The following is a 144,179-nucleotide window of genomic DNA, read 5'->3' as shown; positions in this document are numbered from 1 at the left end:
TAGTGGAGTGCAGTGGCGTCACTTCTCACAGTAACCTCCAGCTCTTGAGCTTAAGTGATTCTCTTGCCTCAGCCTCCCAAGTAGCTGGGACTACAGGCGCCCACCACAACACCTGGCTATTTTTTGGTGTTGCTACAATTGTCAATGTTTAGGTGGCCTGGGGAGGGTTCCAACCCGCCACCCTTGGTGTACGTGGCTAGTGCCTTAACCACTGTTCTATGGGTGCTGAGGCAAAAAAATTGGATACGTTTTGGTGGAATTCCAGAAATAGATAAATATTTTCATTGTATTTTTATTTAAGAAATAAATGTTAATTATGAACTTTGCTTTCCAGATATATTAATAGAAACCCTATAAATTTGTGTTGTAACTATTGATTCCAGTATATATTTTCTGCCCAACACCATTATATCACACAACCTAGAAAATAACACATATGAACTTATGTGTATAAGTGAACCAACAGTGGTAAAACATGAGTTTGTTTTCAGAATTATTTAACATTTCAAATATATCACATTATAGTTTGTGTTAAAAAAAAGTAATTACCTTTTCAAAAAGTATATTTTGCAATTATGCTTAAAAATATGAAATTTTGTTAGTTTCAAGAGGTTAAACTTTGGCTCTGGCAGTTAAAAAGTTTCCACTTCAAAATGCAAACCTGGAATTGACTATAACTTCAGAAAACTCTTAGCAACATTTGGGTTCCCAACAGTAAAAACTAATTGCAGTCTACAACAATGAAGTCAAATGTTTTGGTCAGTTTAACAGAAAATGGGGAGCCGAATGTACAGAAATGAGGTAAATTTTCAGCTGAACTTGACTGTGATTTGATGGAGGCAGTCCAGTTTCCAATTCTAGTTCACTGTGTATTTGGATGTGGCTCTTCAGCTCCCTAAGACCAGCTAGAGAATCAATACAAATTATCAGTAATTTGTCAGCATTTGATAAATGACTTAGTGCCAGTAAGCGGCACTGAGCCTCATGTCATTTCTGTCTGCGTTGGTCAGCACACTTCTTAAAGCTCTAAGAACCTTAAAAACACAGCACAATGAAAGCCACATACTTCAGACCTAACCTAAGTTTGTCCAAGAAAATGTGCTTGCATTTAAAATAGCACAACATGTAGTATTATGCATTGTGTTGACTATATGACAACTAGAGTTAACCGTGGTGTTGAAGGGAAAACATCACTAGAAGGAAAGGAGATGAACCAGTGGCATTCATTCATTCAAGCACCTTTTTCCATATTAATTGCTTACCAAATACCAGAATGCTTTTCCCTTTAGTTATCTTATTTTTAACATTTTATTCATAACTGTCGGAATCATGTAGCTTAGTCACCTAATATAGATGATTAATGTGATAATGAGCAAAAGGTCAGAGTTCTATGACTATACAGATTAATTTGTTTCTAAAAAATAAAATCTTCATTTTAACATACCAACCTTTACCCATTAACCCCGCTGTCATTATTTAGAGGCCAGGCGAGGGCGAGATGCCACCAATGACTGGCTTACCCTGGACTCTCTACAAAAATCAACGACTAAACTGAAAGCTCACAAGATAAAGTTTTATGGGAGGGATGTAATCCCAGGGAAAGGGAAGAACTAATATAATGTGGAATGTTAACCAGCTGGCCACAGCACCCTAAAAAAGCATTTCTGCTCTTTAAGTCAAGTGTCATGTCTCCAAATGCATATTATGGAAACATGGCTCCTGAATAGCCCTCCATTTCTGCTTCACTCCAAGAGGCATTACCTCCCTAGCACTTCAGGTTCTACTGTTTTTATTTTTAATTATTATGGATAAATAATTATATGCACTTATGAGGTATATGTAACATTATAATACAGGCATACAATGTGTAATGGTTTAATCAGAGTAAGAGGGATACTCATCGCCCCCAACATTTCTCATTTCCTTATGTTAGGAACATCCATTTTCACTTTTAATTATTGTAAAATATGCAATATTTTACAATAACTGTACAATTTTACAATTAACTGTAGTCATCCTAGTGTGCTATCGAACGCTAGATCTCCTTTTTCCTATCTCACCGTATTTTGCGGTAACCACCCCTCTTTTCCCTCTCTACCCCCACTGCTCTTCCCAGCCTGTGGTGACCATCATTCTACTCTCTATCTCCAAGAGCTCATTTGATTTTTGTTTTTTGTTTTCTTAGCTCTCACGTGTAAGCAACAATATGTGATATTTATTTTTCGATAACCTGGCAATTTCCCTTAACATTAAGGCCCACCGGTTTCATTTGAATTAATGCAAAAGCCAGGGTGTTGGTCTTCTTTGTGGCTAAATGGTGTTCTATGGCATGTGCACGTGGTCATTTTCTTTACCCATTCATCCCCTGAGGGACACTAGGTTCACTTGGTGTCTTGGCTACTATGAGTAGTGTTGCAGTAAGCCTGGGTGTGCAGATCTGTGGTCTGTGGGTTCATTCTTCAAATCTGGAGACCAAGGAGCTACTAACTATGAAATTCCAGTACCAGGGGCTGTGGGCTGCATTGATCCTCACCTGGAAGGGCACGCAGTCCTGGCCCAGCCATCTCTTCAGCTTTCTTGAGTCTCATTTTTTCTCTCATTTTTTCTTTGTCTTCTCCTTTCCGCCAACTCACTGGGAGGGCACTTGTCCCACATTTTATCTCTTGACACGTGGGGCACAGCTGAATTGAAAGAAGGGCAGGCATATAAAATAAGCAAAGCTAGAATTTGAACGTGGGCTTGTATCTAAAAAAATCACTTGGAAAGCAAATGAGATCTGTCTTAAATATCAGTGATCAGATAGGAAGAGTAATTCAAAGGAGGTTGATTAAAGGAACATTCAAGGCGCTGTATCAAGAATACAGACATAACCTCACCCTGTTACAGGGCGGGTGGCGCTCCAGCCAGCTCGGTGAAGCTGAGGGGCACCTGCTGCCTCTGCCCTGGTGATGTTGGTGGGGCCGCAGCGGCAGAGGAGCAGACAGATTGGAGGTGGGAGGCACCAGGAGGCTCCGGTAGCTGGAGAGGCCAGAAAACTGCTGGGAGACACCAGCACCTTAGTGTCTCCTGCCCCTTGCACTTGCCACTTAACAGGGAGCCCCCCCATTTCCGAGGCCGGGTCAATTTCAGAAATGGACTGTATCCCTTCATCAATGCATTCATTCACCTTGCACAAGTGGAAAGGACTATAACCATTCATTAATATGCTCATTCATCTTGCCCCAGTGGAAAGGACTGTATCCATCCATTGTTACCAAGCCCCGGCCTAATGTAATCACACAGGACCCAAGTAACTATATAGACCCCTAGACAAGGAGCCCACGCCGAGAGAGCCAGCGAGCTTTCTTTCCACTTGGGTTTTTCTCTCTGCCAGGAGCTCTGGTGTTTCTGTATTCTTTTCTACAAATAAATCCTGTCTTCACTGATCTGTGGTCTGTGGACTTATTCTTCAAATCATTGAGACCAAGGACCAACTGAAGGCAAAATTCCGATATCACCAGGGCAAGTCTAAAGTAAAATAAAATGATTCCGTGAAGACATTTTAGTATTTTTACAGCAAGAATATTATACAATGGGACATGACACCATTGTTCTATGTAGAATTTCAAAATTAAAGCATTTGCCTTAATCATAATGGCCCCACATAGTCATTAGGTATAATTTTGTGTAAAAACCTAAAATGTGTGAGCAATTAACCAATTTTGCAAAGTAGGCACAGAACTTTTAAAAGTTCAAAATAGCAAATGACATTAAGAGTTTCTGGTGTTTGATCAAATGATGGGAAGATATTTCCTTATATAACATTTTTTCCATATAAACTCAGATACTGCAACTTAAATTTCACACTAGAGGTATTTTTTTGTTTGAGTCTGTCCTTTTGAGGAGATGGCTTAAACAATATAGATTTATTTCTCATCTTTCTAAAGGCCAGAACGTGATGACTGGACAGTATATAGTGAGGGTTCTCTTTCTGGCTTGCAGACAGCCACCCGCTAGCTGTGTCCTCACATGGAGGAGAGAAAGAGTGACCAAGACATCTGATGTTTCTTCTCAAAAGGGCACTAACCACAGGCTTCCCTGTGATGATGTCAATAGATCACATAGACTCCAGGGCGCGCAGGGGTCCTCAAACTACGGCCCGCGGGCCACATGAGGCAGTGTAATTGTATTTGTTCCCATTTTGTTTTTTACTTCAAAATAAGACATGTGCAGTGTGCATAGGAATTTGTTCATAGATTTTTTTTTTTAAACTCTAGTCTGGCCCTCCAATGGTCTGAGGGACAGTGAACTGGCCCCCTGTTTAAAAAGTTTGAGGACCCCTGGATGCTCAAAGCATTATTGCTACAGGGTCCCTCATAGGGCGATTTCATCTCTAAGAAAATGGTTAGTCTAGTTATACCTCCATTTGTCTCTAATCTTAATAGCACTGATGTTTTAACTGAATTCTGGAGAAGCAGAAGGAATTAGAGCTTATCAAATAATTATGGTAAGCAAACTACTGACCTAAAGAATAATAAATGCATTATAATGACTTTAAATATATATATATATTTAAATGCATTATAATGACTTTAAATATATATATATATATACACACACACACTGAATAGGGTGCCAACATCACACTTGAATTTGTTTCTTCCAAACTGATGAATTTAACAGTATCTAATTATGCATTTCTCACAGAATTGGCCCTAAAAAATGTTTACTATGAGCAGCTGCTAGAAAAAAATTATGAAAATTTTTACTTGGTAAAATGCTTAGCCATAATAAAGGTTCTATACCACGTATTAGCTGCAATAAAATGGTAAAAAAATTAATAGTTTGGAAACTTACTATTAAGTAAAATTTGGAGAAAATGATAATTTATGAGTTATGGTACACATAAACGTTAAATTTCTATTTGCAAGGTAAGATTAGATATAGTAACGTGATTGCATCACCAACGATTCTCTACTTGAGACTAAAATGATTCTTTAGAAAATTAACTAAGATTTTCCCCTCGGTCCTGCTTCACTGAAGTTCAAAGAAAGTAGGGGCTTAATAGTTTATCTATTTCTGTTTAAAACAATCTGCCAAATGCAATACCAGAATGTTTAGAAAGGAAAAAGGATATTTCAGATCAGCCAGGTACACATAAACAGCGTATCTAAGTGAAACTTTAATATAGTCTCAAGTATACTTTAAAATTTATGCATTCTTTCATGATTTCCTACGGATTCATATCTGTTTAGAGATTGATAGTCTAAGCCATTCATTCACTGGACATTGCAAAGTAGATTAGTGACTAGTATCATTTCAGTACAATTTCAATTATGAATACACATTAAATTACGACAAGATATGTTTATTTATCAATTGCAAATGAAAACATTAATTTAGGTTACAACTGCCAGAAATACAATATTGTTTTTACATAGCTCTAATTTGGGATTTTTTTTTCAACCTGGAATGTCATCAGAATTTAGCAATTTGAGATGCCCACTGGCAGTGCACATTTCTCATTCAATTCTACAAAATAATACTGCTTAATTTAATAATGGGATCCAATTTGTTCTCTGAGCATGAACATTTTAATTATGTAAAATATAAATAGAGCAACTTTGGCTGCAGAAATTCTTCCTTTCTGAAACGTAAGGTAAATATAAAGGTCAGCTTTTTCTTTCATTTTATCTGCCACGTTGTTGCTTCTCAGAAAATTATTTTAAATGAAAATGTTTTTACTTAGAGTAACAGATTATCCACGTATCCAAGTAATTCCATAACCTTAGCATTTAAATATGCATCTAAAACATATAATATCATTGTAACTCAAAAAAATAAGTGAGGTAATAAGAATAACATTCCATGAAAAGGTAATAAGAATAACATTGCATGGAATAACATTTCATGCATGTGATTTGGTGGTTATTATCTGTACAGGTTATAATGAAGACAATATGTTTTCAGTTTCAGAGGCTTTCAAATAAAATATAAAGTTAACAACATATTTAAAGGTCCAGTTTCTTTGAAAGGTATAACGAAAATTCAATTAGTGCATGTATTTCTCTGTACACATTATCACATTTATAGATTTGTAAAAATACATTTGTAGATTTGTTCTTACCTTAAGAATTCTTTATAGTAATTCTTTTGATAAAATAGTTTGAAAAGGTATCTCCATCAGAGTTAGCTGCTAACTCTTACATATAACTTTTATAGTCAATTAAAGGATTATAGACACATTAAAGAAAAAGGAATGTGAATTTTCATAAATAGGGAACGAATCCTGAGATAACGTGTAGAAATGGTTGCAGACACATTTTATTTATTTGGATTATATTATTTATATATACTTTTTAATCTACTGTGGAACTGCGTTCACATGGAGAGACGGTGCATTTACCCATTTTGGTATTCTATGCAACCCTTGGAAAGTTCCTTGCATATCACCCATTAATTACATAACCCAGAAGTATACAGAGGGCAGAGGTGACTTGGAGTTTGAACCAGGAAAGTTAAGCAAACAAACAAAAAGACTGACTTAATTTAGAACATTTAGTAAAGAATATTTTTCTTAAGCTTTGATATAAATGAGCAAAACATAAAAACATTCTTGCTTATCATACCAGCGTAAATTTTCATGATATAGAAATAATTTTGAAAGCCAAATTAAAAATCATTAATCATCATGCATGTGGGTGGTACAAATCAGCATAAAACAATCTTCCCATTGCCAAGCCTTTCAGGCTACCTGTCACCTGAGCCATATGTTTGGTCTTCGTATTCTTCCCTGGATGAATTCCCCTTGTTCTTATCGAAGGCACAATTCCTCTTTTACAACAGACAACAGATGCCATTTTTCCCTCCACTTTATAAATTTTATTCTCTTAAAGTGAACTCTCTCTCTCCTTTCGCTTTAGTAGCTCACTTCCACAACATAAAAATATTCTGTAGTCACATATTATATATAGCAATAATAAAACAAGAACAAAACCCCCATCTTTTCCTTGTAGTAAAGGTCTTTAGAGAAATTGTCTGTGGTAGATCTGCCCTAGCTTAGCTTATATTCTCTCTTCCATCAGCCCAACCACATTTAAATCTCACAAATGCCAGTAATCAATCACCCATGAGCTCACCAAATCCAAAGGCAATTTTAAATAATCATTGTTTTTTATCACCAGTTGAAGAAATTGAAAAACCCATTGGTTTGGCTTCAAATTTAGTCGTGATAAAGTCTCCCTTACAGCTCACTGGAGGCTCCAGTGTGTTATTATTTGAGAGACTAAAACAAATAACGAAAAAACAAAATCAGTCTACCCTAGAAGCCTGAATTCAATCATTCTTAGTTTGTTATTAGACTTTGCTTATATTAAGATGAAATAACTTTGTGAAGGGAAGTTATATACGTCCTATTACTTAATTTTTAAATTCAATTTATATGATATTTAAATGAGAATAAGGGACTCAGAGAAGTTGATGTCATCATATAATTCCCATACGAAGATATGGACATGGAGAATCAAAGTACCATAGTAGGGAGGAAAGATAATTGAAAATAAATGCTATAAGGTCACATTTCTGATTAAGTGTGGCTTCAGATCTTGTTAATAGTTTCCTGAAAATATGCCACTGTATGCAACTGTCAAAGACAAAACTGACAAAATTCAAAGTTGAGTGTATCATGAACCATCTCAATGTGTTGCTTCTTCTGTTGTCTGCTGCTAAGTTCAGGTGAGCTGGCATGAAGTTAAACATCCTTTTCAGGATGACGAGAGCGTGTGCTTTCATGAGGCATAGGGTTGGGGTTAGCAGCATCCATGTGATATTGAGATTTGCTATTGACATTTAAGCACATCATTGCTTTTATCATGCAGCTATTTTTGCTCTTAAATGAGTGAAACCACATCATAAATATGTATGAGTGTTTATTTTCAAGGAGAGCCCAAGAGAAGGAGAGAAAATGATTCAAGTGCTCAGCCTCTTGCCGTGGCACTCCAGATGGAAACACACGTGCACTCTCACAAGGAGGTCAGGCTCTCTGAGTGTTAATAAAGAGAGCAGTATTCTATAGAACATAGGTGCAACATAAAAAGTCATGAGTGCTTTGGCTAGCTTCATGGAAAGGATTGCTCCTTAGGGAAATTACTCTGGCAATGGGGTCACTCAGCTGTTCTTGAACTTCTGTCCAGCAAACTTGCTTGTGTTCTGATAACCCTCCACTTTTGTTAATAACTGAAATCTTCCCTTACAGGCACCCTAGGAATGAAAGAAGAATAGGAGGTATTTCTGGTTTATGAAAGAATAATTATAGTCTGTCTAAAATTAACATGGATATTAAAGACCGCTGAAGACGTGGGAACTACCAAGTTATCAGGAAAATCAGACTAGCATTTGGTTTATTACCTGCAGCAAATGAAACAATTTTTTAAAAAACTATAAATTAAAAATAATTAATATAAAAACCAATAAATTAGAAAAGTTAGAGATATTTTCATAGCATTGCTTTACTTAGCAATAGTCGCACAGTATTTTTGATGGTATAATGCCTAACATTCACTAATAGCTTGGCTAAAAGGTTAATTCTGTATTTTTAATATTTCAGCTATTCAATAAATAATGTTAACACGAGGCACTGTGCTGGATTTAAGGAATGCCAAGGCATATGTGCAGAATACTACTGCTATGTAATGAATACTCCAGTGGAGCAATAAAAACGGGGATGCCTAAGTAGAAGGAATGAAATGGTGCTGGATTGTATTCACACCATCTGTTCCATCTGTGCTAAGATGTAGAAGATAAGAGGAGGTTTGCCTAGGGGAAAAGTTCTCATTTTGTCTTAAACTCTGTTTTTCAAAATTATTAATTTTAAGCAAGTATATACAATTTCAGGCTGTAAAAACCATTCTATAAAATATAGTCAGTGAAAGAAGTAATTGTGGCTAGCTTTCCCACTCAAAGTTTCCAATCGTTACAGTTAGAGAGGAAAAATGAATTCTGGTGTTAAATTATGCAACAGGGTGGTGATTATAACGAGTAGTGTATATTTCATGATAACCAGGAAAGAAGACTTTGAACGTTATCACAAATAAATGACAGATGTTTAGAGTAAGGAATACATTAATTACTGTGATGAGATCATTGTAAATGCATACGTACAATGAAACACCACATTGTACCTAAAAATATGTACAATTAGTGGTGTCAATTGTAAGTTGAAAAATTACTAAAGATTGAAGTGGATATGAAAGGGAAGTAAACAAATGTTAATTTTATATTTAAAAGTCAATCATTATTTTTTTCTTTTTATAAATGAATTAGAATGACAAGATTTTGAATAGTGCTGAGAGTTCTTTTGTTTATGTTTTGCAGTGATCTTATGGGCACATGAGGGAGTACTTAAGGGAAGAGTCATATCTTGATGCACTTGCATTGTTATCAATAATAATGTAATATGCTTAAAATCAATATCCAATTATTAGTTGTAAGTAGATTAGGAATTGAATTTAAAAAATTATTGGAGATGATAAGCAAAAGAGAACAGAGTTAGGAGAGAAATGGATTTGAGAGACTCTGAGCCCAGTGCAAAAGGCACTGTGGGCCCTTTAAGGAACTCAAGAAACTGTCTTGCTGAAAGGGCACCCTTCCCGGCAGTGCGACTCCCCTGCAGAGGAGCAGGCAAGGCTCAGACAGGGCAAGGCTCAGACAGGGCTGCCCTCTCAGGGAGGGTGAGTGCTTTGGGGAGCTAGGGAATGCAGAATGTTAAATCTTAGTAACGACATCCAAAGTTGCTCCAGACCAGATAGAGAGAAAAACATCTCTTCTTCTGTCACCTCGGTGTGATAGAAGCATCTGTCTGTCTTTCTCCTATTATTTATGTGTGTGGCCTGATCAAGATCTTCTCTGACGTCCTGCTCCTGGACTGTGTTCACATCGCATGTCCTGTTTGTGTTAAGACCACGAAAATCTTAGAGCAATAAAAGTAAAAATTAAATCCATCCATTAACATAGTTAAAGAAATAGTTAGAAAAATGCAGGTGTGGCAAGAACTGATAACGGAATGTTTGTCTTTCCTTGATGAGATTTATGATTAAAACAGCAGGGTATGAAATAAAAACAGAGCTAGCCTGGAGCAAGGGGCTGTTTTGCTGGTCCTCACTGCAAAAGGCAAAGCAGCCCCCTGCCCCAGCTTTATAATGTTCTCTTGTGTCGTGTCTTTTTATTTTTCCTTCATCCTCTCATCTCTGCCAGCCAGTGGGAGGGAATCCACAGTATAATTTGGGGATGCTCCTCAATAGATATTATTATTATTAGGATTTTTGATGCCAAATCACTATATGTGAGGGATTACTAAATAATTCATAATATGTAATTATGCTTATCAGCACAGAAAATGGTATGCATGTTTTAATTTCCCGGTAACTGTATAGGATGGGAATATCTAAATATATGTGTCTGCCCACATTTTTCAAACAATGCAATTAAGGTCTCATTATTCAGACAAGTAAGCCCCAAACACCTCTCAAAACACTGATCAAACATCAGTGTAGTAGAAAGAAAAGTTCTAGTAGTTAATAGCTCAATGGGAAATTATACTTAAAATACTCTATTTTATATTTCAAAATAGTTAAAGATAAGAAAGGCACTGCTGGGCGGCGCCTGTGGCTCAAAGGACTAGGGCGCTGGCCCCATATGCCGGAGGTGGCGGGTTCAAACCCAGCCCTGGCCAAAAAAAAAAAAAAAAAAAAAAAAAAAGAAAGGCACTGCTTCCAAAACACACACACAAGTAAATGTTTGAGGTGATGTGTATCCTAATTACTTTGACTGGATCTTTATACATTGTATCCATGTATTAAAATATATACAAATATGGTATATGAATTTAAAAATACAAAAAAAAATAATTAGAAAATAATCATGAAAATAGGTTATAATAAATATATTCCTTTTATAGTTTACTGTTTCATGTATTGAAAAGTGTTATCAATTTGCTCCTTATGGGTTTTACTCAGTATTTAACTATTTCCCCTTTCACGTAGTAGTTGTCTTTGAATTTAAGCAAACGATAAACAAATAGAATAATAATTATTGAACCGTATACTTTATGCCTACCTTTTGAGGAAAAAATTCAAGGACAAAGACTCTAGGAAAAATTGCATGGCTTTCTTCTCTGTTTATAGCTATGCTAATTCCTTCCTTTTTACCTTTACTGATTCTGAGAATTTTAGTCTGGCTCTGCTTTTCTTCTGCTTGTGTGTACTTTCACTGTATGATCTCTCACAACCGATAGGTTAACATTTCTGTCTATGGTCTCTTGCAGTTATTCCAAAAAATCTGAGTACTCCCCACCCTATGCCTCTTGCCATTGCTTTATTTTTTAAATCAGGGCTATTCCAACCATCATCTTTTAGGCATCACTGTCACTTTTTTCTCTCCACTTAAGTCTATTTTCCTTGCTGCCTATGTGAGCCTCTCAAAACTCTGGTTGTGTCTCTTTCCCACATGAAGAACATCAGTGGTAGCCTACTGAACAGATCAGGAAGTCCACGTAGTTCTATAAACTGGTGATGTTTTCTCTGATCGTCTCTTTACATCTGACCTCTGCACCCTGCCTGCTTTGGCAGTACAAAAATCACTGTGTTCCACAGTGAACGCCTTACTGATTGATGCTTGAACATAACGTGGTACCCATTGTCTAAAACTTGCTTGTCTTCCTTTTTTGAGTAATTGCAATGAGCTCTTGACTCCAATATTTCCTGAGTTTTTTAGGCAATTTGTCACTAAATTGCACTCTTTCATCTGGTTTGCCTGCCCCCCAAAAGATGAGCTAATTTATTACATGTTAATGGCATTAACACTCTTGAATGAGTTTGGCTGTCTCTGTGTGTGTGCACCTGAGTGTACACGGAAATAAAAAGAAGAAATGGTAACAAAGAAGGGACAAGTGGTAGAGGCAAGGAACAGAAAAATAACTAGAGTGATTCAAAACAAAGCTCAGAAAGCCTTCACATTTCATTTAATCCAGAATTACTCCAATATTTGAGTGTTGAAAGTAGTAAATTTCATTGATTTTTCTGTGGATAATAACACCACAAATTTCAGAACGTACATTTCTACAACCAAATCCATTTAAAGAGGGAATGAACTTCTTAAAAACTTTAATCACAATTCCCAGCAGCTTGATTTTGTTCATCTAGGTAATTGAAGCAAAAACAGTTCTAATGCCTGAATTAAGCAATTGAGTGCCTCACTTCACTTTAACTCTGGAGAAAAACACCTTGTTGGCATTACTACCTTAGCAGACCTTTTTTGTCAGAAGTTGTGAAACAGAATCATACACACAGACTCTTTAGAAACGGTAATTATTTAACTTGGAGGGTTAATAATGCACAGTTAATAAACAAGGGGGAAGATGGTTTACATGGTCATGTTTCTCAGAGTCAGTCTAGGAATTATTCTGTTAAATTATCTCATATAATATAAAATAAGTACCAACATTAAGAAATCTAGAAATAATTTTTTTAACAAATTTAAAAAATAGTAAAATATCAACGTGCCATATTTTTTCTCTATATTCAGTTATGTAGACAGTGCCAGACATGTGATGTGGTAATACCTGTAATCTACATTTGTAAAAACCATGTATCATGGTATTTGAATATAATTAAATTCTTAGAGGTTTCTTATCAATACTTAAACATTGTCATCATTCTCTTAATTTTATTTATTTATTTTTTTTTTGTAGAGACAGAGTTTCACTTTATGGCCCTCGGGTAGAGTGCCGTGGCCTTACACGGCTCACAGCAACCTCCAACTCATGGGCTTAAGCGATTCTCTTGCCTCAGCCTCCCGAGTAGCTGGGACTACAGGCACCCGCCACAACACCCGGCTATTTTTTTGTTGCAGTTTGGCCAGGGCTGGGTTTGAACCCGCCACCCTCGGCATATGGGGCCGGCGCCCTACTCACTGAGCCACAGGCGCTGTGTACAATAATTGATTTTTTACTGAACCTTTTGTTAATTTTTACAAATAAACCTTTCCTATTTTGATTAGCTTTCTTTCCTTTCATATTACATTTCTTTATTTTTTCTCACTAATTTATGCAAGTAAATAATTTTTTTGTCAGCTACAGGGATTCTATATTTAGCAACCTAATATTGATAGTTACAGCATAAATTGTATTTCAGCTAACTGTCTTATGTGCAAAGCAAAAGACTGGGTGCAATCTGGCAAGAAAAAACTCCCCACAGATGGAGAACACTTCCACATCATTTTAAATTAATCCTTATGATATTTCAGCCTACTCTTTCTCCAACTTACTATATTCATCCCTTAAATACTAACTTAATATTATTTACTTTCCTCATTACTTTTTTTGTCTTGCTTTCTTTTAGTTCTTAGTGACAATTTTTATTGTGAATTATAACACACATGTTAAGGGTTCATAAATTCCCAAATTCATATCTTAATATATTATTGTAAAATATTCACTAATATAACTACAATGCAAATCAATTAATACAATATTGTCAGCACCGCCTCCCCTCAATGCGTATTTGCCTAATCACCAGTTTTTCTTTCAAATTAGATGAATGAGTTTTATTGTATTGTAATCTTACTTTTAATTTTATGGAACTATACAACCTAAATTAAATTGTTGTATCTTCTCTTTTTTTTTTTTAAGTTTATATAAACAGAATTATGCAGTAGATGTGATTTTGTATTTCTACATTCTTTTTTAAAAAAATTATGCCATGAGGTATATATCCAGAAGACCAAAAATCAGTTTATAACAAAGATATTTGCACCAGAATATTTATTGCAGCCCAATTCATAATTGCTAAGTCATGGAAGAAGCCAAGTGCCCATTAACCCATGAATGGATTAATAAATTATGATATATGTACACCATGAAATATTATACAGCCTTAAAAAAGATGGAGTCTTTTCCTCTTTCATGTTTACATGGATGGAGCTGGAACACATTCTTCTTAGCAAAGTATCTCAAGAATGGAAGAAAAGTATCCAATGTACTCAGCTCTACTGTGAAACCAATATATACACACCCACACTTCCTTATGAAAGCTATAACCCATCTACAGCCCAAGATGAAGAGGAAAGAGGAGGGGGAGGGGAGAGAAAGGGAGAGGAAGGGGTGGGTGGAGGGAGGGTAATTGGTGGGACGACAACTATGGTGCATTTTACAAGGCTACATGTCAAATCTACTAAGTATAGAATATTAATGTCTTAACACAATAATTAAGAAAGTGCGGTGAAGGCTATGTTTTGATGTTTTTCATATTGATGTTTTTCATATTGTATATAAAACAAGCACATTGTACCCCATAAATGCATTAATGTACACAGCTATGATTTAATAAAGCATAAATAGCTGGGCGTTGTGGTGGGTGCCTGTAGTCCCAGCTACTTGGGAGGCTGAGGCAAGAGAATCGCTGAAGCCCAGGAGTTGGAGGTTGCTGTGAGCTGTGTGATGCCACAGCACTCTACCGAGGGCCATAAAGTGAGACTCTGTCTCTACAAAAAAAAAAAAAAAAAGCATAAAAGTTATCAATATTTCCAGGTATAATTCATTCACTTATGCTTATGTCTGCGTTGTATTCCACTGATCATTGAGGCCATTCTATTGCCAGTGAAGAGTTTTTCTTATAATTGTTCTTGTATGTGTTTTTGATCATATAGCGCTCATTTAGGCAAAGTATGTCCAGAAGTAGAATTGTTAACAGTACAGTATGCTATTTTTTCTCTGACTATATGAAAAGGAGTTTATCCATCAATCTACCTTTGGAGTTGATGCTGGTATCATTTAAATTGGCATTGGCTTCTTCCACATCTTCTTCCAAAAGTGTAAGTTTTGAGGCTCAGTGTTTCCATTTTCAAAGATTGTCCAAGCTATTCCTCATCCTATTGAAAGATAACATGTAAGAAGAGACTAAACAGGGTGTTTTAGCACTTGGAAATTTGGTGAAGAAATACATGTAAATGAAACTATCATATTCTGCTCACATTTCCTTTTATTTGGTTAATAGGCTTCATTGTATTTTTTATTTTGACAGATTTTCAATAATTGTAACCTTGGTTTTTATCTCATAGAATACCAACTTTGGATTTAAAACTTGGTAGGTATAAAATAAGGCACTGTAATATGACTTTCCCAACAATTCAATCAAATGGTTAGTAGGCTACTATTACTAGATTAATAATAATTTAATGAACAAATCATGAGTTTCCAGGAACTCTTCTTTTTATAGACTGGTTTTAGGAATTAGATTTTGGGTGGGTAAGAAAGTCTGAAACTTTTTATTTTTTTACATTCAGGTGCTTTGTCACCAATACTTTTCCTAAGTTTAGTTTCTACGACAGAAGGAAACCACAACAAAAGGTCCTCAATTAAAATTTACCTTGTAGCTTTCTATTTGCAAAGTTCTTTGCTCAGTGGTGCAGAAAGCCATTGTTTTTCTCATTGGCATTTCTTCAGAAGACTCGCCTTATAACAAATAAACAGACAAAACACCACTGTTCAGTGTTAGACTCAAAAATATGGAACACAGAATGAACAAAGTTTCCTAGGAAAATTTTCCAGTTTTTATGACATAAGTTTTGGATAATATAAATATTATGTTTTTTTATTATTTGTGTTCTTTCAGGGACTTTTTCTGTGCTTCATTCTGCTCATGTCTTAAGCCAGTTAAAAATGTGTGGGTGAAAAAGGGACAGACGTCATAAAGTGTTATTCTGGTCCCTTGGGCTATAAACACATTCCAAAGTATGAGCAACAGATTTTAAAAAGTAGCTTCTTTGCTAGCCGTTTGGTTTGGTTAAATCTTCACCTTCTTTTCTACCTCATTAGAATATAATTTTGTCTATGTCAAATCCAGAATTATTCACATTTAGGGGACATTTAATTAACTGTGTGCTTAAATTTCTATGTCAACCTGAATAGTAAATTGTACATTTTACAGTGGTTTTTGACTAAATATATTAACATTAATGAATTATATATATGTAATTAATTTCATCAGAATATGTTTTTTTAAATATTACACAGGAAAAGTAAGTTTAACAATAATTTTATAAAATTAGTCCTTTTTATTTTTGAAAAATCTTTGGTGAGTAATTTACCACTGGTACAAAGCAAAGGTGAGCCTGAATATAGATGCGGGAATTATCCAAAGTTTACGTTGTTCTTTCCTTTTCACTCCGTATAATCTGCCCATGTAATTTTATAAGTCCCTGTAACACCTGCTATTACTTAAATGCACCAAAAAATACTTATTTAGGCCACATAATGTCCCAGGAGCTGTGCATGATGGTGGAATAAAACATTTGAGTTGAAGCAGATGACACTCCTCTTCCCGTGGAATTTATTTTCTAATATGTCCAGTTAGCTACTGTTTTTTTTTTTTTTTTTTTTTTTCATTTTCATTTTTTTTTTTTTTTTAATTTTTTTATTAAATCATAAGTGTATACAATGATATGATTATGGGGCATCATACACTCACTTCATAAACCATTTGACACATTTTTATCCCAGTGGTTAACATAGCCTTTCCGGCGTTATCTCAGTTACTGTGCCAAAACATTTATATTCTACATTTACCAAGTTTCGCAAATACCCCTGTAATACGCACCACAGGTGTGATCCCACCGATTCCCCTCCCTCTACCCACCCCCCCCTTTCCCACTTCCCCTATTGTTAAGTTGTAGCTGGGTTATAGCTTTCATGTGAGAGTCCCAAATTAGTTTCATAGTAGGGCTGTGTACATTGGATATTTTTTCTTCCATTCTTGGGATACTTTACTAAGAAGAATATGTTCCAGCTCCATCCATGTAAACATGAAAGAGGTAAAGTCTCCATCTTTCTTTAAGGCTGCATAGTATTCCATGGTATACATATACCACAGTTTATTAATCCATTCGTGGATCGATGGGCACTTCGGCTTTTTCCATGACTTAGCAATTATGAATTGGGATGCAAATTAATACATTCCTTTTGGAGGGATATATGGAGAACACTCAGAGATCTAAAAAATAGATCTGCCATTCAATCCTGTAATTCCTCTGCTGGGCATATACCCAGAAGACCAAAAATCACAACATAACAAAGATATTTGTACCAAAATGTTTATTCCAGTTAGCTACTGTTATCCAGATGTCTTCATTTTTATTTGACAACAGGTTCTCACACTCAAAAGTTGTCAAGAATAACCTTATTCTCCTCTTTTCTCCAAATATTTTCCTTTTATTAACATAATATACCCAGTAACTTATCTTAATTCATTGGATTTTTCTTTGTTCTTCTCTCTCTGCTACGCCTTTACAAATTCTCTATACACTGTTAATGTTATCTTGTGTTTGGGACCAGCCCCAAACTAGACAGTGAATTCCCTTGCAGTTGCTGGGGGCAGACTAGAGAATGAGAGAATAATGAATAGCCAAGACACCAAGTGAAAAGTTTTGTAAAGAGCTGGGCTGGGGTATTGACCACCTTCAAGGCATGTGTGAGGACAAGTGGCGGCCCCTAGCTCTGCCCTAGCTCCGTTTTTATTACATACATTAAATGGAGGTAGGAGGAAATGCTAAACCCTGGCATCGTGGTTCTTGTTGGGCTTGTGTTTTCTAAACAAACTATTTTTTAACTATTTTAATTGTATAGACTTTTGTCTTACTTTTATCGCTTCATGTTACTTTTGATTTTAGCACAAAGTCTGTGATAGCAACACAGTCTAGGTTCAGGACGTCAAGGCTAACCCCATTTAGACCTCACACACAAACCCCAAGATTAGTAATTATGCCCCAGGGAAGCCTTGTGGGCAGTTGGGTGCCCTGTCCTATTGAGAAATGGGAGGGAAGGGGCACTTTGCCCTCAACTCCCTGAGACACTATTTCTCTTTTATGAGATCAGAGTGTTTGTGCTGACTTTAACGTCTTACCATTCTCGCATGAATTTTCCCAACCCTCTGCACTCCTTCCCTCTTGAAAGAGTAGCCCCACCTGGGGAGCCTGACCTTGGGGGCCAGTCGCTCTGGGGAAGGGGTGAAATCTTTGTCTTAAATGGCTGGACTTCAAGCTGTTGCTCTTGTAACAGATTTTGAATTTTTTAGCATAAGTCCTATAGTCTGAATGTGTACCTGTTTGTTTTATTCTGATTCAATTCCTTCCTATCTCTGTTCCCTTTGTCTGCCATCCGTAATTAATTTTTTAATTTAATTTCTAACCTACTTCTAATAAACAATTGACTATTGGTTTTAAGTTTATTAAATCATTATTTTTAGCAATGTAAGTACATCAAGATAGGACTCTTCCCTTAGGAACCCGTATTTCTATCCTCAATCTTAGAAATCTACCTCAAATTGTGGCATTCTCTCTACAGATGTTTTTGTCAACCCTGTCTCCTCCTGTGACTATTGCAGTAGACTTCTGGTTGGTCCCCCTGTCTCCAGTCTCATTTCCTCTACAATCCTGCAGAATGATCATCCCAGCCGCTCCCTCCAACAATAAAAAGCAAAATAAAACAAAACCATACAAAGAACAACCTGATTCCTCTCACCTGTTTTTTGTTTGCTTTCGAGTCTCTGTACTCCAACAGATGAAAATGAAATTTAATTATGTATGAGAGCCTCATGGTTCATATTCCTTATCTATTTCTCTTACCCCATAGCTCATTGCTCCAATAATGGACTGTATGTCCCAGCCACATGATGTTACATATAACTACAAATAACACACATCACTCCTGGCTGTACTTCATCTTCCTGTCATGCGTGTCCATCTTTTATCTGTCTGTTAACACAGTGTCATCAAACTTGAAAGAGTGACTTGTCTTTCACGTATATTACGAAAGTAGAGTTCAGTAATGTACAAAGCATTTTTTAAGGCTGTATAATTGAGGAGGACTATAATTGGTACTGGGCACACAAATCATTATTCTCGAATGTTACATTTTAGATTAACAAATATTTTTTAATTATCTTTTCTCAGCTAAGAAGTGTTCTAAGGACTAGTGACATGGTCATGGACATTCTAGATAGCCTCTCTGATCTTATGGGGTTTATAAACAAGTAGAAGAACAGAAAATATTGGACCATTTGATAGAGACAGAGGATAGGAAAGATTTTCTCATAAGATTGTCACTGCTATAGAATAATATGACAGTGAATGAGGAGCATAAATCTGTGTTCAAGAGCATCTCCTTGGAGATGGCATTGGAGGTAATTATCAGCCGTAAAAAGATTCAGAGAAAGAATCATAAATCTAAATAAAGAAGCGTGTGACACTTATCACTGAGGAATGGAAGAGTTATGATTTATTAAAGAAAGAGCGAGAAGAAGAGGAAGAAGCAGCAAGGAAAAAGGAGAAAGATAAGACGAAGGAAGGGGAGATGAGATGGAGGGGGAATGGGATGAGGAGGAGCTGGAAACAGAGGAGAAATGTTCATGGGTCTGGATTCTCGGGACATGAGAACCAACAAGAGGCGTAAACAGGGCCTAGATCACGTGAGGTCATGTAGACCCCAGCTGGGAAAGTGGACTGTAAGGATCCCAGAACACCACCGGAGGGCAGAACGTGAATAAGTGACACGATCTTTCATTATTGTAGCGTATCTTGATTTTGCAATTTCACTTTATGACGCGTGAATGTCTCTGCATGCCTCTGTGTCCTTACGCACGTGTACCTTCTGTTCTGAGGTAGATAATGAATGAGTGAATGTTGGAATCAATGACTATAACTTCAAAGTCCAAAAAACAAAATTTAGGTAATTTCATATTACTACGTGGGACCTGAATGAAGACTAATACGTTTTTTGCAAAACAATTTTTTCACAAAGAGAGACAACTAAATTCCTAAAATGCAATAGCTGGCAAAAAATGTGCTATAATATCCAGTCAGAGGAAACCAGCGAATTTTATCTACTGTATTTCTGACAAAAGTATCAGTCACCCTAAAGAAAGCAAAGAGAAACAAAACAGAACTTTTAGTGTCAGCAAACAGAACACTTCTTTATTGAGTACATTTAAAATAAGATTTCTGCATCTTTACGATCATGAATCGAGTTGCTATAAACATTTGGAAGAAAAACACAATTAAATTCAAGAAGCAGGAAAGTGGGGAAGAGGCTCATTAAGCTCTCAACTAACAGGTGCATATGTTACACCCTGGGGTGAAGGACTCAATACAACGTGGACTTTCCCTAACAAATGAAAACAATGTAATGTAATCATGTATACCCTTATAGTTATCTGAAAAAAACAAAATAAAATAAAATAAGACTTTGTTAAAACTTGTTAACAAGCCTTGCTTTCGTATGTTATATTTTATTTTATACTGTAAAAACATTTTGTGAGTAAACATAACTAAAATATATAATTTCCTTATTCCTTCTGTAAAGTAAAAGTACTTGTTTTCTCAGTGCATCAGCAAGGAAAAAGGAGAAAGATAAGACGAAGGAAGGGGAGATGAGATGGAGGGGGAATGGGATGAGGAGGAGCTGGAAACAGAGAAGAAATGTTCATGGGTCTGTATTCTCGGGACATGAGAACCAACAAGAGGCGTAAACAGGGCCTAGATCACGTCTTCCAACATGTCTTCATTTATAAAACAACTAGCTTCTTAATATTTTGTGTTGACACCTATTAAAATAGTTAGGAAGAAAGTAGCCTAGAATAACCAGCCAGTGGAGAGCTTTGAGAGCTGCAAATGTCCTCCCAGGCACCCCACTTAGGAGGGCAATACCGTCTGCAATGACCTTGTGGCAGATGATTTGGAGGTACTTGGAATCTTGCTTCCACAGCAGATCTGATAGTTGGGGTTTTATTTATTTTTGGCCAAAGCTTAGCAGTTGGACACAAGAGTATTTGTTGCAGTAGTGAAAAATCAATATGATTACCTCTTTGCCACAGGGCTACATCTAACTACAGTATCCTGGACAAGACGTATACCCATCACTCACAGGTAACGCTGCATTGCGGGTGGAAGCTGACTGGGAGCAAATAACAATGACATTTCTACTCCCCAAAAAGTTACAGATGGCATTGCGATTTAACAGAGGGCATTAAAATGAAAGATTACGGTTATCCTTGTGGTATTAAAGTAGAATGTTGCCTGTTTATGCTGCTTTGGGAGATCAGATTGAGTTTATTTGATCAAAAGCAAGATAGTTCGGCTTACAGAGGAACTTGGAATCATATATTTTGATTCTGTTTTCTGTCACATAGCTAAAAAAAAGTCATCACCTTGCTTTACTCTATTTTTGTTGTCGAAATGCCTTCTATTTGGCATAACATTGAAGACAAAATTAGAATACCAGCATCAACCTTGGGCAGGTCAAAACAGTAATATCTTCTTGAATATTATACTTTTGGCCTCAACAATTTCAGTAAAAAGAAATCATTTTAATTAAATGATTTCTGAGAAGAAATCATTTAATTAAAGCAATCGTAGGGTATATTCACCTTTACGAGAAAATAAAATTTATTTTCTATGTAAAAGCAGAGAATTTTAAACTATAAGCATTTACATGCATATACATTTCTGCACTCATATCTTGTGCATAAATTATGTTTCAAAGTATATTTTCTAGTCAATTGTTTATTTTGAAAAGGAATTTTAGGATGTATTAGTATTTTAAGAGAGAGAAGGAAAACTGCAATTTATTTCTCTGTTTATGTTTATCTCAAGCTTAATTTCTGTATTTTTCCAGAGAAATAGAATAATTATACCCCAGGAAAATACTGAAAATAAAATTATGCAGATGAAGGCCATTAACTTGCAAATGGAATATATTTAGCCACTTTACTTTTCGTCCCTAGTATATAAACTCAGCTACTGGACAAGCCCTGGTATGAATAGCATGTAACAACCATCCTGAATTAGAGACATCGGCTTCCATCTCCACTAGTGACTCGCTCTCAGCGGTTTGGACTGTGATTCAAGCTGTTCTGTGTACACAACTACTTAGAAATTATGTGACAGATTCAGGCCAAAATTCAGAGTCCAAATGGAAAAACTATAAATCTGTAAGCTTAGCATCCTAAACTAAATATATAAGTCAGAGCAGGTGGCTACGCACAATTATAAAACCCTGTCGTAAGCTTTTAAAAATATTTATCCACGTAAGATATTAAACTGCATTAAAATAATGAATTTCTTCACTCAAATAGAGCGTGAAGGTCTTTCACCATAAGTAGAGGTGCATTTTTATTTATTCAATTAATATCAGTTATAAACTACAAATAGTTAAAAATCATATCCCCTTTCACAAACGAGGTTTGGGCATTGATGGATTTAGCTACCTTAGAAAGACCAGTGCAATGGTTCAAGCTGTTGTTGAATGAGTTTTATCTTCAGGATGTAGAAAGTCAGCATGAAGAGTCGGACTGGTGTAAGGGCATGAATTCCACTCTAGCGTCAGGAATGAATTAGTCTCCACAAGCCCACAGACAGGGTGGGACCAAAGGATAGATTTTAAGTCTGAATGTATTGCACCTTGCCATTACACTTTTTAAATTTCAAAATATTAAGGGGTACAAACATTTTAGGTTACATAGATCATCTTTGTAATGCTTGATTCCTGGCTATAGGTCTATTACCCCCAAAGTGTTTCCAGTACCCATTAGGTTAGTTCACTCACCTGTCCTCCTCCCAGCCCCCGGAGTTACTTTCTACGAAGTAGAAACTTACCTGTTTATGCTGCTTTTTGGAGATCTGGCTCTGTGCATGCACGTGAGTGCTCGTCACTTAATTCCAATTTAGTAATGAGTACATAAAGGGTTTGTTTTTCCATTGTCGGCATTATTTTTTATTTGGGTAAATGATATTGATGAGTTGCACCTGGTCCAGGTGAGCTGCCTCCACAGTGATACATCCTACCAAAAAAATTATTTTCCACTTTTATGATGTGAATGCCTTCCTCATGAGTTAAACACCCGACAACAAAACAGATGGCAAGTTTTCTTCCCTCGTCTTCCATTATTTTCAGTCTGTAATCTGTGTCCATTTTCTATTTTTATTAGTTTCATTAAACACTGCTCTGTTGTTCTTGTATTTTTATACACTTTTAAGTATTAAGTGCTTGAAAGTATATGGAGGAATTCATACTTTTCTTTTCCCCCTTTATTTTGAAAGGTTCTCTATCTCATCTCTCATGATATGAAAATATTATATATTTTGTACATGTTATAACCCACAGAATCTTAAAAATAAATGGATATATTTTCTCCTTTTCAATTCTGCACATCCTCTATCCTCTGTACTTAAGTATTATACATACACGTATATACATATGCATGTATATGTACACAAACACATGTACATCTTAGTATTTTACTATGTCACAGTATATTGGTTTGTATATTTTTTGAAAACATAAGCAAATACGATCTTACTCTCTTATATTCACTCAAAATCATGCTTATAGTCTCTGCATGTTGACAAGTATAGGCTGGGTAATTATACTCATCCATAAACTGTTGATAGATGTTCACTCTTTCCTATTTTTAATTATAAGCAATGAAAATCAGTATACATGCCACTATCACACATATTCAAATACTTTCCCAGAATGTACCTCTGAATGTTAAAATGCTAAGTGGCAAGATGTGAAAAATGTCAACCTGACTAAGCATTACAAAATGTCTTTTCAAAGAGATGGATGGAATTTACATACTACCACCAAGGTGAGTTTTGTATTTCTTCACATGCCCACCTACGTTTGTAACTTTTAATTTTTTTCTCTCATTTTGCATATCTGACATATATAAAATTGTATCGTATATCTATTTTCAAGTTCATGCATCTGATTAGGAATTAATATCATTTTTATGCTTATTAGCTATTCAAGATTTTAGTTACACGGTTTGCATGTGGAATTCTTAGGTTACTTTTTCCTGGAGTGTTTGTATTTTTCTTACTGATTTGTAGAAATATTTAATATATTCTACATAGCGGTTACTTTATACGTTATAGGTATCTTTTCTATTCTTAAAAGCAGAAAGTTTTGTATTTTCATGTGAACATGTTTAACATTTACCAACACTCCCTACGAATGTTTTCTTTATTGGTTGTGTGTTTCTGCCTTTATGTAAAAATTTATCTTTTACTCCTAACACGTATCAATGTATATTCTGTATTTCTTCTTGTGAGTAGAAAAGTGGATCCTTCAGGGAAGAGTCATATATTTTTATACTTACATAGCTAAAAATAATGATTTAGTACACTTAAAACTAACTTTTAATTGTTTATTACAAGTAGTTTAGGAATTAAACAAAGAAAATGACTGCAGAGGATGGGCAGAAGAGACCAGAGGCTGCGGAGATGTGGATCAGCAGGAGCACAGGCCCACTCTGATTATGACCCCAATACTGAGGTTTCCCCAGCTGGCTAAAGGGCCACAGCCATGGTCTGGCCCTTCAAAATAAAAAAAAAAAGGCATTGTTAAAGTTCCATCTCTCCCCCAACATGACCTAGGAAACAACATAGCTGCTCTGTCTGGGAGAGTTGATGCTGGGAATTGGGGACAGTTACAGATAAGGGGCCAGACAGCCTGGAGATTAACATGAGCACCTTGTCTGGCTGAGAGACAGAGGGTCCTCTTTCTCCCACTTCTCAACAGAACGTGGCCAGGCTCACCCCCCCCCCCCAAATTCCCAGGTGCTTAATCACTCCTCAAGGAATTTGTGTGCAAGGTCCTAATACGGTCTACTTCCGGAGTCCTGCCTTTGGACCGGGTCACTCTATTCCATACTTTGTGTTAAAATTATAAATAACTTATAATAAGATAAATAAGAAATAAATCTGTTTTAATTAAAATAGCTAGTTTAAGATATAGTTTAATTGGGAAATACAAGCCCAGCAATAACTATGAGGTAAGGCTCTAGCTCTCCCCTACCAGATGTCTAAAATAAATACACAGGGAGCCTGGAGTCACGGTGTCTGCTGCATCCTCAGAGTCAGGAGCGAAGATCCCTCGGCCATCCTGCTCTTAAAACACTAAATCTGTGTCTATCTTTTCATTTTCCTTTGTTCTTCCATCCCTGCCAAGCCCCGGGAAAGAACTCTTCTAATAATTATTAGAATTATTATTTCTAATAATTTAAAAGATGTTTGTTTGTTTTCTGAATTTAGTCTTTAAGCCATTTGGAATTTATTTGGGGTATAAATATTCAATGTTTTCCCATTCATCAATTATCCATTTTCCAATATTAATGGCTGAATAGTTCGCTATTTTCTCAATGTCATCTCATAAGGTTTTGGATATGCCTATTTGACTAGGGTTACTCTTTGAATTTATCTTTATTTTTTCAAAAATCTCTGATTATCTTTATTTTGAATATGTATGTAGTACTAATCTAAATAAACTTTCTAAAAAGTATACAGCTATGTATAGACTTCAAAAATTCAACACAATTAAATTAATATCATAGATTAATTTGATGGACACTTAGATAAAAATAATATTAACATGGTGTGGCACCATTTATTCAGCTGGACACCTTGTACAATTGTTTTGTAATTTTACTTGTCAATCAGCTAGTAACCTCTCTCATTCTGATGGTCATGTATTTGCTTAATTGATTATGTCCTTAATGTGCAAAAGCTTTTTAACTCAATCAGGCCCTATTTATTCTTTTTTGTAATTGCTCAGTTGCCAATATTGTCTTCCCAACTCCTTTCCCAACGCTGATACTGTAAAGAGTTTTTCCCACACTTTCTTCTAGAGTTCATAGTTCTGTATCTTAAATTTAAATTTCTAATCCAGCGTGAGCTGTCTTTTAAATGTGGCTAGCAAGTTCTCCCAGCATCATTTATTAAATAGGGATGATTTTCCGCAGTGTATACTTTTATTTGGTTTATTGAACATCAGATGACATTATGTGGCGGTTACATTTCTAGGTTCTCAATTCTGTTCCATAAATCTGTGTCTATTTTTATGCCAATACCATGCTGTTTTGATTATTCTAGACTTGTAGTATAAACTGAAATCTGATAATGTGGCTTCCAGATTTCTTTTCACTTCACAGAATTACATTGGCGATTCAGGTTATTTCTGGTTCCACATGAAATGAAGAACTATTTCTTCAAGTTCTTCAAAATATGATGTTGGTATTTTAAGAGAGATTGCATCGAATCTGTAGATCACTTTGAGTAGTATGGACATTTTAACAATATTGATTCTTCCTGGCCATGAGCATGGTACGTTCTTCCATTTGTTAATATCTTCTCCTATTTCTTTTCTCAGGGTTTCATAGTTCTCTTTGTAGAGGTCCTTCATATCCTTTGTTAAAGATATTCCAAGGCATTTAATTTTCCTTTAAGCTACTGCCTCTGTCTTTGATCTGGTTATCAGCTTGACTGTTATTGGCATATACTGATTGGTTTTACACCCTGAGACATTATTGTATTTCTTGATCTTTTCCAGGACTCCTATGGTTGAGTCCTTCAGATTTTCTAAGTATAAGATCCCATTACTGGGAAAGAGCAAAACTTTGGCCTCTTCTATTCTCTTTTTTATACTCTGATAAGTACTTTGTCTCCCACATCACCTCACCTGTGATAAACCTATCAGTAAATGCATTTAGGATGATTTCAAAAATGTTTTCTATAACTTTATTTGCCAAATTATATACCATAAACCCTTATAAATCAATACCCATCATATCTATATCTCTGTATAGAAAAGGGTTTATAAATAGACTTGTCTCTTAGAAGATTAAGCATTTATTAGGTTAAAAAAATCTTATTTACAAGTAAATAGAGTATGTCATCATGTACATATACATTTGGAGAATGTTCCCCTTGAAAGGGATCCTGGTATGGATAAGAGGATCACATCATTACATTTCACAAAATGAGGTAATTCTTAATCACATCCAAAAGGAAAACTAAGACAATGTCTTTATGACCAAATACTTGTTTGATTGCATTGAAAGTAACTGCAGTCAAGGCCCTGAGGAAATTCTATTCCAAAATTTGAAAGAAAAATAACATTTGGCTCATCTATATGACATGCGCACCAAAGTTCAATTCTTTGAAACAAAGAGCTTTAGGATATGCCCTGATGCTTACTTTGGAAAAAGAAAAATCAAAGCATAGCAAAACAATGCCATAATTCTATCAGACATCAAACACCTCTAATTTAGTACCGCATTCAGTTATTATTTTTTTTTAATTTGTATATCACAGGTAGTATTTATACGATGAAATGTAATGCTCTAAAAGAAAAATACAAACTGGGTACTGAGTTTGAAATGATGTTCATGTACAGTGACATTTATAATATCATATATTGATATATATTTTGTAATTATATCATATTTGATATAAATATTTATACCAAATATATTTATATTTACAATATAATTGTTTATTTTATGAATCTATAAAATAAAAATAAAGCCCATAAGTCCCCAGGAGAAAGAAAATGGGCTTCTTATGACAAAAGATACCGTAAAAATATTTTCAACTAGATTGTATAGCTTTGGCAGGGGGAGAGGTCAGCTACGCCTCAACATTTTCTTCCCTGTTTACTTGCCTTGAGACTTTCTTTTCTACAATTAAATAGAAACTAGCCTTTTAGAAAGACTTACTCCACTGTTGATTGAAACCAATTTCCTGGCACTGCAGCCAGATTACCCCCTCTTTTTGTGGTTTTGACACCTCTGAGTAGAATCGGTTCCTAGTAAGAGACCACTAACTATGAACTATTCTGGCTGCTGTAGAGATACTGTGCAGAATGCCTTCCTGGCTGTTTCAGTATTTTTTTTTTTTTTTTTGAGGGGGAGGGACAGAGTCTCACTTTGTTGCCCCTAGTGGAGTGCCCTGGCATCATAGGTCACAGCAACCTCAGACTCCTAGGCTCAAGCAATTCTCTTGTTCTCTTGCCTCAGCCTCCAGAGTAGCTGGGACTACAGGCTCCAGCCACAATACCCGGCTAGTTTCAGAGTCGGGTCCTGCACTGGCTCAGGTTGGTCTCCAACTCATGAACTCAGGCTATCCTCCCACTTCAACCTCCCTGAGTGCTGGGAATGCAGGCGTGAGTCTCCATGCCTGGTCTCTGCTTCAGCTTTTGACATAAAGGGTCTAATTTTAATACATTTAAGTGTTATGACTCCCACTCAGCATGAACATGGAACATATGTAATGTCCATGTTTGCTTTCTACATATGACTATGCATCTCTGCTCCTATACCGTGTTAAATATGTGCATTTAGCCAACCAATTCAGCATAAATTCCTGCCTCGCCCTCCCTCCTTTGAAATGCTTGCATTTGGTCTCTGTTAGAGGCTATACTTCGTAGCATGCAGCCTACAACAGCCTGCAGCCTACAACAGCCCAAACATTTATGTGAATGAAAATAAAATTCTCAACCAGGCATGGTGGTTCGTGCCTGTAATCCTAGCACTCTGGAAGTCTCCGCGGGTGCACTACTTGAGCTCAGGAGTTCCAGACAAGCCTGAGCAAGAGCGAGACCCAGGCACTACCTAGCCGGAGGCCTGTTATCCCAGCTATGTGGGAGGCTGAGGCCATAGCACTCTACCTAGGGCAACAGAGTGAAAGTCTGTATTAAAAAACAAACAAACAGATAAAAACAAAAACTCCTCCCCTTCCCCGGATTTATAAATCTGAGGATACTTCGTTGACAAATCTGAATCTAGGTCCTTTTCCAGCATGCCTAACAAGACAAAATAATGTATAGCTCTCTTCACAGAAATCCAAATCAAATAATTAATGCTTAGGTACATGACAATTATATGAATAAAAGCAAGTATTCGAGTCAATTGACAGAATAACTTTATTTACTAACAAAGTATTAACCACATTGGGAAATATAAATTTGCCAATTTTAATATAGGCTTACAAAAGTAGACCAAAAGAATCTTGCTGTCTTATAAATATTCTCTCAATAAAAATACACCAGAGATATAAGCCTGGATTAAGTCCAAACATTACGTATCTAGGACGATGTTGGAGACTAATTTGAATACATATTACATTTTGTTTAATAATGATTATTGGGGTTACATACAATCTGTTTGACATTTTATTTTATATTTTATCTTACAATTAAAATAAATATTATGATCTGCTTTGTGTCCTTTAGGGAAATATCAACAACATATTATTTCAACAATGTAATATTATAGTGCAGAAGGTATAATAATATAATATAGTGAATTTAGTGTGGAGGCAGGAATTTTTTATTTTATATATATGTACACATATATATAAAGATCCTTTTGATACAGGACATGTGGCAACCCAGTCAGTGTGGCCTGAGCTGAGGGGAAGGCATGCTTCTCCATGCTGGGGGCATTCATGTAGTGTCAGGAAGAGGAGCCAGCAGGATGGAGGGTAGGCAGAGGTGGCCTTAGAAGGCTCCAGAAACTGGAGGGGCCGGACAATTATGGGAAGACACCTCCTGGATGCCATCTCTGGGAGTGCCACAGTGCCTCTGTCCTAGGCCTCTGGCTCCCCAAGAGGGCCCTTGCTCTTGCAGCTAACCAGGGAACCCCCCTTGTCCCAGGTATGACCAATTTCATGTAAGTTTCCCGGGCGGAAATTTCTTGAAAGGAACACTGACATTTTGTCCAGAGTGGAAGGGACTATATCCATTCTTTTGTCAACACATTCATTGACTTTGCCCCCAGTGGAAGGGATTATATTCATTTGTTGGGAGATATATGTGTATATATATATATATATATCCCTAGACAAAGAACCCAGAGGGAGATTTTTTTCTGACTTGGGTTTTTCCCTCTGCCAGAAGCTCTGATGCTTTTTCTCTGTATTCTTTTCTGTAAAATAAATCCTGTCTTACCACTGTTCTATGGACCGTGGATTCATTCTTTGAATCCCCGAGACCAAGGACCTATGGAAGAAGATATTCTCGTAACTCTTTCGTGCTGAGAGGGGTCCAGGCCTCTCCTCTGTTCCTTACTTATTCCTCCTTAGGAAAGTTGGGGAAACATTACCAATTTGTATACATGAAAACAAAATATGGGCATAGTGTTGCTCTCTCCAATATCTCTTTATGTAGACTATACATGTATAATAACTCCAACTCTGTTTTAAACAATGTACATCATCTCACACAGTTTCCTAGTGGAGGGAATTCAAGACCAGCTTAGCTAAACTATTTCTTATCTGTGTTTCTCATGAGGTTCCATGTAATAAATCAGTGAGAGCTGTTATTATAATCACCTGAAGGTTTGACTGACGGGGGGAATCCTCTTCAAAGCTCATTCATGTAGCTAATATAAGCTCCACACTTGCACTTGGTAGGGTTGCTTCTGACACAGCCACTGGCATTTTGGCACAGCGTTGAGAGAAGGGGTGAGCAAGAGGGCAAGACAGAAGCTTTCAGCAGGGGCATCCAACCTTTTTTCTTTTTTGCCCACATTGGAAGAATAAGAGTTTTCTTGGCCCACACAAACACTAACAAAAGCTGATAAGCAAAAAAAAAGAACCAGGCATGTGCTTACTTTTCATGTATCTGATGCCACAGATAAGCAAAAATGTCCTCACAAGATCAGTGTGTGGCCCGTGGACCGCCAGTTGGACACCCCTGCTTTGGTGCTATTCGTGTTGTGAAAATCTTAGAAGTGAACATCCTCACTTCTGTGTGTTGCACTGGTGCATTGGAGGGGACCACAGTGCCATGTGGAAGGGCACTGCACAAAGGCACAAGTACCAAGTGACAGGACCCATTGCTGTGGGTTTAGAGACTGACGACCAGCAGAGCAGTACTGACCGTAACTAGTCAGTGTTCATGCAGACGTTATGGGTGAGGTCACAGTTCCCACGAGACTGCAGTCACTGGGATGCCAGATGTCAGTGTCGGTGTTCCAAAGCTCCCCTGTACTCTGACCAACTGGCAACAAATTGGGAGAATGTATCTCCTCAATTTGGAGATCGGCAAGGGGAAACAGAACACAAGGAAGTCCCGGACTTGAGATTGCAGTTTTATTACACAGGATACAAGCCAGGACCAGCCAAATGAAGAGATGTATATTTTGAAGTCTAGGAAGATCTCAGATATGAAGCTTCTGCATTCTCGAGGTGTGTAACCTTCCCAGCATGCTGAAGTGTGATCGCCAAACCAGCCTTCCAAGAATGGTGTTTCTACGGGAGTTTCGTCATGTGGGTGTGAATTATCTGCCACAGGGCTGAACTCACACCTCCAGCTCCTCTCCCTCTCCTGGAGGTGGGGCTAATGTCACTGGCAGGCCCAACACTCCTATCACATGGTTGATCCCTCTGCCGGGGCCAACTCCCATCCTGAAATTGTCTAGGGATGCATCTTAAGTCACCTCGTTAGCATAAATTCAGATTTGTCCTATGGGTCCACCATGAATAACAAACAAACCAGCGAAGGGAAATCCAAAGCTTTATTTTAGGGGTTGTCTCTCAGGTTATCCCACCTGCATCTTTGTTTTCCTAACCAAGGAAAACCGCCCATGATTGGCCACACTCTCTCTGTTACCCTGCAGAGCAGCAGACCCTTCCTCTATATTCAGCAGCACCTGCTTTGGGGAAGATAGAGGAGGGGGATCGGTGGGATCACACCTGTGGTGCATATTACAGGGGTATTTGCGAAACTTGGTAAACGTAGAATGTAAATGTTTTGGCACAGTAACTGTGCCAAACAACGCCAGAAAGGCTATGTTAACCACTGTGATAAAAATGTGTCAAATGGTTTATGAAGCGAGTGTATGATGCCCCATGATCATATCAATGTATACAGTTATGATTTAATAAAAAAAAAAATCCCTATAGGAAATGCTTTGACCAGGGCTCATGAAAAAATAGCAAAAATAAAAATGCAGTGATTCACTTCAGTATAATAAATTCGAAGGTTGGTACTGCCACTGTGTTTCACCTGGACTTGTACTTTATGGATGGTACCTTAGGACCTTGGCTGTGTGTAATTTTAATTTTATCATAACTTTTCATGAAGGTTAGAACATGTTCATTTATTACATTCTATATCCTTTTTAGTAAATCTGAAATATTTCATGATTTTAAATATGGAAAAGGTACACGTTCAAGTTAAATTCTGTTATCTTATGTCCTAAAATTTTCTTAAAACTTTGTTTGGTTTCTAGTGTAAATGCAATATTGAAAAGTTAAGATCACTTTTTCGAGTAACTCTGTTGGGAATTTACAGAATCACCAGCTTTCTTCCTGCTCCTCCCACCCCCTTGTCATTTGCACGCACCTATTCAAAAGCTTTGAATTCTCCTGAGCGTTAAATCTGTCCTTGACTCTGAAATCATCCGAAGTAAAGCTGCTCATTCACTGCTTCCTAATGAGGGGTGAAGTTTTCCCATGGACCAAAATTTTCTTGGTGCTTCCTGAGGCTCTGGGAACCCCATCCTGAATCTTTCATCCCTCACACGTCAGGAGCACAGAGGTCCACAGAAGGAGGAGTCATCACTTCTCTTTGTTGTTCAATCTTGCAAGTGTGCTTTGCTGATTTGGGGGTTGAATGAACAGAGATTTTTATATTTACTTACAATCATTTTCCCACAAGATTTCAGACATCCATGTAGGAATTTTAAGTCAGATATATATTTGATTAAGGGTTCTCATGTCACGCTACAAATTATCTTTCCTTTAACCTTAGAGCATTACAGCTGAGTAATTCTATCAACCTTGTTTTCCTGAAACATCAGGATTACTTGTCCCCTAGGACTTCCCCGGGTAAAGACACATTTTTTTTTTTTTCCTATACTGTATTTTAATTGTATCAGAAAAATCCAGTCAGGCCAGAATCCTAACTAATTCTTCACTATTTTACTCATATCCCACAGGCTCGAGTAAAGATTTATAAAGTACAGATTAAGGCATAAGCAGTGTGACAGCGACCAGCTTATAACATTTCATTCTGATTATTAGTATCGATTTTATGTCTGGAAACTGTTAGCTGTTGCATGACATCTTTTCTTTCCTCATGATCAAAATGCATCAACTTTATAAATCTCCTGACAAAGCAACCTGCTTCAGATGCACCTGCTTCAGTTACTCTGGATCATCACTTTTGTGGCAATACAAAGTGTTGAATACAATTTTCCATCCTAAAACACATGCTTGTTCCTTTTCTTTAACCACAAGTTGCATCACACAACAGGTACAATTTATATCTTAAGCCCTTTTTCATATGGTTAATATTCAGGAACCAAATTTTATACCCCCTTGTCTATCCTCTACTATCCCCAGTCTTTTTTTTTTTTTATTTTTGATGATTAGGTCCTTCAAAAGAACGTCCATTATTTTGTATGTAACAGCAGAAAAGAGGCTTAACACACTTGCTTTGATTTGCTTCCGACCCCCGGCATGATATCCTTTAGGTGAAAATCTTCTCCTTGGCCCTACGTGTAGGTGAGAAGAAAGAAGGTGTCTGTTCCTTTCTCAAGACTAACTCCTGAGGAGATAAGGAAAGTGTACACACAAGCACCGATGCGATGATCAAGATTTACAGGAATATCGTGACCTGACCTGTGCCATTCAAAATTAACTGACCACAGGCAAAACAGCTTACAGCCTCCCCAGACCCTCACTGAAGCTCAGAAGTCTGCAGTCCTTGGTTACCCCTGATGCTCCCTTCAACACAAAAAGAAGCCTTAAGTTTGTACTTCTATTCTTAACAGAAGGAGCTGAAAGTTCATATAACTTAACATAAGCATCAGCAAAGAAAACGTATGAACCGACCTTGTACATGATCAAGTTGGCTGGAAGTGAAAGGGAAAGTATTTTGGTTAAAACAACACGGTTATCTTAAAGTGTTGAGTTTCTTTTAATTAAATTGCCAAAAGGTTTTATTCTAATTCTTGTATCTACTTCAGAAGCTCCTCAGATTTGTGGACCAGAAGTTCAACTTTTGCTGTGTCTTACTGATTTCAGCTTTTTCCCACCTGGAGAGGGGAGGCCTAGAACAACAACGCTCTTCTTCAACCTTTTCCATGGATTTCTGTAATATTTCTTCCCTCTAGAGCTAAGTCTGCTGTTAAAATCTGTTATGAATTTTTTGTTTGAGACATTACTGGTTCTTTATGATTTGCTTTCCAGAGTCAAGACAAAAATTAAGTAAACATCAAGGTTTACCTGTTATCTCCAGACTTTGAAAGCTATGAATTGATACTAGGCCCAATCGGCTCTGCATGGCAAATGTCCTATTGCTAAAACGGTAGAAATAACCTTCGTTTAAGCCCAGGGACCATCACGGAAGAGGTGGGTGTGACCAATTGTCAGGGCTGATTTCAAGACTTGAAGTTATTTCAAATCCTCTAAATCAAGTATGGGTGTACAGTTGCCTATACATCTGGCAAATTGAGCAACGGTGCCACTGTAACAAATTTCCTGCTTCCCGTAGACTTAAAAGAGAATTACTCAAAGGATATCAAGACATCTGATGACAGAGCCTTCTCTATTATTATTTTCATTTATTTGGATTATACAAACAGCAATATGATAAAAATTTATCAAGCAATGTAGGATCAAATGGCTTCAACAAAATGCTAATGTTTTATGACCACAAAAGCTGAATATTTACAGATACGTTCATTTTGTAACTTTACTTTTGGCATTTGGGTTTTGCTCTTATATTGCTTAAAAGGTTTGAAAGTGTTGGTGAGTACCTGTCCATCTCTGTTCTCATCTTGTCTAGAATATTTAAATGGACCCAAGCCATTAGGTCCCTTCACCACAGAGGTTCCACCAGGGCCTGTATGGACTGAGCAGGGAGCCACAGCGCCAATAGGGACAAAATACGTTTGGTCATCCATGCTGCCTTGGCTAATCTTTCCCTAAGGGGGAGAATTGTAAACTAACGTAAAATCCTAAGTCCCTCCTGGCTGCTGACTGAAGAGGCCCCCTTTTAGTCAAGAATACCCTAGAAAAACCCTAAATCTGAATTAATGACCACAAAAGGACAGAAGATCAAACATGCCTTATTCCCTGCTTTCTGAGTTTAGCATTGATGTTAAACTAGAGATTTAGTGACAGTAAGATGCAAAATTATAAACAGAACCTAAAACCATACCAGGCAAGGCTTAAAACTATTCTAAAACTATAGATAAAAACACTCAGATAATGGCATTTCTTCATGCAGGATGCAGGCCTGGCACCAATTCACATTTCCCACAGGGGACCCCAGTAAAAGCAAGATCAATTTCATTAGCAATGTTTAAAGTCTTAGATGAATTTCTCAGTACATGTTGATGGGCAACTATACCCCAGAGGGAGAAAGGAATTCTCTATTAGGAATTTCCCCCCTGGGAAATCATGAGACACTGTGGTAAATAATTTTTTTGATTTGATTTTATTTTATATATTTCTTTATTGTTTGGGGTTCATTGAGGGTACAAAGACTTAGGTTACACTGATTGCATTTGTTAGGTAAAGTCCCTGTTATAATTGTGTCCACCCCTAAAAGGTGTGCTCTACTCTGTGACCCACCCCCCATCCCTCCTCCCCTCTCCCTGTTCCCTTGTTCCCTCACCCCCCACCCTGAATTGATTTGAGTTTTCTCTGATGAGCGTATGTATTAGATCGTCTACTGGCTTCATATTAGAATTGAGTACATTGGATTCTTGCTTCTCCATTCTTGTGATACTTTGCTAAGACGAATATGTTCCAATTCTATTCAGGTTAATACAAAAGATGTAAAGTCTCCATCTTTTCTAATGGCCGAATAGTGTTCCATGGTATCCATATACCACAGCTTGTTAATCCGTTCCTGTGTTGGTGGGCATTTAGGTTGTTTCCACATTTTGGAAAGGAAGTGGTCCAGTGCGATACCTCTGAGCTGTTGTGGCCTGGAAACGAGATCACTGTGAGTCCCACGAGGCATAATTCCTGAAAACTAATGGTAGGCAGGGGGAGGCGAACCAGCCTTTTCCACATCTACAAACAAAAATACGTCTCAGAGGAGCACAAAACTCATGAGAGGGTCACAGCTACAAATGATTCCTAGTGAAATAACAATTACCCGCATTCGTTTGTTGTTTTATGGACCCCTCAGTTCTGGTGCTGTTATAGTTAAAATTACAAATGGGGAAAGGCCATGAATTTCAGGGTTCAAAGGCTTTGCATAGATTAGAAAGAATTCCCATAGCTGCCTCATTTGGGGGAAGATACATTTAAAGAAAATATTCAGGGGCTTAGTCTGAGAAGCTTCAGATACAATTCTTACTCTATTTAGGACTCGAGAAGTGAGTGGGAGTAGAATTGTTCATGGCATTTCGTTCTTAATAACTGAAGAGGCTGCACCTGTGCCTATTAAAAATCAGTCAGTTTGTTCATGACCAAGTGTCTGTGGTCCTTTATTACCTCTTGCAATAACATCCCCTTCCCTTAACAGGAAAAAGGAGCCTAGAGTTCATACTGACTTAAGATGGTTCGTTAGGACTTTAGTCCTTCATTTCCAAATCATAGTCACTTTCCTGGCCCCTACACCTCGTCTCTTGACGTATTGGCTGTCCTGTGGCAAGTAGTACAGCTAACAGGTTACACATACTTACTGCGTTTCCAGGGGTAAGAAATTGGTCTAAGGAAATGAAAATTGAAATGAACATCAGTTGGGAAATAAGTAGACTACTGTGTAAGAAAAGAAAGAGAAATAATTATTAGCTACTGCAGAGATTGGGGCATCTTATTTTTAGGTTGATTCACTTGAACTGCACTCAAAAGGAAGAGGCTGATCACAGGAGACTGAGAGAGGATTCATAATGGGAAATGGATTATTACGAGTTAAACGGATCGGGACTAGGGTACAAAGAAACTTTAATTTTTTCAGGGAGTTTGACCTTTGAAATTTTGCTATTGTTTGAGAAGACAAATAATTTGTTATTTCCCTCTGTGTTTTAGAAAGAAACATTATAGAATTGAAGGGGAATAAGAAGGGAATAGATGAAATTAGTCAGATATTAAATGCAGAGGTAACAAGAATATTGTTTGTCCTACCTGGCTATTACAAATATCATAAAAGACTATACTATTACAAACTACTATAAACTGTACAGTTTATGGTAAACCACAGAAACATAAAAAACCAGCAGAATCAGTACCTGGTAAGGGTTTGGTTTCTGGTCATCTTCTCCCAGTATGCTCGGTGGTGGAAGGGAATGAGAGTGTTTTCTGAGTTTCCTTTACAAAGGCACCTATCCCTTTTAGTCACCCCCAATGGTTCCACTTCCTAATACCATCACTCGGGGTTCAGGATTTGAACATAAAATCATTCAGTTCATTGCATTGTCTTTCTTGATTCTTTATCTTTTAATTATGTATTTCTCCTAAGCCCAAATGGTAATGTAGGTTGCACCCAGAAGGTGCTCAATGAAGGATTATGTTTCTAGTGTTACATGTGATGAAAAGGACTAAGATACTTAGTCCTTAGAATAAATGAAAAGAAGAAGTTTAAACAGGGATGCTTTTGATTCCCCAGGTTTCTAACCCTTTATTAATGAATGTGTTTTTACTTTTCTGTAGAATACATCTCAAAAATTCATTTTTATATATATGTAGAAAATTTATATGTGAAAAAATTAATTTATACGGAAATCCACTTATTAAATTGTATTACATGATATAATTTCTCATTTATTTAGATAAAGTTCAGATTATTGAGCCCTTGGTTAAACTTGGCCACACATTTAATAAATATTAAACACAAACAAAATATATGGATTATTTTCATTGTTTTCTTGAGTCAACGCAGATGTGAGGTAATCGATTCCATTTTGCAGACTGTATCATGTAAGCACAGTTATCTGAGCACAATATTCTTCCCTAACATCTCACAATAAAGAGGTAACGAGATAATTATTCTATATGTTTCTTAGGCGGATCACCAATGCAAAAGGTTATGTTTCAGGTACATCTATAACCATGTAATTTTTACAGTCAGGAGGGAACTATATGTCTTCTTAATAATAAATGTGTTGCTCACACAGACAAAAACCTGTGCAAGGATCTTTTTCTTACTAAAAGGTTTTAACGGCCGTGAAAGGATCCATTTAACTAAAGTAGAGCCATTCTCTGTGTATGGAAAAATTGAAAGACTCCTTCACCCCTCTCTCACACAAATGAGACATATGTCATAACAATTAACAGGTAGAAGGATCCACGGAAAACATTTGGTCCAATTTACAGCGGAGGAAACGATACTTAAGTAGAGACACTGCCTTAATTTTCACCCATTGCTTCTCATTATATTTTCTATTTAATTCTATTCACTTAAACATCGAATTCACTTGGAATATAACAGTGTGCATCCCCAGACTTAGTCAGCAAAAAGGGCGGCATTTTAAAAAACATTATGTATATATTGCCATTTTCCCCACAATGATAATGCTGTGCTCAGCAGGCGAGCCGGTATAACAGAGTAGATTTATTGCTTTTAACAGTAATAAACTACAAGTTTATGCTCTTTATTTGAATTATTTATGTAATACTCTGATGGCTAAAATCTAGATTTATGTTGAAATCTATGAGGTGGTTTAGTAGGTATTTTTTAAAAAAATTGTTTTGTTTTTTTTTTTAAACAGAAAATAAGGGAGAGCATTGCAGTGCCTTTTAGAATTATGAGCCCTTTATGGAAACTAGTCCAGAGGCTGCTTCACTTTTTAACATCCAAGATGTAGGAGCCCTTAAAGAATTGATGGCCTTGACTTGATACCTTTCAATTTCTGGGATTTGTGTATAACATATAATTGTCCATGTACCATCTTTTTTTTTCTATGAACTTCATGATGATAGGGTAGATGATACTTAGCCTTAACCTATGTTTATAGCGCTACATGTGATGAAAAGGACTAAGATACTGTTTAGAATAAATGAGAAGAAGAAGTTTAAACAGGGATGCTTTAGATTCCCCAGGTTTCTAACCCTTTACTAATGAATGTGTTTTTACTTTTCTGTAGAATACATCTCAGAAATTCATTTTTATATCTATTTAGAAAATTTATATGTGAAAAAATTAATTTATACGGAAATCCACTTATTAAATTGTATTACATGATATAATTTCTCATTTATTTGGATAAAGTTCAAATTACTGAGCCCTTGGTTAAACTTGGCCATACATTTAATAAATATTAAACACAAACAAAATGTATGGATTATTTTCATTGTTTTCTTGACTCAACGCAGATGTGATGTAATCAATTCCATTTTGTTCTGACAATTTTTGCACTTGGGTTCTTATTACTTTCGTATACAAAAGAAAACAACTTTTCAGTGAGGGGGCAGAGTGTAAATCTTATGGATGATGACTATTTTTCAGAGCCAATTATAAGGTATCTCTAGAAAATATTTTTTAACAAATGTTCTAATAAAGAGAGGAGTGGGAAGGGGAGAGTGATTTGCGGAAAGGGAGAGGGTGATTGGCAGAATCTCACCTGGTGTGTACAATGTGAGGGTGTTCAACACGTCCACTGGGTGAAGGGCTCAACTACAACTTGAACTTTACCTTGGAAGTGAGAACAATGTAATCTAAAAATGTGTACCCTCATATTAATCGGAAATTAAAAAAACAAAATTTAATGGAACATTGAAGAGGATACAAGTGATTCCATATTAACACATGAAAGCATTGTACATACCATGTTTTAAAATATAGATTTATAAGAATGTGACAGCATTTAGAAGTTCAGCTGCAAAATTAAGAAAATAGGCCTTTAGGAAAAAGGCACACTAATGGAAATGTAATCCAGTAAGGAATATGGTGATAAAACACCAATTGATTTCTCATGCAATATGGGTAGTAGGGCTAAAAGAAAATTAGTCAAGGAATATAGTCAACTCTTGTGCAAAATGGTACTCAGTACTTCCTGTTAATGTAAGAAGAGCAAGCAGTTATCACTTATTAGAAGTGCTTAGTAAATACTTTTATGTAAATGAAATGTTTTATAATGAAAACCAAACTCAAATCTAAAAACGTGATTTTGTTGAAATAGATCATTATACCTACATGAAGGAGAGTTACGTTATTCATTTATTTATTTATTTTTGAGACAGGGTCTCAGTCTGTTGCAAGCCAGACTGGAGTGCAGTGGTGTCATCATAGCTCATTGTGGTCTCAAACTCCTGGGCCCAAGTGATGCTCTGCCCTCAGCATCCTTAGCAGCTAGGATTACAGGCATGCGTCACCATCCCTGGCTAATTTTTCTTAAGGAGATAGTATTTTCAAAGATGCAATAGCTCATTCCTCTTATTATGTGTGAACTACGTAAATTTATATTTACTAGGAACATGTGTTCTAACCATTGGAAAAGACCAGCGATCAAATGGCAGACATGCATTGCCATAGCAGTTTGTTTAGTTTTAACAAAGTCGTACAGACATGTAATAAGATGTGATAAATATTTGGTGATAAATGCTGTATAAACCAGTTTCTCCATCTTACAGAATCAAAATACAGGAGCCTGTGTGATAATAGTTTAAGTCTGAGAGAGGACCCCCAAGACTGAGGAGCACCTAACACATTTTCTTAATGCCCCTGGATGAGCAATCTTGTATGAGATTCTACGGCAGAATTCTCATCAGTTTAAGAGAATACATGTGATACTGTCAACTTCATAAACAGACAATCTCTGTGATTGGTGGAACTCATTTTTTGGTTTTGGACTACTGACCTGTGAAGTTCACAGATGATAAGTCATTTCCTTCTGTGAAGCCCACACCTGTGAATGCATTACAATTGTAGTGGCTCTAGGACCCATTTTTAACTTGAGAACATTCATGAAAACTATAGGAACATTCTCATGGAAAATTGATATTTCTAAATCACACATTAATATTGCCTCCAATATCTTGCTTTTATTTATAAAATAAAAGAAATTATTCAAGAAAATGGCAGCGTTAAATATTGAAAGTTTTCATGAACACTCACAAGAACTAAAGCTAAATAGTTACAAAGAATATAAAATATTTACACGTGAAAATTTTAAAGAATAAAAGAGTCATGTGTATGTCACAAGAAACGATAGATGTGACTAATTCAATTGTAAAAAGAAAATGTAGTTTTCAAATAAAAATACATTATTTATTTATTTATTTATTTATTTTTTTGTAGAGACAGAGTCTCACTTTATGGCCCTTGGTAGAGTGCCATGGCCTCACACAGCTCACAGCAACCTCCAACTCCTGGGCTTAAGCGATTCTCTTGCCTCAGCCTCCCGAGTAGCTGGGACTACGGGCACCTGCCACAATGCCCAGCTATTTTTTGGTTGCAGTTTGGCCAGGGCCAGGTTTGAACCTGCCACCCTCGGTATATGGGGCTGGCGCCTTACCGACTGAGCCACAGGCGCCGCCCTATTTTTTTAAAATTAAAAAAAATAAACAGAACTCCGTGGATGGGTTAAACAATAAATTTGACAGAGTTGAACGAATTTTGAGACTTGGGCCTTCAGTCCTAAGTAGCTAGCAGAAGAGCAGCTGCAGTACATAAATGTGAGGTGAACATACATTAAGATATAACGAGAGTTTCTGACATATGTATTTATTCAGACTTTCTAAATAATGAAACCGGAATGGATGAGAGCAATATATGAAAAAATAAATGATTTTAAAAAAATTGAAGTCATAGAGTCTACAATTAGGATAAATTGATACCAAAATAGGTTTCACTGAAAGGGTGGACTATGAAACCCAAAGAGAAGATGTTAACTATATCCCCTACCCAAGAAAAGAAAGAAAATTAAATTGACTGCTGTTGTGTCAATTAAAACAGTGGAAACTCCTTATGTACTCTAATTATTAATCCCTTCTCAGCTGGGCAGTTTTCAAATACTGTAACTAACAGTAAGATAGGGTGTACTTTAAAATAACTAAACAAATGAAATTGAAATGTTCCTAACACAAAGAAATGATTAATGCCTGAGGTGATGGAGACCTTGATTACTCTGATTTGATTAATTCACGTGGTATGCCTATAGCAAAACATCACACGTAGCCTATAATAACATACAACTATTATATACCTATAATAAGTAAAAATGTTGAAAGCCATAGAGAGTGGAAGACAAGGTCATAACAAAGACCCTAGATTCAGTGTCTCAAGGTTAAATTCCACATCTTCCATTTACTGAGTCTATGTCTATTTAAGTTTATTTAACTTTTATGCGTCCCTTTCATCTTCAGCTTGGTAATTCACACCTAATGGACACAGTGCACAGTATTTGGGTGAAGGGCACATTTATAATTTTGACTCAATGTTACAAAAAAACAAATTTTGTAACCAAAATATGTATATTCCCAATAGTCTAAAAAAAATCATGTATCCCTGTGAGCTATTATAATGTTACAGAGTTTGATTCCACAGTAAAATAAGCCAAATTCTGATGACATTTATGATTGTTTAACTTTGGTATTGCTATGCGGTCTTCTTATGGTGCTCACGATGTTTCTCATCATACAGTTCTCTATGAATTATAGACTCCTGGGCATGTATGTTACTTGGAAGTGTCCTAAATAAAAATTGCCAACAATTATTTACCATTCCTTATGAGCTATTCAAAAATCAAATTAAATCATAACTATTATTAAATAGGAAAAAAATGCCATGTGCTGTTTAATATTGTTTATGGTTCATATTTATAGCACCTTCCTCATTTGTCTTAAATTAAGTGTCTAAATCTTATATAATTAATCGTATCAGAGACACATAAGAAATTTTAACCATTTTCAATGAGCCTTGAATCAACATTCAGACGGGCACCTGCTTGAATAGAGTTTAGACATGCTATACTTTTTAAACCAGATATTTTATTTCTATTCTACTTCTAGCTAAACATTAGGTTTTTCCATTTATTTCATACTTGTCGATTCTTTTTTAAAAAGTATTTTGAAGTTTATAATTATCTACCTAGAGTTACCATATATTTGATTTGATTTGATATATATATTAATTATATATTTGGTTTGATATATATGTGTATATGTAATACTAACTTTATATTTTTAGTATATATAATACTTGAATATAATTATAATTATATATTATATATAATTTTGTATTTTTAGTACATATATAATACTTATATATAATAATCATATATATTATATATATAATTTTTAGTATAATATATGTGATACTAATTTTAGAACTATGATTGTCCACATCTATGAATAAAAGGGCAAATTTCTTGCCTGATTATATATGATATTTCATACCGATTAGAAAAATCTATATTTAGATTTAGTGTATATATACTAATTTATGTGTGTATATGTATATATATATATATAATCATTTGTATCACTAAGTAAATGATTTTCACTTTTTTCTAATCTGTATGGCATGCCATATATAATCAGGCAAGAAATTTGCCCCTTTAATCATAGATGTGGACAATCATAGTTCCATAATTGAAAATTAGCTAACTAGCTCTCTGGGTTCAAAAGCTCTGGGTTCAATAGCTGATGGAAGAGGGTGGCGCCTGTGGCTCAGTGAGTAGGGCGCCGGCCCCATATGCCGAGGGTGGCGGGTTCTAACCCAGCCCCGGCCAAACTGCAACAACAAAAAAATAGCCGGGCGTTGTGGCGGGCGCCTGTGGTCCCAGCTACTCGGGAGGCTGAGGCAAGAGAATCGCTTAAGCCCAGGAGTTGGAGGTTGCTGTGAGCTGTGTGAGGCCACGGCACTCTACTGAGGACCATAAAGTGAGACTCTGTCTCTACAAAAAAATAAAAAAATAAAAAAAATAAAAAAATAAAATAGCTGATGGAAGAAAATAAATGCTTAGGATAAATAAACTCAGAGCCATTGTCACTTAAAGTTGGCTTTTAGAAGTATAAAAAGAGCCAGAAGCCTCTTTCTGTCCACCTTTCACCAGTCTACTAATTTACAGCTTTGTGTATTTCATTTCTTTAGAATTTGACAGCAGGCTCTGTACATTTCTGAGATAACTACTTAAGGGTCCATGGAATTAATATAAATAATATAAATGTCTCTGCTATTCAGAAACTTTAAAAAACATCTAGCAAATGCTAGACAAAATTTCTCTTGAATAGTTCCAAACTGCATATTGAAATATTAAGAACAGTTTGCTCAAGAGCCTACATTTAAGAGAATCCCATCAGAATATAAAATACAGAGATTTTAAATTTCTTGTGAAGAGATTCAAAGATGGATTTTGTGTCAGAGAGAAATTGATTAGGTTTTATTTTTTACTGAGGGACAATTTTATCCTTACCTGGAGATTTTCAATATTCTTAAACTAGAGGAAAATGTTAGACTTACATTATGAATGAATTAAAAGCTTGCCAGCCTTCATGCTATCTCCTTTTTTGTGTTTCCCAAGGCACCTTCTTTCTATCAGTGTTCATGGGCATGTTTGATGAATGTATATGTTTGTCCATAAACAAAGCCGCAGTCCAGAGGCTTTACATTAGTTACACGTTCTGAAATATTTTCGTAGTTAATGTAACAATCATTAAGTCTAACAAAGACTTTAAGATTTAAAATATAGGCAAAATAAGCAAGATACCACAATATTATTTTGTGTTTTGAAAAGAGCATCCATTTGTTGCATTTGGTTGAATATTTTTATAGGTTTTAGTAAAAAGTGGCCCCCTTTTCAGCCATTGTCACAATACTAATAAAAATAATTGTTTCAAAGGTTTTTATTAAAGACTGGCTACCAGCAGTAGAATTGTCAAAAATAATACCTACTTAATAAAAATACAAATTTTTACTCACACAAAGTGCCTGAGTCCAGTCTTATACTGATATTGCTATCTTTATTGCTAGTTTCTTAGGCACACACACAGCTTCCAGCCTATGCTTCATCATAGGTCGCCACACGTCGCCTAAGCTTCATAACCTAAGATATATATTGTTCCAGGAAACCAAACATAGGAAAGAACAAAGAAGAAAGGGGAAAGGTATGGGTGTCAGCTATCTTTCAGAAAAAGTCTCCATAAGTCACCACGAGATAAATCTAACTTATTCTGTAAACCTGAATATAAAAGAGACAATGGCCAGACCACAGGTGGCAACAGAACTCTGACTGTCAAGCTCTGCAGCACCCAGTCCAGAAACTAAACCACAACCTTCACACGAATCAGCAGAAAAATAACTTGGTCAAAGACTGTCCTCACTCTCAGAATGAACCAGAGAGTCAACTCTGTTCCTCAATCCGATGATGAAGATTCTGCCCTCTAGTTGGTTCAGCTTTCTCATGCCAACAACCTCCAGTTAGATTCTATCTGAGACATTCATTTTTCTATTTCACTATAAAGTTATCCTACCCTTCTGCCTGTCTGTGAGTCTGTGCCAAACACAAATGATCTTTACTAATTCCCTTCTATCGCAAGCTCTGACTAAACAGCCTCCATTTGCTCTTATGTGGCTGGTGGCTTTCTTCTTCTTTTTTTTAATTTCAATGATTCTATTGACTGCGTATACACTTGACTATTGTAGATGCTAAGAAATATAGTCTTTGGTACCCCAAATCTTATACAAGCTACAAATCCTATTGCTAAGGAAGAAATAAAAATGGACTTTGGAAATCAACATACCAAAAGAGAAATGAAAAAATTAAATTAAAATAAAACAATGTGAGTACTGAAACAATACAATTCCCCATCCTTATATTAGGCAAGATCTAATACTCTTATCTGTTCTCATGTTAAATAATTTTGGAACTGTACCTACTTTCCTATCCCTATATTAAACACAACTAAGAAAAGCACATTTATGTTCTCTTCAAAATATCTTATTCTTGTGAGACTGTGAACCCAAAGAAATACACCTCAAGACTAATAACTTCCTTACCAAAATTTGGTTCAACATACTCTTGCACCATTCTAACGAATCCAAAACTATTTTCTAAAAATTCTGGCTAAGTATACTTTACAATTACACAGCCTAGGCTTTAAAACACTAAAACATATTCCATTTTTCCTCCTGCTGAATCACAATTAAGACTATGAAATTATTGTTCCCTATGATGTAGTAAATCAAATAAAATTAGTCTTGCTTGATCAACTTACTTTCCTGGTGACTTATTGGTAGACTAATATGCAGTATCATGACTGTCCTACCAAGATCCAAAGAATAAGTCCTTATATATCAACACCCTTAAGGTGGAACTGTTAAGTCTTCTAAGTCTCCCACAGTCTCCTACTCATGAGTCTTAGTGCCCAGAGATAGAAGTATGTCATGGAAAGCACTTGTGGTCTCATTGCTTTGCGTGGAGCTACCATATGTTTATTTATTTTTTTTCCTGGGAATGAGGAATCCTTCCACAAAACTTTTTAGCAGATCTGCTTTGAAAAAATTTTAAAATCTTCCTTTGTACTAACAAACTATTGTGTATCTTGTATCTTTTGTCATCCTTATCATTTTGTGTTGTGGGACCTGAAGGGTCTACATAGAAACCACTTACTTCTAAATAATCCATCCCTGTTCTGTCTTCAAGGACTAAATTCAGAAGATCTTATAAAAACAGTAACTTTAAAACAAACTTAGCCTTTGGTTACCTTTTCACCTCCTTGGAGTTGGACAAACTGCTGACTCCTCCCACCCCCAGTTGGTTACCATTAGTTCTTGAGGGATTCTAAAGATAAGTAGTCTGAGTATTATCCTACAGTCTGATGCAGTTTTCAGGGGGTAGTCTCAGTTCACCTGGCACTATACCTGCTTTTGTTCAAATCACAATGACAGCTTTGGGGATTCCGGCTTGTAAAAGATTCAAGAGTCAAATTATTAGAAAAAAAGAAACAAAAAGAAACCTTTGTGAGAATATTCCCTATCTTCACAGTTTAAAGGAAAAGTATCTGGCATTTAAAAAAAGGTGGCACCTGTGGCTCAGTGAGTAGGACACCGGCCCCATATACCGAGGGTGGCAGGTTCAAACCCGGCCCAGGCCAAACTGCAACAACAACAACAACAACAAGAACAAACTAGCCAGGTATTGTGGCAGGTGCCTATAGTCCCAGCTACTCAGGAGGCTGAGGCAAGAGAATCACCTAAGTTCAAGAGCTGGAGGTTGCTGTGAGCTGTGATGCCACAGCTCTCTACCAAGGGCAACAAAGTGAGACTCTGTCTCTTAAAAAAAAAAAAGGAATGCTGGTGTCCTGCCCTGGGGGGCAGGTCCTCCCAGACCTGTGGAAGTGGAGGCCGATTGGCTGGGAAAAATGAAATTAAAATCCAAGAGAGATAAAGCGACAGGATACACAGAATAGACGTGTGAAGAGTGGATACAAGGGTCCATCATTAGCCTGTGGGGCTTCAGCCAGTGGCCCTGAGTGATTGTTCCACTCAGCTTTTATTGAAGGCTATTTTCTCCTTTAGCTGACAGGGTAAGCTGAGGAAGGGATCAAAAACATCAGCAGTTTCCCTGAGTAAGCATGTCAGCTCTTATTCTATCTATAAACATTAACTTTAAGGGTCCAGGCAGCCTTGGAAATGTAGAACCTGAGCCTTGTGTGGGTGCAACCTCCTGTCTGTGGTCACCCACACAGATCCCTTGGGGGAGGTCAGACCCCTCTTGTTTCTCTGGAGCAGACACGGTGGCATCAGTTCTCCTCTGAAGAATCCGTGGAAAAGAGAAATTTTCCCTTTATTTCTAGCTGGAGGCATTTTCCTCTGTATTTAGGGTACAAGCTCCCCTGTCCTTATCTCAGGGCTTGAGCTGTTCCCTTGATTTCTGCCCTGGCCATTATACAAATCCCTACAAGGGGCATTTGCTACTGGAAGGTTGTTGACTGTTGACTTGGCAGGGGGCACCCGGTTAATGCTGTTGACTGTTGACTGGGCAGGGGCAGCCTGGTTAATGTTATTGACTGTTGAGTTGGCAGGGGGTGGCCTGGTTAATGTCGTTGACCGTTGACTGGGTAGGGGTCGGCCTGGTTAATGTTCCTTCCCAGGCCTTGCACACAGCTTCTGCTGTGACTTTGTTCTTCATAGTGTTTACAGACCTAGAAGGGGTGTTTGCAGGCTGTATCAGGCCAGGCTCCCTGTAAAAGCAGAAACTGCCCAGACAAGTAATTCAACTATTATATTAAAGTAAGCTAGCTAAATTGTTTTTATTCCACCTTGGTCAGCTTCTTGTTCTGTTTTTCCCTTGTCTGGGGATATTTTCCCTTGCCAAGAATGGAGTCTTCAGTACCCATTCTCCATGCAAAAGGATTTTAATAATACAACTTGATGAAATTACTTGAGTTTAAAGTTATTGCTTAAATACACTACAGTTTTCCCTCTCTTGTGTCTGCACCTATGTTCAAATGTATTTTTTACCTGTACTTTGCCTTCTCTCATTGCAGAGGGACTATACTTAGTCTTTTCATAGTGATAATTTAACATCCAAATGAAGTTGGTGCTATTTCTTCCAATTCCCTTCTACTTCATGTCCTTTTCCTTCCCTAAGGAAATCATGGTGATTACGTGACCATAAGTAAGACATTTTCCTTTTTCTCACCCTACCTTTATTTCTTTATATGCATATCTAGAAATGTCCAGTTAAACGCTTGACACTTTTAATAGGAAGAGAAAAATTAAACTCTTTGTGTTCCTTTCTTATGTTCTTTTCTTCCAAAACTGTAACTTGAGGAAAAAAATCACTTGTGAGTTTGGAAAATAGTCTTGGTTCCTCGATAGAAAAACAAACAAACAAACAAAATCCCTTAAGTACTTAAGGCTTTACTATGCATTGAAGGAGATTTTTTTTTTTTGATCTATGAATACAGAAATTTATATAGATTAAAAATAATTCATATAATAGTCATGACAATAAGAGAGGTTTTGGAAAACTTAGTGGTTATATTTTTTAACTTAGAAAACATAACTTTTTCTCTTCCTAAAATTATCAGCATATAAAATACTTTTGTCATAATATTTAAATTAAAAAAATTGGTTTTATTATTTATTATTTAAACTTCTCATTCGTACATTAATTCTGTTGGCTCAATAAGTCATCATTGTCTGTACTAGTTACTTAAGTTTACAAAATATAAACATTAACTTAACAAAATTGCATAGAGACCCTTTAAAATGTTTCAGTATGGTGAATCATTCTAATTCAACAATTACAAGAAAATGGTCTGTTGAATTAAAGTGTAATTTTCAGATCTTTAATCACTTTTTTTAGTACCTCTGACTAATATTAAATTGACTCAATTGATAATTAATATTTGGATACCTAGAAAATTGCCAGACAGAAGAAAGCTAAACCATAAACACAGTTATACATTACGCTTGTTGCTAATTTTTTTAATATAGATGAACTATAGAATGGCAGGAGGTACAACTGTGTTTAAGTAAGTAAAGCATTTTACACATTTTGCACATTTTATCTTGAAATTTGTCAAGTGATTCATAAAGCAATATAAATATGTGCTTCTGTTCAAAAAATAAAACTAAAAAATTTTACTTTGGTAAAAGGTTGTAACTAATATAAATGGCTCACACAATACCTTGTAAAAAGATTATGATAAATACAAGTATAAACACAATTTAATATGTATGTTTACCTCCTGGATTTTTAGAGAAATTGTTATAATCTATTGATATGCAAATTAAGTTATAAATATGAATATATGCATCCTTTTACTTAATAGTAAAAAATTCATTGTGTTTTACAGCTAAACTTAAATGACTAAATATTAGTATTATTTGGGTCCAGGAGTTTAGGTCATCCTGAGCAATATAGTGAGACCTTATCTGTACAAAATTTAACAATTATGTGGGCATGGTGCCATGTTCCTGTAATACCAGCTACTTGTGAGGCTGAAGCAGGAGGGTTATTTAAGCCCAGGAGTTCAAGACTACAGTGAGCTATAATTGTGCCACTGTATTCCAGCATGGGCAAGAGAATGAGATCTTTTTTAGAGATCTAAAAATAAAAAAAGATATTTAAATAAAATCTGAAAAGCACAAGAGAAAAAGCCAGGAACTACTTAGAGGTTGAAGGTTCTGAGCAGATGAAGCAGCTGTTGCAAAATCTCTGTAAAGGGAAAGTGGGCGAAGTATTTGAGAAATAGGAAGTTGGGAAAGATGGCGTTCTGGGGCAGAGTTATACAAGATGATGTCAGAGACCTTACAATGATACAACAGAAATGCATAGTATCATCTGTGGTTACCATAAAAATCTTTACACACACCCCACCCCCACCCAAGGAAACCCAGAGGAAATAGATTAATTCTTGGAAATACACAATCCCCCACATCTGAATTAGGAAGAAATAGTAATCTTTAGCAGATCAATAACAATCAACAAACTGAAGTAGTAATAAAAATATCTCCCAAGAATAGCAATAAAAAGCCCAGAGCCAGTAGATTCATTGAGATTCTGATCATCTCAATGGATGCAGAAAAACCATTCTGTAAAACCCATCAACCTCTGTAATAAAAATCTTCAATAAACTAGGTGTAAAAGGAACATTCTTCAAAATTATAAAAGCTATATGTGATGAATCCCAAATAAATATCATACCCACCAGGGAAAAGTTGTAAGCATTTCTCCTATGAAGTGGATCATGACCAGGATACCCTCTGTCACCACTTCTATTCAAAATAGTTCTGAATGTCCTAGCCAGAGCAAAGAGAAAAAAGGGAATGGTACCCACCCAGGGAAGATAAGATCAAACTACCTCTGTCTGCTGGCGATATGACCTGGTATCTAGAAATCCCTAAAAACTCTACCAAAAGAATCTTAAAATTGATGAATAAATTCAGTGAAGTCTGAGGTTACAAAATCAATCTACACAAATCACCACCCTTTCTAAATACAGATAAAAGTCAAGCTGAGAGGAAAATCAGGGACTCAATATCATTCACAATAGCTATGAAGAAATTAAAATACCTGGGGATGTACTTAACCAAGGAAGTAAAAGATACCTACAAGAAGAACTACAAACCACTGACGGGTGAACTTATAGATGACGCAAACAAATATTTCAATAATCAAGAAGATATCAGAAAAGATGTCAAGAAACATTTTTTAATAACAATAACAATTTTAAGATAAGGACTAGAAACAAAAATCTCGTAAAGAATGAACATAAATACATTCAGAAAAGGAATCAGACAATTGCTACATCGAAATATTAAGCAATAATAATAATAATAGTGCAAAGAACATTCACATTGTCCAATAAGAGTATGTCTATTATAGAATGTTTTGACTCTGAGATTCAGTATATCATCAGTTAAGTTCTTGTTATTTCTTTTTAAGTCTCAAAAAATAGACAACTAATACTTATAAATAAAAGTAAAAGATAATTTCAAAAAACATCATGCCAAATCTTATAGACAATAGAAAAAGAAAAATTACTTCAAAATCATTCTACTTGAGCTGGGTATGTTTGTAATTTCCCCTCCATAATAATATATTTTCTCCAATTTTAATATCGGGTGTACCCAGATCAAGAAACATTTTTTGCTATTCATCCTACTCTGCTGTTGAAAGAGGCCTATCATCCCTTTCACAGGTTAGCCTGCTTTTTTTGCTTCGTCTTGGGTATTCCGAAAATTCCAGCATACGTTTTTTTTTTTCTTGTTTTGCTCTCAGTATTCAATGTCTCTTTGGATCACAGGACTGCTCCTTTTTCCAGTTCTATGAGTTTTTTTATATTATTACTTTTTATGTAATTCTCTGTATTTGTTTATTCCATGATTTCTCTTCCATTCCGTTCCATTCCATTTCATTGCTTCCAGTCTTTGCTAGGCTTATTTACTCATAGATCTTATTTCTTGCAGCTCTAATTTAATCTTCTCTTCTTTAATTTTTGTGAAGGCTTTAAAATTTCCACCTTCATACTGTCATATTAAGGAAAAATCTCCGAAGACGCTGGGTAATTCCTACTGAGATATTAAGGAAATATACTTGGGAAAGTTTTACTTTGAGAATCTTTAAGTAGTTCTATTTCATTGAAAAATCAATGCTATTACTTGTGTAATATTCATTTACCTCCTGATATAATATTTTATTTTTGACATTCATGTCAATAAATATTTCAGTGGACATTTTACTGTCGTTTTCTGTGTGCATCAGCAAGCTCTCTTGGGAACAATAACAAAATGGAAAATGCTTTCCAACTATGCTTCATTGCTGCAGGATGATTAACTACTTCTATTACTTAAGAAGTAAGATCAGTCTTGCCTTCAAAATAATCAGTAGATTAGATTAGTGCCAATTGAAACTCAGATGGCTGGAAGCATGCTATTAAAAGAGCACTTTAAAAATCATTATCAAATAAAGGAATAAAGTATACTTATCTGTTTTTCAAAGCCATCATCTTTATTTTGAAGCTTTTCCTGTTCCATTTTATTTGTAATTAATATCATGGCCATTTAGTCTTTTGCATAATTTTCCTGTTAGGTATAAAATGCAGGTATGTTTTAAGGTCCAATCTTTTTATATCAGCTGGGGATTATGAAAATAACTGTAATATATTTTGTTTATCAAACACTAAAGACATCAGAGCTAATCTATAAACATATGACATATTAAAAACATAGACAATTTACCTTTATATTTGGGATTCCATGGCAACAAATTTTAAAGGAATATATGTAAATTTACAAACATGTGAGACAACACGATTTGGTAAAATATCACTGGAATACAATAGAAAAATGTGGAGAGTTTTCACTGAATATTATACCAGAAAAGCCTGGAAAAGTCATAAGATGAAACAAAGGGCTAAATAATGAATTATTAATAACACGATTACTAAGGAGGCAATTCTACTTTTGTTTACAGTGGCATGACTTCTATAGGACATTCCTCTCCAAGTTTAAAAGAAACTAAAATAATAATAAAAACCTATTTTTAACATTATACAATAGACAGAGAACAACAGTGATATGAGGAAATGGAAATAAACAAGGAAAGTTACACAGTCACTTCAGTTACTGCCCAAGGCAAAGGAAGTGGGAAAACAAGCAAGACCGTAGCTGACTTGCTGACCCAGCTAAGAGAGGCTGATGTGGCTGGACTTTGTGAGGTGAAGGACCACAGAAAAGGCAGAAAGTAGCTCCAGAAAGGGACGTAAGCACACTCGTGAGTTTTTCGGACTGGAAACTAAACCATCATACACAGGGTGAGATTCCACAACACTAAGCAGAAACAACCGTTGGGTAAAAAGCAGCTATGGTGGGGGTATAAGCAGAGCAGTTCACAGAGTCACAGAAAACAGATATTTTTCAGTCTTGATCAAGCAGATTCATGAAACTGTTTATATCTAGAAAATCAGGAAAGAACGAGAAAATGGATAAATTGTTTGCAAAATATACAACTTTCAAGACAGAGTCATGAAAATATGGAAAATCTAAACAGACCAATAGTAAGTAAATAGATTGAATCAGTAATCAAAACCTTCTCAATACAGAAAGGTTCAGAACGAAATGCTTCATAGGGGAATTCTACCAAAAATTCAAAGGATTAACATTAGTTCTTTTTTAAATTTCAAAATATTATGGGGGGGTACAATTTTTTTTTGTTTACATGGATTACTTTTTTAATGCTTGAATTAGGGCAGTGAGTGTGCCCATCACCAGTAGGATTTATTGTACATTTTAGGGAGTTTTATGCCCAACCTCTCCTTCCGCATCCATCTGCTTTATTTTCACTGAATTTACTTTCTCAGGGCACTTCTGCGCTCACCCCCTAGTTCTAATTTCATAGCGGGTACCTGTGGTGTTTATTTTCCCATTCTTGAGATACTTCCCTTGGGAGAATGGTCTTCAGTTCTATCCAAATTGAAGCAAAAGACATTAATGCATTTCCTTTTATGGCTGAATAGTGTTCCATGGTGTGTGTGTGTGTGTGTGTGTTAATTCATTCATGATTCGATGGACATTTAAGCCACATCCATCTTTGCATTAGTAAATTCTGCTGTAAGAGACAGGCAAGTGCAGGTGTTTTTTTGATAAAATGACTTTTTTTCCCTTAGAGCAGATACCCAGTAGTGAAATTGCTATGTTGGATGGTAGATGTACTTTTAGTTCTTTGAGGAATTTTCATACTTTTTCCCAGAAAGGCTAATTTACAGCCCTACCAACAATGTATAAGTGTTCCTTTCTCTCTATATCTGTGCCAACATTTATTGTTTTCAGACTTTTTAATAATAGCCATTCAGATAGGGGTAAGGTCATGAGTCATTTTTCATTTTTTTTGACTGTCCAGCTCCTTTTGGAAAGCTTCTGTTTATGTTTTTTGCCCACTTTTTTGATGGGGTTTTATTTTTTTCTTGATTATTTGTTTCAGTTATTCATAAATTCTTGATATTAGCCTTTTATCACAGATATACCTTATGACTATTTTCTCCCATTCTGAAGGTTGTCAGTTTTCTCTGCTGATGATTATTGAAATCAACTCAAAATGGAGTAGAGACTTAAACATAAGACCTGAAGCTGTAAAGCCCTTAAGGTTTACATAGGGTAAATATTTCCTGATGTTCATTTTACCAATAATGTCTTTGATTGAAAGTACAGCAAAGTACAGCAATGACAGAAATAGATAAGCAAAATTCTCCAAATAACTATATTAAAAAATTGGCAAAGAACTTAAATAGATATTTTTTTAGAGAAGTAATCCAAATGGCAGATAGCTATATGAAAATACTCAACTTCACCAGTCATCAATGAAACTCAAACAATAAGATATCATTTCACAATTGTTAGGGTAATTATTTTTTTAAGCTAAATGTGGGCAAGAATGTGCAGAAATTGGAATGCTTTACACTGTTGGTGGAAATGTAAAATGGTGCGACCACTCTGGAAAACTGTAGAGATTACTCAAAAAATTAAAACTAGAATTATTTTAATTCTATTATTTTATTTTATATTATCCACAAATGCCACTTCTAGATATATATATCCAAAATAATTCAAATCTGTAATTTAAAGTGACATATGCATTTCTACCCATGTTCTTTTCAGCTTTTTTCATAATAGCCAAGCTATGGAAATAGAATAATATCCATTGATGAATGAATGGATAAAATTGTTGGAGTATATAAGTACTTCAGAATAATATTCGACTTTATAAAAAGAAGGCAGTCTTGCTGTATGTACAACATGGATGAACCTAGAGGACATTATGCTAAAAGAAATTGCAAGTCATAGGACAAATACTGCGTTATCTCATTGATACGAGGTACCCAAACTAATCAAACTCTTAGAAACAGACAGTAAAGTAGTAATTTTTAAAAATGAGAGAGAGAGAGAAAATAGAAATTTGCTATTCAACAGACATAAAATTTCACCTATGTAAGATAAATAACATTTTGAGATCTGTTATAGAACATTGTTATTATAGTTAACACAATAATATTACATTATGCAATTGTGAGTTTGTTAAGATGATGGAGCTCATGCTAATTTTTCTTATCAAAATAAAATAAAACTGATCAATAATTTTCCCAAGAAAAGAATCTCACAAATCATCATAAAACAAAGCTTAAGGATGAGACTTTGATACATCGAGCTGATAAACATACAACTAAGCTTCCTGTTGAAACAAACATCAAAGCTTTAAGTGAACACCAAATGTCTAGGTGCTCAATAAATTAGTATTCCAAACGTAACCTATATACAGGAAGAAAAATGATCAATAAAAACACGGAACAACTAAAATAATTAAGCTAATGAAAGAGTCAAAATGAAGCTGTATGTAGTATAACATTAAACAATATAAATTAAAGTAAAATTTGAAAAGCAGGAAGAGTAAAAAACATAATAATGTAACTCTGAAAACAAGATTGTAAACTAACATATCAACTATATAAATAATTACATCAAATGTAGAATGTACAGACTCTTCAATTAAGATGGAGATTTTATTTATGAATTATAAGAGCAAGACCTAACTACCATTTTAGGGTAGGCAAAAAAATAACTCCCTCAAAGATGTCTACATTCAAATCCCTGGAAGCTGTCATTATGTTCCATTAAGTAGCAAAGGGAAATTAAAGCTTTATATGGAATTAAGCTTCCTAATAATAAGATATAAGGATTATCCTGGATTATCTTGGTGGGCTCAATTTAATCACAAGAGTCATTATAAGTAGATAGGGGAGCAGGACAAGAGTCAGAGTAGTCAAAGTCAAGAGGGGAGCAGCGTCAGAGTTATGCTATGCAAACACCTTGGTCCAGTGTCAATGTCTTTCAATTTGGAAAAAAGAGATGATGAACCAAGGCATGCATGTCACCTTGAGACACTGGAAAAGGCAAGGAAATATATCCTACCCTATAGCATCTAGAAAGAAGCATAGCCTTGCTTAGGGGTGATTTTAGTCTAGTGAAACTTTTGACTCTACAGAAGTAAAAAGCAGTAAGATTTTGTTGGTTAAATCAACAAATTTGTAGTGATCTGTTACAATAGTAAAAGAATAATAGTATACATATCTGCAAAAATTAAAAAAATATTTAAAATGAACTTTTATTGCTAGTTATAGAGAACAACAGAGTTCATGTTTACCCTTCACCTAATGCAAATTAAAAAACCCAACTATAATATTTGAAGCAAAAAATTTAAATACCTAAAATCAAGTAGTGAGGAACAATTTTCCTAGCAAGATGGGAAACAAATAAGGTGAGCCTAACAATTGCACCTGCTAGTGTCTTGAATCAGTTCTAATAATGGCTGGTGCACTTGCTTGGGGTGGCCATCTTGTTCCGTGAAATTGAGAAGATGGCGGAAGTTGCAGCAATGCACACAATGCAAAACAGTCTCAGTAAGAGCCTGTGAAATAAGACAAGGTGCGTAACTTGGTCCTTCACTCATTTACAATCCAGAAATAATTCATCATGAACATTTACAATGACATTGATCCCTAATGATTCTGTTGGAGAGACGTAACAAACACCTCTGCAAAACTTACGGATTTGTTCTGTAATAAAATATAAACTTATAATAAGCATCCTGACATGTTGGTAAATTGAAATTGTTGGATTAATTAAAGTACCTTATATTTACATCATTATAGGACAACACTGATGTGGATGATCAAATGCATGGGGTGCACAATTTAAAGCCTCCTCAAATGGAAAATGACTGTCCTGAAGAAATCCTGTATTTAGCTAACCATTAATGAATTTTTATGCTTAATAATTCTGCATAAGGCTATCTCAAGAACAAGTAACTTCAGATCAAGGAAGGTGGGCAAGTGATCAAATTAGTACCAAAATATAAAATACAACTGATGGCTTTATGGTTTCAGCTATTTCTTTAAGTCTATCTCTTCCCTGTGCTGACTACTCCAAGTATGCATGCTGAAATTATTGCTGAATTTGTTATATAAATGCTAAGGTAGATATAGATGCTTAGAAAAATATGATCATTTTATTCTAAGACAACTGGGCTGTAGGAAAGAGAGATGGACCTTGAAGGAAAGGGTTAATTCAGCAGGACCATGTGTACCCTCAGATCTTACACATTTCCTAGAAAGACCTGTCTTCAGGACAAGATCTTGGCTGACTTCTAAAAGTTGAGCTCTGAGTCCATGGAATACTCTACCTGATGAGAGTCTTTTTGTATGCGTAATGCATACCTAGGCCAAGTGTAAGATTTTGATTAGTTTATGTTAACTGAAATTTATGGTGAATGTCTGTTTTTGCTCCAGGGTTTGGACTCTGAGTAGCTGAGGTCAGTCATTCATATCAGAAATCCCTACATATACAATCCCCAATTAAAACTATGGACAACAAGGCTCAACTGAAACACCTTTGTGGAATAGACTTCCCACTGCTTGTCATGTATCCTTGCTGAGAAGATCAAGTGTATCTTCATCATGAGTAGAAAGCTGTGCTTGCTTCCTCCTGAACTTCACCGCACACATCTTTTTCTTTTGCTGAGTGTAATGGCTTTTCTACATCCTGTGAGTCATTCCAGTGAGTCATCAAGCCTAAAGGTGGCCTTGGAGACACTTAACACAGAAAGAGTCCAAAACCCTACTAAAAGCTACAAAGTTGGTTTGTCAATAGGCTGAGAGCAAGTTCAGGATTAAACGTTGCACATGTAGCTTGTTTATTTTGTAGTATCCAAAACAGGACCACAGTCAGAAGTGTCTCATAGTAGAAGTGCTTCTTACAGGTACCAATTCAAATATTTTATTCATAATCCCTCAGTATGTGTAATTGGTATCTTTTTCTCTGTGTTTAGGTCTCTATATTCCTCCTAAGTACTCTCAGATATTTGATATTTTCTTTTCACTCCTTTATGAGGCTCTGCTTTTTTCTGAAAATATAATAATCCATGATTTGGTGAGACCTGCAGGCTAATCGACTCTGGGTACATGAGAAGCCTGCAGGCTTCTTTGTAGGAAGAAAAACATCTTTGATATTTTCCCTCTGGTTGCATTACTTTCTCCTTCTTGCCAAATGTGTTTTGTTTTGTTTTGTTTTTTTCTTTTTTCTTTTTCTCTACTTTTATGAGAGTTACTTAGAAGCTTTCTTGTTAGCTCTGTCTCCTAATCAAATATCTAGGTCTCTTTTTACATAGTGCTTTTCATGCCATAACACATTCCTCAATAATGACAGAAAATTAATTGTGTTTGTTTTACGTATTGTTAGGTAGGTAACAAATGATATGTGTCTTTGTTAGATATATATGTTATGGTATTTCTAGCTACAAAAAATATCCTTGCAGATAAATACTTCAACAAATAAAATGAACATAGATAGTGGAAGACACTGATGTTTGCTTAACAAAGAGATCGCCTCCCATACTTCTCCCTTCTGAGAGATCATTTTCCATCATAGATATGAAAATGTCAGGACTCACTTTGCCTTCTATCTCTGCAGCTACAATAACACATAAGTGATTAAATCTTGGCCTACTTGAACAAAGAGAATATGGTAGCATCATATATTTCTAGAAAAAAAGTTGGCTCAGCGCCCATAGCACAATGGTTATGGTGTCAGCCACATGCACTGAGGGTGGCGGGTTCGAACTCGGCCCGGGCCAGCTAAACAACAATGACAACTGCACCAAAAATAGCTGGGCGTTGTGACAGGTGCATGTAGTCCCAGCTACTTGGGAGGCTGAGGCAAGAGAATCGCTTAAGCCCAAGAGTTGGAGGTTGCTGTGAGCTATAACGCCACGGTACTCTACCAAGGGCAAGATAGTGAGACTCTGTCTCAAAAAAAAAAAAGATATTTTGATAAATTATTACATAAAATGTTTCACAATAACAAATAAATATATATTATTTCTACTAAATGTAGACAACATAACACAAACACAACAGATTGACAGTCCAGTACCTCTTTGCATATGCAGATAAATATCATAACATAAATTTCTATGTAAGAACACCTTAATATGGCCAGTAAATGATGAGATTTTGTGTTTGACTGTAGGAAGGTTGAGTGCTTAGTAGAAAAAGAAGCCAAACAGAAAGAACAAGAAAGTAGGAAACACGAATAACTGAAAATCTTAATTCACTTAATTAAAATTCCTTTAGGCCACTGAAAATAAAGTATTTAAGTCTTCATATTAGTAAATAAGTCCATAGGAACAAAAAGTGCAAAAATGACTTCCCAAGAATTCTATGGAGGTGTTTGGGGTTACATAAAATTGTCAAGCTGAAGTATCTGATTTATCAAACACTTTAATTTTTCCCAAGTATGTTCACATGAGTTTAATATTAAGAATTCTGCTGAATACTTGGTAGAGACATTTAACAAATATTAAGTACTAAGTTAATATAAAGACAGCTGTTTTTTTTTTTCTCCTGTAAAAAATGTTTTGAAATTAAGCCAATGTAAAGAAATATTTTGCTCTGGAATGATTAGACAAAGAACTGAAAGAGTTTAAAGTTTTTCTAAACTATTGGGATAAACCAAAAGCTTCGTGTTTTGTACCACGTGTTTGTTTACATGCTGAACAGAAATCGGTTCCTAGGTAGTAACTAGAAACTGTGAGCAGCAGGTGGACGGGAAGGGCACTGCTGTGTGTTTGAGTGAGTTTGACTCTCAAAGAATGACTGGATCGTAGAAATACAAAGCTTTTGTTTTTTTGCCAAGGCAACCAACAAAGTCCCTGCTAGCCACAACAGCTGAAAATAACAGAACTGCATCCATTTTCAGTGAAGTAATAGGAGGAGCTGACAGCTCTCGTCCTTGTAGTGGGACGTGTTTTCTAATTTTCAAAATACAAAAAAAAGTGTTACGGCTGTAACTCACATTGGGGATTTAGGATGTTGAAGGAATCCAGGAGGGAGGGTGATTGGTGGGATTACACCTGCGGTGCATCTTTCAAGGATACATGTGAAACTCAGTAAATATAGAATATAATTGTCTTAACACAATAACTAAGAAAATGCCAGGAAGGCTTTGTCAACCAGTGTGATGAAAATGTGTCAAACTGTGTATAAAACCAGTGCATGGTGCCCCATGATCGCATTAATGTACACAGCTGTGATTTAATAATAATAATAAAAAAGAGACTGGTTTTCCAAAGAAGAAAATATTTGTTTGCAATACAGAATCTTCATAATAGAAACAAGGTGATCATTTACCGTGTTTTGATCATGTTTCTATATCAGATTGAAAACCATTATTTGGATTTGTGTAGCTTCAGCATTTAGTCATTGAAGATTTGCTTGTGTTACATTCTTGCCAAAGTTAGGACCCTCCTTCATCTTCAAGACTTTTTTCATAGGGAGAAGCTCAATTTTGAAGCTAAATTAATAAAATGGGGAGTTAACGGGTCAGGGTTGGTTGGTTAAGAGGCACTGAATTCCTGGATCTGCAGGTTCCCAATCCCCGTCAGGTCCTATTAGGGATGCGGCTGCTCCTGCACCTCCTTGTCCGCTGCCTCTCAACTCAGTTCATGGAAAAATTGCCTCCCATGAAACTGGCCCAAAAGGTTCGGGTCTGTGGCCTGTTAGGAACTGGGCTGCTAACCGTCTGCACGGGAAGTGAGCTGCTGACGTGCTTTCTCTTCCATTTCTCTTCTTCTTTTGTCCCAGAAGACTCATCAGTCTTATTTGGAGTAAGAGATATGAATGACTTGAAAGATCACTGCCTAAATAATTTAATTTTGTTATTTATGTTAAGTAAGGCTTGATAATATGACTTTTTGAATCATTTTTCAAAAGACCTAAATGATCAATTTCTTAACTTGTGTCTCAAGCCACAGACTTCATTCGCTCCTTGACTCTTTCTTGTAAAGACTAAAACACCTTCATCCTTTCTAGATTTTATTGTCTTCATTGCCTAGAACAAGCCAAATTGAACAAAACATTCATTAACTTTCTTACTATACATTGTACTAGAATTTTGTAGTCCAAAATTGGGGTCAAAATTTCAAATCTGTGTTCCCAGTGGCAAATTCTATTTGGAAAGCCAAATTAAGTACAAACTTAGGTAATACATTTCCTTTCATTCTGCGGATGACACTAGAGGTGTAAGCTATCTAGAGTCTCATCAGTGGAGCCACTTTCCATAGTGCAGCGGATCTCACAGGCAAAGGAAGAAATTCTTAGGAAAACACCACCCCCCATTTCCTGCAGTGAAAAATCCAACGTGAAGAGGAGTATAGCTCTATCTCAAATGGATCATCACTACTCTAAGGGATCTTAAAAAGTTTCCTTGCTGCTGTTTCCTTGGGATGGCAATGCATGCTTTAATTTGAGAATGATTAAAACACATTACATTGAGATTTAACTTGAAGAGGGGCATGATAAATGTCAGCATCTTCTATAACTGTATCTCTTTTTTTTCCATTAAAATGTAAGATTCTGAAAAAAAAATCACTACCTTACAACTAAGCACCATAATTGAACTAATTAATGATTTATTTCATAAGAAAATAAATTGTTTAAAAATTTTATTGTAGGGTTCTTAAATTCCATAAAATCAGAGAACCCAAGGCAATTCTATAATTGCAAAAGCTTTTTCCATTTTGAAATCATAAATGTTACTTTTATTTTTCATGTAATAAACTTGGAACTAAACAAATATCCTTGAAGGGGTGAGCAGTTTGGCCTTGAAGGTAGGAGAATAATAAGAATATTTTTTTGATTGAGTACATTTTTAGTTTAATGATTTCAAGGTTTTCTACCAAGATGACTACTTCAATTTACATTCCTATCACCTGTATATTATTTTTGAATATTTATTATCAAAATTTAATTTTCTGCATATCCGCTGTGTAAAAATTTACTCATGTCACAAATATCTGTGGCTGTTCCAATATGGCAGACTCTACTTCTGTTGCTGAGAATTCAGTAGTGAATAAAATATGGATAAAGTTTCTGCCCTTGGAAAACTTTGGTATCAGATTGTTGTCATATTTTCATCTACCTGAAGTGTCCTGAAGTTGGATTACATGAAGAAGTTACAAGACAATTTTTTTTTTTTTTTTTTTTGTAGAGACAGAGTCTCACTGTACCGCCCTAGGGTAGAGTGCCGTGGCGTCACACGGCTCACAGCAACCTCTAACTCTTGGGCTTAGGCGATTCTCTTGCCTCAGCCTCCCGAGCAGCTGGGACTACAGGCGCCCGCCACAACGCCCGGCTTTTTTTAAAAATATGGAACGCTTCACGAATTTGCGTGTCATCCTTGCGCAGGGGCCATGCTAATCTTCTCTGTATCGTTCCAATTTTAGTATATGTGCTGCCGAAGCGAGCACACAAGACAATTTTTATAAGTTGATTTTTATCTTGGTTTTTAATTACCGATGAATTATCAAGCTGGTCATTTGCATCCTTGTATAGAGATAACACTACCCATATTCCTCTTTCCATCATTCTTGTTGTCCCATAAAAATTTAAAAGGTTTTAAATTCTGGAATGACATAAGGAGGACTCAGAATTCCTAGGTAATTTTCCTTTGCAAATTTTGTATCAAAAGTAAGGAAATATCTGTATATGAAATCACTTTGTCAAGAGAAATAAGTCAAGCTGGAAAAAATTAAATGATCTTCAAACACTACAATTTTGGTTTTAGAAATGTCACCCTGACTTCCCACATTCTTTCACAGTTTGAAATAACTTTGCATAAATAATAATTAGAAATTTGTGAAGAGATAAAAAGATGGGTTTTTATAATATTTCTAGAACACTGTAGGAGAGAGAACTGCCTAATTTTGTCAAATATACACTGAAGTTTAAAAATACAACTCACTCCTTTCATTTGTTTATGACATTACTCTTCATTTGTTTTTAAAAATCCATTTTTTATTTCTTGTAATCAAAACACTGAAAGAGGCCAGCATACCCACGTGCTGACTAAAAAGATCTTAAGACATTTTAAGAAAAAAAAATAATGTTTACCATGAATAATAAATCCTATATGTGTCTATATGTGTGTAAGCACTTAGTTCATCCCCATAACAATGCTCGAAAATAAATTTTACTCGTATTTCAATGTTATAGGTAAGGAAACTGAGGCAACAAAGTTGTTCAAAGTCATACAGTTAGACTTTAGCAGAACAGATAGTACAACCCAGGTGGTCAATCTTCAAAGTCCATTTCATTAACTTTAAGATATAAGTCTGTATACATCAAAGCCTCAAATATTGCCCGGTTCCTAAGGCCAGCCACTTTGTCAACATTAGAACATTTTACCTTTATAAATGTAATACAGTGAAGTAGTTATTTTCATTGCTTATGTGTGTAGAAATCTAATACAGATCATTTCTATAACTTTGTCTATATTTACAGGTAATAATGGCAGAATTGAAATTTTTAATTGTCATTCTATAATTTTAAATTCAAATTTTTAAGAAGATGATATAGCTTCATTTGTTCCTAAGAGTCTATTCTAACACTTCTTGTTATCAGAGCTAATAGAGAAAACCAAGAACACAAACTGTAGTGATACAAACTGGTATCACTGATTAGAAAGTAAAACAAAGAAAGGGATTGGGGAAAAAAAGTGTATTTTCTTTTTCCTTTCTTTAAATTTCAGAATACCAGGGCATACAAATGCTTTGGTACATGAATTGCTCTTGTACAGTTTGAGTCCAAGTTATAAGTGGGCCATCATCCTGACAGAGTGTGTTGTATGCATTAGAAATGAATTTACCCCTCCTCGCATGATCCTCCCACCTGCTTGTTTTCCATTGAGTTTCAATACAAAATGTGCACATGGGTGATTCATTAATTCCAATTTAATAGTGAATACATTTGGTGTTTTGTTTTTTTTTTCCATTCTTGTAATACTTCACTTAGAAGAATGGTCTTCAGTTCCATCCAGGTTGTTACAAAAGGTATTAGTTCACCACTTTTTATTGGTATTAGTTCATTACGTTTTGTTAATTTGCTTGTGCATTGATGGGTAATTGGGTTGATTTTACATCTTTGTGACTGTGAATTAACATTCAAGTGCACAGGATTTTTTGTTTGTTTGATATCTTCTTTTTCCTTAAGATAAATACCCAATAGAAGACAGTTGGATCAAATGTAGGTCTACTTTTAGTTTTTTGAGGTTTCTCCATGCAGTTTTCCATAGAGGTTGCATTAGTTTGCAGTCCCCCCACCAGTGTGTGATTCTTTCTCTCCTCAAACGCTCCAACATCTCTTGTTTTGGGATTTTTTAATAAAAGCCATTTTCACTGGAGCTAGGTAATCCCTCATTGTCATTTTGACTTATATTTTCTGATGATTAGAGACATTGAACATTTTTTTCATATGTTTTATAATACATTAGTCTATCTTTTTTTGAAAAGTTTCTGTTCAAGTCTTTTGTCTACTTTTTTATGGAACTGTTTGATTTTTTTTTTTCTTGCTGATTTGTTTGAGTTCTTTGTAGATTCTGGGTATCAGCCCTTTATCAGATGTACACCATGCAAAATGTCTTTCTATCACATAGATTGTCTAGTCACTATATTGATTGTTTCTTTGGCGAATGCAAAAGCTTTTTAATTTAATCAGGTCCTATTTATTAATTTTTGTTGTTCCTGTGTTTGCCTTTGGGGTCTTCTTCATAATTTCTTTGCCTAGGTTGATGTCTATAAGAGCTTTTCCAACATTTTCTTCTAGAATTCTTATTGTTTTGTGCCTTAAATTTAACTCCGTTTTCATCGTGAATTAATTTTTGTGAGTGATGAGAAGTGCAGATCCTGTTTCAGTCTTGTACATGTGGCTATCTAATTATCTTGGCACCAGTTATTGAATAAGGTTTCTTTTCCCCAGTGTATGATATTATCTGCTTTGTTAAAGATCAGGTGGCAATATGAGGATGGTTTTATATCTGGGTTTTCTGTTCTGATCCATAGGCCTGTGTTTCTGATGTGCCAGTATCATGCTGCTTTGGTTTCTATAGCCTTGTAGTACAGCTTGAAGACTGACAAAGTGATGACTCCTGATTTTTCTTTTGGCTACTTGAACCCTTTTCTGGTTCCATATAAAGCTTAGAATTATTTTTTCTGTATCTATGAAAATGAAGTTGTTATTTTAATGGATAATGGATTTTAATGTGTTGAATATGTTGATCACTTTGGGTAGTATAGACATTTTCTCAATGTTGATTCTGTCAATCCATGAGCATGGTATATTTTTCCATGTGCTTAATTCTCTACATTTTCTTTTCCTCAGTAACTCACATTTCTCCTCGTAGAAATCTTTTACTTCTTTGGTTAAATGTAAGTATTTATTTTCTTGGTAGCAATGATTGAGGATATTGAGTCTTTGATTTGGTTCTCAACTTTACTGTTGTTGGAGTATAGGAGTGCTACTGATTTGTTTGTATGGATTTTGTAACCTAATACTTGGCTGAATTTATTTATCAATTCCAGGAGTCTCTTGGAAGAATCTTTAGAGTTTTCTAGATGTATGATTATATCATCAGCAAAGAGTGATAGTTTGACCTCTTCTATCCCCATTTGGATACCCTTGATTTCCTTCTCTTATCTGATTGCTCTGGAAAGGACTTCTAGCACTATGTTGAATAGAAGTGGTGACAGAGGGCAACTTTGTCTTGTTCCAGATATAAGTGAGAATGCTTGTGATTTTTCCCTATTCTGTATGGTATCATGTAGATATCATATATATTTTCCTTATTCTATATGATATCATAGATATCATATATATAAATGGCATCATATATATTTTTAATTTTGAGATATGTTCTATCTATTTCTACTTTGTTAAGAGTTCTTATTATAAAATCATGCTGAATTTTGTCAAATGTTTTCTTTCCATGTATTGTGATAATTATATCATCTTCATTTTTGCTTCTGTTTATGTGGTGAATCACATTTATAGATTTGCATATGTTGAACCATTCTTGTATCCCTAGAATGAAGCTACTTGAACATGGTGGATTTTTATTTGCTATTGTGCTGAATTGAGTTTGCTAGAATTTTATTGAGACTATTTGCATCTATATTTATAAGGGATATTGGTCTGCAGTTTTCTTTTTGTGTTGTGCCCTTTCCTGGCTTTGTGATTAAGGTGATACCAACCTTGTTGAACGAGTTATGGAGGAATCCTTGTTTGAAAAAATTAACCAAATTAACACATCACTTGCTAGATTAACCAAAACAGAAAAGACAGAATTCTAATAAGCTCACTCAGAAATGAAAAAGGAGATATTACAAGTGGCTCACAGGAATACAAAAACATGATCTGTGAATACGACAAAAACCTCTATGTGCATCAACTGGAAAATACTGAGGGAATGGACAAATTTTTAGTAACACACAACCTCCCTGGGCTCAGTCAGGAAGAAATAGAACTCCTAAACGGATCAATATCAAGTAACAAAATTGAGGCAGCAATAAAAAAAGACTTCCAGTGAAAAAAGTCCTAGATCAGATGGTTTCATAGACGAATTTTATCAAAGCTACACAGAAGAAATGGTACCTACCTGTACTGCAGAAATTATTTCATAACATTGAGAAGGAAAGAAAACTACTCTTTTTTTTAAGTAAATAGAAGTGCTATGAGAACATTCTTTTTTCCTCTATATGCATGAAGCAGCACTGCTGTCAGTAGTGGGGTGTGGATCAATTCCAAACTCTAGCTCTGCTGCTCACTAGCCGGGGACCCTATGGTTGACTCCACAAATCTACTATAACTGCATTTCTTCACATGTAAAACGTCTATTAAGAATAATATTTGCTACCTCATATGGTGTTGAAGGTTAAATTAACTGAGGTATGCTAAACTACTGGCACACCGTCGAAGGTTAAAATGTTGTTATCATTCCTACTACTACCAGTCTTATTGAATTATCCAAATGGAAATCTAAACCAACCTACTCTGCATCTTAAAGTAATTTTTATTGAGTGTGGGAATAAATATTAAGACAGTGTCTGACTTTTTTTTCCCAAGGCTCGAGTGCAGTGGTGCCATCATATCTTACGGAAGCCTTGAACTTCCGAGCTCAAGTAATCCTCCTGCCTCAGTCTTCTGAGAACCTGGGACTACAGGTGTGTGAGACCCTTCCCACCTAATTATTTTTTAATATTTTCTGTAGAGGTAGAGTCTCGGTCTATTGCCTAGGAGATATTATACTCCTGGTCTCAAGCAGTCCTCCCAATTTGACTTCCAAAAGTGCTGGGATTATAGACATGAGCCACTGAGCTCAGTCTTAAATTTCTTAACAGTATACAATTTATCAACTGGAGTAAATACTCCTGCAAAGTTATTTCTTTTGACAATTTCCTTGTGATCACTCCACAATTTGTTTTTGTAGTATGACAAAAGATATTCTCCACAAACAAGCTTAGTGTTTAACTCCTTTTGTTATTCTTATACAACATCAGAAAAGATTTGTGAAAATGTAGAATCTTGAAAGTGTAATTAACCACTGCTCTCCAGCCTGGCCTTGACAATATGACTTTTCATTCTAGAGAGTCCTCTGTGGTAGCAGAATTTGGCTAGTCCATAAACTTTAGCTTCCGTTTAAGAAAAATGAAATGGATGACCCAGGGATGCTATCACTCTACAATTCATGGGAGAGTAACCTCAGAAGGTCAGTGGTATGCCCATCTCAGATTTCCTTATATCAGAATTAGGAAGTAATTGAGCAATTTACCACTCTCCTTCTGTTGATTGTTGGTTGATAAGAAAAATTACATTAGTGTAATGCCACGTCCCCCACATCATCGCTTGGTGCATGCAAAAATACCATTTTATATCAAATCAGGGTTTTGAATGAAGCTGAAGAGACCTTTTAAAGACGCATTGAAATACCTTTTAGAGGATGAATTACAGTTTTTACTAGAAGAGAGTATTAAGCGAATAGCTTTCAGGCAAGTCATGTATTTCAAAGGGCAAAAGAGCTTCTGAAGTCTCCTGTGCCTCTTTTCTTACTTTTATTAAGTATTTTATCACTCTGGAAAACACCTTAGAGTTTGTTACTGCTGAGGAGAGCCCTAAAATGCAACAATACAACGTACTGCAAAAACAATCTCATTCTCCTATGTCTACGTTGAAACTTTAGGCCCTAAACAGTGGTCCTCCCAGCAGATATAGCTGCCTTTCCAGGAGGATATCACAACATTTGCTAGTAATTAAGTACAGGCCTTTGTATTTTTTTTTTTTTTTTTACCTTGTATAAGACATTCTTTTATTTATTTATTTATTTATTTATTTATTTTTATTTATTTTTTTTTATTGTTGGGGATTCATTGAGGGTACAATAAGCCAGGTTACACTGATTGCATTTGTTAGGTAAAGTCCCTCTTGCAATCATGTCTTGCCCCCAGAAGGTGTGGCACACACCAAGGCCCCACCCCTCTCCCTCCTTCCCTCTCTCTGCTTTTCCTTTATTTTTTAATGTTGTGGATTCACTGAGGGTAGAAGAAACCAGGTTACACGGATTGTATTTGTTAGGTAAAGTCCCTGTTAGATAGGTAAGTATGATACTAAAATACCTTTTAGGTGTTAAGAAAAACAAAATCATACCAGACAACATAAGGAAAAAGAAGGTGATTTTACTCTGATACTGTTGCCATAGTGGGGAAAAACAACTCAGCACCCATGAACAATAAAAGGTGGGGAGAGCTTTTCAGCACTGCGGTAGCTAATGGAAAAGTAGACGGGGAGTTGATGATATAGAAAAGTGGCCTCCAAACCAGGCCAGAGAAAGAGGCATAGTAAAGAATTCAAGAGTGGGATGGCAGAGTGAAGCAAAAGCAAATGTATTTTTTTGTACTCAAACCGGCTGGGGCTGGGTTTGAATCTGCCATCTCTGGCATGTGGGGCCAGTGCCCTACCCCTTTGAGCCACAGGCACCATCCAAAGCAAATGTATTGAAGTAACGAAGAAGCAGAAGGCAGGCTTGCTCCAGAGGGGTAACAGTCACCATCTCTCTGGGGAACGGAGAGCAGCAGCCTGTGAGTTTTCCAGGTCTTATTTTTATACCTTCTATTTAACTTTATGTTCAGTGGAGGGAGGATTATTCATAAGATTTCCAGGAGTGGGGTGAGGCGCTGCCAGAATGGAAGATCTCTCCCCTTGGTAAATTCGAGGAATTGCCATGTTTATTTGTGAACTGTCCTTGGGCTGGCAGGAGTTTTCTTTTCATATGCTTGTGATTTATAAGCTGGGTAGAATGAGAAGGGAGGGTAGCAAGGTTTTTGTTTGTTTGTTTGTTTGTTTATTGCCATCTTGGTTCTAGCTGTTTTGAATCAGCTTCTCTCCTTGCCCCCCCACTTTTTTTTTTTTTTTACCAGAACCTTGTCTCAAGCCCTGTGAATCTTTATGGAGCAGTGACTGCCATTACCTGATCTATGGTGAAGGTGCCCCAAATTAGCATTATTCCTGAGCTTGCAAATGACTTTTACCTGTGATGAGGCTTTTGACGTTTGTTGACTGGCATCCATTGAAGAGGGATGGGCCTCCCTCTTCTCCCACAGAGGCTCAGAGATAGGAACACCATCTCCCCAGTTGTTCACAGTTCAATGAGATGGTTCCAAGGTTCTTACAAAAATACATCATCTTGTTTGTAAAACTGGCAAAAGGCTTTCCATTTTATACATTTCAAAGAAGCAGAAAAAGAAAGTACGGTTGCAAGATTTTGAAAAAATAATTCTGTAACCGAAGAGCAGTAAAGGACATGCAGCCCCTCTGTAAAGAAAAGGAAACTAGGCTGGGGCGGCGCCTGTGGCTCAAGGAGTAGGGCGCTGGTCCCATATGCCAGAGGTGGCGGGTTCAAACCCAGCCCAGGCCAAAAAAAAAAAAAAAAAGAAACTAGGCTGAAGTTTAGTGAAGCTGAGGGGGATGTTAAGGCTGTCTTGCTAATTTATTATTTCTATAATTTCAACATTAATCTACAGACAAACAATATGGACTATCCAAATCTAATGAAATAAATGTTTATGTGAAGAGCACTGTGCCAAAGAATATTAATAAATAATGTTATTACTATTTATTTATACATTTCTAGTATTTGAGAAGAGAATTACTATTTATAAGCCTTACATATATCTTTTGAAATAGATATTATCATCTCACGGAATAGGTAACATTTGAGTCTGAAAAAGAAATTCCTAGGTCAGTCAGTCAACGTGTGACTGAGCTAAAATTAACCCCAGATTTCTCTAGCAAATAAAAGTTTTGGAATCAGTCCTAGATTGAGTCATGTCTCTGCTAATTACTAGCTTGATGACTTCAATTAGCTGCCTTTGCTTTTCTCTGCTGTAGTGTGTATCTACAGAACAGGGGGAAACACTGTTATCTACTCAGAAGTTGAGTGAGACGTAGCTAAAAAAAAAAAAAAAAAAAATTAAGTAAAAAGTTTGCTCCATAATAAAAATCCTGCAAGAGTTAATTATTTACATGATACTGTAATTACTGTATTCTCACTTCTAAGGAACAGTATTTTGAGTATTTCAGCATAAACTATATATGTGAATCTTTATGGAACAATAAAGATTTTTTCTAATTTTGACTTTACACAGAATTGTGTTTTTTTGAAGTTATTCTAATTTGAGTTTCTGTTATTGTTTATTAATAGATAAAATTTAAAAATACACGGCAAAGTAAAACATAAGATTATGAAATAACACTCTATTTACCACCTTATCTATAGCAGGAACATGTTAGAATGGTTACACACGCAAACTATAGAGCTGCAACTTGTAATTAAATCCTGGCTTCCAAACTAGTGGGTGACCTAAGATACATCAATCTATATCTCTGTAACTCTTAATTATAACATTTGTAACTCAGGGCTAATAATAATTGTTCTTATTTCTTTTGTGGATGAAATAAACTAATAAAAATATAGGAAGGGGTGTGACAATTAAGTTTGCAAACTCCTCCTAGAAAAAGTGATACATACTTCATTGCTGAATACCACTATGGCCACCTTCGAAGTACTATAAATGCGATTTTGGAACTTTTTTCTAAAATGGCCATCAGAGAGCTTTTGTCATATTCCCCTTATTGTCCTAAAAGTCCTCAAAATGTCTTCTTTTCTGTACTTTCTTTATTTTTCAGTAAAAAAAAAAAATCATTGAGAAGCAGATCAGGTGAGCAGGGAGGACAGTCTAATATAGTTATTTGTTTACTAAAATCTCCCTCACAGATAGTGATGTGCGAGCTGGTGCATTGTTGTGATGCAAGAGCCACCTTTCTCATGACAAGATTTTCAGTTAAGATTTTCCTAACTGTCACTTTGTTGAGGTTTGCTTGGTCTGCTATGCTTATCACAGTCAGCAAATGATTTTGACCCACAATTTGAATTTTGGAAATTTTTTCTTCAGTCTGCATATTACTTGCATCCCAGATCTCTCTTCATCAGTGATGCTTTTTCTTTCCTTACAAAAAAGTTTAATTCATGTGTATACTGTTGTTTTCCTCATGGTCTCACATAAATTTGGACTAACAAATTTACTATAGTTAAGTTTAGTAAGAAATTTAACATTTGCTCATCACTCTAATTCAAGCTTCAACATTGTCACAACGGCCCACAAAAACACACAACAATAATGAAAACCTCTCAGCAAAAACTTCTACACATTGACGTGAACACAGCTGTGAAACACTGATTTACCAAGGCTCTGAGAGTTTACCGAGCTGTATGCATTGTGCTGTAAGCATCGTGTGTTTACAATGCTGCCAATGTAAGCACACGATGGCAAGTTCATGAACGTAATTGTAAGGCCTCCAATGCTTCAATAGTGATAGGCACAGCATATGTCTTTTCTTAATTGATAGCTATTATTATCAGACCCAGTGATGATTGTACTTTTGCCCCCTTAATCTTAATGGCACACATCATAGCTTAGAATTCCATTACAGACACACAAAATAGAAAATAGACAATTGTAAGAAATTTTAATTTTACATTATATGTGCACTCTCAATTACATAGATGGAGGTATTAATAATAAACTGCACCAGCTGGTGAAGTTCAAATCTCTCCCAATCCTCTCTTCCAAATGCAGAATAATTGGTTTGAGGTTGTAAGGAAGAAGTATTTGGATAAAGGAAAGAAGTAAGAAAATTGATTTGCATACAAATATTCTCTTTGGGGAGGCACCTGTGGCTCAGTGAGTAGGGTGCTGGCCCCATATACTGAGGGTGGAGGGTTCAAACCTGGCCCCAGCCAAACTGCAACAACAACAAAAAATAAAAAATATATATATATTCTCTTTGAAAACCATGTTGGCAAATAAGAAGTAGCAATGTTAATGGTAAAAATATGCACACATGACTATATAAACATGTAACTGTATGTTTGCACAGGTCCATGCACGTTAAATATATGTAGAGTAGTAATACATGTATTCTAACTACACACATGAGCTTAAGTATATAATCCATATTTAACTACTCTTATGAACAAGTAAGACAGATTTTTAAATAGACAAATATAATGTAGTTTTTAAAAAATCCCTAAGCGCTGTCAAGAGTTCAATTCAAAAGCTAATTTATGCTGCAAAGATATTCACTTTTCAGTATCTTTGACAATTTGAGAGCTCAGTAGTGCTAAATGTTCATTGCGAAGAGTTGATGGTGATACAAATAATTCACATTTACAATGATGTGAGAGACTGAATATGCAAATGGACAATAGCCAGATGAGACATGTAAGTAGAACTCTGACCTACAACCTGCAGGAACCGTCTGGGAAACCTACCTATCACTATCAACAATAATATCCCAGAAAGGCAGCCTGGTATATGTCTGACTTGTAGGAATCAGACATTTACCCCCAGTAACATTAAAGGAACCCAAATAATAACTTCTTTAACAACCATCGCTAATTGCCACGACTTGATCAATACTTGGCAACTTCTTCTTGTTCCTACTTCTAGCTTAGGATCAACCCGAAAGAGCCAAATGTGGAACCACAGAAAATCCCTGAGGATGTCTCCCTGCTAATCGGTCCACCTACAGTTTTTTCATGTGTACAGTTTTCAGTCAGATTATACCTGAATATTTCACGTTTTTCCACTATCGATATTTCCCATTCTTCTGCCTGCCTTTTAGTCTCTGCCTAATGGCTGGGGGCTGGGGAGTCCAGCTTTCCACCAGATGCAATGCTAAAAGGGGGCCCCCTGGGCCTTGCTGCCATCAGCTTGTGGGGTCTGAATTCCGCCCTTTGTCTTGAGTTCCTGTGCGACCTACTGTTTGGTTTGGTACCCGGGTTTCGTTGTTGGTTCTCACTTGTTTGTCATCCTTGAGGGAATCAGGGCATTTTTTGCCATCCTTCATTGCCATATTCTGTGTAAGTTGTTATTTTGTGCTAACAAAAAGTATTTTTTTGTCATAAAAAGGGGAATCATGGGGTGAAGCTGAGATGTACACCTTATGAGCTTGTTGTCACAGCTCTTTATTTCCACCAATGCAAATTAATTTCTTTCTGGTTCAAGACACCATTAATTAACACCCTTGAACAACAGTTCAAAATCATTTTGCCTTCCTGATTGCCTAGGAAAGTGTCTGCTCTTCATATTCTTCTCTGAACCGTGTTTTTAAACATCTCACTGGTTTCCTCAATAATTAACATGCAAAATAAAATTGTTGACATATGTTCATTTATATTTTCATGAGTAATGCCTTTATTCTTTAAAATTATTTTAGTTCCACACACGGATTTTATTAATGCAAATGTATATAAAAACTATACATTTTCCAATTGTCTCCACTTCCAGACATTGCTAAGTGTGAACAGACACATAATGGTAAGTTTCGTTAAGCTCTGAATGATTTTGTAGAAATTAGGTACTTCTAATTTAGAAAAAGAAAAACAACAACTGTCCATGATAACTTACTTTACAATTTGAAATATTCCTTTCAATGATTCAAGAATTACATACTAGGTGTCTGTGGCTCAAGGAGTAGGGTGCCGGCTCCATACAATGGAGGTGGCGGGTTCAAACCCAGCCCCAGCAAAAAAAAATAATAATAATAATTACATCTCAGCATCATAATGTACATGTTAAGTAGGTTTAATATACTGGATAATTTAATTTGAAAATATTCCATAAGGTGTATTGTTAATTTTTTAAATTTTCTTTTCTTTTTTACTTGTTTAATTAAATCATAGCTATGTACATTAATGCATTTATGGGGTACAATGTGCTGGTTTTATATACAATTTGAAATACAACAAACTGGTTAACATGTAGTCTTCACCGTACTTTCTTAATTATTGTGGGTGGAGGGAGGGTAATTGGTCGGACCACACTTATGGTGCATATTACAAGGGCACATGTCAAATCTATGTAATGTTAATTTTTTAGTGAACTATGTTGCACCATGTCTTCTGATTGGATCCACTTAAGTTGTTAGCTTATTGTTTTGCAATTAATATAAACATAGTGGCTGTTTTTTAGACTTTAGTTTCTAGAGATGCAGATGGCTACAACCCCATCCTAGTATATCATAATTTTAGCAAACACTAAGGAAGTACAGACACCCACACATGTCACCTGTCAACATAAACAAGGTAAACGTTTTCTGCTGCTTTGCAATCTAACACTAAGCAGATTTTGTATGACTTTCTTTAGAAGCATGTTAGTCAATTAGTCTATATAGATACACTTTACAATCAAAGTATTGAAAGAATAAAACTCAGAAGAACATTAGGTATTTTGTCTATCAGATATTTAAAGTGTTTACTTTTATGTTTTGTACCCTTATTATTACCATAGAGACAAACTGTAGTTCCCCAAAGAAAAAGAAATCACGTATTTTCTGGTTCAAAAGAAAAAGCAGAGTATAATAATAATTGGTCTTTCCTAATTCGAAACATGGTTATAGATTGGAATAAAGAGGGCAAATAAAGATTTTTATCAGAAAGTATTGTAGGTGAATTATGTGGTGGGGTTGTGAATAGATTCAGCCAGAATAAAGGGCAAGAATCGCAGCACTGAAAGTAAATGACTTGACGTCTAGGCCCAGTGCTAATAGTAGCTGTTGGAGGCTGCTGAAAAAAAAGACAGATAAAGATGGCCGTGAAAGGCTGTCTGTGCCCCAGGTATCCTGTACAAATTCTAATTTGTTGTTCACTGAACTGTTTCATTCTTTAGAAAGGCCACACACTCTAAAGCCTAAATGACAACTAAAGGTCTATGTGCATGTGCATATTTGGGACACAGAGAACATTTCCCAGAGTGTTCGGCCAGATTTTGTAGTTTGTTGTTGTTGTTGTTGTTGTTGTTTTGTTTGTTTATTTGTTTTGTTTATTTGGGGACAGAGTCTCACTCTGTTGCTCTGGCTAGAGTGCTGTGACATCCTAGCTCATAGCAACTTCAAATTCTTTGGCCTTGAGGAATCTTTATGCCTCAGCTTCCTGAGTAGCTGGGACTACAGGTGCCTACCACAATGCCCAGCTTATTTTTCTATTATTGACATTTTTTATTCATTTATTTATATTTATTTATCTATCTATCTTGAGACAAGAGTCTCACTTTGTCACCCTTGGTAGAGTGCCGTGGTGTCACAGTTCACAGCAACCTCAAACTCTTGGGCTCCAGTGATTCTCTTGCCTCAGCCTCCCCAGTGGCTGGGACTATGGGCACCCGCCACAATGCCTGGCTATTTTTAGAGATGGGGTCTTGCTCTTGCTTAGACTGATTGCAAACTCCTGAGCTCAAGCAATCCACCACCTAAACCTCCCAGAGGGCTAGGATTGTGGAGATGAGTTACCTCACCTGGCTTTTTTTTTTTTTTTAACAAAAGAAATATACAGATAGAATAGCACAAGCTTGCTGTATGTCCCTGCTGTTTTTATACTTCACAACTTTATTTCCAATTCCATAATCCGCTGCTTATGAGCGTATTTAGGGCTCTGCTATTAGGATACAATCATATAGTTCTCTTCATCTTTTATTCCTTTGAAATAATGATTTTACTTCCTTGGTAGTAAGACTTATATTGTCAAATAGGGCTCAGAGAATTATCAAAAACAACTGAAAGAGCTCAGAACACAAACATGAATAAGAACAAAGGCCTTGTCCCTACCTTTAAAAAGCTTGCTGTCCAGTAGAGTTCCATGGAATGATGCTGCATTTGCCTTGGAGTTGTTTTCTGGAGTCAGCTCTTTTTTTTTTTTTTTGTAGAGACAGAGTCTCACTTTATTGCCCTCGGTAGAGTGCCGTGGCCTCACACAGCTCACAGCAACCTCCAACTCCTGGGCTTACGCGATTCTCTTGCCTCAGCCTCCCGAGTAGCTGGGACTACAGGCACCCGCCACAATGCCCAGCTATGTTTTGGTTGCAGTTTGGCCGGGGCCGGGTTTGAACCTGCCACCCTCGGTATATGGGGCCGGCGCCCTACCAACTGAGCCACAGTCGCAGCCCTGGAGTCAGCTCTTAAGACCAAAATTATAACAAATCCTGTGCAAAAGGATTTTCATTTGAAAATCCTGTAAGAAGGGGCTATGCTTTCCTCCAGCGCTGGAAGTGACCATTGTTTGATTTGATTCTTGGTGAAGCAGATAGTTGTCTTACATTCACGCTCATGGGTGAAAAAGCAGCAGATTCTTATTCAGCACAGAGAGACACACTCACCAAGGACAGCTTAGGGGATGGAAGTCGCCCAGATGGCGTGAGATTAGTGTCTCTCAACCTAAACCCATGGCTTTTTCAACAGAGATATGCTTTTCCAAGAACATTATCTCCTTTGTTCTTGCTATCCCTCCTTCTCGGTCTTTTGATCTAACCCTCCCTCTTTGCCCTTTTTCTAGACCCTTCTCCTTTTCCTGTTCATTTGTACACAAAATTGCACAAGTTAAACTCCTATAAGGCGCACCTGTTTTGAACCCCACATGAAACATTGTGATAACTGCTATGACAGAAGAAAAGGTGAGTCCAAGGGGGGAAAGTATTAAAATTTTTAAGTATATTACTTACTATAAAGAAAGTGGAATAAAATGCAAAATATATCTCAAATGTTTCCAAAAATGTTGCCATTATAAAGTTGCATGGTTTTCTCCACCTGATTATAGATACATGTGTGTTTTTAAATCTTTGAAAATCATAACATACCAGCAATTTTTATTACATTTCTTTGCCTAATATTTTAAGTTAGCCATGTTCCTATATAATTTCCATAAACCTAATTTTAATGCCTATATTATATACTTTTAATATATGCACTAGAAACTAATAACCTATTTCTCTCATAAGAACTTTAATTTTGCCACGTCTGACTTTTAGCAAGAATGCTGTGTTGAACATGTGTGTGTATTTTTAGTCTATCATTGTGATCAACTGAAATTGTCAACATTTATTATAGTCCTATTATAAGTGAGACCCTTGGTTAACTATTGGAAATAAACAAATAGCTATAATTGGTCTTATTTCCAAGAAATTCATAGTTTACAGAGGGAGATTATGAAAACATACGCACAGAAAAAATAGTGCCTTCAGTCCCAAAATGTCCATCTATGCCATAGTTAAGGAACTTAGAATCCTAATGGGGAAAAGAGACTAAATTTATTTAAAAATTGGATTTAATTTTATGTGATTAAAATAATAAGTTGTGTGCCTTAGAAGGCCCACTAATTATTATTAATCAATTTTTAATTAAAAAATTTCTTCATGTTTACCAACTCTCTGTTCAAAGCATGTTTGTAACATTTTCATTTTCTTAGTATTTGAGTTTTTCTCATTCAATTCTCTATTCTATAGTTTAAGCCCATATTTGAATAAATCTTCTTTGCTTACCAAAGAAATCCTTACTCCACGTTTTCCACTCAATTGTACAGTTATGCAATTTAATTTTAACTTTACTTGTGAAAATGTTGTGCAAGCCCCTTCCAATAGGAATTGGATAAATCTTTTTATCTGAAGTCCTGGAGTATCTCCCTGACAGGCTGTGCCTCTGTTCTTTTTGGAGGATCCTGCAAATAATTCTGAGGGAACTGACTTTGTCCCACCGGCCATTTATCTCTGTGTATGCCATATGTTATCTCAGCTTTTTGTTCCTTTAATGTTCCAAAATATTAGTTCCTTTTTCCTAATTATTTTGAGTTTCTAGCCATACATGATCTTGAGGTCCTTTGGTGATGAAATATAAAAAGTTTGGCAAAAGAAAATCATTTAGACAATTGCAAACATTTCAGACTGAGAAATTGTCATGGAGCAGTTATCTGAACAAAAAAGGATTTAGGCCAAGTGTGGTGGCCCAAGTATCTAACCTAGGAGTTTGGAAGGTCAAAGTGGGACATGGTTTAGGCCAAGAGCTTGATGGCAGCCTGGGCAATTTAGCAAGACTCTGCCTCTACAAACAATTTTTAAAGATTAACTAAGATGGGTGATGCATGCTTGCAGTGTCAGCTACTTGGGAGGCTAGCGTGAGAGAATGTTGGCACCCAGGAGTGAGCTGTGATCCACTGCACTCTAAACTGGGGGACAGAGAAAGAGTCCGTCTTAAAAAACAAAACAAAACAAAGCAAAAGACCTAAACATTTCAGACTACTTTCAATTATGAGTTATTTTTCTTATGCTATCAACAGAATCTACCCAATGGACCTCCAGTCTTACTCAATAATATTGCTCTCAGTTGACACCAGTTTTCACTTCAAAATTTAAACTAATCTGTGTGATTTATTTGTTTTTAAGGGCAAAGTATATGAAGGGCTGGTTTCCAAGATATTGGATTTCAGGACATGAAGAACAGCATTTCTTGAGCCTCAAGACTGCCTCCCTTATTTCTGTCAACGTAAAAATCACACCGAAGTTAAACAGGTAAGGAAGACATTTTCAATTGTAAAAGGTAAGAGTGACTGAATTCAACCCTGCTGAAGAGAAGGCAGGGGACATTTTTACCACTGGGATAAGCCAGTTAAAAGGAGGAGGAGGATATTTTGGGGGGAAGGTTGATCAATAGAATTTTATCTGTGACTTTACTGAATTTATTTAGAGTTAATGGGAGTTATTTCAAAGTTTGAAAATACTTTTCTCCTTAAAGGAGTCATCTATGTATGTTTGTTATTTGGCACTCATGGGGGTTAGGCTCCAACCCCCCCCCCCCCACACACACACACAGGGAGACTAGGGTGCTACTCTTGTGACATTTGTATTTCAAAGAGTTAGTTTACAAGTTCCTGATTTAAAAAAAAAAAATCCCTGGACTCTAAATCTGTCAAGAAGTTTTAAATGACCCAGAGAAAGAATTTGCAGTTACAAATTATCTAAAGTAAATGTTCTATGAAAAAGGCGGTCAGACATATGTCAGGAAGAAAACTGACGGATATTCAGTTAGGGGAAGGGAAATTCTAGGGTCATCTTTGTCACTGCCTGGAGAGTTTACTGGCTAGGGAGGAGGGACGCAGAACCCAAGCTTCTGCTTGACAACAGTGAACTTGGTCCGATTCATGCCCTCCTAGAAAGTGATGACAGTTGAGGAAATCCCCAGCACTGTATCTTTGGAAACAGCTGACTGTAGGGATTCCCCTTTTCTCATGACTTAGATGAGACAGGCTCATTATCAGCCTTCCTCATGACTCCCTGGTTTGACTGCTTCTGGAAAAGCCCAGGCTACCTTCTCTGAAACATCTTTCTGTAGAAATGAACTTTCTCCCTCTTGTAATAGCCTGGAAAAAAAAGATTTTCTGAATCATCCAATCCATTTTTTTCATTCACAGTTTTTATACCTGACTCATGATCAAGCTTCACTTTCAGATTCTTTATTCCACCCATGGTAGCAATGTCTTTCTGCTCTTCTCTTCTCTTCTCTGGTAACCAGGACTCCAAGAGAAGTCCAACTGCTGGTCTTGTGCATCTGAGTCTTGCTCACCCATAGCAAGGCAGGGATTTAATTTTAAATGTTTTTGACTACTGGTTTGGTTTTTGTTGCCGGTTTCTTCTGCTTTTTGGTTTTTGTTTTGGGTGTTTTTTTGCAGTTTTTGCCCGGGGCAGGTTTTGAACCCACCACCTCCAGTATAGGGGGCCAGTGCCCTACTCCTTTGAGCCACAGGCGCTATCCCTGCTTGGTTTTATTTTTCATTTATTTGCAGCTAATAAGTTATTCGATGGTCCAGCAATTTGGTGATCTCTAGAAAAAGATTAATGGCTTGTGGCAACCTTGGCTTTATTGAGTGAGATATGACAGATGATCAGGATTGTTAAATTTTTCTGTTTTTTTGTTTTTATTGCAAATCAATTAAGAATAGGTTCCCACTGGGAAGAGAAAGATCTTGATATGAACACGTGAGTTTTGTGTATTTGTGTTTACTTTTGACCTACTGATGGGTTCAGAATTAAAGATATAAGGTCCATGGGTGTCCATATATATCTGTGTATATGTAACTCAGTGAAATCTTATTGAGTGTAATGTTTTCCTACCTGAAGATGGTGTTGCCAGATTAGATCATAAAATTTCATATGAACTACATTACAATAGATTTAGAGATAAGTAGCCCTTAGATGAACAGAATATTTCTAATTTTTTTAGGAAATAATTAATCGAATTTTTAAGACCTCAGTGAACTGGATTCTAAAACTGTCCTTACAAAAACCAACTTGAAAATATTTTAAGAATTCAAGTTGACAAAATTTAGATGAATCTTTGCCTAAGGAAATTGGCTTAATATTTTTGGTGTTATAAAAATAATTATGCTGTCTCTGACTTATCTATATTTACTATAACATATATACATACTTTTTATCTACTTGAGTATGTTTTCTCTAAATGTACAGTTTGATTAAATATATTAGCACTACTTTTACTTAAAGTGTAAGATTATGAATATATAACTTTGTTTTTAACCTAACTGAATCATTATTCTGAGAAACTGTTTCAAGAATAAATATATTTTGTAGTGTGTCAGCTTGAAGATAATTTTAAAGAAGTTTAGGTAACATGTAAAGTTGGACTGATTGTCAATTAACATAATTGATAATTTACCAGATACTCAGATCAATGTAAAAGAGTGCAGCAACATCGGTCACTGAGCATAATCTGAGTTTGTATAATTTTTATTTTTATTTTTATGTGCTACAGGGAGACTCTGTCTTTGGGTTCGTAATGAACATTTATTTCTGCTGCTTTGCGAATAGTGTAAGTGATGCCCGTGGGTGTAGAAAGCTGTGTTATGGGTACTCATGAGCTCCGTGAGTTTGCTGCAGGAGGCTGCCACAGGAGATCCAGACACAATTATCAACTGTTTCTCCATTTTCTCTGCAAAATCCAAGTTCTAATTAAGAAATGACACTTATTATACTTAGAAGCAAAGTGTCAGAACAATATAACTAGATAGAAATAATTTTCATTATTCAGAGGCATAACAATCATTTTCTCCTAATGGAGTATGTTTTGTTTTGTTTTATTTCATGTTCTTTGTTTTGGTCTCCGTAGCCCTTGGCACACTTCAAATTGTTGAGAACTTTAAAGAGCATGACAGATAGTGATATTTACTTTTTTTTGGAAAATAATACAGGAATACTTTAAAATGCTTATGGGGTTGTTAATTTTAGTATGGTAATGAATAACGCATGGCGTGTTGATAAATCTTAGTAATATTGTTAACTTTTTTTTTTTCCTGGCACTAAGTCAAGTTCTTTACTTCCCAGAAGTGATGGCTAAAGGGAGAAAGGAGAAACCAGAGGGAGGAAGGAGATGGGAGGAGAGGGGAAAATATTGTGAACTTTACTATGATCCTGTACACACCCTGAGATTCATCCTAAAGTGTGTCTGTTCCAGAACATGAAAGAAAATAATAAAAGACAAAGTTTAGAAATTATATTTGCTTTGCTTTATGAAATTTGAATTTGAAATGCCGTAAAACGTGTTGAAATAGCAGTAAAGTTCGCTTAATTATGGCCGCTTGTTTCCTTGGTGTACTGTTAATTTTCCTCTTCTGTATATAGACACTACCAATGAGGTTCATTAGAGACATCATCAGATCGGATTGGCTGCTTGGCTTTCCCTAGGCTAAATATATACGGCTAAAATGTTATTAATCTAATATTTCAGAAATTGTATATTGTATGGGAATTTCCTAGAAAATTGCCCATCCCCTTGTTGCCTACAGTGTTTCTATTTATAAATGTCTTTGATGTGAGCCAACAACAGAGTAGTATTATCAGTCAAATTTCAGTTATTTTATAAAATGTTGATTTGGTTGCAAGTTTATTTCCTTGGTTTCAATGGAGCATCTTCTCCAGACCAGTGATTTCCAAATGAGTATTCACATCCCTTATGAATGGATTTTTACTAATGTACACAGGTTTAGGATCTATTCCAGACTTTCTGAATCTTTTACCTTTAAATTCTCTTGGTATATTCTAACCATATGTGTAATATATCCATGGATGTAGTGTGAATTGTTATATGTTATAGATGATGAGGTGGGTTTTTCTCTTTAAAGATTGTCAACATTTTAATATTTAGATGTAATAGCCACTCTCTAATCATTATAGGTATTTTGTCTAAAACCTTTTGAATTGATTTTATTCTCTTTCTTTTACAAGCCATGGAAACAACCAATTTTTTTATATATAATTCACATTATTCTTCTTTTGAACATTCGTTGGATCAGCCTCTTGAAATTTATCAGTGACAAGTTAATTATAGGCAGTTTAAGTATTTCGTCACATACAGTTTGTGTGGCTTTTGTTATTGTTGTTATGTCCTGTTGCTTTTCCTGAAAGCACTTGGAGTCGGCTGCAGGTTCATATTCAACCAAAATTGTCTGAAATCCCTGTAGAAAAGGAATGTGCCACATAGAAGCTTTGGATGGCATCACTTACACAATTTTCAGACTATTCTGGTGAATGAGTCAGAATTTCCAGTACCACAATCCAAAATCAGCAGATCAGTTATAAGCCTACAAACCCAAAATGAGCCAAAATAATAATAATAATAATAATTGCATTGGACTGAATGGGGACTGATGAAGTATAATTTGTCTCTGGAATATTATTAAATGTTTATGTTTAATGTTCTCTTTTCTGGAATATAAACAATATCTGTCACTTTAACCTACTCAAAGTGGGTAGAATTGGTTTTGTAAACTGAAATAAAGCATTTTAGATCATATATTTATTCTACCTGCCCAACCTCTCTGGGGTTCGGAAACTTTTACTGAATATTCTTATCTTAATGCCAATATAATTTCTTCAACAGATTAAATAAGAATTTTTCCTGTTTTACTAAGGCATAATTGGATACCTTAGTCCATATAGTCAGGGAGAAGAAAAAGTCATAAAAAATACTCAGGCAAAAAGAAAAAAAAAAGGATTACAAATAATAAATTGGAAAAATACTACAAGTAGCAAGCTGGTAGATTTTTAACTTTCAAATCTCAGCTATTACAAATGTTCTAGACACTTTAAATGAAAGATAGAGATTATTATTGAAAACACAAAACCTACGTCCATCCAGGTTGCTACATAAGATACCAGATCACCATTTCTTTTTTTTTTTTTTTTTTTTTTTTGGTATGGCTGAGTAGCATTCTTCTAAGTGAAGTATGGAAAGAATGAAGAACAAACACCATACGCACTCATACTAAATTGGATCTAATCAATCAACACTGAAGTGCACCTATGGAAGTAAAACTAAACAAAAATAAAGAGGATGAGTGGGGATCAGGGATCGGTAAATTCAGAGTTAATGTATCCACTGCTTCAGAATAAGGGAATTAACATACATTTACTCAACAGTTAAATTCTCATTAGAGCTATGTACATAAAATAATTTAATGAAAAGCTAGAAAGTTAATATTAAAAATAATAAGCTATGAACATTTCATAAATTTTAGCAAATAGCCATCACTATGTTGAGTGAGGGGGTCCTGGATGGAATTGGACAGTGGCATTACTTAATCTTTTCCAGGAGAAATATGTTCTCAGGGATAAGTTTCAGTAGATGATCAGAGGTGATAAGAAGTGGAAATAATGCAATATGAGGAAAGAGTTGGCTGATGTATCTGGAAATGCATCTGTCCTATAATAGTATTATTATGGGAAAAGGTCCATGTGAAGCCTAACGATCCTTTTTTGTTTCTTGAGTGTGATTTAATCCACCAGTTCCTGCTTCCAAGGAAGAATGGTAGAAAACAGGCTGAAACAGCAGGACTAGAGAACTTCACCATACCTAAGACAATTATACTTTTGAATTCATTTTGCGTGCCTAGCAAGAGGACATTAACAACAACAAATCTAGGCTTCTCAGATGTTATTGCCTTTTAAATACATATATAACATTAAACAAATAGGAATTTTGTGTTATTCTTAGTATTTTCTTCATAAAACAAAATAATTGCACTGGCTCACACATATGTATTTTTAACTACCTCCACCATCTTGTGAATGTTTGAAACATATATTGTTATTGGTCGATTTTCAAATAGTTTTATTTCTCTTGTTATTTATCTAAAACCATTCAGATAGTTGTCAGACACAAGAAAGCAGACAATGTAAGTTTTATCTGAAAAATATTATCATTTTAGAAGTATCACACTCTCTTAAAATTTAAAATTACCAAGTAGTGTTAAATGAGTCAAATAATTTGAAATATCACGATGTATTAAGATTTCCAAAATTTGGAATTGGTTATATTTAAAATAGTTTTATAAACTTTAGCATGATTTATCTTATTGTTAAAAAATTAGACTTTATTAGGGTTCTCTAGAGAAAAAAAAATCTATTTATCCATATATCCATATATAGAGAGGAAAAGAGTTGCTGATGTATCTAGATATACACACACACACACACACACACAGAGTGACAGAGAGAAACCTCTGTATACCTGTGTGTACGTATACATACACCTGTATGTATGTAGAGATATACAAAAAGTGATAACAAACATTTATTATCTATTTTGCAACATCTATTATAAAAATTAACTTCCCTTCATTAGATTTAATGTATTATTCATTTTGCCCTATATTTTTCTTTGAAAATTGTGGTTTATTCACTGTAAACTCTGGGAATTTAGTTTATTTTCTAAGGCTTAGTACTTACGTTTATATGGGGAATTTAATCTTCTGAAGTACAGTCAAAAGACAGCTTTTATTCAATGTGCATATCTAAAGTAAAAATATCTATAGAGAATTATATTTTGATATTGTAGAAGGAGGCTATTCGCAGCAGGCTTATCTTCAAAAATGATTCAGAAGAGTTCTTAAAAATGAGTAAGTATTGAAGATAACTTTAATAGCAACAGTTGTTGAAAATTCATCCTATCTATGAGAAACAAAAACTAGTATTTTTTAGTTAAATAGTTTGATGCTAATGCGACTCTAAATTTACTCCAGGGTGACAGAAATTAAATGAAGCGTTTTTGTTTTGTTTTGTTTTGTTTTAGTAACTAAGGCTACTTTAAAGCAAGATGCATCTTTAACAGAAGCATGAATCAAAATCCAGGTGGAAATTTTGGTTGTAATATCAGTTTATATCAGCTACCATTAAAATGCTATCGTGTTGTTTTTTTCTTTCCCAAAGAGCTACTGATGTATGTTTTTAAACTTTTTATCACTTAAAATCCTTCCTGATGTTGAGGCTCTGGGATCTTAGAAATCACCAGGACTTGGTCATCTTCCCGTGCAGTCTTAGTCATCCCCCGCCTATTGACTCCCGCAGCTCAGTCCTGCCTGAGACTCTCTACCAAGAACAGTGTTTAAAGGCCGACTGTCATCTGATAGAATGTACTCACCTACCGTCCAGAAAACCAATACTGTTGAAGACTGAGAGGAAATGCTTGTTGGTGGTGAATTTCAATCTTAGAAATAGGATAATTAGAGAAATACATATTGAAAAAGTGATATTTGAACAAAATCTTTAAAAAGGAGAGGAAGTGAGCCAGGTGAAGTATCTGAGGGAATGGGTTCCAGACAAAAGAACACTCTAAAGTACTGAAGTTCTCCAGACACTATTTTTCTTTGTCTTAGCTTGAGTTTCCCCCCACTTTCAGTCCAAGCAGATCTGAAGAAAGTCATTACATGAGAACATTTTCTTTAAAGCAATCCCAGAGAGCAGGATTGATTTGGGAGCAGAGCAAGAACATGGCTCTGGGGGGAACCCCAATAAAGAGTGAAGCTGCCAGCTAGTTAGCACAGTGGCCAAAGGAAGACCTTTGAGGTACCAGGCAGAGTGGATGTCAGCCAGTTACAAACACATTTTCAGTCTCATGAACCTTGTATAAGATTCAGAGCATTTTCTGTTGTCTTAGATGGTCCCTTATAATACCTGGGATTATTCTGGTACCACCACTCCAAACCATTATGACAATTAAAAATATTGCTGCAGATATCCCAAGTATCCTTCCAGGGAGACACATATTTTTACCTGATGAGAAATCCTGACCTAATTACTTAAATATAAATATCATTAATTCTGTTTTTTTCTGTCTCTAGTTCAGCCTAAGTTCAACGGATGCTTTGTTGATCTGCCAAAGTTATCTGTGTAAAAGTCACCTGCATAATGTCACTTCACTTCTTAAAAATCTCCCCCAATTTTCATATCACCATTGCATAAAGCCCCCAGTTTTTATGATAGCATAAATATCCTTTATGAAGGACCATCAAGCCAGTGTGGGAATCCTAGTCCTGACAGAGCCTCCAGCTTCCTGCTCCCTGGCTCCATGCATAATTCTCTACTAGAGGTTACAGACCAAACCTGTGTATACAATAGGAGATAGAATGCTATCCTGTAACTAGGTTACTAATCAGTTGATTTTGAGTAAATAAGAAATGAGATTATCTGGTGGTCTCCAGAAGACAAGGGTGAGATTCTTTGTTTCAGGCCTGAGAGCGGTATCTAGTAGCCGAGATTGATCCCTGGCCAGCAGCCAACAAGAAAATAAGAACCCGAGTCTTATAACAACAAGCAATCGAGTTCTGTCAAGAGTATAAGGCAGGTCAGATTTTTCCTTAGTTGAGCCTCTGGAGGGGAATACAATTGACCGTGAACTTGACTTCAGCCTTGTGAAGCCCTGAGCACAAGACGTAGCTAATGTGTGCCACATTCCTGATGCGTAGGACCTGTGAAGTCATTCTTTGTTGTTTCAGGTGCTGTTTGTGGTAACTTACTGTGCAGAAATAGAAAATTGGCTCTCAATCTTGCGGAACTCCTAAGACTCTTCAAGAACATTCCTTTTGGTGTCGTTTCTGTCTCTTGACAACTACTATGCCTTCTTTCTAAATGCTCGCCCCGATCCTACAATCTCTTACTGCACATCATTCACCTGATTCTGAAGAATGATTCCTAAAATCACATCTCCTTTGCGAAATGTCTTGAAAATGTTGTTTCCAGCATTTTCCTTGTGTATATCCATTGCAAGTTGTTTCACATTCATGTACCCTGCTGCATTTTATTTACAGAGGGCAGAACTATACAGTAACCGTATTTTCAATCCGGTATAACACATTTATTTAGTCAACGCAACTATGAGTAATTGAATGAATGAACGAAATAAGTACTTTGTACTAGATTCTGCTCCGGTTCTATAGTCTGTCTACTGATGTCTCAATTTAGTGTTCTGAATTCTCATTATTCAATGTTATAAAATTGTATGGCTTAATTTTTTAAATTCAATGGTATTTAAGGATCATTTATTACTTAACTTGTGCATTTCATAGTGGTTTTGGTGGGTGCTGCATCTTTTTTATGGCATAGAAGCAGTTATATGGCTCATTTTTTTTTTTTAATTCGGAGTTGAATGTATAAAGATACATGTGGAGAAAGGCCTGGAGAAAAGGAATTCAGAACGTGGAGCAACGTTGAGGAACACACTGTTTTTAAACGGTGTTCTTTCCTCCTAAATGACCCCAGAGATGTAGCTGAGGAAAAACTATCCTAGAAGACATTATTAAGTGAGAAAATTTATCATCATTTTTCCCTTCAAAATGCACAGTCTTTGCTTTGCCCACTGGCGCACAGGGCAGCTGGACTCCTCTCTACAGCCTTTGTTCACTCCTGGACAATCTCCCCCTATTTCTGTAGTTCTCCTAGTTTTCTGTTTTCATCTTCTTTCTGTTTTATGGTTCTAACTGTATATTTTGATTTTCAGTAGATGTGGAAATCATAGTTTTGTTTGAGCTTAACGTTTTTGCTTCATGCTTTCATTCTAATTCACTGGCTCTGACCTCCCTTAGTTCCTTCCCTTCTCAGTCCGTTCCTTCCTTCCTGTCTTCTCTCATTTCCTTCCTCTCCCTTCCTCTCCCTTCTTTCTTTCCCTCCTTTTTTTTTTTCATTTTCTCATCTTAGCTAGTCTATGTCTAAATACATATTTCGTGGCATAAGGTTTATTATAAATTACCTCGTAGATCTTAAATGCATTTTCTGTTATTTTTATAAATGCCGTGCCTTACAGCCATTTACAATAAAAGGTGACTTATTACTTATCAATACCAATATGAAGAGCATTGAGCCATCGAGGCTGAAATTGAATCATAAAACGTGAGAGCCGAAAGGACCTGAAAGATTATTTAATAATGCAGTCCTGCATTTGCATACAGATAAGGTAACAGATAAAGTCACAAGACGCTGAATCACTTCTATAAGGTCACATAATTTAGTCTGAGGTAGGAAAAAAGAAATCTGTTCTTTGATACTTTTGTAGAGCTTTTTCCATGATGTCCTACTGTTCCTGTTGGCCTTGGGGAGTGGAATGGGATACTGAGAGTTTAGAAAGCAACGGCATAGCAATTATAGTCTACTCGGGGTTATGGATGGGTACACTAGAGATATGGCTGTATGATATACCTTAGCACATACGGTATAACTGTAGCCATGGAAATGAATTATAGTAAGAGACTTGGTACAGAACTTTGCTGTGGAAAAAGTTTGGTATTAATAGGAAGAATAAAAATAGATGGAAGAGGGGGAGTTTCTTTGAAGATGAAGGGGTAGCAAGCACCAGCAGTTGACCCCCCACCTGGACTGTGATGGCCAGGGCAGCGTCTCTGTGACCAGCTCTTCTGGAACTCCAGTGTCAATTGAAGACTCATAACTTCCAGTGGAAGGCTTGGATGGTAAATTACAATTATTTTCATTCTATTTCAACTCTTAGCGTAGTGGGGACAACCCTTTCTCTACCCTGAGCCCTAAGTAATCTATAGACAGATTGTTGGAGTGAATTCAGACAAAAAGAATGACTGTCCTTCCAGTATGGGCAAGTTGGGGTTCTGATGGAACCTTGTTCCTTCTGGTCACAGAGGTGCAGACAACAGAGTATGTCCTTGTGTGGAGCCTCCCCTGACCATTGCAAACTTTTCTCCCTCCAGATAAAAGAACTTCCTGGGGACTTAAAAGACCAGCATGCTTTTTCTTCCTTTCACTTTTTTCTTTTTCCCTTTGGAGAGTTGGACATTAAAGAGTAGGGGATTCAACTGCTCAAGAAACTTTATATAAGGGAAAACCAGAAAGTAACCCTACGATCTCAGGGAAAGAGACAGCTCAGAAAAGACCTGAGAAGAGCCTAAGGCCTTAAGTGTATACCTGAGGCGGCCCCTTGTCGTGGAGACAGACTAAACAAATGCTTCAAAATAGGAAAACAGCAAACTGTGAGAACGGAAGATGCTCTCATTCCTAGAATCACTTCATTATTAGATTCAAACATCCAGTTTTCAACATAAAATCGCAAGGGATACAAAGAAACAGGAAAGTACATTTTATGCCTTTGCAGTTAACAGCGGCCTTGAGTGGAACTTTTGTTGCTATTGAAGTTACAGTGTCATAAAGTCAAATTAGACTTCTATCTTCAGGATGTAAAATATCCCCCATGGAACCACTAAGAAAATAGCTATAAAACACGTACAAAAGAAATGATAAATGAAACTAAACATGTCATTACAAAAATAAATGAACATAAAAGAAGACAGTCATGCCGGAAACAGGGGACGAAAGTGCTTTAAGGCACATGGAAAACAGATAGCATATGCCAGAAGGAAGTTCCTGATTTTCAGCAATTGTTTGAAATCTACGTGGATTAAACATTCCAATAAAAAGAAAATCACGGTCCCACTATATCCTATCAAGAGATTGACCATAGATTCAAAGACACAAATAGATCCAAAGGGAAAAAATGGGAAAGATAACCCCTAAAAACAGCAAGCAAATATGCTAATGTCAGACCAGATGGAATTTACATTTAAAAATGTCACAGGAAAAAAGAACATTATGTCTTAATAAAAGACTGAACACAGCGAGAAGATATAACAAATTATAAACACTTTCATTCCTAACAAATAACTGTATGAATATAGGAAGCAAAAATTGATAGAATTGAAAACTGACACGACTAATTCAAAGAGGAAATAAGATACATATAATTAACATCATGTTCGTGTCTGTATTAATTTGGTAACTTTAAAATCACTTGTTTCACTAATAAAAACCTTTAGTTCACTGATATCAAAAAAGTCAAACCTGCCTCACATAATTTAATTTCTAGATCCATCACCTTCTGTTCATCCTAGTGCTCTTTATTTGTATATCTGTGAATTTTTCATCACTTTTAGTGTGTTCCCCTTTTTCACTTCTTATAATTTTTGTGAACTATGCTTTTGATGATAACTTGATTTAATTTCTAGTAATTTATTTGTGTAACATTTTAGCACATAGCTTTGGCTCCAAAACTTGCCTTGTAGAAGCACCTAGGGCTGAACGTGGCCTGAGATCGTCTCCTGGCTCTTTACACTCTCTGGACTTTCCCCGGGTTCCTCATCCATTCACTCCGTGGTTCCTCTTCAGGAAAGGAAGATCCTGTAGTAAAGGAGAAATGGGAGAATTGGGAGTTATAACTGAGGTATCATTTACATGACGAGGTAGAGAGAGAGAGAGATGGTCCCTAGGATGGTGTTGATTTCATTTTCTGAAACAGGGAATGTAGAATACATATATAAGTAAGGAATACTGAGTTATGCTTTTTATTTGTTGATTTTAAGTTGTATATCCAGCAATGTAGAGGTCCAAGGTATAATCCAGGCGGAATAAAAAAGAGTTGGGAATATTCCAAGTATTTTTTGCCCTCGGAGTTACTGAAGTGAGGGGGCTTTTCTAGAAAATATGTTGGAGGCAAAAGGAAAGAACAAGGTCCAAGGGGGAGGGAAAAGGTGAGGCCAGAAGAAAAGAAAACGTAAATTAAAAAAAGATGAGAATAGGTACCATGAACAAAATTCTGAAATTAGTATCTTTAAGAAAAGGGTAGAGTTGTCTGTGAACTTTATATAAATATTTGCTAAAAAGTCTCCATATCTGCATATTCACACATTTATCCTCACAGAAGTGCCAACTACATGGACCAGGTGTGGGGGTTGGCAGAATGGTTAAAAAGATTGGTGTTGTAAAAGGAAAGGAGGAAGGAAAAATTTTGGAAAAAAAAAAAAAAGAGAACTGTGTGCATCACTCCAGAAATACTAATTCAAAAGATATTAAAAGTATTTCATTGCACATTACAGCTGGGACAGCTTAGTGTTTTCTCAAAAAAAAAAAAAAAAAAAAGAAAGAAAGAAAAGAAAGAGGCTCAGCGTCCTTAGCACCACAGTGGTTACAGCGCCAGCCATATACACCGAGGCTGGTGGGTTCTAACCTGGCCCAGGCCAACTAAACCAACAATGACAACTGCAATGAAAAATAGCTGGGCATTGTGGCAGGTGCCTGTGGTCCCAGCTACTTGGGAAACTGAGGCAAGAGAACTGCTTAAGCCCAAGAGCTTGAGGTTGCTGTGAGCTGTGAGGTTGCTGTAAGCACTCTACTGAGGGTGACAAAGTGAGAGTCTATCTCAAGGAAAAAAAACAAAACAACAAAAAAAGGGCTTACATCTCAGTATTTTTTTGTCTAACAATTTATTTGCTTTTTAAATTTTTAAAAGGGAAGACACTGGGATAATTGCAAATGGTGAGTAATCTAGTGTAGAGTGACTTGATGGAGTTTGTCGTTTGTCTCAAGTGTGTGCTTCACACTCACCCTCTAGGCTCATTACACGAAATAATCTCTCATTTCGTGTTTGCTTGTTTAAACCACAGTGCAGTAATTAGTTTTTCCTACCCCTCTTCCATGGGTTAAATGGAATAACAGTAGATTACAATTTGTATATTATTTGAAGTGTAAGTAAATAATTTCTACAAATATCTTGTTGTGAATTAAAATGACACAGATGTCATTGCTAAATTTAAGAAGCCTCACTCCATAGAGCAGACTTCTGTGCAGATATTTCATTCATAGGTTCTGCTTCCCTGTAACACAGGCGGCTTCAGGGGAGTCCTACCCAGGCCAGCAGCTGGCTATGAAAGCTTATCTAAGAGTTCTTTGGGGCTACACATTAAATACATAAACACTAACAGAAGCTGACAATCCAAAAAAAAAAAGGACCTTGCATAATTTCCATAATATCTTCCACCACAGATAGCCTTTTAGATGCTCCCATATGAAGGTTAGCTGGCTTTTGATTTGAAGCCTAGAGTTTTTTGTGATTTTTGCAAAACAATAGTAAAGCGTTAGTAAAGATACTAATAATTGCTGAACATAGTACTTATTAATTTACATGAAATATAAAGTCCTATTTGCAAAAGAGAATTGACCCTCATTCTCTAATAAGATGAGTAAGTAGTCCAATAAATAAAATTCTGTGTCAACAGTTGTACCAAAGTTGGGCCAGTAAGAATTGATGCAATTTTCTTTTACAAATATCTATCATGGCTTGAATCAACCAGGTTGTTTGATAGGAATTTCCATGATTCTGAATTTCTTCTATAATTTTATAGCTCCATTTTCAGTGAAATGAATAAGCCTGGATTTAATTATAAGCATGATGCTATTTTTGGGGAAAAAAATCAGTAAACTACAAATTTAAGAGCCATGGCAAGTTAGCTATGCAGTTATAAAACATAGAAAAAAACCTTTTCATTCTAGTACATAAAATAATTACTGATCACATAATGGATTTTTTTTCAAGTAAATATGCAAAATATAAGTCACTGTCACTGTAAAGCTTTGTTTTCTTAGACAAAGATGAGACTCATGCATAAATATTTAGAAATCGCGTACTTTGTGCCAGGCACTTAGCAAGCTATCCTGGCATAGAGATATTTAGCATAAAATACACAGGAGTAAATAGTTTTGCAGAGATTTAAATTTAATTTTTGGGTAAAGTATAGTAACTTATAAATATGAATAGTAAAATGAAAATATAGGACAGAAAGAATCAAAATAATGCCAAAGACAGTTAATTGATACAGATATCCTGAGAAGATAATGATCACTTTAAGGAAAAAGAAAATTCAGAAGTACATGCTGTACATTTCCTGCAGAAATGACACGTCATCTCGTGAGCGTTCAAAAGGCACCTATTGTCCTTGGAACACACAAACGGTCATATGGCATTTAAAGAAAATTAAGTATAAACTATAGACAGTTTAGTATATTTCACATATGCAGCAGAACCTCCATAGTTGACCACTTCTCTGCATCGGCCATCTCCTTAAGTTGACCTAATTTTCATAGTTTGGGCTTGCACCCCACGTACATCATCAGCACAGAAGGTCTAATAGCCCTACCTCAGCCACCCGGGTGACCAATTCGTTATAGTTCCTTGGGTGATCAACTTACACAGGTTCAACTGTACTAAAAACATAGCAACTCAAACAATGAGGCTAGAGTATTTTGTGGAATTAAAAACAAACGACAATTTTGTTGAAGGAATTTAACAAGCTTCCTTTCTGTTGGGAACCACCTGAGATATTCACTTCTGGGCTTATATAAAGGCTACCTTCTGAAAGTAAAACTCCTTGATTTCCAATTTTATCCTCATATCACAGCTAATTAAATAATTTATAGTTGAACAGCAGCTGTTACAACTCAGGTGAGGGCATTGTTATTGGAGATGCCCTTTGGGATTTTGCCAAATTCTTCCTCCTGCAGTTATCACTGATAGACAGTTCTAAGGTGATGCTCTAAACAGGTTATACCCACATAAATGACTGCACAGCAAAACGTAATATAATCCGCCTACTTTTACCATTTATTTGCATAGTCACTATATACTGAAGATGTTTCTTGGCTTAAAAACCCCCAAACCTTTAAGCCCTTAAGTGAATAGAAGTACAAACAAAGTGTGTCCCAATTTAATTTCATAACGTACATAATCCAACAAGATTAGTGAACAAAATGTAAAAGGTTCAGTTTTGCTGTCACCATCAGGTCTTAAGCTCTGCAGATTAAACAAATAGTAGTTTAAATGGAGATAATTAATTCAGTTAAAATTTAAGTGGCTTTAATTTCATCATATTTCTAGCAAAAAATACTGCAATTTGTCCTTTTCAAAATTTTTGGTAGGAATTCAAATCACTCTTGTTAAATACGTAGTATTGCCACTTATCTAAATAAAATGTATTAAAGAGGAGGGTGCTAAAATTCAGCTTTTTGTAACAAATAGGATGATAGACACCTATGTAGTGTTAACTAAAATAATTTAATATTTACTAACAAAAAAGTTGAAATACGAAGTTTAAAAGATTAGACACCCTGGAGGAAAGGCCCTTGTTTCTATGCACTTGTTTTTACCTAAATTGAAGCTCTGTAGATGACTTTATGAATATCACAGAATGCCGTTGACTTTCACAGACGTTTTTCTCCTCAAACTAGAAAGTTCATATAAGCTACATGCCTGCAGATGTCAGGAAACAATTCCCTACGTGAAGAAGTCTGCGGTATTGGGAAGGGAAGTAGCCCAGAGGGTAGAGTAACCAGGATCATTTTAAATAAGGATTCCAACATTGAGTCTTTTGATTTATTGTTGGATGATAAAAGGAGTCCATGGTGCTCTAACTTTACTGATATTGAGACTTAGTTTTGATTAGTCAAGCTAATGAGATGCAGTAGAAGGACTAAAAATTGATACAGTTTTTAAAACTTCTTGGTAAAAACCGCTGAATGTTTCCTTGCTTTGCCTTCTTTGTTAATGTTTTCTTAGAGCAGTAAGGCAACGGTGAGAAGGCTTTGGTTTCCCTGGACAATTTCACCGTACGTTAGAAATATTTTCTGAAAACATTAAGTAACACGAAGGATAAAGCACAGTGGTACCTTTTTTTCTGGGGGTATTTCCCTCTGCTATTTTTTATAGTCTACATTACCTTAAAAAACAGATTTTCTCTGGGTGGTGCCTGTGGCTCAAGGAGTAGGGCGCTGGTCCCACATGCCGGAGTTGGCGGGTTCAAACCCAGCCCCGGGCAAAAAAAAAAAAAAAAAAAAAAAAAAAACAGATTTTCTCTTATAAAATTATTACACATCCCTTTATTTAGGTCTCCCTTGTGGTAATGTCCATACCTTATAAAAATCTCCCAAACTAATTGATTGTCAATGTTTAAGTGATATTACTGTTAAGAAATAAAATGTCCTAGTCTAATGGTCACACAGGGTCAGATGCCTATTTAAGAGCTGATTCCTGTTGAAGATGGTCTCACTGCCTCTGTAGTGTTCAAAACACTTTTGTTCAAACATTGCTGCCCCCACGTGTGTGTCTTAAGGGGTAGTTGCTAAAGGTTGCAGTGATAGCTTTCTCCAGAAATGCAGAAATTAAAATGTTTTTGATTACAAAGTGTATCTGATAAGATAATTAGTCAAGTGGAAATTTAGGTGGAGTGGAGAAGGTGGTAGTATTTAGCATCCACGTGTTTTGAACTCAAAAACATGTTTTATGAAAAGATAGTGCACAAAACTCCAAAAATGATTTATAATCCCCTTGAAAATACCCTTGTAAAATAAACCTTGTCACTTGTGTTGCTTATACCAAGAAGTCTTTTTCATAAACACCCTCCTAATTCAACACTTTATTTAAAATAACATAAGATATTTCAATACATTTTTCTAAGTATTATCATCCTGAAAAGTTCATGCAGTCATTAGTTTTTTTATAACGAATTTATATCATTATTAAAAAATATAAAATACAAATGCTTCACCTCTATAGTTTTAAATCAGTCGTGGCTCTTTTTAATGGAGCACAGAGGTTAATATCTTTTACTTATGAAATTCTAAGAACCCCAAAATTACTTAAGTAGAACTGTTAACATTTTATCAATGGTTTGAATACTATGCTCTATTTTTCTGACATTATCAAGCCACCTATTAAAATAGAAAGTGTTTTACTATAATCAATTATCAATGTTTTCATAATTTACATTGAGCATATTATCAACATTTTACTAAATGCTATGTATTTTCAAGGTAAATGTGTAACTTTTTAAAATGTATCCCTTTTTTTGGTATGCACATTGCTTTGAAATCAGTGAAGTAACAAGAATTTTGTACCTAAACTTGTAATTTGGTGCAAAATATAATCTATATAACGTAGATTAATTAGTTCTAATTAATAATTTGAATAATTATTATCTAAAATTGAATAATTAATAATCTAAAATAATTTGATAGTATTTTATGCTTTTAATTTCTGAAATAGTTTATATTCTTTACAAAATTTTATTTCCAATGCCATAGAACATGCACTGACACTCTGCCCTACTATTAGATGGTTAGTTGGGAAGGGAAAAAAATCAACCAAAAGAAAATTAAATAGGACAACATAGAAAAAAACTAAAATGCAGAAAAGAATAAGTATGAAAGAATGCAAAAGAATCATGAAAGGGGAATAAAGACTGAAGAGAATTGATAAGACTGTAGAAGCAGGGGTAGGAATCATGGTGAGATCACATAGCATAAGTCACATGATAATAAGAAAAGGGGTATAGAGTGGGGCAGGCTGTGTGCGCAGGGAAACAACTGAACAAGCCGACCGAGAGTAACAGAGCCCTAAGTCCAGCTTAAACGGGTCTCAAAGAAACTGTAGGCATAGGAAATCAAGGCTAAATATGGAGAGGAAAGCGAATGTATATTACATGGGCAGTCAGAGATTCTAGAGGGCCTGCAATTCAACATTCATAAGCATATTTGGAAAAATCTGATTTTAGAAAGGCATTCATAACTAATTCATTAAAAATTATCCTCTAGGTGTGAGAAGCAATTATCTCTATGCTAAGAAAAATGCAGTTGATTACATTAAATGCCCAAATGACCTAAAAATTACAAAATAAAGTCCCAAATTAATTTCAGAATCACTACCTGTATGTTGATGTAGGTATTCTATGCATGCTATTAAATAATAAGCATAAAAACTGAGCTAGATCCCCATACTCTGTGACATTGCTGTTCCTTCTATCACAAAATTTTCATCAGAAAGACATAATCTATGTTGCAGATACCTCTGTAACATTATTAGCCAAATTGCCATTCTTGTTTTCTTTGACTCCTAGAGGGACTACAACTAGAATATAACTTTAACTTTTTACACTAAATGATTTTCTCAGGCAACCCAAAGGGCATTTATGAATGTCTTTTTAATTAGTTAATTAATCATTCATTCTTCCATCCATCTTCCCAACACCCTTTTTTTTTTTATTGTTGGGGATTCATTGAGGGTACAATAAGCCAGGTTACACTGATTGCATTTGTTAGGTAAAGTCCCTCTTGCAATCATGTCTTGCCCCCAGAAGGTGTGGCACACACCAAGGCCCCACCCCTCTCTCTCTGTCCCTCTTTCTGCTTTTCCTTACCCCCCCATGACCTTAATTGTCATTAATTATCCTCATATCAAAATTGAATACATAGGATTCATGCTTCTCCATTCTTGTGATGCTTTACTAAGAATAATGTCTTCCACTTCCATCCAGGTTAATACGAAGGATATAAAGTCTCCATTAAGCATCAGTTGTGTGCTAAGGCCTGGGATAAATACTAATGGAACAGAGATGTATAGAATTAAGAAGGATTCCTTGTAATTAAGTTACTTATGGTCGGAAAGCTCAGTTAAGAAGAATGTGCAGTACAAAGAAGGTTGGATTATTGGGCTAACAACTCTGATTTAACTAGTTAATATAAAAGTTTATTTTCAGCAATCCCCTTATGAGGAGAAACTGAGCAATCCCAGATGTAGGATGTGTAGGAATTCTAAAATGTCCCATTAAATCATCTACTGGGAAGTGAACAGGAAACCAGGGCTGTAACAGATCAAAAATTAGAAAAGAGTGAATGAAGGGAGAAAGAGAAGGCAGAATGATACTGTCTGAGGCTGGTGCTTGGATTGACAGAGGGGGAGGAAGCCCCTCGCCCTTTTTGAAGAGACGGGGGTCCTGTAATGTTGCCCAAGCTGGACTTGAACTTCTGCCCTCAAACTTCTGGGCTTGAACTTCTGGGATGGCACTTCTGGTCTCAAACACTTCTCTAGCCTCAGTTCTTGTGTCGCTGGGACTGTAGACAAGTGCTACTATGTGCAACTGAAGCCCCATTTTAGGAGCAGAGAAATTGGGTGTTATTTGAAAACTCTGTAGAGTATCGCCATATAGCATCTCCTAAAAGCTACAGTTGAATGCACAGCCAATGATACTTCTTTTCAGGGGTACTATTTGTGACAAAGGGCAGAGGAAAGAGAGTTTCATGTACTCAAATTGGGTCAGCCCTGGATCACTGCATGCAGATGGGATGTAAGAAAACAGCAAACTGGAGAACAGAGCAGGAAGTGACTATAAAACAGCAAATGAGTGAGAATTCTTGAGAAATAATGAAAGGACATTGGGTTTCACACAGGACTTGTGGCAGAGTTTAAACCCATCTTATCTGTGTGTTAAGGAACACCTGACGTCCAAGCTACTGCACCAAGAATATTAGGATGCCTATTTTCATCTCAGCTCATGAGAGTATAACAATGAGAGTTTCATAAGGTCACGAGGCAGATCCCCAACTCAATCATTCTTCCTCTAGAAATAATCATTTTATTGCATAGCTCTTCCGGTATATTTCCCTGCTCTCTTCCAAGGTACCAATTGCTGTGTCTCATTTTTGTCAACTGATAGCAGTAAGGTTCTTCAGAATCACATTGAAAAATCGAGCATCCATGTCCTTAAGGTAACTTTTACTCTCAGTAATACAGCGTGAAGCTTTATTCGCTCCCAGCTGTTCATACCATGAGCCAATAGGCCAGACCAAGAAAGCCTCAAACTGCCCAGCAATGACTCCCTTATGGGTCTTTGGGCATCACTCTCCTTGCATTATATTAACATTTTAGTGTCCTACTGTTGGTTTTCCTAGCTACTGAGTACATTTGCACTCATGTAGATACCTGATAACACTTTATTTAAAAAAATATATATTTTTGTAAACTCTACGGGGAAAGTACTTTATTGTAAAGTGATTTATCTGAGAAAAAACTCTGTAAGAGAAACACAAAGATTGGAAACTTTCTGCACGTGTGAAATATTTCTTATTTATTTCATTTTAATTTTTTGTGGGTATATATTCTGCTAATGTAATTTTACTAACTTTTACTACTTTTATTTTAATAAAAATAATCTAATTGGAAAATCAACAGTGCCCTGTGCGTTACACATCCTGGAAAATTTAACTAGCATTTTTTCATGTTAAAATATTTATTTAAAGTTTATCAAAATAACTATTGGACATGTGTACAGCACCATAAATATTAATAAAATTTACCACAATTACCTAGGTAGAATGCAGACCTCATTCTCTAGTATATAAAGTATTTTCTATTTTATTCTAAAAAGTGTAGTAGGTACAACTTTCCAATTATACTTTCAGAGGTGCAATTGTAGAACAAGGATTTATATTATACATAATATATATTTTATTATATGTTTCACTTCCCCATTTAGACGCAAACACTACAAAAGTGTAGTATATTTTTCAAGCTTATAGATCATGTGAGACACATTAATTCTGACAAAGCACTATTTTAAAAATAGTAATAATTAGGGCAGGCTTTTTGAATTCATACTATTATTATGCTTATTGTTAATACTAATAAGCCAAATCTGTGTTGATAAGTAAAGATGATCAGTGGTATGTAGACAAGATCTGTTCAATATAATTTAGCTACTTGAAGAAATGAAAGTATTATGCTATAAAATTTCAAATTAAAGTAGCCTTAAAATGAAAGTAAAATTAAATAATAAAACTAAACTAAGATCTTACAATTAAATTGAACATAAAAATTTGATTAAAATAAAATATTAGTGTCAATGATGAGGCTGGGCTCAGGGGCTCAAGCTTGTAATCCCAGTACTTGGGAAGCCCAGGCTGAAGCATCACTTGAGGCCAGGAGTTTAAGACCAGCCTGGGCAACATAGCAAGACTCCATCTCTACAAAATATTGAAAAACTAGCCAGTTGTGGTGGCTTGCCCCTGTAGTTTCAGCAACTCAGAAGGCTGAGGCAAGAGGCTTGCTTGAGCTGAGGAGTTTAAGGCTAGCATGGGCTGTGATAGACTTGCTATACTCCAGCCTTCTGTGCAAAAAAAAAAAAAAAAAAAGAGCAAGATGAACAGCTTTTTATATTACTTATTCCCTGGAGTAGCAAACTATAAGTTTGTCTTCCATCTATGATAGAAGAATTATAGAAATACATGAGCAAAAGACTTAGCTACCATGTAGGAATGAAATAAGGCTTTTTAGGGAGAATAATAGTTAAGGTCGGACTTGAAAAATGAATAAGAATTAGCCTGACACATGTTGAGAGCACATGGGGTGAAGAAGGCTGAATCATTCAAATGTAGAAATGACATTCATGAATACTAAAATTTAAAATGAAAGACAGAAACAATAGCAGGTGAGTAATGACTGAAATGTATTTGATGTTACACCAGAGAGAGAGAGACTCAAAACAGGCCTCTCAGAAAGCACTTTTAAACATTAAATGCTCTGAAACACATGTAAGGGTATTGGGAATATTGGACTATCCTACGTAAGAAACTGAAATGATCCTATTTGTCTGTTATTTAGCTCATTCTTATTGTAAAGAATGGATTAAGAGGTTAAGTAAGAGGCTACTATAATACCCTAGGAAAGAGACACTATTGACATGCACTAGAATTAACTAGAAAAGCTTATGGAAATAGATAGAATAAAATAGAATGAACTGGCCTTGGTGATTGATTTGATGAGAGAAAGGCAGAGAGAAAATAATGAATAAATGACAGTAAAGTTAGGCTTTGCTGCTTGAACTAAGAAACCAGCAATGCCAGTTAATAAAATAAAAAATGAAAGGAAAGGGATTGAGCTGATAGAATGGCTTAATTGTTGTAGGCCATGCTGAGTTTGAAATATACTTCAGACTTTCAAGTGGAGATAGCTGATGGGTGAACTACAGGCGTTTCAAGCTCTGGCGGGGATGGGCGGGGGATATGGATTTATTGATCTTCACAATGCTACATATAAATGGCGAGAAAGCTAAGGGAAGAGATTTTGTAAAATTGCATAATTAAAATAACATGATAATTGGATAGTTATTAAACATATAAGAATTGCAGAGTGGGTTGGTTCTACCTGCTGGGCTTTTGAACAATGAATGAAGGCAGAAAATCCCAAGTCACTGTGTTCCTGGGACAAAGCAGTTAGGAGACATCTCTCCACATTGTGATTCTGGTCCTGGAACTCTGTGGCAAAGTCCATTAATACTAAATTTTCACGTACTCTTCCACATTGCTCACCCAACTTGTGTGTGTGTGTGGGGGGCATGGGATTGAGTTCTGCCAGAGCCCCAACTATAAAATTATACAAACCTCTTTGATAATGAGGAAAGTCTTAGATGTAGATTACAGACAAACTGCAAAACTAACATAAAAAGTGCCCATGTTTCTATAAACTCACTCAGTATTTCCTATCATGTATCTGTATAGTACATTTGCCACATCCAATGAAATTTTGATAATTCTTTTCCACTAAACTCAATATTTTATTAATATTTTAGAGTTTTACCTATGGCATTATTTCTGTCCCAAGATCCCAGGTAGGATATCGCTTTACACTTAATTCTCATGTCCCACCTAGCTCTACTGGCTGTGACAGTTTCTCAGATTTTTGTTGCTTTTGATGACTGAATTTTTATTTTTATTTTTTTGAACAGAGCTCACTATGTTGCCCCTGGTAGAGTGCCGTGGCGCCACAGCTCACAGCAACCTCAAACTCTTGGGCTTCAGTGATTCTCTTGCCTCAGCCTCCCAGTAGCTAAGACGACAGGCGCCCGCCTCAACACCTGGCTATTTTTTGTTGCAGTTGTTCATGTGTTTTAGCAGGCCTGGGCTGGATTCAAACCCACCAGCCTCAGTGTATGTGACTGGCACTGTAACCACTGTGCTATGGGCACCAAGCTAGACTCTGAAATTTTTGAGGAAAAAATGAATACATATTTTCTAGAGTGTTCCTCATTAGGATTTGATGTTTGTATCCTTATTACACTGGATTATGAATTTTGGGGTGGGAGACCACAAAACCTATGTTCTCTTACAACCTAGGATAGCTACAGACTTACAAAATTATTTCTTAAATAAGACTTGAAGGTGGAATTTACTCTTTGATCCATATGGTGTAGGATGGATATTGTGTTAGCAAGCATAGAAATAGCACTTATCTCTTATAATTTCCAGCTAACATCTTGGGTGACTAGATCCATTGTAAATGAAGATTAATATTTTGAAAAGAGTCTTTTTTTTCTTCCTTAAAAGCAGCTAGTTCTCGGGAGTTTTTTTAAAAATATTCTGTAAACCATACTGTAAAATAGATGTGTTGTCATGCAGGATTTGTTCCATTAATAGAGCATGGGCAGAGTAGATTTAGCATAATTCTCTAGGATTTTCAGAAAGGCAAATGAGCATCGGCTTCAACTTAACGTCAGCTGTGTTAGCCCAAAACAAGAGAGCCAGCCATTCCTTTGAAGCTTTGAAGCTAGGGAATGACTTCTCCTTTCTCGCTGCGAAGGTCTTAAGTGATACTTTCTTCTTATGTGAGGCTGTTTGGTCTACAATGAACAACTTTTATGTAGTGTAGCCACTTTTTGAGTTGCCTTACATCTTCTGGATAACTTGGCAACAGTTTCTAAACAGCCACCTGCTGTCTCATTTTGTGCTTTAATGAAGATGGCTTGGTTCCTTCAGTCTCAGGAACCAAACTCTGCTAGTTTCAAACTTTTCTTCTTCAGCTTTCTCTCCGCTTCCAGTCTTCATAGCTTTGAAGAGAGCTAGAACCTTGGTCTTGATTAGGCTTGGGCTTTACGGAATGTTGTGCTGTTTTGATTCTTCCACCCAAAGATATTCTTTCCCCCAAATTAGCAACAAGGCTGTTTCATGTTCTTATCCTTCATTTGTTCACTGGTAGTGCTTTTATGTTCCTTAAAGAAGTCTTTCTTTGGATTCACCAATTGGCTGTTTGTTGCACCAGGGCTAGGCTTTGGTCTATCTCAGCTGTCCTCATGATTTCTCTGCTAAATTTATGCATTTCTAGCCTTTGGTTTAATGTGAAAGACACACAACTCTTCCATTCACTTAAAAGCCATGGTGAGGTTACAAATTGTCTTAACTTCAATATTGTTTCTCAGGGAATAGGACACTCTGAGCAGAAGAGGGAGAGTCACTGGTCAGTTGTAAGTGAGGACACACACCACATTTATCAAGCTTGCCATCTTACGTGGGCATGCTTCTTGACCCCCTCAAAATAACTCCAAGAATAACATCAAAAATTCCTGATTACCAGATTACCGTAATAAACATAATACGAAAACATTTTTAAATATTGTGAGAGTTATCAAAATGTGACACAGACACATAAAATTAGCACATGCTATTGGAGACATTCTCTACATGGGGTTGTTACACCTTCAGTTTGTAAAACTACAGTGTCTGTGAAGTGCGGAAGGGGAAGAACCATAAAGTGAGGTGTATTTGTATCTATAAATGTCTCTATGTTTATCCTTTACATCTACTTTAAAAATGAATTATACGGATGTCTCCAACTGCAGCACATTGCCAGATGGGTTGTTTTAGCCATACTTATAGCCGAAGATATATTGTGTATGCACAGTCACCGTTTGAACAACATGAGTTTAACTCCCTGAGTCCGTTCAGTCAATACAGTCAGCACTTCATCTGGAAGGATTCTGCGTCTGCGACCAGAGCCATGCACACTTCAGGGTTGAGTATGCGTGGATCTGAAATCAAATCAAGGATGACTGTGTAGTCCCTTTTGCTTTTAGTCTTACATTCTCCATTTATTTCTAACATTCTTTAAGTCATCAGCATTCTCTCCGCCTACCTTCACTGACTTTATTTCATACACTTGTATTAAGATTAGATTCATTAAAAAAACCACAGTTGGCATTCCCTCCTAGCATCCTTTGATCTCCCAAATGATTTTTTTGTAATTGGATATATTAAGTTTCGATGTTCTATAAATGTCTATAGATTTTGACAAATGTGTAATGTCATTTATCCATCATTGCACTATCAAACCAAATAGTATCACCACTTTAAAAATCCTGCACTTTACCCACTGAACCTCTCCTCTCCTCTCTCTAAATTCCCTGAAACCATGGATCTGTTTACTTTCTTCTAGTTTTGCCTTTATCGGAATATCAAATAAATGAAATGAGGCCCTGCATTGTCGTTTTAGACCGTCTTCTTTCCCTTAGCAATATGCAGCTCACATTGATTCCAGGGGCTGCACGGCTTAATCAGCTCATTTCTTTCTACGGCAGAATAGTATTTTATTATAGAGAGATACGACAGTTTGTTTATCCGTTCACTTATGAGCAACCTCATGATTGCTTCAGGATTGGGCAATTATGAATGAAGCTGTTATAAGCATTCACATGAAGGTTTTTGTGTGAAGCTAAAGTTTGCAAATTAAGTTGGGCAAATACCTAGATGGCTGTATGTGTGATGGCTGGATCCCAGGTCAAAGGATGAATGAAACTGTCTTGTGAAATGGCTATACCATTTTGCATTCCCACCAACAACCAATGATTGTTCCCTGTCCTCTGCCGTCTCACCTTCACTTGGTATTTTTGGTTCTTTCTGGATTTTTAGCCATTCTACTAGGTATGCTATGGCATCTCTGTATTCTTTTAATTTACTTTTACCTAAGGATAAATGGTGCTGAGTATCTTTTTATGTATTTCTTTACCACCTGAATCTATCTTTGTGTAAGGCATCCGTGCAGATATTTTTTTTTGTGCGTTTTTCATTGTTATTTGTTTTCTAATTCTTGGATTTTGAACAGTTCTTTATGTACTTTGGGTTCAAGTCCTTATCAGGTTATGTTTTGCAAATATTTCCTCAGTCTGTGAATGTTTTTTACCTCTGTTTTATACTGACTTTTAATAATAATTTTAATAAAACCTAACTTACTATTTTTCATTCATGTATCTTACTTGAACCTCGTCACCAAAACTAAGGTTAAGCATAGTTTCATGTTGTCTTCTAAAATAGTTATAATTTTTTTATTTTTCAGTTAGACTTATGATCCATTTTGAATTCATTTTTGTGCAGTGGGTAAGTTCTGTGTCTCATTTCGTTTTTTTGCACATGGACATCCACTTGTGCCAGCACTGTTTTTTGAAAAGGATTTCCTCTCTCCCTTATTCATTGATTTTGCTCTGTTTTATTGACAAGATAATTTGACCTAAGGATGGTGAAGTCTGAGTCCATCATTCTGCTCCATCAATCTCTGTTTATTCTTTTGCCTTACGAGGCTGTCTTATACTCTGGCTCTATAGTAAGTCTTCAAATTGGGTAATCAGTGGTCCCAACTTTCTTCCTGTCTGCTGCAATATTGTGTTACCTGGTCTAGATCATTTGCCTTTCTATTTATCATTTAGAAAATGTTACTCAGTATCTGCAAAACAGCTTGCTGACAATGGTATTGTATTGAATCTGTAGATAAATTTGGAAACAATTAAAATAATAATATTGGATGGTTCAATTCATAAAGAATCTCCATTTATTTGGATTTATTTGTTTCTTTCATGAGTATTTTTAGGTTATTTCATACATATCCAATATATATTTTGTTAGATTTATAACTTATCCTTCATTTTTGCATCATCATACATGGTAGTTTTTAAATTCAAAATTCCAGTTTTTATTACGAGTATTCTGGAAAGACTTTGGTATTTAATAAAAATTGGTAAAATGCACTTTACATAAAATTTGCCATCTTCATCATTTTAAATGTACAGTGTAGAGGTGTAGAGGATGTGATGCTTTCATGGTGTTGGACAGCCATCATCATCATCTGATTCTATATATTTTGTTTTCCTAAATGGAAACTCCATACTCATTAGGTGGTCCTCCCATCCCCGTTCTCCTGCTTATAAGCTCTGGTAACCAGTTCTGTTTCTGTCTCAGTGGATTAGTAGTTTCGACCAATACAGCAACTATATTCTATTTGTTGCTTTTTGTTCTTTATTTTTCCCTCTTTTTTCTACATCCTTTGGTTTTAATTGTGCCTTTTATTTTATTTTTTTTTAGAATATTTAGAACATAACATGTTTACCTGGTTCATGTGGTACACTTCAGGTCAAGGTTATGAGTGTGCCCTTCACTCAGAAGGGGTGTATTACACCCCCCCCACCTCAATTGATTCCCATTGAGTTTCATTCAGTATGTGCACACGAGGGTCTCGCAACTAGTTCCAATTCACTATAAGGGGCACAAGATGGTTGTGTCTCTATTCTTGTGATGTTTCCCTTAGAAGAACAGTCCATAGGTCCACCCAGGTTGTTAAAAAACACTACTAGCTCACCAGTTTTCTAATGACTAAGTACACTTCACTGGTATATAAATATTATTACCTTTCTACTTTAATGAAAAACAGTTTCTACATGTCAAAAATAATTCTGTGTTCCAATTCCCTATGAATAAAAAGCTTTACTTCAGTCCTTACAGTATCGGCACACACGTATTTTCTGGGAATATCATCATGCGATCTTAAGACTCAGAAAGAACAACTTTTATCTCAGTGTATCCCAGCTAACACTACTTCTCAGTCTTTACTTCTTTCAAAACTCTCAAACAAAAAAATTTAGAAAGAATACCAGGATGAAGCCTACTCCTATACTCTATATAACTAGTCAATATGCTTGTGGTGATTTTATCCCTATCTGTATAAACATCTTTATTATCCTGGTGTCTGGTGGTGTTTTTCCTTTCTCCACCTTTACATAATCATCAATAAGAAATCCATGTTTCTGGGCGGTGCCTGTGGCTCAGTGAGTAGGGTGCCGGCCCCATATGCCGAGGGTGGCGGGTTCAAACCCAGCCCCGGCCAAACTGCAACAGAAAAATAGCCAGGTGTTGCTGCGGGCGCCTGTAGTCCCAGCTGCTTGGAAGGCTGAGGCAAGAGAATCGTATAAGCCCAAGAGTTAGAGGTTGCTGTGAGCCATGTGACGTCATGGCGCTCTACCCGAGGGCAGTAGAGTGAGACTCTGGCTCTACAAAAAAAAAAAAAAAAGAAATCCATGTTTCACAACGCCTCCTTCCTCTCCTACCTTTGAATGCCTAAACATTTCAAACTTGTATTGTTTGCCTATTTGAACAAAACTGGCTTTTGTTCAAAAAAGCATGTATTTTTTTTGCTACAAAATAATAAAACCTATACTATAAACTAATATTTACATATAGTGAGATATAACAGAATCAAAAATTATTAGTGATGTAAATATTTCTGTATAAATATTATACATATATATTTATTGTATAAAATAGATATTTAAAACCAGAACATTTATTAAGGTAGCCATTCTATATTTGGAAAAAAAATAAAATACAAACCCACATAGTTTACAAAGCAATAAAGAAAGGAAATTTGATTAAATAAACAACACCTAAAAAATAATATCTAGGGTATTGAACTTAAACTGCTTATAATAATCCACTCTTCTCCAAATATAATAGGAAACTCTTAGCAACAATTGTAATATATGTATATATTAGTACATGAATATGTGTGAATACATATTTGTGTGTACATATATAGACAGAGAATGTTCTATTGTTATCAAATAATGAAGTATTTTATTGTATGCTTTAAAATTTTAAGGAGAGAAATTTTTCATTTTGTTGTGATATTTGTTAAAATCCATTTTCTTTATTTGTTCTTTACATTTATAGAAAAAAATACATTTTTGTAATAACTTTATCAACTGTATTTAATTCCTATTAAATTATCACCTTTTAAAATTAAAGTTGGAAAGTAAATTGCTACTTCATACGACTTTCAAAATATATATCAAACTTTAGGTATAAAGCTGTGATATGGGTATCTTCATTTTAAATTTAATTAAAACTATAAAGAATTGTGTTGGACATTCTGTTATATTAAATCATTATATTTATAAAACTGTAATTGTAAATGTGATTATCATTTTAATTTCTATTATTCATAATTTTTTCTTAGTATCTTATACCCATCACTGCAGTTATTTTTAATGTTATATTTAATTTGTATTCGATTTTGGCATCATAGAAAAATTTACAGAGTTGTAGAGTGTCCTTGATTTTTATAAAACAAGGATTGGTGCCTATTATATTCTTGTGCTCAGCCTCATTCTTTCATATGACAGTTTTAGCCCCATTTAATAATATTTTTTGAATTCAAACAAGATCCTTTCATTTGATTTAGCATTTTAGCCTCTAAAGTCACTTTAGTTAATGGGCCTGATTTTGACTTTTTAGTCATTTTATTCATAAATGTACCACCATATTCATCATTTTATGAGGCTTATGATGAATCCAGCCACAGATCACTGAAAATAAAGTGCAGAGTCAGATAGTAGGCCACCTTATTAGGACTTTTTTTCCAGACCAGTAATCATGTTCCTATTTGAAATTTAGCAAATTGCTGTCATATCATCCACTTCCAGCCCTTTCTTAAATGACCCTGTCAGATTATTTTGCAGCTAGGTTGAAGCCAACCATGATAATGTTGCTAAACATGAATTTTCAAAGTACACAGCTTTTGCTTCACATTATTGGAAATAAAAAGATTATTTCACCGCCACAGTGCCATACAGTGCTGTCTAAATTTATTAATTTGAAATTGTAAAGGATAACTATGGGGATGGGGCTGTTGAGGCCTGTCTGACCTCCCCGCACATGGCTGGCAACTCAGTTTTAAGATAACCCCCCGACCAAAAGGGCGTCCATTCAGTCAGCTGTGCTGGGGTGAGATTAACATTTTATTTTAGTTCATATTTGAAGGCTGGATGTCCAAGATCCAAATGTCAGTGAACTTGGTCTCTCCAGGTGCCTCTTTCCTTTCACTGTGTCCGCACAAGGTCTTGGCGGTGTGCATATAGAGTTCATTCCTGGTATACTTGTGTGTGAACAATTTCACCTTCTTACGAAGATACCATTCAGATTGAATTAGAAACCAATGTAATGACTTATTTTAATTTAATTACCTAATTAGCAGGCTTATGTTCAAATATAGTCACATGTTTAGGTGCTAGGGGTTAAGATTTCCACATATAAAATTTGCGGGGTATGGGAGAGGGTTCATTCAGCCCATAACAAGACCCACAGTGATGCTAAAGAACAAAGGAAGGAAGGACAGATGGAAGAAACTGAGCAAATAAATACCATAACCACAACAAAAGGAGAGGGAAGAAAAGCACTAACAATTCTGGAAAAAAGTCACTCGAGAAAAAACAATGTTTCGATAATATACTCTAAGGCTAATGACAACAAAAAGTACTGTACATAAATAAAAGACTCTAATGTGTAAATTGTTGTTGTTTGTTTGTTGTTCTTGAGACAGAGTCTCACTCTGTCACCCTCAGCAGAGTACTCTGGCATCACAGCTCACAGCAACCTCAAACTCTTGGGCTTAAGCAATTCTCTTGCCTCAGCCTCCCACGTAGCTGGGACTTCAGGCGCCCACCACAACACTTGCTTAGTTTTAGACATGGGGCCTTACTCATGCTCAAGTTGGTCTTGAAGTCCTGAGCTCAAGCAGTCCACCCACCTTGACCTCCCAGAGTGCTAGGCTTAGAGGCATGAGCCACCATGCCAGGCCGTATAACTTGTTTTATAGAGAAAAGTTAGAAATTCCGGAGTTATTTTGTATATGTTCCATGAAAGAGCAAATATGTAATGACAGTCATGTTTCTTAATTTCAGTTAATGACATTATCTATAAACAGAATGGGCTAGAAAAAGAATTTGCGAAGTTGGATTAGAATTTGAGGTACCTGTGTAAACTCGCAGAGATTTATATAGAAATGGATATAAATGTGTTTGCATGTATAAATGCGTTCATTGTATTCCTTTAACTACCATCAGTGATGCCTTGAAGATAAGAATATTATGTCTTTTGAAATGAAGGAAAAGTATTCACCACTAAAAATAAAAATATAAGCTAAGTCTGAGCAAAAAAGTGGTTAGTCTTTAAGGGAAATTAATGAAGATGGGTACTTGGAAATTCACTTTGAAATAAATCTTGTAATTTGTAAATATCGATCCAGTATGTTTGAAGTCTGTGTGATTAGATGACCCCCCAAAAAAAACGCTTTAAGATTACAAATAATAAAAAATGTGACTTAACACTGAAAATAGATTTTTATTGTAGAAGTGGTTTCAAAACTCCAATATAATCTTAAAAGCAAGGAAAATATAGTGATTACAAGTGTTATTTCCTGTTGTTGCTGAAGAGACAATGTAGATCTCAATTCAAAAATGGACATATGCCAAAGAATAAACTTCTTTTTAATTGGTAAGCCTTTCCTATCACCTCATTTGCCAAAATTAAATCTCACTACCCTTGAAAACTTAATGCAGTGCAATTTCAGATTCCACTTCTCTCGTCCCTCAGGGTGACATCTGTGTTCTGAGAAGATTTTTAGATGAGGGCAGGGCTGGGCATCTGTCTTCTGTTTTTTGGTGTTCCAAGGTTAATTCAGTAGTGTTTCTGATGCTTGTAACACTTTGAAAAGGCCAAAGCAAGTTCTCAGCCATATTCCAGTTATCCAAATTACAAATTCCCAGAAGACATACTGGGGTACCTGGTGTAAGAAGCCCTGGAAACAAATCAGGCCAAATAGCGCAGCGAATCCATCTGTCAGAGAGTAATAAAAAGGGCACACCTCCACCGGGTCTCAGAATTTTCTATTCTTTTTCTAATTTTCTATTACATAATGTGTCTGTTTGAATTCCTAGTCATTGCTGAGGGAATGGACTGGTGTAGCCATTCACCATCAAAAGGATGGACTGGATGGATATGCAGACACAGAAGCTAAGTCCGAGAGAATCATTTATAAAAAATAAGATTCTAAAAACAGAAATGTGTCTGCCAGGAAACCTGTTTGAGAACCAATATCCAAACTTCTGGGAAGAGATTCAGGCATAAGCAGCACATCTCAAAGGGCTAACATGGGTGTTAAACCACAGGCAGAGCTTTGGCAGTCTTCTCCGGGTGGGTGAAAAGGGAATAACTTGGATCAAAACGAAACGAGGTGCATCCGAGAAGTGTTCGAAGGTAACATGTGCAGCCTGGTGAGGGCGTGTGAGATTAATATTTTTTGTTATTTGTTTCCCTGTTGACACTTTTATGATGATACCGCCTCCTTTCTGTGTGTCTTCTTACTTATTATAACCTTCTGTATAGAGGCTGGTGTGTTTTTATTATTATTATTATGGGATTTCTGATGAGAGACTGTTTTCATTTGACTTTGTTAATATGCATGAATTTGAAAATAGCTCTTGTTCGGTGGTGCTAATATAAGCTGGCATTAATCAATAGAGGTTATGGCTCATGTGTCTGGGTGCTAAGCAGCCTGTCACTTGTGAGTTATCTAGCATGAAACGATTATTTTCTTGGAAGGTCTTATCGTTGCTGATCAAGCCTGAACTGTAACCAAGGTAAACACACCCTGGTGCTATTTATTTCTTCCAGCTGATATCCTGGCTCTTAACATAACGAGAAGAAAAAAAAAATGACTATGTACAATGATTTATAACATTCTAGCAGAACTTCTCAAACATTTTTTTGAATTTTGCTTTACCATCTTCAGTTTGCTTAAATGCTTACTAATAGAAATTTTGTTTCTTTACATGAACGTCAAAACCCAGCATGTGTTCATATCTCAGGGAAGAATACGTAACTAACCTCAGTTATCTGCAAATGTGATTAGCCAACTCGATACCTTCTTTTTCACTAGTTAGCATTTTCCTTAGCTTTAACATCATTTAGGTTTGTAGAAATGTATCTAATATCTAGACTTTATGGTACATGGACCAGGAAAGTTTTGTTTCTCATATTCATGCTTCCAAAAAATTCTATGTATGTGTTAGTAAATAGAGTGATGGTCCAACTGTAACAGAGTTGGAGTTTTCTGTGCTTAAATTTCTCAAAGTGATCCAAGTCAGCATGTTTAAAAGTGGAAACATTTATAACTTGTGAAGTATGATTTGATAAAAGGCACGCCGTCAGGCTAAAAGTTCACGCAGCTTCTTGTGCTGCCAAATTTATACAAAGGGAGTATCTTATGCACAAGGAGAATCTGACTCAACAATTCTCTATTGAAGGTCGACAGAGTAAGCTGCACCATAATTTCAGGAAAACAAACCAACAAACACAATTCAACTGATTTGGCAGACCATGCTCCCTAACCTTTAAGTATTTGAATTGGGAATTAGTAACAAGAGTTCAGCGTATGTGAAGAACTGCTGAACGAGAAAGAAATCTTTCATCATTAAAACAAAGGTTAAATAAAGATTAAGCTCAGAGCATCTCTAAGGGCTCTGGAGACTTTGGGTAGGCAAGATGCCCAGATGTTCTTCCTAGAGTTTCAGCCTGGCATGTGGGCAGAGGTGAAGGAGGTCAAGTGTGTAGGCAGATGATTGTGGAGAAAATGATGGCTTGGTCATGGGTTATTCTTACAGAGTCTTGAATAGTACTACTTCTGCTGTCCGGTTAATTAATAATTTTCTCTGCACATGTAACAGTCTCCTTGAAGATTATGTGTTTGTGAGGATATTGAATATTTCCTTCTGGAAGGGTTGAAGATGGTGATAACAGAAATTGCCTCTGAGCAAAGGAACTGGGGAACTGAGCGAAGCAACGAGAGACATCTTCTAACTTTATATCCTTCTGTAGTTTTGAATTTGTTCTTTGGGCATGCTCTATTTTTTTTTTTTTTTTTTGAAACAGAGTCTCACTTGTCACCCTCGATAAAGTGTTGTGGTGTCATAGCTCACAGTAACCTTAAACTCTTGGGCTCAAGCAATCTCTTGCCCCAGCCTATAGCTGGGACTACAGGTACCCACCACAATGCCCAGTTGTTTTTAGAGACGGGGTCTCACTCTTGCTCAGGCTGGTCTCTAACTTGTGAGCTCAAGCAACCCACCCCCTTTGTCTATTTATTTAAAATAACTAGTAAAATTTTAAAAAAGAAAGCATGCTTATTTTTGCCTTTTATAGCCTGATTTGTAAAATTGTCCTCATAGGTATCAATGCAGAAAGACACATGTTGTAATAACATATTTTTTAAAAAATCATCTTGTTAAATTTTATCCTGATATTTTATGCTCATGGTTATCTGATCTCAATAGTTCTCCTTTTATTCCTTGCCTTTACACAGTATTTTCACTTATGTTCAAAACAAAACAATAAGGCTTTAAAACAGAATTCAAGGAAACTTTATTTCATGGTTTTGATATGTGCGTGTACTTTGGCAATATGGGTGCTGTCGTACAAATAGTTCACATTTATATAATCATTTAAAGCATGATTGTAATAAATATCCAAAGTGGTCATCTTTTTTTTTTTTTTTTTTGCAGCTTTTGGCCAGGGCTGGGTTTGAAGCCGCCACCTCTGGCATATGGGGCTGGCACCCTATGCCTTTGAGCCACAGGCACCGCCCATCTTTTTTTTTTTTTTTTTTAGAGACAGAGTCTCACTTTGTCATTCTCGGTAGAGTGCTGTCTCATCACAGCTCACAGCAACCTCTAGCTCTTGGGCTCAGGCGATTCTCTTGCCTCAGCCTCCCCAGTAGCTGGGACTACAGGCACCCGCCTCAATGCCTGGATATTTTTTGGTTATAGTTGTCGTTGTTCAGCAGGCCCAGGCTGGATTCGAACCCACCAGCTCTGGTTATGTGGCTGGGGTCTTAGCTGCTTGAGCTACAGGCGCCAAGCCAAGTGGTCATCTTTTGAGCAATGAAGCAAGAACAGTTTTTATGTTCCCACTTACAGGCTTCCCATCCTCATGTGGAAGTGTTGATAACGACCCAGGCAGACTTTCTGGTTGTGAAGAGGAAGAAGACGGAGGAGAAGCAGCAGCAGCTGGAGAGACACAGATCAGAGAGAAACAGAGGCAAACGTGGGGACGGGAGCTTTCAAAACAGAGAATCTGGAGCTTGGCAGGGCAGAGAGAAGGCAAGAGTGAGTAAGAGAAAGTAAATGGTCATTCCACGGAGCCATTTCTTTGAATAGCATCTGTGGTGGCTTCACCTGTATTCTGTGAGGCTTCTTATCTACCTCCCTCTATATACACACCTCTTCTGCACCCTCCAGACGTCAGAGGTCTCTCTCTGCCTCAGCATCAAAGCACACAAGCCCAGCAAGTGCAGTGATGGGAAGAGCTTCCACGTCCGTCGTGTGCTGTGAACATTTCAACGGTTCAAGACCTTGGAGGCATTATGTTTTTCTCACGGGCTTGTTTGTTTGTTTGTTTCCATTTCTGCTGAATTCTTGCTGAATTCTGTAAGCATGAAATGCAATTTTTCTTTTTTCAGTTTAGACAAAGCAATCTAACCAAAGGCAGTCCTGTTTATCTTCAGTTGTTGATGTAATTGGAGATTACAGCATAAACCAGGATAGGCTGCATTTTACAGCTGAAAACAAACACTTCGGTGGCCATTTTTCCCAGAGTAGATTTTAGTCTGGATTTTCCCTTTAACAAGCACACCTCCCAGTTTGTCACTGTAATTTTGAGCCCTTCTTTTTCAACGAAGACTACAGGTTTTTTTCTTTCCCATTCTCCTTAGGTTACATCCATTCATTCTCTGGGCTACCCACTAGAGAACTTCAAATTTACACATTTTATTTTGTAGAACAAAAAATTTAAATAATTGCACCTAGGACAAGTGAAAGTCACTGCTTTTGATATGCTTGTAGGGGCAATTTCTTCCGTACTGATCTTTTTTTTTTTTTTCCTGATCTTTAATTCCTTCAGAGTTTTAATCTCTTTGCTCTGGGTGCTGCTTATCCCAAATCCCTCTTCAAAGATTTTCCCAAAAAGCCTACAAGCAAAATGTATTTATAGCTTCTTTTAGCTAGTGTTGAAACCTTAGAATTCCTAAGGAATGAATGTAAATGTAACTCTCACTAGAGTTACAAAAATACTAATTCAGAAAAGATACAATTGACTTATTTGAGCATATTTTCATGAATGAATATACTTTTAAAAAAGAGATAGTTGTTCCTCGTTAGGTCCTTTACACACAGACTAAAGAGTAAGGGCATTGGCAGAAACTTGGCCATGGCATTTTGCTCTTACACATTAGTTACTGGAACTTCATCTACATTATGTTGTTAGTATCTAAAATGAATGCCTCATAAAATTATAACCACACCGATTTCGTATAGTTATCTCATAATTACCTTCATGTAAATGTGTTGGCAATTCTAGGAAAACTAGGCTCATAACCACCAGAACACTTCAAAACGCAGTTATTGTAAAATTGCTTGCTTTGCATAATAAAGGAGGTATATGATTTTTTCAATGGAAATTAACCTATTTAAGCTTTAAAAAGACTTTATATGTAAGCACATTTCCATCATTCTAATAATAGTAGGCTACTAATATTTTGTTTCAAAATCTGTATCTAAAATTGACTCATGTTGTGCAGTAGTCATCATCACCCCTGGGTGCCAGAGAACCTGAGCAGGTATAGCCAAGCTCCACCCCTCAAGGGCATGGGAAGTTGGTCATTTAGCTGAAACCCTTCGAGTCTGCCACTGGTGATATCAAGAACCTTGTTGATGGCATTGTGACTAAGAGGATTCTATTTTCTCTCTCTTTTTCTAACTGGTGTTTGGGAATATTTGACACAAGAAGCTGCTAGTTATGTTAGATGTGGCAAAATATGCCATGTAAGAAATTTTCATAGGAGCCCACGTGAGAATCAGGTTTCAGAATTAACACTAATCGCTGATAACTAATGCTACGTTTTCATTTATGGATTAATATGTTCTTTCCACCTTCAGGTGTGCAGAAATTTTACAATTTAGTTAATGAAAAAAATGAACAAAAGCAAAAGACATGCTATATTTCCATCATTTACCTTGCATCGGAGACCTAGTTTTAAAGGGATGAACATTTTTCTTAGATAATACATAAAAGAATAGAAACAACATAAGCCAGAAAAAAAAAAACAACAACACAACAAATTTTTACACTTAAACTCCACTTCCCCTGCCCCACATTTTGAATTTTGTCTCAATTCATATTTTTATATTAACTGTCTCCTAACAGGTGTTTGTGGCTATCATATATTTTGCTAAACTCGTATCTGTCTCTTGTGCTTCATACTAGAGTTATTAGTAGATTGAATACCATAGACACAGTATTCTGGGTACATCCATGTACCTGTTTTACCACTGGATTTTTTATACCTTGCAAAGCTTTTTCTTTTGCACATTAGTGTTTCTTTCAGACTGAAGAATTCCCTCTTGCCTTTCTTGCAAGATGAATGTGGTGGTGATAAATTTCCTCTGCTATTATTTGCATGGGAAACACTTTTATCTCTTGTTCATAGATGAATGATAGTGTGCTCAATACAATATTCTTGGATGGGAGGTTTTTACTTGAGCACATTGAAAATGCTGTTCCACTCTTCCTGGCCCTGTGTGGCTTCCATTCAGAAGTCTGTTGCTATACAGATTCGCCCTCCTTTCTATGTTATTTGTTTCTTACAGCATGCCTCTTTTTGGATTCTCTCTCTGACCTTTAACTTTCGGGCTTTGCTTCTTAATATGCTTTGGGATAGTTTTATTTAGGGTGAATGTGTTGTGTGTTCCAAGACGTTCCCGTATCTAGATATTTATATCCTCCTCAAGTTTTGGAAATTTTTCTATTATTATTTCTTTGAATATTCGACCACTTCTTGAGCACTAATAATTCTTAGATTTGGTTTTCTGATGTAATTTTCCTTATCTTGTAGGCAGCCATTGTTCCTTTTCATTCTCATTTCTTTTTTCTTTTCTGAGTATGGACTTTCACACAGCTGGTCTTCAAGCTTACTGGTTCCTTCTTTTGTTTGTTTCATTCTGCTATTGAGTCTCTAAAGATTCTGAAGGTCAGCAATCATGTTTTTCAAGTCCAAGGCTTCTGTTTATATTTTATTATTTTAAACGCCATGTTAAATTTCTCTGATAAATATCTGAATTGCTTTTTCACATCTAATAGAAGATTACTGAGTTTCCTTCAAGTTGCTATTTGTAACTGTTGGGGTCCCTGCCCGAGAACAGCATCCCCTGAGGCCTGTGGAAACTGGTGGCGATTGACTAAAGAAATATAGAGTTAGAAGTGACAGTAAAGAAAGACAAGAGACATAGAGTAGAATTAAAAGTGGGAGCTCAGAGGTCCATTGCCTGTCATGGGATTCTGGCAATGACACCGAGTGTTTGTTCCACTCCACCTTCATAGGAGTCTATTTGCCCAGAGGGTAAGATGAGGGAGGGAACAAAGATGCCAGAAGTTTATTGGATTGATCATATCAGCTTCTATTGTTATTATAATTAACCTTAAGGGTGGCCTTTAGTAATCTGAAATCTGCGCCTTGGATTAGGAGAGCCTCCTGCTTGAGGTCACACACCCAGATTTCTAGGGAGGCGTTAAGCTCCACTAGTTTTCTATGGAGTAAAACGCCATCAGTGTCAATCTCCTCTGAGGCATTTTCCTCCCATCACCACCACAGAGGATTTTCCTCTGCTATAAGGGATATAAGCTCTTTTGCCCATATCTCAGAGCTCAAACTACTTTCTTAGTCTCTGCCCTAGGAAAATGCAAATCTCCACCATGGGTATCTGCTTTGCCTGTTTAATGGGCAAGAAATGCCCTAGAAGATGTATCTTTTCCTAGGACATTTTCACAGCCTCCTCTATGACCACTACTCTCCTGAGAGGGCTCACAGACCCAGCAGGGTGTTTGTAAGTTGTATCCCCAAAAGGCTAGAATTTCAGAAAAGGCAAGAAGCTTGCAAGCAATGGCTACCTTAAATGTAAACTAGCTGACTTTTCTTTATTCCAACTCACTCAGCTTACTTTTTAGTTTTTCTCTTTTTCTGGGGGTGCTTTCCTTTGCCAACAATGGGGTCTTCAGTCCCCATTCTCCCAGCAGGAACTCCTGGTCACAGAGCTCATAAATGACCTTGTTGTTAGTCAGTCAGCAGGATTTTGCTTTGTCCTTTGGGGAAGGTCATGGTCCCTGTCTTTTCATTGAAGGATTAGTTATTTATTCCATTTTTTTTTTTTTTTTTCCTATTTGGATTACTTTGGGTTTTGGTAAATATATTTGCTTAGTGAATCTTCCCTGCTACCTTTTTGGTTTTAGGTGGGGCATAAAGCTCAGGTTTATCTTGTATTAATAAACTATGTACATAGTTTTTATACAGTATTATTTTTATTGTTGTATTGTTATTTTTATTGATTTTTTTCAAATATTTTTTGTCTGCAGTTGGTTGAATCTGTGAATGAAGAACCTGTAAATAGAAAGGGTCAATTATATATAAAAATTTAATTTTTAAGGGAATGTGTATCATAAATTTTTCAATAGAGTAAGAAAGATTTAAGTTCAGAAAAATCACACATAATATGGAAGAAATTTCCTCTAATCTATGCATATAGACAATAAGAAGTGTTTTGAAAAATGTTTACTATTGTTGTTTAATTTAAAAAGAAGTGGGTGATCTATACTAATGCTGCATTATAGATAGCTTAGAGAAAATTTTCTGTTAAAGAATTCAGACACACAGTTTTTTTTGTGCATTTTTTTAATGAAGGTGCCCTGCTTGTAGTGGATTGATCTCTTTGTAATTGGGTAAATATCACTAGGCATTAAAATGAAGCAAGTTTTAAATCTACAGAATGGTTATGATTTCTTACACACATCAAACTGTAGTATGGATTTGATTCTCAAAGGCTGTTCCCAGTGTCATCGAGTCATATTTTTCAACAATCTAAGTGGGTCTAAATGGCTGAAGAACTCTTTCTGTACAGAGAAAAAAGGCAAGAACTGAAACATCCTAAAAATGAAACGTCTCTCTTTTCTTTATTTCTAATCGTGATACTATGCACTCATTAGAAAGCAAGAAATTCAATGAATCAAGTTGAATGTAGAAGAAAAATGTTGGACTTCCTGATGGGATAACTTTTCAGAAACCTTCCATGCCAGTTAAATCGGGGTATGTGGGGATATTCTGTTTTCTGCCTTGAGGCCCAAAGTCCAAATTCTTTTCTCTTTTGTCGTAAATCAGGATCCACAGTCCACTTCAGACAGCAAAACCTTCTATCAGGAAGAGGTCTCCAGGCTTTTCTCTACTTCTTCCTCTAAAATAGTTTTTAGGTCTTTCATGGATCATATAAATAGACCAGTGCTTTTTCTCAAAATACAGTAAAAAGTTTTCGATACTAGTATTTCTTTTTCTTTTGTGATTTTTGGCCGGGGCTGGGTTTGAACCCGCCACCTCCGGCATATGGGACTGGCACCCTACTCCTTGAGCCACAGGTGTCGCCCACAATACTAGTATTTCTTTGTTCATTCTATATCTATTCCTGCTACAATGACCTTCTCTTTTCTCTAGAGAAGCAAAACAGTACTATTTCATTCAACAGTTGTAAAGGCTGTTGTGATCTGCCACAGGATAATGGTCATAGCATCAAACTCATTACAGTAATGTTTTTTGTTTTTTCTTTGTAGAGACAGAGTCTTACTGTACCACCCTCGGGTAGAGTGCCCTGGCATCACACGGCTCACAGCAACCTCTAACTCTTGGGCTTATGCGATTCTCTTGCCTCAGCCTCCCGAGCAGCTGGGACTACAGGCGCCCACCACAACGCCCAGCTATTTTTTTTGTTGTTGCAGTTTGGCCCGGGCTGGGTTTGAACCCGCCACCCTCGGCATATGGGGCCGGCGCCCTACTCACTGAGCCACAGGCGCCGCCCACATTACAGTAATGTTATATAGTTAGTTTAAAACCTTTCTTGGTGAGAAAAATTTATAGTGGAATGTTGAAAATACTTAAGTTATCCTAGAAAATATTTTTTATATATTTTATCGCTAAAATAAAATAATCCAAAAATAAAACTGAAAATAGTATTTGTAATAAACATTATATTTGATTATAGAAGTAGTTTCCCATTAACAACCTTGTGAGAAGTCTGTAAGGTAAAGACGTGTAAATGACAGTGTATGGCCAAGTTCTTTTTCTGAAAAAAAAAAAAAACTATCTTGCCTTTAACACTAATATGTAATTAATTTAAATATTTATGTTTTAATATTTTTCACAAGTATTTATCTCTTAAACACATACCATATCATTCAAGCCTTATTTGAAATTCTGTCTAAAGTCTTTGAATGTATATTTCTTAAAACAAAAGTTGTTAACTAATTTCTTTGAAAGATGCCATTTTACACATAGCGTTCTTACACGCAATTTTACTTACCTGATTTATTGAGTTATATTATTTTCTCTATTCCTTAAACATAAAAACTGTGTTATTCTGTTTGCCAGCTGTTTCCACAAGTCTGGGTCTTTAATTTGTGACCATGAAAAACATATTTAAAATAAAATTTGACAAGAAAAGTTACTTTCCATGTGATGTTAACTTAAAAGTAGTTGTCCTGTAATGGTTAACTCCATCACAGTCCTTTATAAAGTTATTGCATATAATAGCCCTATGATGCCCTCTACCAATTCCATAAATATGTTTCTATACTTAAATAAATTGGGAGTTATGCAATTCTCAAAGATTGTGAGGGCATTAAGAAATAAATTCTTAATCATTAAGAAATCAATTATCCTAAAATTTATTTGTACATTTAATTTAATACTAAATCTACACAAAGTATTTCTATATACTCTAAAAGGCATAAGAAAATAAAAGTAAAAAAGAATAATTAAATAAAAAAATAAAAAGAATAAAGCTGGAAGATTCACAAAAATTCAAATTTATTATAAAGTTGTGGAAATTAAGACTATTATTGATGAAATGATAGGCATATTGATCTATTACATAGGGACAATATGTAAAGTCAGTACTAATTTGGAAATATTATTAAAGAAACTCATACTGCTTTGCAGGGTGCAAGTGGCAATACTTTAGGGAAGAGTCATATCTTGATGTGCTTGCATGACTAGTAATAATAATTTTATAAGCTTGAAACCAATATTTAATTATTAGTTGTATGTAGATTAAGAATTGATTAGGAATATGATTATAGAGGATGGAAAAAAAGAAAACAGAAACAGGAGAAAAGTGATTTGGGAAAGCCTCAGTTTCAGTGCAAAGCACTGTGTGAGCCCCCATTCCCACCCCACCCCCACCATTTAAAACTCTGAAAGCTGTCTTCCTGGAAACTCCCTTGCAGAGGTTTTTGCCAGGGTGGGGCTGGTCAGTCCAGAGAGTGATTTGGGGGAATTAAAAATGTAAAATGTTTAAACTTTGTTGAATGCAGCAAGAATTGCTCCCAACCTGCTAGGGAAATAAAATATCTCTTTTCTTCTGTCACCTTGGTATAACCAGAGGAGTCTCCCAGTATGGACATAAAGCTTTCAAGGTATTAAAAAATATCACTTCTGTGATTTGTGAGCTTGGTCCAGTTGAATTATTTCTCTGATGTCCTGCTCCTGGACTGTTTTCACTATTTCAAACTCTGTATTCAGATCATAAATACCATAAAAGCAATAAAACTAACAAGTAAATCCACACAATTAATGTAGTTAATTAAAGAATTCGTTTAAAGACGTGCAAGCTCAGCAAGAACCATGATGGCATTGTTGGCCTTGCCTTCATGAGATTTATGATTGAAAGGCTGGTGTATGAAATAAAAATGGAGCTAGCCTGGACATTGGGACTACAAACTGGAAGCCTCACGAAGAAGGGTGGCAGCTTCCTGACCTGGCTGGGACTCTTAAACTTTCCCTTTGTGTCTTTGTTCTCTTTATTTGTCATTTTTCTTCATCCTCTCACCCCACCAAGCCATTGGAAGGGAACCCACCATGTTGTCAGGGCTGGTTCCCCATTCTGCTTATCTTCAAAAAAAAGTACCAGGAAATTAAATAGGAGAAACAAAGTATTTGCAATAAACAGTGTTGGAATTGAAAATCCTTATGGAAAAAGTGAATGTCAGGGTCTACCTCAAGCACACACAAAACTTAATTCAAATGGTAGATAACAATGTAAAATCTAAGACAAATAAAATTCTTAAAGCATGTAGAAAAAGATTTTGTCAGTCTTAAATGGTGCACAAAAAGGATAAACTGTAAAATAAAGTATTGTTATATTAAATTTAATGAAAATTGAAAGCATTTTTCATCTTCAATAAAAACAGTATCAAGGAACTAAAAAGTGAAAAATCAGAATGGCAGAAAATATTCACACTGAGTATTTTGATCAAAGCCGTATATTCAGAATTTATAAAGGAAGCTTCTACTTGATTAATATGAAATAAACACTATTCATTCCCCCCCCAAAAAAGGATAGAATGTCACTCCACAGAAGAAGATATACAAATCGTCCATAGGCAAATGAATATCCACTCCTTATCATTTATGAATCTTTAGGAAAATACAAATTAAATCCAAAATGAGATGGTAGTCCACAAAAATTATAATGACTAATTATTTTATTTTAGTGACATATAATTGTATATATTTATATGATACATGATGTTTCTATATATGTATACATTGCCTAATGATCACACCAGGATAATTAGTGATCTGTCATGTCAAATGTTTCTTCTTTGTTGTGAGAACATTCAGCGCCTTCTTCTCTAGCTGTTTTGAAATATGTACCATAACACATCATCAACTCTAATAACTCTACTGGTCGGTACGACACAAGAACTTTTCTTCCCATCTAACTGTAACTGTGCACCCCTTTCCCCATCTCCCACTCTGACTCCCGGCCCCCCCAGACTCCGATAACTACCTGTGGGATCCCAGTGTGTTGGTCTGTCTGCCTGCTTTATTTCACTTAGCATAACGACCTCTAGTTGCATCAATTTTGTTGAAAATGATAAGATTTAATTATTTTTATGGCTAAATAGTAACTCAATGTGCATATATAATCACATTTTCTTTACTTGTTACTGCTGATAGACACATAAAATGATTCCATACTTGGCTATTGTGAATAGTACAGAAATAAACATGGGAGTGCAGCTAAATGCCCACTATTTAAATTGCCAGATCACATGGTAGTTCAATTCTTCAGTTTTTGAGAAACTTCCACTGTGTTTTCCAATGGCTGTACTAATTTATATCCCTACCACGAAGGTGTGAGGATTCTCTTTTCTCCTCTTCTCTGCCAGATTGCTAAAAATTTAAAACCTAAGAAATATCAAATGATTTTGAAGATGTGGAACAACTGAACTGCTCGTACCCAGCTGCTGAGAAAATGAAACAGTGCAACTATGTTGGAAAAATGTGGATATTTTTGATTGTTAATATGTTAAACATGCTTTTATCAGATGGCTCTATTATTCACTCTTAGTTTTTTGGCCAAAAGAAATAAAAAGCATATGTCCCTGGAAAGAGATTAGCACAAATATTAAAAATTTGAATTGTAATAGCCTAATACGGAAATCAGCCCAAATGTTTATCAAATTATTGATACATCACAAATAAATCTATGAAAGTTTAGAGGTAGAATTTAGCAGGATTGCTTGTCTTCTTTTCTTCATAGAACTTAGTTTCTAAACTTTATTTATTTTGTGATTTTCTTAATGTAACCTCCTTAAAAATTTTTACCTTTTTGCATTTTTTTTAACTATCAAACTTCTAAAACAGTACATGTTGGCACATGGTAGTTTTATAGAAATATTTCTCAGTACATGAACAGATGCTTTATAGCTATAATTTTATTTGATGATTATTTTATTGTTTTTGTTATGATTGAACAGAATTATATTCTGGGCATCTATATTTCCAGGAAGGACATTTCATCAGTAAGTAACACCATGTTTCAAGTTAAATTAATCTCAAGATATATTAAATGCATTAGCAAACCTTTATTACCAGACTTGCTAAAATTTGGCTTTTCTAAGAATTATCTTTGTTAATATTCTTTTCTTTTTTCACTCGTTACTATATTAGTAGCAGCCAAAAATTAATTTTTAAAGAAAACAATGTGCTGTTAAAGTCTAAATATATAACGAAGAAATATAATAAATTTGGCAAATTACATAGCAAAAACCTGTTTCTTGAAAAAATTCTTTATAGTTTAAGCCTATTTTTGTGTACTATATATCAAAATCACAGCATTTGTAAATAAAGGTATATTTACATTAGGGCATTATAGAAACAAGTTACTTATTTTGCCTCTAAATGCATCAATTAATATTTTGATAACCATCATTATTTCTCACCATAAAAGTTCAATTAATAAGATTTTTTGAGTTTAAAAGAACATAAAAGGCATTATGGCATACAGTTGAATAGTACACTAGACATAAACTCACTTTGATTATGTTCTTAGGATAATATACTTTTACTTAAACCCATAGTGGCATGTGAAAGTTTTATTTTGCAATTTCATTTTAATCTTTTAAAATTTCAACAGTTCCTGTATACATGTAAACTTTATGAAAAAGATTAATATGTGTTTTAAAATTTACTTTTAAAATAAATAGATATTCCCTTCCACATTCATGCTAACATTATGTCTTTCTATTTTCCCTACACTGCTGCAAAATGACACAATCTGCATACCTATAGTGCCACCTCTGCCTAATACAGAAGCTTGTGGGTTTATGATAGTGTTACAGCCCAATAAACCTTTTCTAAGTTAAAAATATGAAGTTGTATGAATTTAAAGAATAATATAGTCAAGACTGTGGAGGGTGAAAGTCCCAACTCATGTGTTGTGGCTGTTACTGGCTTGTTACCTTCATGCTGGGCAATTATCTTGACTTTTCATTTCTCGAGTAATTGCCTTTCTACTCTTCTCAACAGAAGCCGCAGATATGATGGAACGGAAAGTACAATACCCACAAGATGCCGGCAGCACTGAACGCTGCAGACAAAATGTGAGTTGCTTGCCTGATGACTGCATGTTTAATTGGGAGCCTTACTGCTGCCCAGAATTCTGGAAAATATCATTCCATAAATAGGTCAAAAGGAATAGGTCAAAATTCAAAAGCAGAAGTATGGTTTGTAATGAATGCCTATTAATTGCACACCATCATAAAGTTCAAAAATTGTAAACTGAACCATGGTAAGTTGGGGAACATTTTTTATTTCTATTTTATCTGAGCATGAATACCGTATTTTATTAATTCTCTCATATTTTCTGTTAAAGGTATTCAGGGTTCTTTTTTAACAAGGTACGATAAAACAATAAGAAGAATAATACCATTTTAAATTTTATCTTAGAATATCTTGATTTTTGTACATTTTCTGTTAGAATGTAAATGATTATATCATTGTTATTATTTATTTAGAATGGAGTCCAAAAGATTCTTGGTAATCTATTCCACTTTTAATGGACTGTTTTCTAGTAGAATGAATTATTTAATATTTTTAAATTTGTTATTAATTGATTTCAGCTTTATAGGGGTATAACTGACAAGAAAGTTTTTTATACATTTAAAGAATACAACTTGGTGTTTTGACAAATGTATACATTGTGAAATCATTACAACAATCAAGTTAATTAGCATATCCATCACCTCACAGAGCTGCCATTTTTTTCTCTGTTCTTTTCTTGTGTATGGTGTATTTTTTTAATTTTATTTTAGGTCCACCAAACTTTGTCAGAGAGCCAGAAATTCTGGAGAACAGAGAGAGTAGCCTCTCTAAGATTGTTCTTTTCTTCCATTTCCAAAACCACAGTTTTATACATGAAAATTCAACAAAAATCCAGATTAATCTTTATCTTAAATCACAATAATCAGCATAACCCATTACCAAAACATTCCGATTCAAAAGTTAATCTCCTAAATCAATCCTCCTAAAATTACTCAATGTGAGCATCTTTAGGGTGGGAGCTAAATTTACAAAATAACAAATAGGGGAGATGGGAGGTGAAGGTCACGTGGACCTTAAACTGACCAGACCAGCTGTGTCACATCGGCCCTTGTCTGGCTGATACCCTTTTATTTTCACCACATGTGCTCTCGTTCCATTACTACATTTCATATCTATGAAATAAATTCTAAATGGAAATAATTACTATGATTTACTCTATTGTCCAGGGATAAAACCTATTCAGGTGAGGGATTGGTTTAAAGTCACACTGGGAACAACATGCAGCAGTTAACAAAAGACAATACAACACGGGACACACTGAATACAATAATGCACAAAGATGCCTGAGGATAGATCCTTCCCATCCTGATGACTAAACTCTTTTTTTTTTTTTTAACTCTAATGTGATTTTATTTATGTCTGACAGATATCTTAGGTTTTTTTTTTTTTTTTATTGTTGGGGATTCATTGAGGGTACAATAAGCCAGGTTACACTGATTGCAATTGTTAGGTAAAGTCCCTCTTGCAATCATGTCTTGCCCCCATAAAGTATAACACACACCAAGGCCCCACCCACCTCCCTCCTTCCCTCTTTCTGTTTCCCCCCCATAACGATAATTGTCATTAATTGTCCTCATATCAAAATTGAGTACATAGGATTCATGCTTCTCCATTCTTGTGATGCTTTACTAAGAATAATGTCTTCCACGTCCATCCAGGTTAATATGAAGGATATAAAGTCTCTATTTTTTTTAATGGCTGAATAGTATTCCATGGTATACATATACCACAGCTTGTTAATCCATTCCTGGATGGGTGGGCATTTAGGCTGTTTCCACATTTTGGCGATTGTAAATTGAGCTGCAATAAACAGTCTAGTACAAGTGTCCTTATGATCAAAGGATGTCTTTCCTTCTGGGTAGATGCCCAGTAATGGGATTGCAGGATCAAATGGGAGGTCTAGCTTGAGTGCTTTGAGGTTTCTCCATACTTCCTTCCAAAAAGGTTGTACTAGTTTGCAGTCCCACCCGCAGTGTAAAAGTGTTCCCTTCTCTCCACATCCACGCCAGCATCTGCAGTTTTGAGATTTTGTGATGTGGGCCATTCTCACTGGGGTTAGATGATATCTCAGGGTTGTTTTGATTTGCATAACTCAGTAGAAGAAAAGAAATATCCAAAATCAAATCAGAGATCAATGAAATTGAAAACAAAAGAATCATTCAGAAAATTAATGAAACAAGGAGTTGGTTTTTTGAAAAAATAAATAAAATAGATAAACCATTGGCCAGACTAACGAGGAATAGAAAAATAAAATCTCTAGTAACCTCAATCAGAAATGATAAAGGGGAAATAACAACTGATCCCACAGAGATACAAGAGATCATCTCTGAATACTACCAGAAACTCTATGCCCAGAAATTTGACAATGTGAAAGAAATGGATCAATATTTGGAATCACACCCTCTCCCTAGACTCAGCCAGGAAGAAATAGAGCTCCTGAACAGACCAATTTCAAGCACTGAGATCAAAGAAACAATACAAAAGCTTCCAACCAAAAAATGCCCTGGTCCAGATGGCTTCACTCCAGAATTCTATGAAACCTTCAAGGAAGAGCTTATTCCTGTACTGCAGAAATTATTCCAAAAAATTGAGGAAGAAGGAATCTTCCCCAACACATTCTGATGACTAAGCTCTTAATTATCCTCTCTGCACAGCTATGCAGTCCTCTGGTCCAGCTTGAGTTCACTGGTTTCCTCAGGGAGGTTAAGGCTGAAATGGGAGTTACATAATATTGAAAACACTTATGTTCTATTGTCATCGTATTTCTCAGTTAAATAGTACAGTACTGGTAACCTTACTACGATTCCCTGTGCTATCCATTACATGTCCAGAAGTCATGTGCATTGCATAAGTGAAACTTTGTTTCATTTGACCAAAATCTCCCCATTTCCTCCTACCTCCTACCCCATTCTATCTACTATTTCTATTATTTTGACTTTTTTAGATGCTCGTATAAGTGAGATCATGCAGTATTTGTCTTCCTATGTCTGGTTTATTTCACTAATTATAATGTGTATGAATGAACCTATAGTATATTATGCTGAGTCATCTCATTTTTAATAAACCCAACTTCAGTAGTGTCATGTAATAATTGGTAAAATAGAAAACATGACAATGTTTTACTTTTTGTTAAAATGTTTTACTGAATATTCTTGGAGAATTTCTTACCACCAGAGAAGTTTGGTTTAAGAAATCTAGGTATAGGGTGGCGCCTGTGGCTCAGTCGGTAAGGTGCCGGCCCCATATGCCAAGGGTGGTGGGTTCAAACCCAGCCCCGGCCAAACTGCAACAAAAAAATAGCCGGGCGTTGTGGCGGGCGCCTGTAGTCCCAGCTACTCGGGAGGCTGAGGCAAGAGAATCGCTTAAGCCCAGGAGTTGGAGGTTGCTGTGAGCTGTGTGATGCCACGGCACTCTACCGAGGGCCATAAAGTGAGACTCTGTCTCTACAAAAAGAAAAAAGAAAGAAAAGAAATCTAGGTATAAATCACAGAAGACTGTAGAAGGGGAGAAGAGACATAAAGCAGACACAAAATCTCCAAGAGGAAGGCAGTCAAGACCATCCTATCCTCAGCTAAATGTAAATGGATGAGTAAACTTTGTTAAGGTCAGCCATGCCCAGTCCAAATCAGCAGAACCACCAATGATGCTTGAGACTTTATAGCCAAGATGGTGGATTAGAAGCAGGTTGTGCAATGCTACTGTCCAGAGAGGAAAGAAAGTGGTGTGATGCCAAAGCCATCTACGCATAATGTCACCTTGGGGATGATCATTTGAGTGAGAGGACTAGAAATCCATAGACAGGAGGTGTTAGCAAAGCAAACAAGATAGAAGCAGGAAAAGCTACTTGCTAAGATCAGAGGTAATTAGGAAAGGTGAGCAGTTGGACAGGGGAGAGAATTCTTGGCTCCATGCTTCTCCTGAGGATGCCGTAACTGGAGCAGGAGTGGGAGGGCTCCTTACTTGCAGCAGGTATAGGGACTGACACAGAGACTTGACTGGAGACTGTGCAGCTGTGCTGGTCTAGAGAAAGGGGAATTATGGCTTGCCAAACCTGGGTACAGTGGCTGGCTCCATTGTAACATCCCAACCCCCAGGAGGCTACTTTTCTTATGAGTCTGATCTGAGACCATTGCCTCCGCCTTGCCTCTGCTATGTGGGACAGGCGGGAAGTGGAGAGTCCTTGTACTCATATGTGCCCCATAGGAAGGTGATGTGCACCCTCACCACAGCTGCCACTGACACATTTGGCTATGGCCTGGGTGATCTCACTCCAAAGAATTTCCTGTGGAAGCCAAGTAGAATGTGCCCCTCTAACCCTTGACGCTCACTGCCAATGTGAAGGCAGCTGATGCCACTGCCCCACTAAGAGTCTGTGAGTGGGCCAAAAGCCAGCATAGCTGCCACCTTGGTCTCAGCGCAGACTGCATGACATAGGCACATGACACTATGCATAGATGGCTTTGTCATCACACCCAATGTGTGCTCTGCCTGCCCACACACCCCACACTATAGCCACCCCAGCCAGCACTCACAGACATGTGCCGCATGGACCTGCTCATCTCATGTAGATACCTTGCCCCATGAGTTGGTTCTGTCCCAGAGTCTCACTGTGCCCTACTTGTGAACTATGACCCACTGGCTCACTCCATATTGGGGACCCCCTCTGCCCTATACACCTGCCCCATCTTACATTGTGCACCCTCTATGTCACCCTGAATGTACCTCACACCTCCCACGCACCTGGTCCCTTGACATCCAGGAGTATGTGTATGTGCTATACCTCATAGACCTCCTTTATCCTGTGTACATGTCCCATCCTGCTAGCTAGCCCCACCTCATGTGTGCACCTGTCATGAGAGGCCAGGCCTGACACAGTGGCCTGATGAAAACCACAAGAGAACAGGGGAAACAGAGCAGAGAACCATTAAAAGCTCACAGTGTGCCACCCTTCACCTGTCTGGTCAAGCTTCTGAAGCAAGACACAAGCATGCCATCCAGGGACCCATCCTTTTCTTCACTGAACAACAGAGATCTATGCCAAGGAGAACTGGTATACTATATCTGCTGTCTGTTTTAAGCTGAGGGAAGAGGCACCAGATCGGAAGGAACCAGCATATAAAAACACTGGCAACATAAAACAATAAAATAAAAAATAAAACAGGCTGGTTCAATGCCCTCAAAGGATCACAGTAGCTCTACTGCAATGAACTTCAACCAAAAGGACATCATTGATAGAACATATCTGGAACTCAGATTATTACTGGCAAGTGAGATAAATGGATGCCAGATCATGGAAGACTATCTCATAAAAAATGAAAGAATACTTCATAATATGAACAAAAATTCACTTAAGAGATAAAATTAGAAAAGAGATTAACAGAACTTAAAAGAAAGAAAGAGGCTTTCAGGGAATTTCAAAATACAGCAGACAGCTTTTACAACTGGGTAGACCAAGCAGAAGAAAGAATTTTGGAGCTTGAAGACAAGGATTTTGAAGTTAACCAGGCAGTAAAAAATGCAGGAAAAAATAAAAAAGAAGAATGAATAGTCACTGAGTGAAATGTAGTATTATGTAAAATGAATAGACATAAGACTTATAGATACCCCTGAGGGAGAAAAAGAAAAAGCAATAAGCATTGGAAATCCTTTTGAGAGAAGAATAGAGGAAAACTTCCCTGGTATTGCTGGGGGTTAGTATATCTAGACATGAGATAGTCATTGGAAGGCTGGACTATTCATGTCAAACCAGACATCATAAAGACATACGTCATAAGTCTGATCAAAGTCAAAATGTAGAAGAAAATCCTACAAGCTGTGATTTGAAAGCAACTAGTTACTTACAAGGGAAAACCCTTCAGACTCACAGGAGATCTCTCAGCGGAAACCTTTCAAACCAGAAAGGATTGAAGTCCCATTTTTAGTCTTCCTAAGCAGAATACTGCCAACCAATAATTCTTTATCCCGCAAAACCAAGTATATCAAATGAAATAAAAACAAAGTCTTTCCTAGAAAATACTAAGGGAGCATATCACCACTAGACTTGCCTTGTAGGAAATCCTTAATAATGCTCTATACATGGAACAAATAAATAGGTAACTACCACTATAAAAACACACGAAAGTTAAAGCTCACAGCCGTGATAAAACAGTAATATGAGGGAAACAACAAGCAACTAATATCATTCAAGATGATGAACAGAATAGTGTCTCACATACCAATATTAACATTGAACATAAACAGTGTTAATACACGATTTAAAAGATATAGACTGACTGAATGGACATTAAAAAAATAACACCCCAAATAATGCTATCTCCAAGAATCCCATCAAATTTGCAAGGATTCTCATGGTCTCATGATAAAGGGATAGAAAAATAAATTCATGCAATTGGAAACTAAAAGTGAGCAACAGTAGCATTCTCATATCAGATAAAATGCACTTTAAATCAGCAGTGATAAAAAATAGACAAATATGATTATTATATAATAATATAGGGAGTAATTTAGAAAGAGGATATAACAATCCTAAATATATATGCACATCAAACACAGGAGCTCTGAGATTCATAAATGAAATATCACTAGATCTAAGCAAAGAAATAAATAGCAAATTATAATTGATTGCTGGGGACTTCAACACCCCAGTGAAAGAACTGGACAGATAGATCATTGGAGCAGAATATTAGTAAAGAAATATTGGACTTAAACAGAATTCCAGAACTTGGACTTAAACAGAATTCAAGAACTTGGTCCAAGAATATTGTATGCCCACAATGGCAGAATATGTAGTATACATTCTCCTCTTCAGCCCACGGAATATTTTCAAGACAGATCATATGTTAGCCCTAAAACAAATCTCAGCCAATTCAGGAAAATTGATGTCATCCCATGTATCTACATAAATCAAAGTGGAATAAAGCTAGAAACCTACTTCAAGAGGAACCCTCAGACCTACACAGAGTTACAGAAATGAAACAACCTATTGCCTAATTATACTTGGTTCAAAGATAAAAATAATGGAAATCAGAAGATTTTTTTGAACTGAGCAACAATTATGACACATGCATCCTAAAATCAATGGGATACAGATAAAGCAGTACTAAAAGGGAAGTTCAGAGCCTTAAATGCCTGCATCAAAAAGACAGAAAGATCACAGATTAGCAACCTAATGTCACACCTCAGAGAAAAAGAAGAACCAGCCAAACCCCAAGCAGGCAGAAAAAAAAAAAAAATTAAATAACACAGCTCAGAGAAGAACTACATGAAGCAGAAACAAACAAACTAAAAGCAATACAAAGAATCTAGAAAACAAAAAGTTGGCTCTTTGAAAAGGTAAATAAAATCCAAACACTTCTAACTTGATTAGCGTGAATAGAAAAGAAAGAACTCAACTAAGCTCAGAACAGAAACAGGAGACATTATCCCCAAAATATAAACTGTCATCTATTACTACAATGAAAACCTCTATGCAGGCCAGGCACCATGGTTCGCACCTGTAATCATCACACTCTAGGAGGCCAAGGTGTGTGGATTGCTGTGCTCAGGAATTCAAGACCAGCCTGAGCCAGAGTGAGACCCTGTCTATAAAAATAGCCAGGCATTGTGGCGGGCACCTGTAGTCACAGCTTCTCAGGAAGCTGATACAAGAGAATCACATAGGTATGAGAGTTACATATCCATAATGAATAACAATAAAATAACAATAAAACAATTAAAACAATAATACCCCCCCCAACAAACACAAAAAGCTCTGAAACAGATGTTTTAACAAATTCCATTAGACTTATCCATAATAGGCAACCATTCAACTCATACTGTTTAATAACTTCAAGAAGGAGGGGACCCTCCCCGATTTATTCTATTACATGAAGCCAGTATCACCTTCATATCAAAGCCAGGAATGAACACAGCAACAATAACAACAACCTTCAGCCCAATATATCTTATGAATATAGATTCAATACTACTCAAGAAAATAGTAGCAAACTGGAGTCATCAGTACATAAAACAAAAAATCCACCAAGATAAAGTGGGACTTATCACTGTGATGCAAGGAGGATTCATTATACACAAATCAGTAAATATGATTCACCACATAAACGTGAGCAAAAACAAAGACCATATGATCATCTCAATAGATGCACAAAAAGGATTTTTTAATATCCATCAACCATTCATGATGGAAATTCTGGACAAACCAGGCATGAAAGGAACATACCTCTAAATAATAAAAATCATATATGACAAACCCAAGTTCAGTATCAAACTGAACATGGAAAACTCAAAAGCATTCCCCATAAGAACCACAAGAGTTCAAGGATTTCTCCTCTCACCACTTCCATTCAATGTAGTACTGGAAGAGAAAGCTGGAACATTCCAGCAAGAGAAAGAAACAAATGGCGTCCAAATTGGAAAAGATCAGATCACACCATCAGTGTTTGCAAATCATATGGTCCTGCATATAGAAAACTATGAAAACTCCACCAACCCCCCCCCCATAATTGGTTAATTGATAAATTCACCAAAGTCTCAGTTTATAAAATCTATGTATACAAATCAGTAGCATTCTGTATACTGCTAACAGTCAGGCTGAAAGCAAAATCAAGGGGGTAATGCATATATAACAGCTGCAAAGAAATAAAAAAAAAAGAGAGAAACATACTTAACACAGGAGGTAAAGATCTCTCCAGCAAGCAACACTAGGTAACACTAATGCAAGAAATCATAGATGACAAAACAGATGAAAAAACACCCCATAATTATGAGTTGAAAGAATCAAGGTTCTTAAAATGTTCAGATTACCTACAGTGATTTATAGATTCAATGCAATTCCCATCAAAATGCCAAAGTAATTTTTCACAGGTCTAGAAAAAATAATTCTCTTAATTTGGAACCACAATAGAGCCCAAATAGTCAAAGCAATCCTAAACAAAAAGAGGAAGTCAGAAGGCATCATATGACCCGACTTCAAATTATACGATAAGGTTATAATCAAAACAGCATGGGACTGGTGTAAAAGTACAGACCTAGGCCAATGGAACAGAAGGAAGAACCCAGCAGTGAAATCATGTAGCTATGACCAACTGATTTTTGACAAGGCCGACAAATTCACTGCAGGTGGATTCAAGACTTACATGTAAGACCTGAAATCATGAAACTTTCAAAAGTAAATATAGGAAAAACTCTTTTGGAGATGGGCCTCGGGGAAGAATGTGAGTAATAATCCCAAAGAAAACACAGAAACATCAAAAATAAATAAATGGAACTTAATGAAACTATCATATTTCTGTACAGCAGAAGAAATGATAAAAAGAGTTAGTATACGGGCGGCGCCTGTGGCTCAGTCGGTAAGGCGCCGGCCCCATATGCCGAGGGTGATGGGTTCAAACCTGGCCCCGGCCAAACTGCAACCAAAAAATAGCCGGGCGTTGTGGTGGGCGCCTGTAGTCCCAGCTACTCGGGAGGCTGAGGCAAGAGAATCGCTTAAGCCCAGGAGTTGGAGGTTGCTGTGAGCCGTGTGAGGCCACGGCACTCTACCGATGGCCATAAAGTGAGACCCTGTCTCTACAAAAAAAAAAAGAGTTAGTATACAACGTACAGAAAGGCAGAAAACATTTGTAAACTACACAGCCAAGAAAGGACCAATGTACGGAATCTACAAAGAACCGTACATGCCCTTCAACTGAAGAGTAGATAAATAAAATGTGGTACCAAAATGTGTTTGTGGCACACACAAACACATTCATACACACACACATACACACACACACACACATGATGGAGTACTAGTCAACCATAAAAGGGAATGAAATAATGTCATTTGTAAAACTTGCATGAAACCAGAGACACATAGCCCAAGTGAAGTATCTCAAGAATGGAAAAATAGATAGCATATGTTCTTACGATTGCTGCTAAAGAAGAATTTATATACATATATAGCATACACATTCACACACACACACATATATATAGCTATAAAAAGCAGTAATGGACATTGGAAGCTAAAATGGAAGAAGATGAAGGTAAATTAAGGGTAAAAATCTACCCACTGAGTACAATGTTACACTATTTTATCAATGTAGTGATAGATCCTTACATGTCTCATTTCCCCCCACCAAAATCATTTCTTCTTTCTTTACTTCTATTCTAGGTGCAGACATTATTTTTACAATTCTTTATGAACTGTATTTTCTTATACGTGCTTATATTTAAGCTTTTCAAAATACATTGTAGGAACCCAGATATCGCTTTGATTCTGAAATGTGAGTAAGAATCACTTGAGGGGCTTTTGAAGAACAGATTCTGAGGCTCCTTCCCAGGCCAATTAAATAAGAATCTGTCAGCATGTCCTGAGCCTTAACAGGTTTTTGAACTCCTCAGGTCATTGCGGTAGGTGTGTGAACCTAGCCATCAGAGTCACTGGCAAAGAACTGTACTAAACGATATTTAACATGCATGGGAATCATGTGGACATCTTGTTTAAAATGCGGATTTCTATTGAGTATGTCAGGTGTTGGGTCTGAGATGTCACACTTTCTAAATAGTTCCTAGGTGTTACTGCTTTTGCTCATCCGTGAAGTGTATTTTACATAGTAAGGATGCAGATGGCTGCTAAGACGCAAAATGTTATCTTTGATCTTTATGTAACTGGAAAAAAGCATAAAAAGGAAAAAGACGTTATCACCTAGCATGGACAGGGATGGTCTGATCATCGTCAGTCTTTGTATTTACCAGCTTTATTTTAATGAATGCTATATGTAGATTAATTATAGTATTATAATTAGGCTACATTATATTTTTAAAATGTGTACAATAAAGTTTCTGAAAAATCAGTTCTGTTCTAAAGGACTATTTCTCACATACACCATTTGTTACTTTCCAGAATATGTGACAGGTAGAAACACAGTGGAGAGGCCTTTGTTTGTATCTGCACTGATTTACCTAGCTGTTTACACTCGCTGCTGCCTCAGCCCGGCTCTCCCCTTTGTCACAACAGGCCATCTCAGCTATGAGTACTGCGTGTACGGCTCCCAAGGAACCAGGCAGGTCAGGAGACTGAATGGTGAGCAGGTAGCCGCAAAAGGCAGAAGGAAGTGCTTGGCTGAGATTCAGAAGTGTCAAATGTGGGCACTTGTTCCATAAGTGTCCTCTGGTTGCCACCTGCCCTATTCCCAGGGGCTGATTTTCCTGCTGCCTCGTCAGTTTATAGTTCACAAGACTGTTAATGTCTGGAATATCAAGGCTCTGGAGACATGCCCTTGCTGTCCAGATGGTGGCTTACGGCATCAGGTACAGCACATTTAGACTGGCAGAGCTCCCTGCTCAGCCGCCAGGGATCCATATACCTTTGCTGCTGTTCGGTGGCAGCTGACCCAGATATAATGAGATCAGTATATCCCATAAACACCAGAAAAGGTTTGTGCATAAAAATGTCAAGATGAATTTAGTTTTAAATAGAATAACACATTACATTTCAAGAAAAACACAACCCTTTACTATGATGAAAAGTGGAATTGATATAATGTGAGTACACAAAATGTCAAAATTATAATAAAATGTTACATAGTTTATTTTCTTGCATACATATTTTCTGGCGTATATAGTTACCTAGATAGATAGATGTAGTTATGTATATGAAGTCTTATTTATATTTATGAATTTATATATATATATTCCACAATATATAACATATACACTATTTTATCAGAGGACTTCAAAAAGTTCATAGAAAATTGTATTTTAAGATGCACCACACAAGGGTATATGTGAAACTTAGTAAATGTGGAATGTAAATGTCTTAGCACAATAACTAAGAAAATGCCAGGAAGGCTATGTTAACCAGTGTGATGAAAATATGTCAAACGGTCTATGAAACTAGTGTATGGTGCCCCATGATCACATTAATGTACACAGCTATGATTTAATAAAAAAAAAAAGAAAAGAAAATTGTATTTTAAAAATAAAAGTAAAAAATATAGATTTTATTCCTCACCATGAACTCCATCAAGTTCAGGACACTTTTGTAACCAATGATACCAGCTATTTATTCCATCTGTAAATAACTGAGATACCGAGAATGCCATCATGTCAATTTTTCTTCAGTATTTTTTACATAACTGAAGAAAAATAGATGCTCTTCATAGATTTTTCTTAAAATTAAGAAGCCAGAGGGAGCCAAATCACGGCTGGAAGTTAAATACCCAGTCATTGCTCATCTAAACTCTTGCAAAAATTTTTCTTGCTTGATAAGAGGAGGGGGCAGAGACCTATCCTAGAGACGGACTCTCTGTGGAAGATTTCACAGGTATTCAGTTAAAACATTGGATAACTTTCTCAGAACACTCCTGCAATAAGGAGATGTTGTCATCCTTTGGCCCTCCAGAAGGTCAAACAAGCAAAATGCCTTAAGTATCCTGACAAACTCTTGTCGCAACCTTTGTTCTTGACTAATTCACTTTTGCTTTGACTGGCTACTTACACCTTTTCTTTTCTTTTTTTATTTTTATTGTTGGGGAGTCTTTGAGGGTACAATAAGCCAGGTTACACTGATTGTATTTGTTAGGTAAAGTCCCTCTTGCAATCATGTCTTGCCCCCATAAAGTGTGACACACACCAAGGCCCCACCCCACTGCCTCCGTCCCTCTCTCTGCTTTTCCTTCCCTCCTCCCCCCCATGCCCTTAATTGTCATTAATTGTCCTCATATCAAAATTGAGTACATAGGATTCATGCTTCTCCATTCTTGTGATGCTTTACTAAGAATAATGTCTTCCACGTCCATCCAGGTTAATACGAAGGATGTATTTTTTTTTAATGGCTGAATAGTATTCCATGGTATACATATACCACAGCTTGTTAATCCATTCCTGGGTTGGTGGGCATTTAGGCTTACACCTTTTCATAGCCAATGCTCTGTGTTTTGTCTATGGGATCATACAGAGAAAGCCATATTTCAATTTCTGTTACAAATCTTTCAAAGAAATGCTTCAGGATTTTGATCCGACTTGTTTCAAATTTCCATTGTCTTCAGCTGATCTGGCTTAACAGCTTTGGCAGCATTGGTGGAAAGTTCGCTCAGTTTTTCAGTCAGAATTGTGTAAGTTGAACTAAATTCAAGTATTTATGGTGTTGGCTGTTGTTTCTGGCGTTAATTGCAGTCCTCTTTGATTAGGGCATGGACAAGATGACATTTTTTGGTTTGGCATCAGTGCATTCATTTTCAACATCACCTTTTTCCTTCTTAAAACAAGTTTTCCATTTGTAAACTGCTGATTTGGGGAGGACATAAAACTTTTCATAGAACATCAATAATTTCACCATTTTTCCACCCAAGCTTCACCTTAAATTTGATATTTGTTCTTGCTTTAATTTTGGCAGAATTTGTGTTCCTCTGATAGGAACTCTTCAAATTGATGTCTTACCCTTCCTTGTTAGTGCTTTAAATTAAATCTTGTTGAGACAGGTTATAAAAATTTAGTATAAGTTAGGCGGTACCTATGGCTCAAAGGAGTAGGGTGCCAGCCCCATATACCAGAGGTGGTGGGTTCAAACTTAGTCTCAGCCAGAAATTGCAAAAAAGAAAAAAAGTTAGTATAAATTTATTTGGTGGAAAGAGTTAAAATATATGCATATTTATATGTATATATTTTTGGTGGACTTTTTTTGAAGATAGTGGTTTTTGAAGAAATAATTCTTTACAGGACCTACATGGTCTTATGGACACATGTTTTCTATCGTGGTCTTACAATTGTAATTAAACTTGTGAATGAATAATCCACCTACTCCTGTATATAAGGAAGAATACTTCCCAACTATTAAAAAGTTGGTATTTAGGCCAAGAAAAGAGATCATGTAAATGTATTCAAGTCTACATAGGGATGATCAGGACCTTATCAAGCACCTTGGACTGAAGTAAAGAATGATAAATTATAGATTTATAGATGCCATTTCTAAAAATGTGTAAAAATGAAGTGCATGACTCTATCAATGTGGAAATCTCAAGAACGACTGCTCTACAATGCTGTGGTCATTATTATTCAAGACTCCAGCTGCCCATATATTCCTTTAGACATGGGAAAAGAATTAAAGTAAAAGGGGACAAAATTAGCATTTATAGCAGGACTCGTCCATGTAAGATGTTCCATTATGAGAGCCCCTGTATTTTGGAATGCATTTCATTCATGATACACAGAGGACATTGTCCTTCCAGTAACTGCTCTGCCTTCAGCACAAAGCAGGGAAAACTATTATTAAGAACTAGAGGCTTTACCAAGAAATAATGGTAGCAATAATGTGTTTAACAATTAGAAACAAAATTTTCTGATATTGTCCCAAAATATATATTTCAACAGTAGAAGCAAACAGCTAGAGTAAGGTCAAAATTACATTAGAAAATAAGATTTCTAACAGCTGTAAAATACACATACACTCTAGCTGCCTCTGGTCTTTCAATGTTATCCCTAGTGAAGGGAAATGAAAGAAACAAGGTTATAGGTTCCGTGCGTTACCAGTAGAATTTCTCATCCTTGTCTTTACGAGTCCCTTCAGGAATATTGTTGAAATTTAAAAGAGTGAGGATACAAAAATGAAAGAAGGAAAACAAAGATATACAATAAAATGCAAAGTAATAGTGATTGTATAGAGAAAATGTAAGGAGAAAGTCAAACTTTTTTCACACTAATTTATTTCCAAAATGCTTCATCAGGTCAAGAAACATATTTGTGTTAACTTAAATTCCATTGAAATTGGTACTTTATTAAACTTCGAGATAACTTCTGGTCTGTCCAGTAGTTTTTTTTTTTTTGTTTTTTGTTTTTTTTTTACCAGTGATTAGACGGCAAGAAAATTCATGGGAAACCGAAGTTTAGATCAGATATGTGAGAAGGCATAAAATTTATAATCTTGCTGCTTAGTGTAAAGTAAAATCTTGACATAGTTCAATAGTAACACAACCTAAGTAACATTCATAAGTTCCCCCTTAAACATTGTCCTTGATGTGCCAGAAGAAAATTAGTCAGACCCATAAAAGTGAATGTTTAATACAGACAAATGGAAGAGTTTACCAAATATTTATAGCATGATTTACTGATTTTATGATTCAAAACATATTATTGTCATTTAGAAAATGTGAAAAGTGTTAGCCATAGAAATAATCTTCAGATAAGCACTATGTTATGTAAGTTGGGTGACTCTGGAGATGTAACACACTTGCATGTTTAACCAGCCTCTAAATTTAGTCTCTGATGTGACTTTTCATTAAAAATTAAAATTTATCTTATAGCAAGCAGGCTTGCTCCATTTTTTTTTTTTAATGTTTGTGATCTCTTCTGAGGCTAAATTCCTTTCATGAGATTATAACCAGACATGTTGTGGCACAGAGGTATGCTTAACAGATATAATTTGAAGTAAAGACAATCCATGTAGAGGAATTGATTCTATCAACAATTATCTCTAATTTTAGTTAAATTTTGCACTTTGCTATAAGTATTATTGATTTTCTGTAACGTCTTTGTTGGCCCTTTAAATATCACTATAGTCAAATGTACAAGCTACAATTTGATGTGATGTTTAAAATATAATCCCATAATATATATGAGGCCAATTAAGATTCAAATGAAAGTAAATATTGATAACTGGAAACTCTTCTGTGAATAGTTTATCTAAATTTCCCTAAATATGTATGCTACTTTTATCATTTTTTTATATTTAAAAAAACATTTTTTCAGGTAAATGAACAAAGACATAACCAAACAAATTATAAAATTCCTTTCTTAGGAGATTAAATGTTCTTTTTCTTTTTACATTCTTTATCTCTTCTAATGATTAGAATCATCTTATACATCAAAACTATTTTTAAGACAATTATCTGGAATTCAGAAATAACATCTTAACCCTAACTTTTTTGTTGTTGTTGTTGCTGTTGTTGTTTTGCAGTTTTTGGCCGGGTCCGGGTTTGAACCCACCACCTCCGGTATATGGGGCCGGAGCTCTACTCCTTTAGGCCACAGGTACCGCCCACTTTTTTTTTTTTTTAAGGCTCAATGCTTTGAAACCCTCCCATGAATAATCTTCCTGTGGAAACAAATATGATAACCTCCAAAGTTTACGAAGGATGGCTGATGTACTCATAGATGTTGAGATGATCAGATAATTACACTAAAAGAAAGAAAACTGATGCAATATTGCAATTTAGAGGATTTTTATAAAGATACATCAGAGATTTTTCATCTAAATTGAGACAATTATTTTAATTAATTAATTAATAATTTATGTGTCCTTACTAATCATAGGTGAATACTGTCAATGACTCTACTTCCCATTGCAAAGCTTGGATTTATTAGGCTTTGGTTCTGTAAATCATAGCAGTCATATGTTCTCATGATTATCTTGGATTCTGTGCCCTTCCATGTGTTTGTTTATATATATCTAGTCAACTATTTTTCTCAGAAACCTGGTGTCCAGCTTATGTGGTTAATTTCAGCTGCTATGAAGCAAGCAAGAAAAATAATAAAGTATACATCTAATCTTTATATTCTATATCCTAGGTTATGCTGCAGTAAAAACATGATATTCAAACCTGAGTGATTTCTAACAGCAAAGAGATATTTCTAGTTCATGCTGAAGGCCCATCTCAAATAACTGCACCTCTCTTCCTCAACTTCCCTCTTCCCCGACCCAACCTGACAGATGGCTCCTATTTAGTATAATTCATTATGGAAGAAGGGGAAAGACCCAAGAGAAGCACATCCTGCATTGCATAACTTCTGATGAGGAATGATGCACCATTATGTTCATATTGTGTAATACAAAGCCAGGCACGTCACTTGACCACACCCAAGTTCAATTGCGTGGACAATATCCCTTCAACATGGAGGGGCGCAGAACAATTGAGAGCAGTAATCCACATTTCCCTGAGGATGAGGAGGGGACTAGTTTTCAACATTCCAATAATGTTAACCGTATATCCCAATTCCACATTATTTTTTAACATTTCAGAATATTACAGTGGTACACATGTTTTGGTTACATCATTTGCTTTTGTACAGATGCAGTCAAGATTATAAATGTGTCCTTCCCCACGAAGGTGTGCATCGTACCATCAGGTGTGAATTTACCCATCCCCTTCTCACCCCTCTCACCTATCAGTTCGTGTCAAATCAGGAAAAAAATACAACTACACATAATTGGTTGACAGTTTCAGTTTAATTTTTTTTACAAGGCCAGCTTCTTTTGTTTACTTGTTCTTGAATGCTGTGATTTATTTATGCTGCAGGACAGTATATGATGAATGCAATAGTAAAAGGCCTGGGGAAAATCAGCTGACAGACTAAATTCAGACGTTATAATTACTGAGATGTCAAAAAGAAGTCAGTCCTGTCACACCCAAACACACGTTGGGAAGAGTGTTTTGCTCCTTTTTATTTGTTTTTCCTTTTTAGGTTTTAACAGCTTTAAATGCTGAAGTATATAATGCCCTCCCACAATCACTAACTAGTTTTTCTTGTGAGGGTGATGGTGGTAAGATCACTGGGTTTTCTACACTGTGTGTTTACTGGTGACCTGGTATCTGTGGACAGTAAGGGAAGCAAACCACTAAGAACAAAGACTTTCTATTGCTTTTGAAAATTGTCCTGCTGAGCATTTCTTCCCAAAACACAACACAAAAAGATGAGCTCCCAGGCTCTTCCCGAAAGTATTTTTCAAATTTACTGTAGGTTTCCATTATGTTTCAAGAAGAAAAAATGCTGAAGGCTCTGGAAGTTATCTAGATGAAAAAATAAGCAAAAAAAAAAAAAAAAAAAAAACCACACACACATACACAAATAGCATTAAAAATAATGTAAAGTTTAATCATTTGAAAATCTGATCTTTATTTCTTCATTTTGACAGGATGAATTTCCTGCTTTCCATTTGTTTTCAGTGTGGTTGTTTTGTTAAGAGGCAACTAAACTCACATCTTATTAACCCATATTTTTATATATATTTATATATACATCTTGTTTATAGCATTAACATTATATATAGCATACTTAACATATATATGTATAACAGATTATATGTTTTTATACATATGCTCAGATATAATTTCATGGATTATATTAGTTAGGTTGTCCCTTTAGCTTTTTTTTCCTTTTACATCAATCTTTAATTCCCATCCTATTTTGCTAAGTGACCTACTAAGCTTATCAGAAATCAGTTATTAGGGCCAGGCGCACGCAGTGGCTTACGCCTGTAATCCCAGCACCCTGGGAGGCTGAGGCAGGTGCAGGTGCATTGCTTGAGCTCACAGTTTTGAGACCAGCCTGAGCAAGAGTGAGACCCATCTCTAAAAATAGCCAGGCATTGTGGCAGCTCCCTATAGTCCCAGCTACTCGGGAGGCTGAGGCAAGAGAATTGCTCGAGCCCAAATTTCGAGGTTGCTATGCACTGCTATCCTATTTTCCCAACGTGATTTATTGAATAGGGGTTCTTTCCCCAGTGTATCTCGTTACCTGCTTTGTCAAAGATCAGGACATATGAAGATAGCTTTATATTTGAGTTCTCTGCTCTGATCCATTAGTTCATTTCTCTATTTTTGTGCACGTACCTTGCTGTTTTGGTTACTATATTCTTATAAGTATAGCCTGATGTCTGGTGAAGTGACACTTCCTGATTTGTTCTTTTGACTTAAGGCTACTTTGGCTGTTCTTTTCTGGTTCCATAAGAAGCATAGAATTATTTCTTCTAGAAATTGCATTTGTACTTTAACTGGAATTGCACTGAACCTGCAAATCACTTT

The 144,179-nt window shown here is 36.0% G+C and overlaps 1 long non-coding RNA gene and 1 other non-coding gene across 2 annotated transcripts; one reads left to right on the top strand and one right to left on the bottom strand.

Annotated features, from left to right (window-relative positions):
• Nucleotides 1-62,472: 62,472 nt before the first annotated feature.
• Nucleotides 62,473-62,579, bottom strand: LOC128589303 (U6 spliceosomal RNA). Its single transcript, XR_008380898.1, has one exon. It is a non-coding gene; the product is annotated as a U6 spliceosomal RNA (small nuclear RNA).
• A 16,246-nt stretch (nt 62,580-78,825) lies between these two features.
• LOC128589242 (uncharacterized) lies at nt 78,826-142,124 on the top strand. Its single transcript, XR_008380873.1, has 4 exons — nt 78,826-79,049; nt 125,329-125,402; nt 141,335-141,408; nt 141,946-142,124. It is a non-coding gene; the product is annotated as an uncharacterized LOC128589242 (long non-coding RNA).
• The last annotated feature ends 2,055 nt before the right edge of the window (nt 142,125-144,179 follow it).

This window comes from Nycticebus coucang, chromosome 6 (genome assembly GCF_027406575.1).
Source record: "Nycticebus coucang isolate mNycCou1 chromosome 6, mNycCou1.pri, whole genome shotgun sequence".
Classification (NCBI taxonomy): Eukaryota; Metazoa; Chordata; class Mammalia; order Primates; family Lorisidae; genus Nycticebus; species Nycticebus coucang.
Note: the sequence above shows the minus strand (reverse complement) of the source record. Positions and strands in the feature narration are given on the sequence as shown.